This window comes from Sinohyriopsis cumingii, chromosome 3, assembly GCF_028554795.1.
Source record: "Sinohyriopsis cumingii isolate HCF-2022 chromosome 3, ASM2855479v2, whole genome shotgun sequence".
In the NCBI taxonomy this organism is placed as follows: Eukaryota; Metazoa; Mollusca; class Bivalvia; order Unionida; family Unionidae; genus Sinohyriopsis; species Sinohyriopsis cumingii.
This window is the reverse complement of record NC_142963.1, coordinates 57,895,721-58,039,899: the sequence shown is the minus strand read 5'-3', so window position 1 is coordinate 58,039,899 and position 144,179 is coordinate 57,895,721. Positions and strand designations below refer to the sequence as shown.

At 38.6% G+C, this 144,179-nt stretch overlaps 1 protein-coding gene across 2 annotated transcripts; it reads right to left on the bottom strand.

The window, feature by feature from the left end:
* Positions 1 to 70,008: 70,008 nt before the first annotated feature.
* On the bottom strand, positions 70,009 to 115,307 carry LOC149802910 (programmed cell death protein 6-like). Of its 2 annotated transcripts, XM_089952402.1 has the most exons (8): positions 115,160 to 115,307; positions 106,972 to 107,319; positions 99,443 to 99,570; positions 98,718 to 98,792; positions 94,416 to 94,490; positions 87,215 to 87,383; positions 84,036 to 84,095; positions 70,009 to 76,476 (listed from the first exon to the last, which is right to left on the bottom strand). In XM_089952402.1, exons 1-7 carry the CDS (start codon positions 115,190 to 115,192, stop codon positions 84,057 to 84,059), a joined length of 867 nt encoding a protein of 288 aa, XP_089808528.1. In that variant the 5' UTR covers positions 115,193 to 115,307; the 3' UTR covers positions 70,009 to 76,476; positions 84,036 to 84,056. The 2 variants fall into 2 exon arrangements, with proteins under 2 accessions (XP_089808528.1, XP_089808527.1); XM_089952401.1 differs by lacking the exon at positions 84,036 to 84,095.
* Positions 115,308 to 144,179: the final 28,872 nt, after the last annotated feature.

Here is a 144,179-nt window from a genome sequence, read left to right as displayed (position 1 = left end):
TAGCTTTAATTCTTTTATTCGAATTTGAAATTCCCTCTCTTTCTCTCTTTCTTCCTTATCTAATTGCATTTATTTTCTTGTAACTGCATTTGCATCTATTTTTCTATCTCCTCACTCTCTTTTTACAACTCCGTTCGTCTTACTTACATCTGTTTCTGAAACTGCAATCGTCTTGCTTCCATCTCTTTCCAATTTTTTTAGCTGTACTTCCTTTTTCAAAATTTCAACCACTCCTGAGTAAAATTCAAAACAATTCTCTCCTTTTGATGATATTTTAGAAAGAGCTTGCCGATTTCTCATAAAATTTCAAAAACATGGATATTTCAAATTTAAAAAAAAACAAATTTTTCAGAAATATTCTATCCAAAATTCAAAATTATCCCGTATGGTTTGAATGTTTAGTAACAGAAGAATGAGTGAAAACAACAAGTTTTGAAAAATATAATAATTTATTTCCCTGGAAATATTCTGTAAAAATGAAACAAAATATGAACTTACGGTTTTAAGAATCAAATCAAAAAATAATCCAAGAATAATCTACTTGAAAAAGGTTTGAAGTTCTAATAACAAAATGTTCTAATGATTTCAAGTTCGAGTCCCGATGAAGAATCCAAACGGAAGACCGTGATGTATACTGTAACCTGTAGTGTTGAAGTCTACAGTTCCTGGTGGAAACAACAAATATCACTCCGATTTTGGAAATCTGAATAAATTTTTATACTTCCAATTTTTATGATTTTTTTTTTGCGTTTTCTACGCTTTGATTGGATGTAAACCGTCATGTGCTACTGATCTGGAATTTTTTGCACATCGATAAATTCTGCGGACTACTTTTGGTTCCCTGTTACCAGATCATTTGATGTGAAGTTTTATCTATAACAAAGCCTTACACCCATATAATAATAACAAGCTTCCACCCACTCACTCCTATAATTTCCGATCAAAAGTGACAAGACACAGCTTAACATCGATCATTAGAAGTTTAAACAATGTAATTGCACAGACCTTCCTGCACTCCAACACTCGCCCCTTTTGCAGAAGAAAGCATATGGAATTAACTCACAAATTCTTGTATTTTACCTCGACAACATGTTACAGCAGCGGTTATTAAATGTCAAAGTCATATGTCAACGAAGGGATGACACTAAAAATGGACACGATTTTGCTTTTGAACGATCGAAAGTAAAATCCAACACAATATATATGAGTGTGATCATGATTCATCCAAGACACAAAAATCCAACACAGTATGTATGACTGTAATCATGTTTCTTCCAACTCACACATACTGTGTTGGGTATTACTTTGCGTATGGGATGAAACACGATCACAGTCATACATACTGTGTTGGATATTACTTTGTGTCTTGGATGAAACACGATTACAGCCATACGCACAGTGTTGGATTTAACTTTGTGAATGGGATGAAACACGATCACAGTGCTACTGGCAAGCTTTCTCACATACCCACATTGGCTGAATCCGAGACTCGAACCAACGCAGACAGAGGTGAGGTGGCAGTGATCTGTAACGGAGAGCGCTTTAAACCACTCGGCCACTCGCCCCCCCCCCCCCATTGTGTTGGATTTTACTTTCTGTCTTGGATGAAACACGACCAAAGTTATACATACTGTGTTGGAATTAACTTTGTGTATGGGATGAAACACGGTCACAGTCATACATAATGTTGGATTTTACTTTGTGTCTTGGATGAAACACGATCACAGTCATACATACTGTTTTGGATATTACTTTGTGTATTTGATGAAACACGGTCACAGTCATACATACTGTGTTAGATTTCACTTTGTTGTCTTGGATGAAACACGATCACAGTCAGACATACTGGTTTGGATTTTACTTTGTGTCTTGGATGAAACACGATCACAGTCAGACATACTGGTTTGGATTTTACTTTGTGTCTTGGATGAAACGGGATCAGTCATACATACTGTGTTGGTTGTTGTTGTTGTAGGGTTTAACAATATTTTTCAGCACACGAAAAACGCCAGAATAAACCACCGACCTACGAGAAGCTACTGGCAAGCTTTCTCAGATACCCACACTGGCTGAATCCGAGACTCGAACCTACGCAGACAGAGGTGAGATGGCAGTGATCCGTAACGGAGAGCGCTTTAGACCACTCGGCCACTCGGGGCCCCCCATATTGTGTTGGATTTTACTTTGTGTCTTGGATGACACACGACCACAGTTACACACACTGTGTTGGAATTAACTTTGTGTATAGGATGAAACACGATCACAGTTATACATACTGTGTTGGAATTAACTTTGTGTATGGGATGAAACACGATCACAGTTATACATATTGTGTTGGATTTTACTTTGGGTCTTCGATGAGACATGATCAGTCATACATACTGTGTTGGATATTACTTTGTGTCTTGGATGAAAGACGATCACAGTCATAATACTGTTTTGGATATTACTTTGTGTATGGGATGAAACACGGTCACAGTCATACATACTGTGTTGGATTTTACTTTGTGTCTTGGATGAAACACGAACAGTCTTACATATTGTACTGTTTTAGATATTACTTTGTGTATGAGATGAAACACGATCACATACACATTGTGTTGGATTTTACTTTGTGTCTTGGATGAAACACGGTCACAGTCATACATACTGTGTTGGATTTAACTTTGTGTCTTGGATGAAACACGATCACTTTCATACATACTGTTTTGGATATTACTTTGTGTATGGGATGAAACACGGTCACAGTCATACATACTGTGTTGGATTTAATTTTGTGTCTTGGATGAAACACGATCACTGTCACACATACTGTTTTGGATATTACTTTGTGTATGGGATGAAACACTGTCACGGTCATACATACTGTGTTGGATTTAACTTTGTGTCTTGGATGAAACACGGTCACAGTCATACATACTTTGTTGAATTTAACTTTGTGTCTTGGTTTAAACATGATCACAGTCATACATACTGTTTTGGATATTACTTTGTGTATGGGATGAAACATGATCACAGTCATACTACTCTGTTGAATTTAACTTTGTGAATGGGATGAAACACGATCACAGTCTTACATATTGTGTTGGATTTTAATTTGTGTCTTGGGTGAAACCCGAACACAGTCTTGCATATTGTACTGTTTTGGATATTACTTTGTGTATGGGATGAAACATGATCACAGTCATACATATTGTGTTGGATTTTAATTTGTGACTTGGATGAAACACGATCACTTTCATACATACTGTGTTGGATATTACTTTGTGTATGGGATGAACCACGATCACATCACTGTCATACATAATGTGTTGGATTTAACTTTGTGAATGGTATGAAACACGATCACAGTCTAACATATCGTGTTGGATTTTAATTTGTATCTTGGATGAAACACGAACACAGTCTTGCATATTGTACAGTTTTGGATATTCCTTTGTGTATGGGATGAAACACGATCACAGTCATAATACTATGTTGGCTATTACTTTGTGTATGGGATGAAAAACAATCAGTCATACATACTGTGTTGGATTTAACTTAGTGAATGAGATGAAACACGATCACAGTCATACATACTGTGTTGGATATTGCTTTGTGAATGGGATGAAACACGACCACAGTCACATATACTGTGTTGGATATAACTTTGTGAATGGGATGAAAACACGATCACAGTCATACATACTGTGTTGGATATTACTTTGTGAATGGGATGAAACACGACCACAGTCACACATACTGTGTTTTATTTAAGTTAGTGAATGGGATGAAACACAATCACAGTCATACATACTGTGTTGGCTATTACTTTGTGTATGGGATGAAACACGATCACAGTCACACATATTGTTTTGGAATTAACTTTGTGAATGGGATGAAACACGATTACAGTCATACATACTGTTTTGGATTTAACTTTGTGAATGGGATGAAACACGATCATAGTTATATATATTGGGTTGGATTTAACTTTGTGAATGGGATGAAACAGGATCACAGTCATATATATTGTTTTATTTTACTTTGTGTATGGGATGAAATACGATCACAGTCATATATAATGTTTTGGCTATTACTTTGTGTCTTGGATGAAACACGATCACAGTCCTACATACTGTGTTGGCTATTAGTTTTTGTATGGCATGAAACACGATCACAGTCACAAATAATGTTTTGGATATAACTTTGTGAATGGGATGAAACACGATCACAGTCATACATATTGTGTTGTATTTTACTTTGTGTCTTGGATGAAACACGATCACACTCATACATATTGTTGTTGTATTTTACTTTGTGTATGGGATGAAACACGATCACAGTCATACATAATGTGTTGGATTTAACTTTGTTTCTTGGATGAAACATGATCAGTCATACATACTGTGTTGGATTTAACTTTGTGTCTTGGATGAAAGACGATCACAGTCATACATACTGTTTTGGATATTACTTTGTGTATGGGATAAAACACGGTCACAGTCATACATACTGTGTTGGATTTTACTTTGTGTCTTGGATGAAACACGAACATTCGAAATGCGATATTATGACTCTTAATCAAAACTTTAGACGTATTTCTTAAAATATGGAATAAAATGATTGTTTAATCTATGTTAATTGCTACAAAAAATAATAATAAACGAAGCAGAGGGGACAAAACAAGAAGAAAGGACAAAGAAAAAACACCAACAATCACATTAAAAGAAAAGAAAAAGGGAATATCTTATCAGCTTAATAAAAAAGTAAAGCAGCAAATTAAAACTGTTTTATTATCATGTAATACAGTAGTTGGTTGAGGATCGTGGGAGTCAGTGCCCTATTTATTAAATGTTTAAAAATTTATTATTGAATGATAATAAAGCAGACTTCAATAATTTGCTATAAAATTTAACAGTCTAAAATTAAAAATGAGATTTTATATGACTTTTTGATATTATTTAAATGTAGACAAAATTAAACCATATTTGGATCCCTCCAGTGGTATTTAGTTATTTACATGCGTCTACATTCCATATGTCACCGAGGTTCTAATATAAAATTAAATTCGCCCTCTAGCACAATATAAAACAACATGTTCTATTTTAATGAAATTGTTTGTGGCTTAACCCATCAACACGTTTCAACGTGGAGTCAATGAGATAATGGTGGTCGCATTTAATTAGTGAGACTGTAAAATTCCTAATGGTAATAAAACAAAAATATTCTTTATATGAAAATCACAGCTGCAAGGTAATATTCAATATAATCTACTATAACTTTTTTGTACTAGACGATTAAGGTCTATAATTTCAATTCTGAAAAAGAAACGTTTCAAGTGTTAATTTAGTTCTTCTAGGAGCATGTCAACATTGCCTGTACCTAACCGGAGCTAACCGTATATACTCGCTTATAAGACAAATCAAGCTGTAAAATGTATAGACCCAGATCCACCGTTGCATAATGCGCCGACAGACCCGGTTCTATGCAGCTTGCTAGGAGCAATCAGTAGAGCAAACAGCATAGACAATAATCTGTCGGCACATTATGATATGGCAGATCAGGACCTTTGTTTCTAGCAGTCGACTCGTGTTATAAGCGAATAATTACGGTTTAAACATTTCTTTAATTCTAACTTCCCATGAAATTTTGTTTGCGTTTAATGCATATTCTGCGTGTAAAACATCATAAACAGTTTGTACATACTTCCTGCTGCTAAATTTCACAACTTTGTTTTCGAGTGTTCGAGTGGTCTAAAGCGCTCACCGTTACGGACCACTGCTATCTCACCTCTGTCTGCGTGGGTTCGAGTCTCTGGTTCGGCCAGTTAGGGTGTGTGAGAAAGCTTGCCAGTAGCTTATCGTGGATCGGTTGTTCTTTCTGAAATTTTCTTGAGTTCTTCCTCTACCATTGATACTGGCCGCCAAAAATAGCCTATCTTGTGCTGAAAAATGGCATTACACCTTACAATAACAACACCAACTAACTGTAAAGAGTCTAAGTATTCCACGAGAATCTCTCCCCAAATTCACCATTGACAATGACTATTTAACACCAGGATTATTTTTGAAACATTTAAACGAACTCCTTCAACATATTACCTTGTATAAATCTGCATATTTCTGATCCACGAGAAGCTACTGGCAAGCTTTCTCACATACCCACATTGGCCGAACCTGAGACTCGAACCCAAGCAGACAGAGGTGAGATGGCAATCATCGGTAACGGTGAGCACCACCTTAAAGAACTGGAGCAATCTGAATATGAAATAAATTGTATAACAGTTGGCGGTGTACCAGGAAATAAAAAAAATTGCAATGCTTCTCCTGCAAAGATTTTAAATACTTCAAACGAGCCAAATAGCTCTGAAACACAGCTTAAATAGAGAAATTTACTAAGAACATCAATTTCAGTTCGATCCTGATAAGATCTTTCATCATGGTATATCTCCGATCCAACTACATAACGACAGGGAGGACAAAAGGGTAAGGGAAAGTTTCTAATCTCTGTCACTCTTATTAGTCATTGGCCTGATGTATAAACTGAGTCTGAACACATTTGTAAAAACTAAAATAAAATACTCTCGATAGCATATTTGTTTCCACGTTAGCATCATTTTGATTTGCAAACATGTACACGATATCAATCTAAGTATGAAATAGAATAAAATAAAATACCAAAGTATGAAATCAAATAAAATCTGCATATAATTGACATATAAAACAGACTCTTCAATATGACCTTTAACACTGAACACGTGTGCTGTCAAATCGTAACTAAATCTGAAACCAAGATATCTTACTGGCTGGAGAGTGCGTTGGTTAGAGTGCGGTGTTCGCGACCAAGAGGTGCGAGATCGAATGTTTCCAAGAGCATTCCATATTTTGTCCCTGGGTAAGACACTTTACTCTGATCGTCTCTGCACAAAATAACATTTTACACGCTATGTACCATCAAAAAGCAATAAATCAAAGAAACATGGCAACATAATAAAGCAAAACCTGTCTTAAACGTCACTTCAGCAATCTGCTGCCAAACCCCACCCCACCCACAGCTACATTCTCAATATTGAACAATAGTTTTAGATGCAACTTTTTATCTTTCTCGAGCATTTTCTAATTGCGAGAAGCAAGTGATTAACGATGGTGGTTAGAACTCTCATCTCTTCCGCGTGATTTCTAACCTCGTTATCGTTCTGTGGCTGTAGAGGACGGTTAAACGCGTCCCCAAGATCACCTATATATCACATTCAGCTATAAACTGTCACACTGCAGACATCGTAGCAGTATGACTCAAACTGTTAAAAGTACATTAAAAATCCAAAAACACAAACACACTTCTTATTATGCATTAATTTGTGTTATTTTTGATTTTTTATTAAACGATACAAAAAGCATGCATTATTGTGGCAAATGTAAAATTACAATTGATGAATTACTGTAGAATTTTAATGGACAGGTAATTGATTTCGAAGTCAACGGTCAAGATAATACCATACATGTGTCCGTGCTGGCTCTGAAAAGTTAATACAATCAAACCTGCGTTGAACAGTGACTTCTCTGGTGTGTGAAAAGTGTCCTGAAAGAAATATGGTTACGTATTGGAGGTGTATTCCTACAGTAAAATGCGTTGATAGAGCTTGAAAATATATTTATTTACGATATGTGAACGAAAACGTCAGAGACCAAAATTTGCTCTTGCATAATGCAGCGGTATATACGGGATTCTTCAGTTTTCAAGGAATATTCTGCACTATACGAAAGAACTGGAAAAATAAGAATATGAGATAAATTGCAAAACGCTTGGCGGTACATCAGAAAAACGAAAATTGAATTCCTTCTCCTTCAGCAACCATAAAAGAACCACATGTCTCGGAAACCATTCTTAAATAAACACATTTTCTAAGAACTTCAATTTCAATTTCATCCTAATAAGATATGTCACTATTGCATATCTAATATCCAAAGACAGAAAGGACAAAAGGGTAAGTGAAAGTTTTTAACGTGTCACTGGCATAGACTATTGTTAGTTCGTCCTTGACCCTATGCATAAATGGAGTCTGAATATATCTGTAAAAAATCAAATGCACTGGTTAGAATATTTTTTCCATGATAGCATCGTTTGGTTTTTCAAACATGTACACACTATCAATCTAACTAAAAGAGAGAGAGAGAAACTGTGACCTGTCAGAAGCAATTATTTGGAAAGGACCAGAAGTAACCAAGTTATGCTGACATGCCGGCAATTTGAGTTCGATCATTCACTCGTTTCTGTGATAAATTTATTTCGTCGGTATAACAGAACGGCTAATTGCATTTCGCACAAATTTTATAATTTATTTCTAAGAGAAAGTGTATTGTTCAAATGTCATGTTAGTTTATACAATTGATTAAATTGTTATTTTTTGCATACGAGGGCCAATTAGTATCTTTAATCAGATCTCCGCTACTCCACCCAGTAATTTCATGTTTTATTTTATTGCTTATTCAGTCCGGGCAATAACACCGTGGTCGATCATCTCCTAGATAATGATAACCAAAACACCACATAGGTGGGGGATCATAACACATATCACTCACGCCCTAACATCCAAAACCCCGCCCACCTCCCCCCCGATCTGACCCTACCTCTGTACAAATTCATATTTCACATGCTATGTACCATAAAAAAACTATAAATCAAATAAACTAAAGCGTACAATATCGTCAAATTTTTGTCATAGATGTCACTAGCAAATGATCTGTCCTATACAACCACATTCGCAATCATCATCATCATTGAGCTTAGTCTCGAGAGACCATACGAATTGCGCCCTTGGAGTGTCGTCTGTCTCTGGGGTGTTGACATCGTCTGCTGTGGCTGTGCAGGCCTATGCGCGAGTGACAGTTCCTATTACAGTTGGTGTAGATACTGGGAAGTCTTGAATTATTGGGCTGCTACCGCGTTCTTCTTTCTCTCACGTTTCTATGCTGCCAACTGGCCTCTCCTCTCAGCAGCGATTGCTATGACCTTGCTTAACGTCAGTCTCCAGGTACCTTGGTCCTCGGCCAGAGCACTTCCCAGCCGTCGGGTGAAATGTCGCATGCCTTCATGTCCCTCTTGCACACATCACTGAAACAGAGTGACGGGCGGCCGACTTTCCTGGTGCCAGTGGACAGCTGTCCATAGAGGATGTCCTTTGGCAACCTCCCATCTTCCATGCGTCGGATGTGTCACGGCCATCGAAGGCGGCGTTTGCTCAGCAGGGAGTACATGCTGGGGGTACTTCCACGCTGAAGGATCTCGCTGTGTGGAACGCGGTCATGCCAGCTGATTTTCAGGATGTGTTTTAGGCACCGTATATGGAAGGAGTTGAGCCAGCGCTCTTGACTCATATAGGTGCTCCAGGTCTCCCTTCCATATGGAAGGGTGCTGAGAACGCAGGCCTGGTAGACTTGAATCTTGGTCTGCTCTGTTAGCGCGTTGTTTTCCATGACCCTCTTTGTTAGTCGTGCCATGATGGTGTTTGTCTTTCCAAGCCTTCTGTCCAGCTCCACATCAAGCGAGTGTGTTGTTGATGGTTTACCACAGGTAAGTAAAGTTGTTTACTGCTTCCAGGGTGACACCGTCAATTTTGATGGAAGGGGCAATGGTGGTATCTTCACGCTGATGTTTGTCTTTTCCAGGCTGATGGCGAGCCCGAACTGCTTGCAGGCATCTGCGAAACGGTCTCCCAGTGTCTGGAGGGCGTCCTCGGTGTGGTTCACAAGAGCCGAGTCATCTGCAAAAAGCATCTCCCTGATGAGCACCGACCTCACTTTGGTCTACGAGAGCAGTTGTGCCAGGTTGAACAGCCTCCCGTCTGATCTGGTTCGCCATCAGAAGACGAGTCGAAGGCGTAGGACAGGAGCAGGGAGAAGAAGATCCCGAAAAAGGTTGGCTCCAGCACGCAGCCCTGCGTCACGCTGCTGTTGATTGTGAAGGAGGCTGAGGAGGATCGATCATACAGGACCGTTCCCTTCATCTCGGCATGGAAAGAGATTATCATGCTGATGAGGGTTTTTTCGGGAGGGGGGGGGGGGACCGATCTTACTGAGAAGTTCAAAAAGGCCCTTCCTGCTGACCAGGTCAAAGGCCTTGGTGAAGTCGATGAATATCATGGAGAGTGGTTGATCTTGCTCTCTCTTGGAGTTATTGTAGGGACAAGATCATGTCTGTCGTTCACCTGCCTGCTCTGAAGCCACATTGAGATTCCGGGTACACACGGTCTGCTAGCAGCTTCAGCCTGTTGAGTATGATAAGGTCATACACTTTACCAACGATGCTCAGGAGCGATATTCCTCTGAAATTATTACAGTCACTGCGGTCGCCCTTGTTTTTGTAAAGGGTCACAATCATGGAGTTGAGCATGTCTTGCGGGACTGCTCCTTTCTCCAAGCAGAGACAAAGTAGCTCACGCAGCGGCTCAAGCAATATTGGTTTTCCACGTTTGATAGCTTCGGGCGGGATGCAGTCACTACCTGGTGCTTTGTCGTTTGGGAGGGAGTCGATTGCTTACCTCAGCTCCTCTAAGGTGCTAAGGTGAGCACTTTGTCGAGCTCCTCCATGGTGGGTAGTTTCTTTATGCTGCTGAGGGCCTCATCGGTGACTGACGTTTCTCGGGAGTATAGCTCTGAGCAGTGCTCCACCCATCTGGCCATCTGTTGCTCACGGTTAGTGATCTTCTCTCCCATCAAAGATTTCATGGGGGCGACCCCTTTCATTGTAGGGCCTAGAGCGTTCTTGATGCCACAGTACATACCATTGATGTTTCCGGACTCAGCACTACGCTGGATTCCTTCACACATTTGTTGACAGTACTCGTCCGCGCACTGTCTAGCGATGCGTTGGGTGTTTCTTCGGGCACTTATGAGATCAGCAAGCGTCCGTTCACTGGGGCATTTTTTGTAAGCCATGAAGGCTTTTCGTTTGTCCTCGATTATTGGTTCCATCCTTGATAGGTTCCATCCTTGAGAAGAGTGCGTTGAACCAGTACTGGCTGGGCCGTTCCTTCTTGACAAACGTGGACATGGCTGCGCTTTAGATGGCACCCTTCATAGCGTTCCACTTTGTTGTGGCATCGTGCTCTGGCAGGTCCTGGAGAGCTGGTCCAAGGCGGACACATACTCCTCTACCTTGGAGGGGACCGAAATCTGCGCAGTGTTTATGCGTGGGTGTCCTTATGGTTTTGAGCGGTGTAGTGTGTGTGGCTGTATGTGCACACTGCTGCTCAGGCGGGCGTGGTTGGAGTCGCAGTTTGCACTGTGGTAGATTCTGGTGGAGAGGACGCTGTTAAGGGCAGAACACCTGGTGATGACCAAGTCGAGTTGGGGTCAGCGATTAGACCTGGGGTGTTTCCATGACACTTTGTGTTGTGGCTTACACTTGAAGAACGTGTTTGTGACGCACAGGTCATGGTAGCTGCACAGCTTCAGCAGTCTCTAACCGTTTTCGTTGGTATTTCCAGTGCCATGATGTCCGAGGAAGGTAGTCCATGACTCGTGGTCTGCACCTACTGTGGCATTAAGGTCGCAGAGAAGAAGGAATTGTGGTTCGTCGTTGGGGCATCATTTGATCTGTTCGTCCAGTTGCCCATAGAACTCATCCTTTGTGTCTTCTGAAGACATGAGGGTGGGGGCGTAGACACTGAGCATGTTGACAGGACCTGCATCAGTGGTGAGGCGGATCAACAACAGACGCTCAGTGTGGTAGGCTTAACCGAGGACAGGAGGTTGTTTCTGAAGGCAAACCCATTCCGTGCTGGCGGGGATCCTCAGGTTCACACACACACACGCACGCACGCACGCAAGAACACACACGCACACACACACACACACACACACACACACATGTAACTATGTCAAGATAATATATTTTGTTTTGATCCATCTCAGGAAAACGAAATCAACGATGCTTAAATATTAACACTTTATATTACGCATTAATTAGTGTTAGATTTTAAATTTAATCGCACGATCGCTTGATAATTCATATAAAAAGCATGCGTCATTGTTGTAAACGTAATAATCAAACTTACGAATTGCTGTATAAGAGACCCAGATCCACTCTTGCATAACGCGCTGGTATATAAAAGAAATAATTGAGAACTCAATCTGCCGGTGCATTATGTCACGGAAGATCAGACAGTATGTTGTTTGCAGTTGGAATCAACTTGTAAGCGAATATATTGAGTATGTGAAACTTAAAAAAATGTTCTTTACAAAATGACGTACACAACGGCATATTTCCACGAATGTGCATTTTATTTTACGTGAGATTTTCACAGATTTAGGATTTTAGGAAAAGATGTATTTAAAACAGGCCGAAAGAAATATAAATTTTTTCGATGACGCTTGTATTCATGTTGCCATCGCTACAAATTGCATTTTGCTTTTCACCAGTTCGGATATTTTGAAAACAGAAGTAGTCTGCATAATATTCATCCAAGGGAAACTAATTGTAAAAAGATGTTAATATACAAAACAAAGCGGAGATATTAAAATACTACGACCGTATATACTTGCATACACGTCAAAATCCAATTGCAAAGTGTACTGACATAGACCTGCAGTCGCGTAGGACACTAACAGAACAAAAAAAAAATATAAAAATAAAAAATAAAAAATTAACAAAACTAATAATCAAGACAAAATAAAAAATAAAAAAGTAAACATAGATCCGGATATACCGGCGCATTATGCACCGACAAATCTGGATCAGTACATTTTGCAGTTGGATTTGACTTATAAGCGAGTAAGTACATTAGTTATCCACTGATATGACAATTATAAGATGTTAAAATTATGTTCAAAGGCATTAAAGAAAACCAAAGACAGACAAAAAGCAATGACAAGAGTAAATATTAAGTTTAAAGACGGTTCCGGGTATCAGTGAGTGTGCTCTTACATTTTAAAAACGTGCGCGTTTTTAGAAACATTGATTCAATCAGAAAATATCTTTAGGTGCCACATATAATAGGCACAGAGGTGGTGAGCTGTGGATGTTTTTTAATTAAACGGAGTGAAATTCGTATGGTATGAACCGCATGAGTCACAATCACTAAGCGCTGTGGGCAGAATTAAGGTATGTGATGATTTAATAGTTTATTTATTGATGATGATGATATAATGACTTATGTATGAAGGTATTCAAATACCACATCATGTCAAGGAAACAAAAAGAAAGATAAATAAGGAAATAAATGAGAGAGAGAGAGAGAGAGAGAGAGAGAGAGAGAGAGAGAGAGAGAGAGATGCTTTCGATACATGAATATAGTAAAGGAGCTTTTGCGGTATTTTGTTTTAAATTGTATACTTAATAATAATAATAATAATAATAATAATTTGAACGCTTTTCTCTGCTTTAGCGTTTATAAAGCACGCTGGTGAATCAGGATAAGTAATTAATACATTCATATCGCCCGCATATAAACACATAGCTACCTCCGGTGGCCTAGTGGTTAGAGCGTCCGCCTCGGATGCGGGAGGTCGTGGGTTCGAACCCCGGCCGAGTTATACCAAAGACTTCTTACAAAAATGGTAGTAACATCTGCCTCGTTAGACGCTCAGCATTAAGAGGTTAGTGTTATAGGACTGGTCGGCCTGGTATCAGAATAATGTGACTGGATGGGACAACATACTTCATGTCTGCAGCATGATGCCCCAGTGCTAGACATCACTATAAACTGCCACACTGCAGACATCGTAGCAATATGACTAAAAACTTGATTGTTAAAGCTACGTTAAAAATCCTAATCACACACATAATCACACTTTCTTATAATTTAACTCTGCGAAATTTAAACGTGGCTAGGTCTTCCTTGCCTTGACTTCTATCTTTAGTTGAGCATTTTATTCCAAAATGCTTATTGTAAAATTTAATCTTTCGTATCAAAATGGCCGAAATATTAAAATGCAAAACACAAGTGTGGAGTGCGTCTGTCTAGTTTGTGATTTACCTGCGTCCGAATTGGCATAGTCAGTGTACAATTGTTTCGGACAAATATAGAACAAAAAAAATAAGCATCTGTTGGACACAGCCATAGGGGTTTTCACCAGTATAACTGCTTTTTATTTCCGTCCTTTGTTATGCAATTCTTTTCTAATTTGATGTTGAAATATAATTAAGAAAAACGCAGGGTTATTAAGTTATTTCATCCGTTTAATTATGTGTGAATCTAACACACCTTTCTACGTCGAGCGGCTACAAGCGCCGTATTTCATACCAGCTTTTGCATATTTTTCTTTAATATATGTCACAAAAGTCGCAGAGAAAGGAATATTCATAAGCTTATATATATATATATATATATATATATATATATATATATATATATATATATATATATATATTATATACACACACACACACACACACACACATGAGAATTAATTACTAGATCGTCATGCGAGTGTGTCTGCTACACACGAGTGCATATAACACCGGTTGAGTAACATTATTTTTTGGTGATGTGTGCTTAGTGGTGAGGGAATATTGGCTCGTGTGTGCAGGCAAGGCGTTGGGTGCCGGGTTCGAATCTCGGCAGAGTACGAATTAAAAATTCTCTAACCTGTATGATAGTATTATTTGTATTACAATATTTATTCTGTCTAATAGTATCAAGCATTCTTCTATAGGAATCCAGGGATAGCACTTTCCGTTCTGTCTGGTGAATATTTATAATTCTCTATAATTAATTATATACCTTGATTTTTTTCATAGGAATCCGGAATGACCGTGTCGATAGATAAGAATTAATTACTAGGTCATCACGCGAGTGTGTCTGCTACACACGAGTTCATATAACACCGATTGATTTTTGGGTGATGCAGTGTATCCCTTGGGGTGCAAGACTGAGAGTCAAAAATCACCTTGGTGTCAAAACTGGGGGGTCGGACTGAGTTAAAAACAAACTTTGGTATCAAAACCTGGGGTTAAATTAAAAATTTGGGGGTCTCTGAAGCGCAAATGAGGGTAAAGGGAAACACTGTCAGATGTGTGCTAAATCGTGAGGGAATATGGGCTCGTGTGTGCAGGCAAGGCGATGGACGCCGTTTATCCACGGACATGGGTTCGAATCTACGTATAGTACGAATTAAAATTCTCTAAGCTGTATGATAGTATTATTTCTATTAAAATATTAATTATGCCTACTTTTATCAAGCATTCTTTTCTAGTAATCCAAGGATAGTACTTTCCGTTCTCTGTCTGGTGTATATTAATATTCTCTCTCTCTCTCTCTCTCTCTCTCTCTCTCTCTCTCTATATATATATATATATATATATATATATATATATATATATGTCAAATCTACATTTCAACTAATTTATCACAATAAAGACAAGCTTGAGTAATTTCACTATCAGACTTCAAAGGTACCGCCTACTTTATCTGTCAACACCAACAATAGCGTTCACCCTTTCAAGACAGCTTATATTATTCTGTTATTAAAGAGGAAATCACGCATAGGTAAATACACATAACACATGTGGTCATGCACACAGATACAAAATGGAGGGTAAAAGGAATATTAGTGTGTCTTATTTCTGTCAGAATATAAGTATATCCACAATGTAAATTTTGTGTTCAGTAAGCGATATTATTATATGCTCATTTGTTACCCCGTTAACTTTACATTGTCAGAATCGTTCAAGATTACCCGATACTGAACTCGCGCGACAATACACATATATAGCATTCACGTGCATAAAGGAACTACTTTCTATTGTAAACAAACAATGGACGCAGACGCCAGCACTTTTGATTTGTACACAAATTCTGCAAACTCGCGTAAGAGGCTCTTTACGTTGTGGTTGTCTAAATTTGTTTCTGAATGAACTAAAACATGTTTCGTGGACTGCAAAAAACCCCAGCTGTTTTGGCACATTCCGCGTTGATACAATGTTACGGATTTAGGCTAGCTACATTATATAACAGACGGAAGATAAGGTCCTTACAAATAACATACAAGTGACAAGACATATACTCTCTTCTTTAGCCGGTGACAAGAATGGCAAAATAAAATATACTTACAGTTTTACACCCTGAATTTCCTCAAAATATATTTTCTTAATTCTGCAAATCCGAATTACATGAGCCTTGTCATAGGTTTTCAATATGGATTACACATTTCGAAATTCTGCCGTACTTTCGATGATAAGTGCAATTGCATCCTCCTTACTGCACTCAAAATGAAAAAAAAAAAGCATTAAATTCCATAGCGTCTTTTTGATAATTGTAATTGAAAGACTTCATATTTTCCCCACGTTATGATTTCATACATTCAAAGACAGAAACAGAAACACATTTGCAGATGTAAACACGCTTCTCCCGCGCCACTTCAATCCGATGTATTTCATGTATAATTTGTACAGATGAATCCAGTCCAAAATCACAAACTTTCGTCGAATCGAAACAAAAATACCAAAATATATTCATTCCAGATCAAATGGAAAAGTTGTTGCAATGCGCATTAATTCACAATATGACTGCAAATTTCAATTTTAACTAGACACGCCATTTTCTTTCGAAAGTTATGTCGAGCGCGCGACTAAGTTCAAATTTATATGGGCGGAGTTATGTGCGCATTAATAATGATGTCATTGTGTAATGACAAATCTGCGCTTGTGTATTTAGTTTGGAATACGGCATTTATTCATTTACGTTGTTTCTTCTAGTGTATTTTGTTTATATAATTAAACCTTCGGTAGAATAAAAATGAGCATATAATAAAAAGGTTACTCCATTTGTATGGGAAAATATGAACTCGTTTTGTCGGAAGGATATACTGCACTCCCAAGGTCGTGCAGTATTCCATCCCAAAACTTGTTCATATTTATCCATACAAATGCAGTAACCTATAAATTCTGTTTGATTATGTGCGTGTTTATCTGTGTGACTATGTATTGAATTTATGCAATAAATTAATAGAGCATAATAATTTGGTTTCAAGAGTATTACTTTAAGAACACACACACACACACATACCCCCCATATATATATATATATATATATATATATATATATATATATATATATATATATATATATATATACAGCACACGTGGTCGATATCTATGACGGAAATAGAAATTGTATTAGGATTTGACTGGTCTCGGAGAGGAGGTCACGAGTAATGTTTCCAAGGAAAAGTGTGACACTGGTATTCAAGTGGAAGGGGGTGGGGTGTGTGTTGGTCATTGTCACAATGAAAACTACGTTGTCAATCCCATTTTATTTTTAATTAATGTGTGTTTATTGAATTTTGTTCAATCACAGTCATAATTACTTTAAGATAAGGCAATATTGTTATAAAACGTAGTTTTTCTGTAGCCCATCATAAAGAAGGAATGAAGTACAAGAGAAGTGGAGCAGTTTTTTAACACACACACACACACACACACACACACGCACATACACACACACCATAACTGACTTCAATTGGAGCAAATATTCACCCACATATAAGGTTAATCTGTTTCGCCAAGATTGAACCAAGAAATGAAACCACGCAACAGCCTACTATATATTTTCTGGACGTATGTGGACTATATAAAACGAGCAATCAAACATAAATTTAGAAATATAATGTTAACTAAAAGCAACTTTTTAAATTCAAAATAGTTTATTTTTAAAATGAAACAATACTTCAGTTTCCTTGCACACAGTATCATAAAATTCGTCATGTGATATGTACGTTTTCATGATTGAAATTCTAAATGGCTGCTTCTCCGACACACACGAGGTGGGTTTACTTTACTGATTAGACTGAGAATCGATATATGTTTTTAGTCTGCCAGGTTGCCGGTTCACATTCATCAGCATCGAGCTCATCCGCAATGACATTGTTTCTTATCCTGTCAAAGTTACGTCAATGGTGGCAATGTTATTGACCAATTTATACATCAAATTTAGACAAACACATAGGAATTGTCTGGAAGTCTTATCACTTGGCTGCGATAGCTGCGCAAAATGTGTTATTTGTGCAGATGCTGCTTAATTGTCTCCACGACTTGGTAAACTATTAAAAATCTGTGTTTATTCATATAATCCAAAGGAAATATAAAATCTGTAGTAAACACCTGCTCACTGAGCGCACAAATGAATTGTGTGCTGTGTGTGTATTGGATTTTTAACGTAGCTTTAACAATATTTCAATCATATCGTTACGATGTCTGCAGTGTGGCAGTTATTGTGATGTCTAGCATTGGGGCATCATGCCGCAGGCATGCTGCATGATGTCTCACCTAGTTACATTATCCTGACGCCAAGCCGACCAGTCCTAACACCAGCCTCTTATTGCCGAGCGTCTATCAAGCCCTTTGTACAAGTGTTTGGTATGACTCGGCGACTTCCGCATCCGAGGCGGAAGCTCTAACCACTAGGAAGCCGGAGCGGTTGTTGTCAGACAGAATCAAAGCAAAATGACAATCATGTGTTAGCAACTTATTTGAAACGTAATAATCATAATCAGTTCAATTTTACTTATCTAAGTAAGATTTAAAATTCAATGTACAAAGTGTACTAAATTCCCCCGAAGTAAATATAATTTAACAAGGGGGTTAACGTTTCATATATTTCAGTTGTTTCGAGATCGTGATGAAATCGTTTTAGACGGTGTGTGGAATGAATCAGATTTCTACTTAGTCTGAGCTGCAATAAAAGTAGGGCCAGATTGAACATCGCTGATAGTCTTTTTGGACTATAATCCTTGAGGCTCATGGCTGACCTCAGGTAAGTTCTGGCGAATCTGTCTTCATCTACTATGGTTTCATTACCTGCCTCACGGCTTTTACTCCAACTTGTAGTTGTTGTAACCGGTAAGTCCATGCATACAACAGCTCTGGTTGGGAATAGCAGCGCTTGCTGGTAATATCGGGCCTCAGACGGTCTTGATTGCATGAATAACGCGGAATAGCCGGTAAATCCAAACGCAGTTGTTGTTAATTTTGCCGTCACCCTCCCATATTTCACACGTCGATGACCTTTTTTTCTTCCATTTTCCGGTTGGCGACTGACTGACTGAACGAATGACGTGGCATCATGGTGGACTGATATTGAATTTAAGTCTCTTTCAGACATTCGGCCGTGTGCGACTGGTTAAACGTGCGGTGTTGGTGCAGTCTACTTATTATAGGTGAAGAGGGACGAGTTTAAAAGTTTATTGTTCAGCGGCACCAAGCGGCACTGGAAATAAAGCACAAGAGTTGTACCCCCTTGTATTCTTAGCCGAATTCAGACCAGATAAGGATATTAATTGTCATTTAGAGTTCTTGATGAAATGTTAAGAGTTGTAGTCAAAAAGTGGCTTTGGACGGTCAGGTTGAAAACTGGTGTAACTGGTCCCTGGTGCCTACTTTTCCTGGGGGTGTGTTCATGTGGTATTTTCATAGCTTCCGTCCTCTGTGTTTCATCGCTAGACTTGCTGCTCTTACTCCAACTCGTAGACAAAGCTAAGTGGTCTGTGGTGGAAGACGGTGATGGCGACGAGTTTGCAAATTTAATATAAAAGGCTGAATAATTTAAATAATATAGATACATATAATGTCTATAGCTTCTACAACAGAAAGTGACAATATTGGGCTTAAGTTAGGCAGAAAAATACCTAAACCAAACAAAACATACTTTATCAGTTTTTAAACTTGTAAACTTTACTGTGAGAAATTATTAAATTGCTCTTCTACTTATATTTGCATCAAAATTGAGGGCTAATATAATACTTCACAAACCTTCCCTTTATTTTCATAACCAGTCACTGAAAATGGGCGTTTTTATTTCTTGAAATGTTATGTCTGATGTAAGGGGGATAACTGAATGATATACATAAGGTGTGGCATTTTGATTTCCTCCAATATATTATCCATGTAATATAGATGAATTCATGAATGACATGTATTAACTTCAGTGCAATTATATTATCCAAAAATACATTATTGATAAAGTGAGAACCTAACATTCAGACTTCTATATGTAGTGGAGACCTCAAGAGTGAGGTAATTGTGTTTTCTGAGGATGAGGCGGTTGTTTTATATGCTATAGTTCATGTTCTTTACAATGCCGTCGTGTTGAGTGCAGCCTTCCATACACCTGCAGATATGATCCCGTGCCAATTTGGATTCTTGCGATGGGATGCATAGTTTGAAGAACAGTGTGGACTTGAATGGAATGAATGGCAATGTGTGACTAAAATGGTTATCACTCAGTAATGTTGGACCTAATATGGAAATTCCACAAGAACAGCTAGACAGAAATAAATAAAATTAATTGAAAGTCAATAGTAGATTATAATTGGACTTATACAAGTGTCAATGGGAAATGCTGACTGAAAGAAACTGCTCTTTTCTGTTGGTATTCCCTGCTGCTTCAACAAAAGGGAATGCAAAAGAACTAGACTAAATAAACTGCATGAACAATTTCAAGGCAGGAAAGTGTAGAAAAATGGACAATTAGAGCAGGACAGTTAAAATCGAAGTGGAAGGAATATCATATCTTTAATAAATTACCTAAGATTACTCATACCAGAATATTATATATGATGCAAGTGATCTTTCTGATAGCGAACCTAGATTTTTCTTTATCGTGGTTTATGACATGCCTTACAAGTACAAGACAGTTATTTTTCATACATGATTGTTTCCATCTTTTGCAGGTAAAATAGTCAATATTTGGCCAAAATCAACTATATTATCTTTACATAACTTCTTTTGTTGCATGTATGCTAATATTGGATCTGACTACACAGACATAAAGCCACCAGTCTATGTCTGTCATAGCTATAGTTATATATATATAAAAAAAGAAAAACATCCAAATGCCAAATTGTGCTATTTTCTGAAGATTTCATACACGTTATTCTTAAAAGATTGTCAATATTTGACCAAAAATGTTCAGTATCCATTTGTTTTCCTACATCAAACTAGTACGGTTCATTAATGCCGCCCACATGTATACGTTTCTATGGATACACCGTGAGGCTGTTCTTCCCTATAGGTATCACGGTGCCAATTGTTTTTTCCATGGACCTCAATGCTAATATTTTGTGAAATACATATACTTTCTCTCCTACCTCAGCATGCGTGTCACACACCGTCATAGAGAACAATGTTAGACTGTCAATTTGACAAGAACAAAACCAGGTACTCCAGTGCATTTAAGAAAAATACCTCTGCTGGAACTAGACAGGGTAAGAGTTATCTAGTCACAACAGACACATTTTCAGCCATGTGTATCACATTTTAAAACAACATAAAAAAATACAAAATATGATCTACATATGAATAAACATAATCTCACATGTTGCCAAGAGACTTAACTTTGTTAAGCCTAACAGAAAGTACAACTCTTACTTAATGCACCAATCACAGCTAGTGTTGTTTATTTCTGAATACAATGTTCCCTACACCTTAAGCTCAGCCCACCTGGTGTTGTACAATTGGTACCGTTATACTTCGAAAGGGAACAGGAGCCTGATTTAAAATCCAATACCGTCTGACATTTTCGGAGCCGCGGGTGTGTGGTGATTACGTGTCTTGAAGTTGGTTACAGGTGGAACTCTCCTATCTTCATTACCCCGGTGTCTTTTCATATTCTAACCATCCAACTGTTGTGCCTTCTTTGAAGCTATGTGATCTCCGTTGACTACACGTGGCTAAAGGACAGGAGTCATCTATAGGATTCACTGTCTTAATTCAGCTCCCTTAGTAAATCAATGCAAACACCATGATATTAAAACTTAAAGAACATTAACTTTCTTAGTGCTCATGATCAAACCTATATTTACTAGTATAGATGCATCCTGGATGACAGCTTCTTTGTAGAGAAAAGGATATGAGCCGCGGCATTTGTTTTTGGACTTGGATGTGTTTGAAACATGTGCTCTCAAAATTGCACGAAAAGGTAAGGTGTTTTTTAAGCAATGAGTGTTCCTAATTCAAGACTGTTAAACGACTGAAATTCCATCAATAACAAATGTCTTTATATGTTTTTCAGTTACTAGGTTAAGCTCTCAAAATATTCTTTTACTAAAATCTCTATTTCATTATCAATCAATCCTGGCCAGCCAAACCCATATATACTCTTTTTTTTTCCTTCGCACATTTCCAGACTGGTTCCAATTTTTCCATACAATTGTTACCGTGTTTCCTTTAGTCACTTGCCTTGCTGAATCCATTACCAGGCTGCGACGGGGGTGCCGGATTAATACGTGGACGGCAAGTGGATCCCTCTCCTCCTCACCTGACTCAGTTAGGAGGCTCCGATGGTGAAGTAGTTAAACTATCAACTGTACTAGACTAGTCCCTTGCGACAACAGGCAATCCCCTCCTCTGGACAACGGATCGGTTTCCACAATGTTCACTCGCCGATGGCTCCGTTGTAGATTGTGAATATATGAATGAAGTGAACGGGGTGAAATACGTTAATGATGAGATTTAATTATAGACTTTTTCTGTTTTTCGGCAATGTACAATTAGTTAATAAATGAATGAACAGCATACTATTTAACTAATCAAGCCTGTTAGAGGCCACGTTAGGGAAGACAAATGTCCAGTAATTCCAATTGACATTGGATTTAAGTCGTGTTGGTCCGCCCGGCCGTGGACGACTACTTAAATGTACGCACAGCAAATATTTAATTTTTTAAGCTTCATGAAAGAGGGAAGCATGTTCGGCAAGGGTAACTGTTCATGCTGCTGTGGATAAGCTGGTTGTTCAGGGACACGTCAATTGCACTGAACAGAGAATACATGAAATAGTTGACGGGACAATTTTATCCTGATTCGTATTGTTGCGTTTGATGACTTTTACTTGAGTTGCAATTTAATGGTGTTTAGATCATCATGCTCTTCGGGTTGCTTTTGAATGTAAAACTCAAGAGGAACAAGATGGTATTCTACCCACTTAGATTCTTGTATCTTCATCATCGTAGGTGATATGGCACAGTGATTGAGTTCCGTTATGAAACATTGGCTAACTTATATGTGTACCATCTCTTTTTGTTAATAAAAAATGTCCGAGTTTATAACGATTTTTTGTCTCTTGTTCGTGCCGTGTACGTGCTATCTCAATGTTTTCAACGTCTTTTCCTGCCTTGTCCTTGCTGCTGTGTGTGTCTTGTCGGAGCAACGGCTTTGACGGGTGTGCATTATGGTTTAATGGATGTTACAAAGATCTCTGTTGTTTTCATGATCAGCACACTTCTTTCCTAACAGAATACGATTTACTTACTAGTAGAAAAGCGTGGATAAAACAAAGTTAAATGAGCAAATGACAAATTTCTTCGCAAGAAGCTCGCAGAAACCACTTTAAATAGAATGACTCTCATGAACGAGGAGGATGTTTCGCACTATGCTGTATTCTACCACATCAAAGTAAACATACATCAAATTGAGTCCTTCGTTCAATTGGATGGTCTATCAATACTAACTGTTGTTATTGACGATGATGATATAATTTGAATAAGGAGCTAAATTCATGTTTCTTTCTGGAATAGCAAATAAAATCGGCGAAAATTTGAGAGACTATTTTGCCTTGGTGAAAATCCATTCCTGGCGACGTGAAGCTGCATGGTAGTCATATAAGGATAAGTTTGTTGTGTTTGGTTTAGAGCATTGCAAAGCCGACCGTTGAACAGAGCTGACACCGTATCGAAGAGATGTCGAAACAGTAAAACGATACCCGTCAGCAATTTTGTATGTGGTACACCATTAATGGAGAATTGGGCTCCAAATACACAATACACCACAGCGATATGACAGAAAAATACAATTTTATTGTTTGGGTTACCTTCCCCTTAATATACATATTGCTACTAATGTTATTACTGCTATTGTTTCTGTGGCTTCTACAAAGACAATACTGATGGTAGTGACACCGGGCCTAATTGCATTTTCATGGATTCTTCTACCTACACGCAATGACTTGTGAGACTGCAGTCCAAGAACCAAACTAGGCGGATAACCTTTCCAACGTACATTCACATCTCTGTTACGAATTTTTCATACCTTGAGCGTTCATGGTCAATGATGCTTTCGACACTGTAGACGTCGTCATCTTTCTTGATCACTTGTTCTATTTCAGGCAAGTAGGACGTTACTTTTGAAGACTTTCAGTCCACATTTTCCAATTTATGAACGTATTAATAACGCCCACTGACGCATCTCGGCACACATACTAATCTGGTCTAGTTGAGTAGATGTCCTTTGTCTAAAGTACGTTTTGTGTTCCCGATGCGAACCCAATCTCGTTTTAACGACAAGGTAGGATGACTACGATAATGTCTGAGACTGTGATATATTTTCTGCAATCGACCAAATGCTTTCCACTTCGTGTTGGGCGATCACTGGTTCTGGTGCACATCCGATATTGTTGTGGCACGATTGATTCTAAACTTCACAAAACGTGGTAATATGTCAATGCGTTTGAGCATGTGTTTATGTGAACAGTATTTTCCACATACCATCTTTCAATGTTTTGTTTTGTCGTTGACAAATTTGACGATAATGTCTTTGACATCAGGATTTTCCGTCATGAAATAACGAATGTGTTGTTTCTTCGATTCGTTTAGAAACCGTCGATTGAGACATTCATCGCATCTGTCTGTTTGCCATCTAAAAGGGTGTCAATCATTCCGTCTCAACACTTTCGGAGCTTGCACTAACTCAGAACATGGATGTCAGCCGTACAACCCACGCACAATTTTATAGTGCAGCAATCACGCAAAACAATTACGATAACTATTACCTCGATTATGCGAAACCAGGTCGGAAACATCAGCCAGAACTGATTGTGTTTGATGACCGATATTTGTTATTTCACGTCTGACTCCATGGAAATTTGCCTCCAGTGGGTTTGTATAACGTGTAAGTAGATTGTTCTTACAGCCAACGTCATATATCATGAAGACGTACACTTTTGTGTTTTACTTGTTGTGCTAGAAAATGTCAACCAATATTATGTTATTTTGTTCTTGTTGTAGTCTCTGTTATGATGCGTTGCCTCTATGTGCAATGAGGGTCAATAATCACGGCAATAAAGGTGTGATCATATTTTATTTCTAAGATGTTTTCACTCCCTTCTTTTAGGCTTTTGAATGGAATGGCGTTTTCTTTTTGACTCACGCTTTCGTTTTAATTCGGTGTAGGTGTCAAAATGTCGGTTGGACAACATGTTGTATTTGAGACAGGAAATAATTATTGCAGTTGGTGGGGTTTGGAACTCTTACTTATCTTTTGCTTCTTTGTCTTTCAATATTTCCTTTTTATTGTGTACCTCAGGCACTCTTAATGTAGGCATCTATTGCAAAATTCGATGACGTTAAATTTATCGCCAACTTTGCAGATTGCTTACTGCATCTTGAAGTACATTGGTTTCGCTCAATCCTAAGGAGAAGTGTTGGCATCACAGAGGTTGTTCGAATTGGTTACATAATCTAAGAGCATTGTAGATCATATCATTCACACTGGATCCGGGAATAGGGGTTTCAATGACAACTGAAAATATTGTTTGTTGTAGGACATCTGTTGCTCGTCGTTTAGAACTCATATAAGTAGACGTGTTTCCTTAGCATTCATTTGAGAACGCTTTCTTTCACTTGTTTTTGCAATGATTACGTTACGAGTTCATAACAGTGGCAGGGGATGTCGATGTGGCTGTCGTAGTCACTGCAATATCTGTTGCATTGTTTTTTACACCACATTCTTTATGGCACTTAGAGTGGTCTTTGTTCTCGAGCTAAAGATTTGAAGACGTTGCAATAATTGTCAGTACCCAGTACCGTTGTGATTGTCCGTTTCTGACAGGTTTGTGACTCTTGTTGCAAGAGATTGTTCCGTCTAGAGCTGTTAGGATTCGGTAGCGAGCGCTGTATCAGCTGCTCGTTGCCATGCGGAGGCCCATCCACCATTTGTAAGGGACGAACGTTAATTTTCGTCCTTCCATTTTTTTCTATAATTTATTTTATTCAAAGACTAAACGTCTTTTTCTAAACTGATTTCTTAACACTACCTAACTGAAAACCATGTATCGCTCCTAACATGCGAGTGACTACTTCGGTCAACAACTGGTCCATCCATATCAGATGTTCTCATTGAACGAGCACTGTCTTTTCTGTGACTACATTTGTCTTTTTCACTATGTTTCACAATGATTCGATGTATGTGACGATATTTTCCTAACAGTTGTTTTTATGCCTCAGTGAATGAAACAGCTCCTTTCAGCATGTTCAAACAATATTCATATTATAGATCTTCTCTGGATTCCTTGGAAGCATTTGAATGATCTGTTTTCGCACTGGTGCTTAGCTTGGCTATCAGCATCCATCCAAATGTTTTGCTAAAAGAGGGTTTGTTACATATTTCCCCTTTTTAGGAGCCTATTGTTGATAAGAATGATGATGATGGGCATTGCGCCCATGCCATGACATTTTTTTAGGATGAAATATCGCGAATATGACTGAGGCAAAATTGTCAAAATATCTTTTTACACATAACATTGTCTTATGTGCTGATGTGATTGGTGTAGTTCGATATCTTTATACATTTGCCTGAGAATACAGCATACCGCTGATGAAAAATAATTCATCTTTTAGGAGATATACAAGTTACATTCTTCATGGAAGGTGATCTTGTAGCCTTCAACAACATCAATGGTGTGATGGCAGCCCTCAACATCGTTCATGATCCAGATGAGTGGAGACTGTTCATTGATTAATCGAAGACGAGTCTTAAATCTGTTTTTCAGTATAATGGCAATGTTTTTCCATCAATTCCAGTTGGTCATGCAGTCCATGTGAAGGAAACCCATGAAAACATAAAACAACTTTTGAGGTGCATAAACTATGAACAACATCAGTGGCAGCTCTGTGGCGATTTGAAGGTTCTTGCTCTCTTGCTTGGTCTGCATACTGAAAACACAAATTACTGCTGTTTTCTCTGCGAATGGGGTAGTCGCGCGAGAGAGTCCCACTACATCAAGAGAGATTGGCCACTCCGACAGTCACTGGAGCCTGGGAGGAAAAGTGTTCAGCATCCACGACTAGTTGATTGAAGGAGGATTTTGTTACCACCCTTGAACATCTAGCGGTGTCTGATGAAGAACTTCGTCAAGGCTATGGACAACACACAAGCAGCTTTCAAGTACCTCCGTGGAAAATTTCCAAGGTTAAGTAATGCTAAGATAAAGGAAGGTGTCTTTGTTGGTCCTAAGATTCGTGAAGTTCTTCAAGATGATGCATATGACCGTGCAATGCGTGGCAAGAAAAAGGGTTTCTCGGAAACAACAAGGCATTACTACAGAGAGTTGGTGGAAAACCTCCTCAAGGCATACAAAAGCCTTGGTTGCGCCATGTCACTAAAGATCCGTTTGCATTCTCGTCTAGAATTTCTTCCTCCGAACTGCGGAGCAGTAAGCGACGAGCACGGTGAGCGATATAACCAGGACATTGCAACAAAAGAGAAACGCTATCAGGGCAAATGGAACCCACCAATGATCGCAAACTATTGCTGAACAGTGACGAAGGATGCTCCATTTAATGAATACAAGAGACAAGCCAAGAAGTGCCGAGTAGACACTGAATAAGGGCTAAACTATGTACGTATATATACATAATAGTTTTTTGACCTGTGTTTCATAATAAATTTTATTTATATAACCCTTTTGTTGCTTGTTAAAGTGTTACATGAACAGGACTGTTGAAATATTATCATATAAAGCAACCACAAACGCGTGAAAAGACCTAGGTTTTCAATTTATGACTAAAACTCTACTATCTACGTTCTACACAATATACACAGACATAAAATCTAAAATCTTAAATATCTTGGAAACGGTAGCCATTCAGTTGTTTTAATTGTTATATTTGAATTCAGCACATCAAAATCAATAATAAATAGTACATTTTATCTCTGAAGCAGACGACTTCTAACAAATTGTAGACCAGTGTCACCAGATATTTAAGAACAAAAGAAACATAATTCTTTTTTCATTTTCCGGACTTAGAATGGTCTTGAGCCATGGTTACAAGGGCACCTGATTATACGCGATACCTGTTTAGAGTTAAAACCCACCCATCTCACACCTACGAATTCAAACAGTTCTGTCTATCCAACACATTTAAAATAGTAAAATATATACTGACATTTTGTCAGCTTATACAATCGGTAATGATGTTTTCTATGATCATCATATTCAAATACTTGACAGAAAAGCCTCCTTTAATGCGATTACAAATAGTGCAGAGTTCACATGTATGGTTAGTAAACTGTAAACAGAATCATCACTGAAATATGTTCTTTCAAGAGAAATGTAAATTAATACACATTTTACGCTGAAAACAATCAGATTTATATGAATGTTTCAGTGAAATTGAACATTACTTGAATAAAGTTATAATTTGTAAGATCAGTAAATTTGGTTATGTACGAGTTCAGAATGTTGGAACTCTCAGGCTTACATGAGATCAACACAAATGGAGAAAAGGATGAATACAGAGAATTTGGTCAAGGACAAGACCTATGAACGTACTAGACAGAAGTGTCAAGAATGAAGTTATGGAACGTTCATATATTTTACATACCAAATTTTGGACATAAAATATGCGAAAGCACGAGGTGCATGTTTTGCTGGATTAAATATTTAACAATGCACGCAGATAGGTACCAATGAAAAGAATGAAACTCATACATAGATTTACTGACAAGCAGGGACGTCATGGGGGGTAGAGGTGACATTTGCCCCCCCCCCCGAATTTGCATGTGGTGTAAAATTTAAAATTGCTGTTGCCTATATACGAAAGTTAACAAGCCCGTCAAGTTTTGCCCCCCCCCCCATCAAGTTTTGATCCCCCCTGAAAAAAAGTTGAAATGACGTTCCTGCTGACAAGCATGAAATTAAAAGGCTCGCGTCTATGTAATAAATAAGGATGATGGATGCCCTTTATGCAGCTGAAGTAGTACTAAAACAGAGTGACAAGCAAAAGAAAAGAATAAAGATATGTTGATTCTAATTGTACAAGATCGGTCCAAACTGGCATCATCTCGAAACAGCTTTCTTTATTATGGCAGCATGACTCACAGATTAAAAACCTCACAACAAGAGCAAACAAAGGCAAAATAGATGACAAAAACAAGTATTGGTTTCTTGGTACATATAGTGAAGTAGCTCAAACCGTTTACCCACCGTGTCCTCATGATCTATGACGATAACATTTTTATCTATCTTTGCATATCAGCTTTCTATCAAAGGCTTTGTGCACAGAACAGTTGGACAATGGTAACAATTTGATTGAGGAAAACATGTACTATTAGTCTCTAACAAAGCCAGTACAAAACTAAAGTCATTCAATAAATGATCATGTTATGGGGCTCATTCAAATATTCCAATCAACTGTTTCAAAAGCTAACATGACCATCTGAAAAGACCTAAATCTAGTACATTGTGTGAACAATAGTATTTTCTTTTATCGTTTGGCAAGTGAATACTTTCTAGCACTTGTGGCTAATTTCAGACCAATACCATGTAGTCTATTGTCATGAGTACGTCTCAAATCAAACCAGATGCAGTGTTTGTCAGGGTAAATAATTATTGACACTTGTTAGTTGTGAACAGATTTAAGTGCTGCATGATACATGTGTTGATTGCTCATTTTGCTATTTTTCTAATGAGAAGGTTAGACATCAGATGAACAGTTTTCATTCATGAGTGGCATTGGGTTGTAAAAGGTGATCGTTTTGTCTTGTTGTATCTTTTTTGACTGGACATTGTAAATTTTAACTTCTTTTGCCAATGTGACGTAAAGACTCTGTCAATAAACAACTGCAGTGTTTGGCCAGATGTACAAGATTCACTCAGTGACTAAGTCGCCCTCTATATATCGCATTGTTAGAGCTCAGTAGTGAAGTGGGTCACCCTAGCGACAATGGGAATTAGCATTACAGAGACCCCTGGGTCACTCTAGCGACAATGGAAATTTAACATGGGGAAAAATCGTGGGTCAGACTAGGGAAAAGGGAATTTAACATGGGGAAAAATCGTGGGTCACTCTAGCGACAAGGGAAATTTAACATGGAGAAAAAAATCGTGGGACTGTCTAGCGTCAAGGGGAATTGAATATGGGATTTTTTTTTTTAAAAAAATAAAAATTTTTTTTTAAAAAAGGGGTAGGCAATTGAAAGTCATTCTCTTTTCGAGAAATATGGGTGGCCCTGAAAAGGGCCTTTGGCTTTCTTCTATTTCCTCCATTTCCTCATCCAGCCCCTAATCTTTCCCCAAATTCCTTTGTTCTTCTTCTTCTTTTCATTTTCCGGTATCCAGTCCGGGTGCCCCATGGCTCGGAACTTCTGTTGGATTTTTATCCAGTTATTGTTCAGTGTCTCATATTCTTCTTTTTTCTTTCTATTCTCTTCTTCTTTTCTATTTTTTGCCCACCTGTCCTTAATTTTCTGCACTTCTTCCTCTATTATCTTTTTTCATCTTTTCTTCCGCTTTCTTTAGTTGTTCAATGCCCCTTTTCACAAACTTCCACTCTGACCATTTCTCTAGCTCTTCTAAATAGCATCTCACTGCTTTTACCTTGGCGATAGACTCTTTTATAGTCCCCACTCTTACATACTCTGGTTGAATCAATCCTCTCAATCTCTTAACTTCTTCCTCTATCATCTCCTCTATCATCTTCCTCGCTAATTTTAGTTCATTGACATAGTCAAGACTTTTTCTCAACCTCCATTCTCTTTCTATCCTTTCAATAGTATATTCTCCATCCATCATCCAAAAATAAACATTTCTTAAATCATTAAACAACTCCGACACTTCCATCTTGTATCTGTTATTCCGTAGAATGGTACGAACGACGAACTTTGTGATTTCTTATACGAAAAGCGCGGACGTGAAGGAAAACATCCCCCTAAAACATAAAATTGATCTTACCTAGATCATGACCAAAAAACAACGCGCGGACCTAAAAGAAACACTCACTCACTTTTTTATGCTACCCATCACTATTCTAAAAAATTTTATTAAACAAATAATATACTATTCACATACGCAAAGCAATCCAATCTAACCTTAAATCTACTCTCCCCACACCTCAAACACCAAAAAAGACATGATCTTAATCTACTATCCACACCAACGTACGTGAGCACTTACTAACACACAATCCTATACACAAACACATACCCTCACACTATAAAAAAGAGTTAGTGTTTATATTCACACTACTCTACCTACACACATTGGCAAATTGATTGTTATTTCTTTTCTAGAGTATTGGGGTAGCCCTGAAAAGGACTGTTTTTTTCTTTGCTATGGCAATCTTTTAGTTTCTAAGAATGCGATGTCCTCTGAGGATATACTTTCTGGCGATAGGTCTGCTTCTTCGGAAAGAGAAGAAGAACTCTTTGGTGTCGATACGACAATCGACAAAGCCTCTGTCGGTTTCAGGTTGCTGCTGCTGCTGTTGCTGCTGCTGCTGCTGTTGTTGTTGTTGCTGTTGCTGCTGTCTCTGAAGTCTGTACGTCTCTGTCCATTCTTTTTTCTCCCTGTTCACTTCTTCTCTGAAGAGCTCTTCTATCAGGTCTTCAGTGACTTTTAACATTCTCACATTCTCTATCTCTTCTGGCTTTGGTATCAGACTGTGTCTGACCCTATGCAAATTCACGTAGGCTTCGTTTAGCTTAGCTAGTTTGGAGCACATCTTCGTAGGAGGATGAGTCGACAATGGATGGTTAGACTGGAAACTGCCCCGGTTCTTAAAGTTAAAGCGCGGACGTGAAGGAAAACATCCCTCCACGGTTTTCGAGCCGCAACATTCAATGAGTGTCATGAGAGGGATAGTAAGAAGTCAAAGAGCATGAATCAAACATTCTTATAGCCAAACAAAAGACAAATGCATTTTTTTCAAAACACAACATTTTTATTCAAAAATCACTTAACACTAAACAACAACTCTAACATTTTTAACAATAATCCAACACTATAACATCAAACATTTTTTTAAAAAAAATGATAAACATTTTTTTTCTCAATTCACACTCTACTTTAAACAGGGTTGGCAACGTTGTGAATGAAATTGTGATTTCCATTGTTGGAAATCATTAGGCCATTGATGGACACTACGTTTCCTAGCTTGAGACAAAAGATAAGCATAATGGTCACAAACCATCGATCTACTTTCACATCGTTTCTAGAAGAAGAACGAGGATCAAAATGAGTCACTAAATGTTCTAAGGAATAACCCAGGCTGCGATGATGCAGAAAATACACACAGTACTGTCCACACACCAAGGAATCTGTGCCTTGTAATTTCACATTATTGAATCGGGTGGTCTGAGCATTTCTTCTCATAAAGTCGATGATATCGTCTTCCAAAGGGGGCAATCCATACGAATCGAAATATTCCACACATCCTTCTTGAGGAAAGTAAACGGCTACCCAGTGGGTTCCTGGGAGATGACTGTCGTCCGTGTTGATTACGTAAGCTAGATGGTCTTGAGGTTTGCGATGAGGGAGTTCATCTTTAGCACAGACGACAGGATTCCAAGAAGCCGTATACGAACTGTGGTTCAAAAGGTAATAAAGTTCCCAGGTATCCATTGATTTGTGTGTTTTTTTTCTTCTTCACAGGTAATAATAAGTTATCAATTCGATCCTGACTTTTTGCTTGAAAATGTCTGACAAATAACCGTTTCTTCGTTTCGTCTCCTCACTTTGATTCAGGAGAGCTTCGATACGATGGATCTCTTGAGTGGTAATGGTGGACAAGAATGTTCACGCAAGTCTTTATACCACTGGTGCAACACGTCTTCGTCCGAGATGAGACTCCAAGCCTCGTCCAGATACTCGTCCAATTTTTCTTCTTGACTCAGCATCAGGCATTTATCGTGTTGAATTTGACTGGGATGATCGTTTTGACATCCATAGCAATTTTTCTTGATCAATTCCGTCATTTTTTCCACCAAGTGTTTGGCAAAACAGGAGACTAAATGGGCTTCTTGTTCTGGCCATCTTGACTTCATCATGATCACTTCTTCTTTTTCCATGGTCTCCTCACATTCCATCTCCAAAGTTTCTCCACTAGGTAAAGAGGGATAACAGTTTTCCATAGCTTCTAATAGTCTAGAATGACTTCTCTCAAGCTGTTGATTTCTAAGGTATTATCGAATTCTGCATACAGGATGACGTTCACCGTTACATCAGGGTCTCGGGTTGCAAACTGAATTTCCACACGAATTTGGCCTGATTTTATAGGGTGAAAATGTCCCTCGTCGCTGCCTTGGTCTGGAGTGAAATCGAAAGCCCACAAAACATAGCCTCCGTCATAATCGTCGTACGTAATGCCGTGACTGGTGTTGCTTCCTAACTGTCCGGTAGCTTCGTACAGGGACAAGTACGATCTCAAGTAATTCTTCTTCTCAAAGTTAGGTTCGAAAGGTCGGGTACACAAGGTCTTGCCATCGCGACTGACTTCGATCTTTGACACACCAAAGTGTTGAAAGTAGAAAGGATTTTTTTCGACAGCTCCGTTGAAGGCTGAATTCTCGACCATACCAACGATCAAACGTTTGGGTAACTGTCCTTGGAACAGATGATCTTCGATCATGGATCGCTGTCCCTTGGGAATGGTGAAGGTTTTCACTTCCACGCGTCGTATGGGATACTTGGCGGTCGTTCTGCTCAACGTCTGACTGATGTCGTTACCCACTTTAGGTAACACTTCCACGCGTCGTACGTAGAGTCTGGCTTCCTCGATGACAGTTTTGTAAGCAGTAGTACCTATCAAATGGAAAGCGGCACTGCTACGATTCAGTCTCAGGCGAACATTCACCCCGTTTAGCAAATATTTATCTTGCAACCACATGTCCAAATGCAAACGATCCATCAGTTCTAAACTTTTGTTGGCTCCCATGATTCTGTTTCTTCGTTCTACAAATCCATCATTGTTGTCTTTGGTTGCATTAGTTTCGAATGTTTCAAACTTTTCAGCTTCGTCAGCTTCCCATAGCACACAGGCATTGAGATGAGTGTTCTTGGCATCTATTCCGTACGTCAAGAGATTTTCCAGGTAGGCACGATAAGGGTAAGTATCCATGCTGCTACTGACTAGTTTGTTATTCAAGTACAAGTCCACTCCACTGAACAAGGAATGCATGAAATTGTTGACGGGAGCTATTACCTCATCGCCATCTAGGGGCGAACTGTCCTCATTGACAACTTTGACTTTCAAGTACAAGTAACTGCTATTCAGATCGATGTAATCTTCGGGCTGTCCTTTGATTTCAAACTCGATGGGAGCTGAGGCTGTCAATGAGGAGACGGGGTGAAATTCCACCCATTGGGATTCTTGCATCGTCATCATCGTGGGGGGCATGGCAAACAGATCCAGTTCCGACTTGGAACAAGCGCAAGACTCTCGGTGCATCTTTTTTTTCTCTTTCTCAATAATCGAAAACGTCTAAGTCTCGAACGGTTCTTCTTTTCTTGGCCTTTCTATCTTGAAGTCTGGTGAAAGGGTGTTTTCTTCGTCGTCTCTTTCTGCCTTGTCCTTGCTGAATGCCTGACTCGGTAGCGTGCAGGGCATTTATAGGTGTGTCTCGTCGGCCTAAAATGTCTTTGCCCGTTTGCAGCAAGACATTTTTGCCAGCCCTCATGAAGGCTTCTTTAGGGTTTTGTTTGTCGATGATGACATTTTGGAGAAATTCTTTGCCTTGCGTCAGTGCCGCATCTTTCAAGGCGTGCAATCCGCGTGTCACCATCGGTTTCAACACCGGAGCCACCGAACGAAAGGCCGATTTTAACATATCTCCTAAACCGTGTCCTCGCTGTCGAGCAACCCCTCGGTACACTGGATACATGACTTACGAATCGTGAGAGAACCGTTTTCGAAAATGGAGTTTCACCGTGACTTTTCCTTTGGTGAATGAAATATTTTGTCCCAAATCTCCTTTTATAGTAATGTTGACCGTGTCCAAATACGACTTGCTGACAGGCAAATAGTGAGGATGTACAAATTCGCGGTGTACGTGATAAGTGTTTCCACCTTCCTCGTCAGCGTTCGTGGCAGAATCCACTTTGAAAGGAATGACACGCAGTAACGGCACGGAGGTGTGTCCCACCACGTTGTACTCCACCACATCGGAATACACCAAGATCAAATTCAGTCCTTGATTCAGTTCTACTGGGGTACGAAATAACTTGCTAAAAGACTCGTTGTCATAAACGATGGGTAATTCGTTTTTCTTCATCATGGTCATTCTCATGTTCATGTCTCCGCCCAACATGTCAAACAATTCTGGACAAAATAAGAAAGACTTGATTTTACCCCCATCAGGAAATTTTATCAGGAAGCGACGAGCTGTTTTGTGGTATTCCAGGGTGACACTTTTTTTGGCAATCTCCAAAGCTTTCAGAAACACGCCATTAAACCTGGTGGCTATGGTGTTGACCAAATGTTGACCGCTAAAATAATAGCCTGGGGGAATGAACAAGTTATAGGTGGTGTACTTTTGATTTTGTGAACGGGTTTTCTTGTCATATTTGACATTGCCATCCAACCACTGTTGCATTTGCTCGTCATAAACTTCCACATCAAATTTATTTTGATTGGGAAGGACATTGAGGACTTGGGTCGGGTGAATGATTTCCACTAAAGCCACTTCCCAATGGGCTTCGTGATCTAAGGGGATGGCCTGAGGTAATTTGGCTGTGTGTTGTGGGGAAACACCTCCATGGAACTGTCACAGGGTAAGGTTAAGTAAAATTGGTTTTGGTGACTCATAATTCCAGAGTTCTGTGGCTGTCCGAGGGGTTACTGGACGTCAGAGGCGTGTCTCCGCCAAAAATGGGGTTCTGGTTGTGGTTGAAGTGGTGACTGGCACTGGCACTGGACACAAGGTTCCCGTGGTTCCCGTTCGAGGTGAATTTCAGGGAGGGATTGGGAAGCAGGTAACCGATGCAACTGCTCAATAAAATGGTCCACAATTGTTTGTCTCCTTGTTGCAAACTCAAATTGGCGATGGCTGCCCCGATGACACAATACACCACGAAGATTTGGCAGAAAAAGACGATTTGCGTTTTAGGCACACGTTCTCCGCACCACACCCACAAGGGTTGTTTTTGTAAATCTTGCACAGAAGAACTGGGTGAAGGTGTGGTCGACGTAGCTGCGTCTGTGTGAAAAGGCATGATGGTCACTTCTTTTCATAGTCGATGACTTGCGAAGCGTCGATCCAAGAATCAAAACTGGGTGGATATCCTTTCCAACGTACTTTGACTTCTTTGACACGTCGTTTTCCCACTTTACGGGTTCTGCGTTCGAGAATGCTTTCGATGTCGTACACGTCGTCTTCTTTTTTGGTGACACGTTGTAACTCGGGCAAATAAAACGTTCCTTTGAGCACTTCTCCGTTCATGTCTTCCAATTTATAGACGGTAGGATGACGGCCATGCACTCGTCCAGTGACGCGAAACAATTCGGTCGTCCAGTTAGGTAAGTAACCTTTGTCGAAAGTGCGTTTGGTTTTGCCAATGCGCACCCAATCTCCTACGGCCAACACTCCACTTTTATTGGGGACAGCCCTCGTCGGGGACGTACCAAACAGGCGCTCAAACACCAGCACTTCGTTGTCGGGAGTTACTTCTTGCGGGGCACGTCCGATGCTTCGATGGTAAGATTGGTTGTACGCTTGCACCAGGTGCGGTAAGATGTCGATGTACTTCAGAGTGTGGTGATGCGTAAAATATTTCCACATGCGTTCTTTCAAAGTGCGTTGAAAACGTTCCACGATGCTGGCTTTGGTTTCGAGATTCTCGGTGGTAAAAAAATGAATGTCACGCTTCTTTAATTCTTTTTGGAAAGCTTGGTTCAGAAATTCGGTGACTTTGTCCGTTTGCCATCGAAGAGGGTGACGACCGCTTTGTTTCAACACCCGTTGCAGGGCTCGCACTAACTCGCTGCTCGATTTGGAAGTCAAGGGTACGACCCAGGCAAATTTGGAAAAGACGTCGATGACACAAAACAAATATTTGTAGCCACGATTGTAGCTGGCCAAATGAGAGACATCGGCTAAATCGGCTTGCCATTGATGATCGATGCCTTCCACTCGGGTGCGACTTCTGGCAAACTTGCGTCGAATGGGTTTGTGTAAAGTGTAGGTAGCTTGTTCTTGTAATCATCGTTGCACTTGAGGTAAACGGAGACTTTTCAGTCGCGTTTTGGCAGCACGATACAATTTTTGAACTCCTGCGTAACCTGCAGGATGGGAGGGATCGTAGTAAATGCTGGCTAAGACTTTTTCCATTTTTTATTTTTTTTGTGTTTGTTGTGTTTGTTGTGTTTGTTGGTGTATTTTCTTGGATTGCAATGCTTTGCGTGTGCGACCGGCAATAGGTGTTGAAGTGGAGGATGTCTGAGCGGGGGATATCGGTTCTTGTTTCACTTCTGTCTTCACTTCTGTCTTCACTTTCTTTTTCTCTTGTGATGAAGAAGGGGTGGCCATCATCTTTTTAATCCATCCAATTCTGGAGGTAGGTGGTGTTGTTAACTTGCGTCCTTTTTCTGGTGAAGTTTGAAACCCTTCTTCTTCTTCTTCTCCTTTTTCTGTCTTGGTCACTGGTAGTGATGGTACTGGTACTGGTACTGGTACTGGTGATGGTGCTGGACTTTTCATCAAGGTCTTAAAATCTTTCAAAGTGGGTAGAGCTGTTTCGTCTAAAGCTTTCTGGTGAAAGAGTTGCAGTCGTTGCAAGAGTTGACCGTACTTTTGCGATTTTTCTGTTTCGGACAAATCTTGGCGATCCATTAAGGACTGCAATTCGTGTTGTAACTGGGACATTTCGCTCAAATGGGGATTGGGAGGTAAATGCGGGGTGCGTTGTTCTTGCCACCGATGGTATTCCATCCATCGTTTGTAAGGCACTAAAGCTAGTTTTCGTCCTTCCATGGGGTTGTCAGGGGTCGATTCTGAGATCTTGGGACTTCCGAGGCCTTTTTATCTTGCTCCCACCAGTCCTCCCAACATGGTTCCCGAGACTCCTTTCAGTATGGGACCTAACAAGAGGGGTAAAATGCCTCCACGTTGGACCAACATCTTCTTTTTTGGACGAATGGGAATTTTCTTTTGAACCATTTGGCGAAGAACGTGACGATGTTTGCCTAAGCATTGTTTCTGGTGTTTGGACAAAGGGATCGTGCCTTTCAAGACGTTGAAACAACATTCGCACACGGTATCGATGACCTCTTTGGAGGCCGATTGAATGAATTTTTTTCGTAGAGGTGGAGAAGCTTTGGACAGGACAGATAACATGTCCCCATGTTTGACTAAACGTGGTGGTAGTCCTTTCCTTTTCTTTCCTTGGGGTTTTCTGGAGGGTGACATCTTTGAGTCTTCAGGAGCACCAAAAACACTGATACCCCGACTTGGTCACAGGCCTTTTTTATACTGGAACGCGTCGCCACTGATTGTCTTTACGTCGTATTAGTTTGAGGACAGGCATGACACGTCGTGCAGGGGTACGTAACGGACTAAATCGAGCCAGTTCTTGCTTGGACAAATCCAGTAAACTTTGTAACATGCCCGGTCTTTCTTGGACTTTGATTTTGGGAGAAGGTACTTTGTGAGCAGCAGCCACTGCCACTAAATAGGAGGGTCCTAGCACTGGGGAAGTTCTTTTTGGGGTCATCAACGGAGATGTTCTTGGTGTGATCAACGTCTCCAAGTACTCTTCAGTTCTTGGTGTCATCAACGGAGAAGTGGATGAACGTGAGGATGCCGGAGACGCAGTCACTGCCGTGGCAGATCGTGGTTTGCGAGTGTAAGGTTGCGTCCTGGCCGAAGTGCCTCTCTTGCGACTAGTTTTCTTCTGTGGGCTTTTCTTTTTCTGGGGACTTTTTCTCTGTTTCTTTTTCTGGGGGTTCTTTTCTTTTTCCGGGGTGGTGTCTGGTAAGAGGAGGGTCCCGCCACTGGAGAAGTTCTCCTTGGGGACCTGGTCTTTTTCTTCTTGGGGCTTCGTTGGACTTTTTTCTTGGGGAGAAGTTTGGGGGCATTAGGATCCCATCTTAAGAGAGAGCGAATGATGACCCCTCCTAGAGTACCGCTCCCTCCAGGTTTCAAAATGATTTGTTTTTTGGTTTGAGTGTCGATGCGGGGATCGGCCAGTTGGACCAAAGCGACTTTGTTTCGATCGAAAAAGCGTTTGGTTTGATGAGGAATCTGAATGATTCCTTGGAGTATTTGACGTGCCGTCACCGTGAACCATCGTAAGACTTCTTTGAGACTAGCTTCTAAGACACGAGCTCGTATTTGTGGATTTTTTTCTCGACTGATGCCATACAAGGCACGAATCAATTTGACAGGAAGATGCGACTGAAGGACGTCATGTTCAAAATGTGTGTGAGACAGACGAAAAGTGTCTGAGGTTTTTATAGATTTTTTTTTATGTGGAGTGAAATTAAGTCGAGGACGGAGACGTGTACAGGACAGGCCCTCCGTCTTGGCACCAGTGGTGAAACAAATGGGTACGAAATCGCAAATCCTCCGGGGTCGTAGGTTTCAAATCGACGAGTAAATAGGCGTGTGGAGTTTGAGTGGCATCGTCGTACGCCTGAGTCAGCCAAGGCGTTCCTAACTGTTTGGCTAAGACTTGCACTTGCGATTTATCTCGAGGGCTTTTAAACAAGACCACTTAATGCGCATTGAGATTGATGGTGCGATGGGCTTTACTTTGTTGAAACAAATTTTGGGTGATGTAAACGACACTGGCATTACGGTGATGCCCTTTGCGCGTGAACCACAGTTTAATTTCTTCTTCGTCTTCTCCTAACATGTCGTCAAAAATGACCAAATGGGTTTGACGGGAGTCAGAGACGATGCCGTCGTCTTCTTTAGGAATGCCTTCCACAAACATGATGGAATCGCCTTGACTTTCTCGCAAGAGGCTGTACGCCGACTGCCACTCTTTGTAACACCACACGATCCGTTGAGGTGGCCGATCGATCAAATGATGTTTATGTTCGATCAAACGTTTGACGAATTCGGTTTTGCCTGAACCGCTAGGTCCAGCAATGAGCATGTTAAAGGGATGGCGAAGATACAAAGCCTCCCAACTGGCACGATCTAAGTGTTCGTCGATGACTTTGACAGTAGAGGAAGAGGGAGCAGAGACAGCAGAGGTAGCCATAGTGTTAGGAATGTCACTTGTGACACGAAAACAAACAAGACGAGAGTTTATATACTTTTTTTCAGAACACGTTTATTGAATGTTTCAAACATGAATACGAAAGACAAAAATACATGAAAGCCAAAGGCTTAAGTACAAGGATAAAAGGCACATGATAACCATTAACGTGGAATAAACACAAGTGTCTGTACAACATGTTTTGGGTAAAGTTCTGACCAGTTCTATAGGGGGTAAGGTCACACAAGTGTCCTCCCGAAAGGGTCTTTCAGGACTGTCCACGACAGTCCTGTCCTGAGTGACGGGTTCTTCTGGCACCGTCACTAACACGGGTTGAAAAGTAACTTTTTTCCTTGAACAACTCTCGTGCATACTGGGCCACTTCTTGGATCCAAGCCTCAAAATCCCATCCTTTCCAGGCACGGACATCTGTCCAATGGGGATGTAAGTCACAAGCTACACACACACATCGTCATACACGTCTTGGGTAGCTAAAAGTTGACGAATCTTTTTTTCCTGTTGAGGTCGAGAAGTATCCAGATGAAAACGCAAGGCTTTGAGCAAAAGGAGTCTCTCGTGACCATTTAAGGCCATTGAGGTGGTAAGTACTGATCGTAAAGAGTCCACAAGGAATCGGCTGGTAAACGAAATCCCAGAAAACAAGTCACTAAGACACACACCACTTGTCGACCCAAATTGAATGGATACGGTTCTTGTAATAATCGATGGTAATGATCCACGGTTTGAATATGGTCATCGAGTTCCTTCCACGGAATCTGTTGGATTACATACGACATAAGTCGCGGCATGGCAGCCTGTTTTTATAGTCTCTTTGTTTCGGAAGCAATACACGTACTTTCTAGCCAAAGATCTTCGTTCTCCAATGGGGAATCTATATGTTGCATACTGTAACCGAAACGTAAGACTTTGTTTAGAAGTTTCCTCTTCCGCTAAGTAGATTCCACGCAAAATATGTCGGTAATCCTTTACCTTGTCTTTCTCAATGTGTTGCACTAGGTGAATCTCGAAGTAACCAAAATTATCAACACGTGGATCATCGGGGGCCTGGAAGTATTGAACAAGGTCTGACCACTGAAACAATTTCTGACGAATCAGTTCTCTTATACCATTCAGGTACCAGTGGTTAAAAATCTGGTGACGTAACGGATGCAATTGTTCTTTACGTTTGACTTGTATTTTGACCAGCTCTCGGTAAATGCGTTCTCTCAATTCCACAGGCAAAGCACGAATGTTCTCTTGTAAAGTATCCATGAATAGGTCAGTCCGTACAATTCACAATCTTCTCCTAGAGCAAAAGTAATCCACATAGTGAGTAATTTCTGACCACTGCCATTTAGGGTAACGTCCAAGAATCTCACTGAACTCTTTTGATGTAAACGGTCTAGAGTAATACAATAGGACGAATGCACACTTGACCCAAAGAAATCTAACACACTGGTTGACTTTTTTCACTTTCCTCTTGTGAATTTCACGGCACAAAAGTTCTACAGTGACCCATTGAGATTTCACTCTGGCAAGTCCCTGCCAAACTTCCTTGTAAATCTTCTTTCGCAGTTCTTTAGGTAATGATTCAATATCGTTTTTGAAATGAAGTTTAAATACTGGTCTCGGTGATGTCCAACATTTGACTCCTAGCCAAACTGGTTTCTTCTTCGTCAACGACATGGTAAGTTACTTTAATGTCTCGGTCCCGCTAAGGGTAAGTAATGACAATTCGGTGACCATCGAGCATGTTCTACGTAGGCCGAATCTTGCGGTTCCCAGTGGTGAAGTGACACACCGCAACTGAAGCACTTGACTTTATCTCCTTCGCCCAAGTAGAAAAATCCGGCTCTGGCTAATTCTTCGGGGGTCGGTCCTCCCAGATACTTAGGCCATTTTCCTTTGAACGATTGAAGACGATTTTCAAAGTCGCAGTATTCCGACAAACGCACAGGGAACGAATATTCGTCTTTCACAGGTTCGTTTCGATGAGGGTTGGGTGACATGAACAGGAGTTTGCTCAGGGCTGGATGACTTCCGTAGGGGGTAGACGTGAAGGTGAACATCCCCCTTTAAAACGAAACCCAGTAAAATGTCCAAGAGGACGAGCGGCATCACTTTCGCATCCCTCAGGTTTGACACGCACAGCATCACTTTTCATGATAGGGGTAGTGAGAACAAAGTTCCCATGATGCTTTACGGCATCGCTAAGGTTACAGCGTACAGCATCGTTCCCATCGCAAGGCTCACAATCGCACTCGTCTGCAAACTCCGTTACGCAATTACAATGGTAACCACATGGACAATCGCAGTTTCCCTCCAGACATTTTCCGTCGCAATGCATGGGTCTTATCCATACAATATTAGTCACACTAGAGGAAGATGCAACTTTTTTACATTCCCCAAACTGGAACGATGTCTCTTTCAAAGTATTCATCTTGTTCGCTTGGTCTTGATAGTCACAATGAACTATCGATCTTGCCTAGGGTTCCTTTTTATATACAGACCAATACCGACGTGTCCATACGGTAAGGTGAAATGATTGGGAAGTCGAACTCGCTTCTGGTACACGATTTGATAGACTTTTTCCAAGGGCCGACTGACGATGTGGTGAGTGGGTAAACGTACAATCTTGTTCGGTTGATAGGTGGTCACTTTAAAGTGTTCATCCTCTCCCGATTGCAAGGCTTCTTTCAATACCCCAAAGTTCACCACACGACTGGTACGATAATTCAGAGTCAGTCCTTTCACTTTGCACGTCGTGTGCACTTCTCCTTGTTTGACCCGGTATTCGTAGCCGTAATTTTTGGGACCGCCACTGACGAAACTTAGAATCTTGTCGTCGGGATGCTCGTCTGTCCAGGCTCCTAAACGGTCTCCTTCGATGTTAGGGTGCTGTTGAATCGGGTGATGGATGTAAATGCAACTGTCCGTGTCAAAGTACAGGACGCGTTCCCCTAACAGTCCTAAAGCTTCGTACAATTTTAAGCGAGCATGAGCTGTCACGTAAGCCGCAATGATGACATTTCCAAAAGGGTCGTCTTGTACAAAGTCCAGATCTTCTTCGTAATTGACCAAGATCAAATCCTCGCGAACGACGTCCACGTGTTTCATGTATTTGGTTTTGTCGTGAATCATCTGGAAGTAGCGGGAAGGTTCTGTCAAATACTCCGTCTTGGGTAAACACGGTCGTTGTGCCATTTTACCCCACAAGCAATTTAACATCACTTTGGCAAACGATCGCCTGCCTTCGTTTTTCTCGATGTGGTCTAAAGTGATGCCTTCTTGTTCATAGTATTTCTCTTTGAATTTTATTTGGTCTTCGGGAGTGTGACACCAGGAAGGATAGCCGCTGGCTTCTTGTTTCAGTTTCAAAAAGGCATCCACGTAGTCGGCGAAAATGCCTTTCTGACTGGGATCACCCTTGTGGTATTGTTGTGTCTTGGGAAATTGGCAAATTTCGTACACTTCTAACAGTTGGTATCCCATGTCCAGAGCTTTGAACAATTCTACGCTGACCCAGGTTCCCGTCAAGGCACGTTCTTCCTGGGTGTGCTGACAAGGCTGATCTTGGTTGCACGTTTCGGCACAAGTACGGCACAAGGGAAACATCAGTTTGCCTTGACAATGGTGAGGTAAGACGGGATGGTACAAGTCCGTGGGAGGCAAAACTTTACACTTGATCAAGCCTTCGTATTGTCGAATGTTTTTCAGGTCGATGTGTTCCGTTAACAATTGCGGGTGCCCTACAGGAAAGCGACAATATTTGCACACGTAGGGATACAACGAACACACGTCCAAGTATTTGATTTCTTCTCCTTTCTCTTCGTCGGCTTGGTACAGCAAACAGGTGGCATTGGTCCTTCCTCCGTACAAACTATCCCTCGGGTTCAGCGGGTCCATGAACTGGTAACTTTCCACGAGGCGTTTAAACTCGGGATCGGTTTTCATACGGTGAAAACTCGTGTTCGTACTCGTGTTCCCACATTTCCACCACTTGGTATCCTTCCTGTTCTAACTTTAGGCGTCGCTGCCAAGTGTCCTGGTACAAGTCTTCCATGGTTCGTTGCAAAAACTGATTTTTAGTGCCACGGTCAGGGTAACAGACGGGACATCCGTGAAATAAGCAACCGTTAAACTCGTACACGATCTTGGGGTTTTCTAAGTCCCAGCCATCGACCGAATACGTTCCGATGGTCTTTTCACCCCCTCCGTTGCGAGCATGCTGAATCCATTTGTCTTCCTTGTCGCACAAGTAATGTAACCAACGTAGGGCTTTGACCGAGTACTGACGTTTGACATAGTGGGTCGTTTGAGGGCTGATGACAGCTACGGTGTTTTCAGGCATGAATCATTGTCGATACACTAAGGAACACGCTTTGGCAATGGTGCAAGCTTCTTTCAAAGGATCGACCCCTCCGTGTTCCATGAACAGTTCTCGAAATTTTCCACAGCAACGCCGTAAAATGTCCACGTCGGAACGACAATACTTTAGCATTTCTTCTTGAAAGTCGAAAGGGTCCGAGGCGTGAGCCTGGTACCAAGCGTAGAAAGCTTCTCGTTGTTCGGTACGCATGTTGTCGGGGTCGTAATAGTGAGCCTCAGGTAAATGGGGTAGAACGGCGTGTTGATTGGCTTCCGTATTGAAAAAATGTGGAAAGTACCCTTTAGCCATTTCTGTCATTCCAAACGTTTTAGGCATTCGACTCAAAGGCATGGCCAAGTAACTCATCGAATCTTTAAACTGTACTTGTCCCCCTTGCATGAAAATGATTTTGGTTCCGTTCAAAGTCACTTTAGGACGCTCGGTGCCTTGTTCCGTATAGTATCTCAAAAGAAACTGTCCATCGTATCCGGAAAAATTGTGAGCCATCACCGTGGCATGACGATGACAATCTCCGTAACGTTCGATGTCCTCTTGGCTCCACGTCTTGTCGATGGGGTCTAAGACCCATTGGGCAAATCGGCTAACGTGTTCGGTCCCCGAAAGATTTTTTCACGCCCTCCAGGAATCTTGCTGCAGTGAGGGCAATGACTGAAGATAGGTTCTTGAATGCACTTCTCGCACGCTCGATGAGCCACGCAGAAATTAGGAATGTGAATGCCGGTCTCTTGCATGCATTCGAAATCGAAAAAGATGAAATTGCCTTTCTTCTTGTGACCGTCCTCTTTCTCTGGTGGGGGATGGTATTTTTGCACGTAGCATTCGTGTTCCAAGTCCACGATGTGGTGACAAATGTGACATTTTTTCTTTCCTCGACATACGTGTGCCTTGGCATTATTGGTAAGTATGCCTTGTCCACACGTAGGGCACAATCTCAGCAGTTGACAAGCACATTTCTTCTGTGAACCTTGCGTCTTCAAATGTTGTTGGTAACAGGTAGGGCTGACAAACGTGCGCAGACAAGTTGAACAAGGTACTGGTTCTTCGCTTAGACAGGGTGGAGAGGCCAAACATCCTGGGCATTTCCATCCACAATGCTTGTGTTGCTCTCGATTGTTATAACCATAATCACATTTCTCACAATAATAAATATATCCCAAGAATCCGGTGATAGTGGTAATGGTATCGAAATGGTCGTCGTGATAATAGACATGAATGTATTTTCCGTCCTTAAAGTCTTGGCCTCGAAACAACAGAGGTCCGCGCACTTCTTGAGGGTGCACTTTCAAGGTGTATCGTGGAGCTAGGGCATCTTGCAATTTTTGCATCTCAGGAATGCCACAGGGTGTGTCTTTGGACAGGCCAGCTTGTTGCAACAGGAGTTCTGCTTCGTTTCGTTGTTTGGCTCGGTCCGATCGTTGAATAGTTTTCCAGGCTCTTTTCCATTCTACCGTGTCGTTCTTGTTGGCATAGGTTCGTCCCACCACGATGGCACGGGCTAAACACATCTGGTCTTGAGGGTTGTTAATTCGGACGAGACTTGTTTTGGTGTTGCGAAGGTCGTCCACCAATAACATCTTTTTGCGTCCAGTCCCTTGAGGAGGAGAGACGTGGGCCATTTTCAGTGTGGCTTTACCATCGGTGATGTCAAACTGATCATTAGATTGTTGTACGTGTTGAATCTTGACCATGACTTTGGAAGCGGTCAATTCTGCGGGTCTGCTAAACTCGATCCAAACAGGGGATTTCAAACCGTCGTGATCTATGGATAGTGTCAAGCGATCGTCTTCTTTGGGTTGACATTGTCGCTTGAGTGCGGTGAGCAAAGAATCCCACACCCCAGTGATAAACCCTTCTGCTTTCTCCAATGGTACGTCGGACTTGAAATCTTTAAACTTCACTGTGTAGGTGTAAGCGGTGGTTCTAAATTTTCTAGAGGAGCGCTTTTCCGTCTCTCGAATGCAATAGTATTTTTCAGGGTTAACTAAGGGTGGTGAACTTGGTTTAGAGGGTTCGGATTCTGGTTCACTCATGTCCTCTTCAAAATCACTGGCATGAATTTGTGCCAAGATTTCAGCCCTGGTACGAGGCGATAGATCACGTTTCTGCCTCTTACTTTCTTCTTCTTTCTTCTCGAATGAATAGGATCGTTTCATCTTGAGTGCAAAACGTCAAATGACTCAAGTTTAAACACCATAGACTAATTTATAGTCATGGCAGACCAGCGTATATAAAAGGGTGTGTGTCTTGTCCTTTCACTATTCATTTCACTCTCAAGCCGAGCACAACGATGGAAGAGACTAGCCAAATCGAACGTTTCGTCAGAGCTTTGCGAGGGGTCATTAGAAAATTCTCTTCAGACCAACCCACGGACTACTCTCCTTCCTTTCGAGATAAAAGTCAAGATACTTGCTATATCTGTCAGAAGAAAGGGCATTGGTCTTCAGAGTGTCCAGACCGTCAAAAAAGAAAAAAAAACAAACAGGGGCTAAAAAAGACAAAAGTAAAGATACCTGTTATTATTTTCAAGAAAAAGGACATTGGTCTCCAGATTGCCCAAAAAAGAAACAAGAGGAATCAGAAGAAAAGAGGAATTCTTCAGAAGAAGAGAGGGATTCTTCAGAGGAAGAAGAGGAAGAAAGAAGAAAATTCTATTTACAAGAGGCAAAGAAACAGGAGAAGAAAAGAAGAAGGGAAGAAAATGAGGAGAAAGAAGAGGAAAAGACGGTGAAGAAATTCAAAAAACAGAGAGACTAAAAAAGGAGAAAGAAGTCAATGAACTTTATATTAAAGTGTTCTGTTGTGAATTTTGAATTGGATTGTAACAATGGAGAAAAGAATAAATTAATTATATAAGGTAAGTGTCTTTGAGTTTTGATTTTAAAATAAGAAGGGACACTCACGCACTCATACACGTACTATAGGGGGTAAAATGGTTTTTTTTTTTTTTTTTTTTTTTTTTTTTTTTTGAGTTATTGGCAAATTGAAAGGCTATCTCTTTTCGAGAAATGTGGGTGGCCCTGAAAAGGGCCTTTTTTGGTGTAGGGGTGAGTTCAAGCAATCAACTTTAGCTGCCTTAAGCCTTTGCCACGGCCAAGGCCTACTTCTGGACTGCGTACTGTTGATGATGATTGGGTTGAAATCACTAAGGGTGGTACGGTAGGCTTAGTCACAGGGTTAACGTGTTTAGCTCGGGAAGGTCGTATTCTCTTCGGTCGTAATAAAGAAGTCTGATACATTTGTTTCAGACTTCTTAACTGCGCTAAAATGTCCAACAGTACCGTGACCGTTTGATTTTCACCCTCTTGTTTCTTTGCTGCTACTTCTTGTTGTTGTTGTTGCTGTTGTTTTTTTCTTACCTCTTCTTCTTGCTGCTGCTGTAGGAGAAAAGCTTGTTCCGCTTCCTTTTGTCGTTGTATAAATTTCTCCAATTCTTCTTTCTGTCTCTGTCTAAAATTCTCCACTTGTGGTAATGAAGAAGGTAACGAAGGTTCCGGAACAAATTCTTGCGAGGAGAGAAAATCCACAAAATCCCAATTCACCTCTTCTGAAAGTAAGTCCGGGTTCCCTTGGGCAGTCTCCCCTGCTGGTGCACCCCAATGGATCGTTTTCTGAGTTTCCGTCATGTTGAATCACTGTCGCATAGATTGACTGTACACAAGCGCTAGCGAATCTATATAGACCACGTGACGTCACAGACTGCCCTCTTCGGATTGGATGCGGGCTGACTGAATTTTTGTAACGCATGTTCGGATTGGTGAATGAACTCAATCCGTTTCAATCCTTCCTCTACCTATAAATAAGCGCAGTTCACTGCATTGATTCACCTGTTCTCGTCGCTTCAAGATGTGGACCACAGTTGAATCATCCACCCTTGTGTCTTCCATGATGTTTAGGACGGACATGCTCATGTATGTCCGGTCCAAGTGGACCGTTGTCGACAAGTCAGACACCAGTCTGTGGATACGAAGAGTGTACGTAGAAAGACAAGGTTGCCTCAAGAGGACACTGATTTATGGCCCTCGAGTAAGACGTAGCTTGAGGACAAGAAGATGTCGCAGATGCCCTTTATGTTAAGGGCATATTAACATAAACCCAAAGGCCCTTTTCAGGGCCACCCATATTTCTCGAAGAGAGAATGACTTTCAATTGCCTACCCCTTTTTTAAAAAAAATTTTTATTTTTTTTTAAAAAAAAATCCCATATTCAATTCCCCTTGACGCTAGACAGTCCCACGATTTTTTTCTCCATGTTAAATTCCCCTTGTCGCTAGAGTGACCCACGATTTTTCCCCATGTTAAATTCCCCTTGTCGCTAGAGTGACCCACGATTTTTCCCCATGTTAAATTTAAATTGTCGCTAGAGTGACCCAGAGGTCTCTGTAATGCTAATTCCCATTGTCGCTAGGGTGACCCACTTCACTACTGAGCTCATTTCGCTTCATCTCTTACTTGTGATTTTACCACTGTTCCAGCATCACCACCTTTCTGAGAAACATCTGTACTCTGTGAAGTTACTTTCTCTAGTTCTTGATTACCTTGTTTTTATCTTGCATTTTTACTTTCATTTATTTAGCAATAAAACTGGAAGAAGGATGTACATACATCTGAACGTACACAAAGGTAAGTACAATACATAATGACAGGTGATTTGAAATGAACTCGTGGATTTAAAGGAAAGCATATGAGCATATGAACAGATATCACTATAACGAGTATTCTAGACAAAGGTACCATAGTGTGAGAACCTTATGACAGCGCAAATCTGTAGCATGCTGCATACTCCAAAACCAAACGATCAAATAGGACACGACATTGTGAAAATACTAAGGGTTCTATCTATTGTCTAATATATAAGGTGGCTAGGTATTTCAAAGCCTGATGCTGCAAGTGATAACTACCACGTTATTTCAACAAATCAACCTGGATACATTTTAATTGTCAGTCAACATTCTACCACCTTGCCTTCTGTTGACTTGTTGAAATCTGTATGTTTAACCACATCAAGCTAGGACTCATCGCGGATGCGGCCAACCCTAGCTTAAATGAATACAAGTACTGTGAAATATTCAATTTCATTGACTGTCATGTAGACATTTTTCAATTAATTTTATAAAGTATCCAAATTTACTTGTGGAAGATATCACGGTATAAATGTAAACATCTGAAAATAATATGAAGAGTGTTGCAGCTCGGGAATTTAAACATATTTGACACTTCTTTTTTTAACATTCGTTTCTTCCATGTGTTTGTACTATTTTCCAGTCGAGTTCTACCGGTTATCTCTTTGGAAGTATGCTTAGTTCTTGTCTGTAGCATTCACTTTCAGCCATTGTCCCAGGATAAATGGATCTATTTATCTTCGATAAATTGGGAAATCCTAACTGACTTTTCCAATTTCTTTACTATTTAAATAACTGAAAATTGATTACAGGTGGTAAAGATTTTGAACTCAAAGAAACTGGTGATCCAGGATATGAATAAAATGAAGTGTCGACGAAAGATTCTCGGCTTTGAACAAGAACATATGAAAATACACTTTGGAACGTATGAAAAATGGACTGCAGAGATAAAACATCTGTAAGAAAAAGACCAGCACGAAAAGGTTGTATTACAAAATGTGCTTAGAGTAAACACACCCAAATATTGAACATCTAACACAGTCTGAGTACAGTGTCAGAGGACAACAAAATCAGTTTAAAGTGAGCTAAAAATTGACATTAGTTAAAGTCGTCAAAAACACGATTTCAAGAAAAGGTATAACATTAGCAGTAACTATTATATAGATTGAAATGACAACATCAGCATTAGCTCTGTCAATAGAAAATGTAGAAAGACGTGCTATATTTCTTATTGCAGCTACCCCTACTATCTCAAGGCCATTTACTAAATGTGAACAATATTCCAAAATGACCAAGAACGGCTTGAATCATTTAGCCGATTATTTGTTTGGTTTATGCCAAATGAGTACCAGCAGCATTACCAGGAACTAACAATAGTGCGTATGAACTGATTAGTAAAGTAGTGATGTGTTTTTTTATTTTATTTCTTTATGAACACGTGATTTTGCTCGCATTTTTGATCGGATGTGTACACAAATTAAGTGGAAAGTTTTCAGGCAATTAAACTAAAAGAAATTGAACAATGCCAGCTTCGACAACCGTGAGTATCACACTAAATGATTTATTGCTTCTTCATGGTTGATGATTTTTGGAGTTTCTACAGTGGACTATACATATACTTCTCGTTCTTGATGCCCAACTTAGTGATCAGACTTTGAGCTCTGCCATTACCATGTGTCTTCTGAACGTCATACAGTCTACATAACTGTTACTCACTTTGTATTGATCTTGTTCTCTTTTTTGTCTATCTGGCCGGTTGTTTTCTCGATCTTTGGAATACCTCTAATGCATACCTTAGTATTAATTATAGTGTTTAACCCCAGTTTAAACCAGTCATTGGATTTCTGTAAATTGCTGTTATTCAGCTATATTAACCAAGTTGTATAACAATCTTGACAAAACGATACCGCCACCTCAAACAGCATAGTCCAATTTCACGGTTGAATCTGTAATTTACTAATGGAATTTAACCACGCTATTCTCATCTCTATCGTAACCTTACAGTTTTAAAATTAGTAGCTCAATCAAATATTTTAACGGACTGAGTAATATATGCTTTTGTTTTGAGCTGAACACCCATACTATAAATTATGCTTGACCTTAAAATACTTTCATCTGTGGAGAAAAAAGTATACCCAGCCATCAGGTTTGCCTCTCTTTGCCAAAGAATTAATTTCATCAGTTGAGATTTCCTTCAATATTTAGCACATGCTCCATATTTATACGTATGCGTGTAAATAACAGAATAGTACACACACCGTAGTCGACCTTTGAAATTTGTTGTTTAACTGCGATACTTTGGACGTAGTTCCCTTTCTGCATGTGGCTTTGTGATCATTACAAATGCGCGTGACGTGCATGTTTTAACTCCTTAATTTCAAATACTCAGATTTTACAACATCTGTTTCATTCAATAATTTTTTTAAATTGACATTATGTTAAGTAAATGTTTTCTGCTGGTCCCCAGCTGTTTAACGGTTCACCATATTCTTTTCATTTCACAAGTAGATATTTGTTTACTGTTCATTCTTTTGGTCTCCAAAAATCTTTCGTCTTGGTAAACGTCATCATGTTGGTTATACAGAGATAGCACGTAAAACACGTACTCTATATGCGCTCCTTTCGAGACTTCCAGTTTGTAAACAACCGCTATTACAAATATTTTCTCAGATCGTTTTTGAAAGTAGGCCATTGCAAAATTGTTACCGTATCACCATTGGTTCTTGTTTGTGTTCAATGTGTATCCGTTGTCCAATAACCGAATAGATTGCTCTATAATTTCGATCTGTTTTCTTCTTCGATCGCTTCAGTTGGATCCACGTCCATTGATGTAACGAGTGTTATAGTATCCATCAGTTAGCTTTAGTCAGTCCTCAACCCATTTTTTGGTTCTGAGAGAAATACTTCAGCTTTATAAGGGGCCCCGAGCGGCCGAGTGGTCTAAAGCGCTCTCCGTTACGGATCACTGCCATCTCACCTCTGTCTGCGTGGGTTCGAGTCTAGGACTCGACCAATGTGGGTATGTGAGAAAGCTTGCCAGTAGCTTCTCGTGGGTCGGTGGTTCTTCCCGGGGTTTTCCCGGGTTCTTCCTCCACCATTAATACTGGCCGCCATACATAGCCTATCATGTGCTAAAAAATGGCTTTAAAACCTACAACAACAATCAGCATTATAATTCTGATTGTTTAATTAAACCTTTCCACTACAATTTTGTTCAACATGTAGGAAAGCATTTGTTGGTTTGATTCTGTAATTGTTTGTTTCGTTTTCCAACAGATATCTGCCTCGTTTGTTGTAAAACTCTTTCTCCTCATCAAACTCTACCTACTAAGACACTCTTTGTCGAAGATGTCTGTGAAAGAGTCGTGTATGCCATCAACTATTTTAGTTTTTACTCTCCGATTCCATGAATATTTGATAAAGGCATCTGTCACTGACAAGATGTATTTTTATAGAACATTACATATTCGATAGTCTTGCATATAAGTAATGTCAGCGTGTCACTGGCCATCCGCGTGACTAGCACAAACACTTCAGTATATATATCTTTTATTCTGGCCTGAAAGGACACTGAGCTGATTGTTGAATTAACTATTTTTCTGTGCAGCATATTTTGTTTTATTTTCCACGTTTAATTTGATTACACAGTTGATTTATCTCTGCGTAAAGAACACTACTTATAAAAATTGTATTTAAACGGTACAAAGATATCCAGAGAAAACTTTATGCTTGACTAAAGGTCTTTTGGTGTGGACAGGAGGTCAACCGAATATCTATCTACAGCTGGTACTTTTAATTTCAATATTTTAAAATATTTTGTCAATCCTTTTACACATTGAATGGTTTCAGATAGATTTTGCCATTAATTAATTCATATACTTAGTCACTGTGCCCTGTTTAGAATCTGACTTTGTTTTCCATTAATTTGTTTTAATGATAGGTAGCGTATTGCCATGCTGAAGTTAAAGAGTGCCCCAAATTATGTCATCTTGCCATGTTGAAGTTGATGATTGCCTCAAGTATGCCATCTCAAGTTATGCCATCTTGCCACGTTGAAGTTATTGGGTGCCTCAAGTTATGCCATTTTGCTATGTTGAAGTTATTGGGTGCCTTAAGTTATGCCATCTTGCCATGTTGAAGTTAACGAGTGCCTTAAGTTATGCCATCTTGCCATGTTGAAGTTAACGAGTGCCTCAAATTATGCCATCTTGCCATGTTGAAGTTGACGATTGCCTCACGTTATGCCATCTTGCCATGATGAAGTTGATGATTGCCTCACTTTATGCCATCTTGCCATGTTGAAGTTAATGAGTGCCTCAAGTATGCCATCTCAAGTTATGCCATCTTGCCACGTTGAAGTTATTGGGTGCCTCAAGTTATGCCATTTTGCCATGTTGAAGTTATTGGGTGCCTTAAGTTATGCCATCTTGCCATGTTGAAGTTAACGAGTGCATCAAATTATGCCATCTTGCCACGTTGAAGTTGATGATTGCCTCACGTTATGCCATCTTGCCATGTTGAAGTTGATGAGTGCCAAAGGTCATGCCATCTTGCCATGTTGAAGTTAATGAGTGCCTCAAGTTATGCCATCTTGCCATGTTGAAGTTAATGGGTGCTTACAGTTATACCATTTTGCCATGTTGAAGTTATTGGGTGCCTAAAGGTATGCCATCTTGCCATGTTGAAGTTAACGAGTGCCTCAAGTTATGCCATATTGCCATGTTGAAGTCAATGAGTGCCTCAAGCTATGCCATCTTGCCATGTTGAAGTTGATGAGTGCCTCAAGTTATGCCATCTTGCCATGTTCAAGTTGATGCGTGCTCAGGTTTTGCCATACTGTCATGCTGGAGCTGATGGGTGCGTCAAGTTGTACCATCTTGTCCTATTCAAGTTGATAGGAGTTGATAAGCGCTTCAAGTTGTACCATCTTTGTCTATTGGAGCTGATGAGCGCTTCAAGTTGTGCCTTCTTGTCCTATTAGAGCTTATGAACGCATCCAATTGTACCATCTTATGCAATTTGGAGTTGATTGGAGTTGATGAGCGCTTCAAATCGTACCATCTTGTTATATTGGAGTTGATGAGCGCTTCAAGTTGTACCATTTTGTTCTATTAGAGTCGACGAGCGCTTCAAAACCTATTAGAGTTGATGACTGTTTCAAGTTGTATCATATTGCTCTATTGGAATTGATGGACGCTTCAGGTTGTGCCATCTTGTTATATTGGAGTTGACGAGTGCTTCAAATCCTTTTGTAGTTGATCAGCGCTTTAAGTTGTATCATATGGCCCTGTTGGAGTTAATGAGCGCTTCAGGTTGTGCCATCTTGTCACATTGGAGTTGATAATCGTTTCAAGTTATGCAATCTTGTCCTGTTTGAGATGATAAGCACTTCCATCCTGATCTCTGTGTTGATGCTGCTTACCTGGATGTTTTCGTCATTGAATGAAGTCTGTAAATCGGAATAATTTCTTAAGCACTGCAGCACATTTTGTGTTAAGTTTGAAACAGGCAAATAATCATTTGTGTTTTTTCAATGGTATTCTGTGTCATAATTAATTGTGACCGTACTCACTGTTACATTCCAAACTTGTCGGCTAAAAAACATTTCTGTTAATGCTGACATTCTTGGTTTTATGCTTAACTCATTGAAAAGTTACATCACCTCACTGACAACTGATGAGTTGATCACCATACAGCTTTGCAAACATTTGGTGTTGTGTGTTTGAAAGATCACAGGATTACCTTTTTATCATCTCTGTTTAAGGTGGCAGTCATGTTTCAATATCACGATATTATGGTAATGCTTCAGCAGAACATTATCAGAGTGTTCTCGAAGAGTTCCTGGGTGGTCACTCCTTTGAAAATTACGGTTGTGAAATGATATTGTTGGTATGTTTTTGTTTGCGTTTTTTTACAGTAGTATTTAAAGTGGTCAAGAAAAGGGTTGATGGCTATAAAGGGAAAGTAATTTAATTTAATCAGTCATGTTTGCTTCCTATGATGTGCGTAGGTGAGGTTGCTGCAAATCAATAATGTTTTTCCCGTAGGGACAACAACAGTCCACGCCGTTAGTGATAAACAGAAAATTACCATAGTACAAAATCGTAAAGGGGTCCACAAATAGAGAGAGAGAGAGAGAGAGAGAGAGGGAGAGAGTACTTCGTTAGAAACACACACACACACACTATATATATATATATATATATATATATATATATATATATATATATATATATATATATATATATATATAATGTTATGCTTTCATAGTACTCTGTTCATTGTTTGCAATCTTGTCTATATTGTTCTATCAGCATGTTTTCTGAAATAAACGAATTTGACTTAATTTACTTATGGTTGAGAGTAAAGTAATTTGGTGACTTTGTCAATAGTCAAACAAAAACCATTAGAGGCCGTGGTTTTACAAGAAACGCAAACTTGTACAGTAACTTGTAACCATCTGTCGATAGAATGGCAGTTTATTAACGCTGGCAGGGTTTGAAGGCCAATTCATACGATGACAGTGCTTGTAAAATAATTATTTGACTAAATATTTTTCAGGAAAACGTGGTAGGTGGCCAGAGCAACACTATTCGAAATGTGTACCGGATAAACTGTGTAAACATGACAGTTATATCAAATGATATTAGCGTAGGTTTCAAATGCACTCAGATCGTCGCTTACTATTGAAATATATATCGTTTGATGTACCATTAATTTATCTTGTCATACATGAATGCCTTGATTATAAATTTGCGTTGCAACATCTATCACTTAATTCGTGTTTGCAATGTATGGGGATATGAATGGCCGTATCGCCTTTCTATTGGTTGTCTGTATGGCTGTATGGTTGGAACCATTTCCTGCCTTAACATGCTGAATATACTGGTAACTGCCTCCCAGCAGACGATTACATGTATTAGAAACAAAGTTCCAGGATTTATTCTTAAAACAAAATTAAATAATCCAGCATCATATAAGTGAAAATAGTATTAATTTAAAAGTTAAATAGATATATAATAAATAAACGGGGAGGGGGGGGGGGCGGACATGGGCTCGAGCCAAGTCACAAGTCATCAAGCATTGCGTGCATTGGTTTGATATCAAACTGTTATTTTGAAGATTTTTTAAAAAAAAAGAATTTTCTACAACTTTTATAAATATATGACCCATTTCTTTTCGTCATCTTACATAAGATTCTCGAACATTTTATGTTACGAACTGTTATAGTCAGCAAAGCATAGTCCAAATAACCAGTTTCGGTTATATGAAAGCTGCATTTTTGATTGATAAATAAAAAGGATCAGATGAAGATGAGGTGGTATACGGTAAACGGTAAAAAAAAGATGAGGTGGTATACGGTAGCCATCAGATCTAATTATTATATCTCAATTTTAAGCACATTTATCTTCTATTTTGCACTCGTTGGCTCCGTCATCAGACGGCGCTGAATCTCGCGAGTCAGTAGGTCAGTGCACTAGAGTGCAAGATCATGTCGCCATTTTCAAATCTAATCGTAATCGAATTTATTTACCATTAAAGAAATGGACACAGTATTGTACTTTACTGAAGTCAGTTTTTTTTCAATCTCCCAACGCAACAGAATATGTCATAATTAACAAAAGTGCCATCAAGGACTTTGGTTCCATAGCTTGTATTGTCTAAGTTGCTTGTAAACATTGACAGCGTGGTTTATCTTCGACGTTCCGCTGTACCTGAAAAGGACACACGCGCGTTCACACACCAGCAGTGGCCGGAAAACATTTAATTACAAAATGGATTTATCTAAGTCTTTTTCTAAGAGATATATGTAGTGAAAATTTTGTGAAATCTATATTTAGAGCTAGAAAATATAAATTTGATGCAAGGAAGAAGAGAGAAAGAAGACAGAAAATAGTAACAACACTTTGTAAAAGACAACCCAGAACAAGACGCCCAACTGTTTCTAATATTGCTCACCTGTTGACATCTAACTTAAAGCCAGGACATTTAGCCTGGAATTCTGGGTAAGTAAATTGCTTTATGAGATTTTTAGATTTTTGTATCTTTAGTATAGAAGGCCATACTGGCTTACAGATAAGAATCACTGGTGCAAACTTAAATGGTTTTATGCCAAGATGCTTTCTGTGAAATTTGTTCATCTGCTTTTGGTCCGTTTTTGAAAAGTTGTTTCAAGTGGGTTTTTTTTAAGCTTCAGTGAAACTGACAAAGTTAATAGCTGATCAGCGATATTTATACAAAACTTAAACGATACATGTAATCAAGGTATTAAGAATGACGATAATACGGAGGGTTCACACACATTACACAGAATCGAAAAGATATACATCACCAAAACTATAATAAACTATTAATAATTTAACTGAAGTTACCTGGTATTATTTCGTTGCTGAATTTGCTATCACAGTGGGAGACTGAAGGTGTAAGATATAATGTCAAAGTGAACTTACACTCTTGTGCGATACTGATCGAAAGTAAAATGTCTTGAAAGTGCAACGAGATATCCATGACATTGTTCAAAGGGAAATGACTTAAAAAGGTCCAATGTACAACATTTGTCATGGCCTCATGGGAATCTGCATGGAAGAGAGACCTTTCTCTGTGAGAGACTTATAAACTCTTTTAATTGTCCCAAAATATCCACTTCGATTAGGTAGATGCCGAAACGTCTTGAGTACCGTTTAGAGGCAGAAAATATATTGAAGCGTAAATCAAAATGGATAAAGGAATCTACCTTGTTCATATATACGACTGAGATTGGGGATTTCAATAGGAACAGTCGCTTATAAAGGTAGCTCTTTCTTAGATAGAAACAGGGTTGGCACTGACAAGAGACCGAATCATAGTTACCACTGAAAAGAAAATAACCCACCGACAACAAACAAGTTTCTTTCTTCTCGCCGAGGCTAGGAAGAAAACGAAGACTTTTCATTGGGCATGGTTCTCGAAAGAAGATGCACTCAAAGTTTCATAAAGAGCTTCAGATAACGACTAAAACCGCCCACTAGAGGTTCCACCTCGCTATCTGTGTAATGACATAAAGCTGGTCTCTGGAGGTCCAAGTACCAGATCAGTTTTGCAAGATGTAGGTCCTAGCCTATAGTGGAACCCATAGAGAATTTAAGGTTATAAGAGAATGTTGCTCTATAGACACCAACGATGGATACTGTATAACGTCGTTGAAGAGAAAAGAAGAATAGCTCCAAACGAACTTAAAGAGGAGCAGATAGGATGAACGCATTCCATACTGCACCGATTAAACATGATTTTCTACTTGGAAACGTAAATTTTGGAAGTTGATTGTCTTCTAGCCTGGGCGATGCATCTGGCAACCTTGCTCAAAAACTGGTTCTGGGGAATAGATCGTTTGATAGAAGCCATAAATGAAGGTGGAGAATTGGAGGAGTACTGTGCACGAGGGACCCCACGAGTTGCGACAGCAGATCCTTAATAAACGGCCATCTCATGGGATCTTCGACCAACAGGTTGAGGTGATTGTTGCACCATGATTGCAGTTTGTCCAACGGAAGAGGTTCCATACTTCCAAACAGAGCATTATGCAGTTCACGAGTCTATAAAGAGCTAGAAAAACTGCTTATGTGAAAAGAAGATTATTCAAGAGACCACGTAACCCGCTATCCTGCAGGACTACTTCATCAAGATTGAGTTTAGAAATACAACCTGCATCGAGGCGTCGGTATGAGAGAGGTTGCGAGGTTTCAGAGCGTGAATTAGAACTATAATAAGAAACCTGTCCTTATTTTTCGCCTACTCAGATGGCGATGAAACTTGGATCTTATGGGGGCCCAAGCGGAAATGGGGTCTTTGTGAGGTCTCCAGTTTGCTAAAAGCAATAACTGGAGGGGGCACATATGAAGCCTTACGATGGAAACTAAGTCTTTCGCTACGTTCTTAGTCTCCAGGCGTGAGAAGATGTGGCGAGGAGACAGCGAAGTGTTGTAGTCTAGTCTTGATAAGAGGGAATGTGTTTACGAGATCCTCTCGAAAGTAACACGAACTATTTATTGACGGGTGCAAACCTTATCCCTACGTAAATGAATTTCAGAGAAGGGAACAAATTCGACTTCTCCTGAATATGGATTAGGCCTAGATGTGTGACCATCACCAACCTTAGACACACATGACTCAGAATGGCACATATGAGGATAGTGTGCATCAACCAGTCGACGAAACACTGAAGGACTGGAACTACAAAGTCCTCATATGAGCAGTTATTGCACACATCACCATCGCGAAGTTCTGAGAACAGAAATTAGGCAGAAAAGAAGAAAGTTGGAAGATTTACCCATACAAGAGACGATTTTCCTGTGGGCTGGAAAGTTGGAGATGATAAAATAAGTGTCCTGGAGATCCATAGATTTGCCCATTCGTTCCGATCCATGGCATTCCCGACTGAAGCGGTTGTTTTCATCTTGAAACGTTCTTTTAAAAGGAATTTATTCAAAGGGAAAATATTACTGAGTCGAACCCGCCTCCTTTCTTTAAGACAAAGAATACACTCTTTCTACACTTATCCTAGAAGTATGATCTAGTGGAACCAAATGAGTGTCATTGATTAAAGCGGAGTTCCGGAAAGTGAAGCCGGTAGCTTCCCCCTTTCCCGACCCACGCATCATCCGAGTGGTACAATCAAGCCTCTGGGAAAAGGTTTAATATAGCACCTATTGCAACGTTGGAAAGATGGGGACTTGACAGGAGTATGGCTACCCGGTTGCGAGAAAGACGGACCCAAAGGAATTTTAAACCGGGTGAGACAGTTCTATTTTTTTTTTACCAGTTTCAGACGTTTAGGAAGGGGAGCCTGAGTCTATGGTAACTAGTCTTACTGTTCCAAAGCCTCGAAAGCCTTGACGGGGAAACGGACACGTGTCCTGTCGAAATCTACAGAGAAAGTACATGGGTGCAAGGATTAACGACACAAGTGGTCGAATGACCCTGTCGCCGAAGGATGAAGCGTAGAAGAGGGTACATACTTCCCCTTCTGCTGTCTGGTCCCCTCATGGCTTCGAGACAACTTCTGAGTCATCTCTGCCCCTATCGCCTAGCGAGGGTGCAACGACAGTTTGAACTTAGGCTCTCCGAACTGGAGTTTTCTAGCATATGACGATCCAAACGGTTTGTGATACATATCTTTGGGAAGAAGGCGGTACACTTCAAAGGGTTCGTTCGGTGTGTTTCCACTTACGGCGGAGGTGGGGGTTGGGTAGGATTTGAGTGGAGACGGGACTGAGGTTGAACTCGTTGCCTATTCCTTCACCGTGCAGGAAGCGGCGAGTGGCGGTCCCCTTCTCTCTATAACAAGTCTGGAGGAATCGTGCAAGATCTACGTCATGACCGGTCCGTCAATCAATGAAGCCAAGGCAAAATCATCCATGCTGTCGTAGTAGCAAAAGGAGAAATGACCGACTCATCATCTGGTAATAAGAGTCCCGAAGCTACGAAAGTGTAGATGGGGAACGTCTAAAAAGTACGGTATAGACCCAATGCCTTCCCCATTACCGTTTCTCAAAATTCGAAGCCTGTTCACAAAATGAATCAAAAGAAAATATTTAAGGGTGGGTGGGGTGGGGCTGCCATTTTCCAACCAAAAGCGTCAGTGAATCCCCACATCAGTCCCCGCTTGGAAGCTGGCAACTTCCTTACCCAAGAAATCGTTCACACGGAAGCTGGCGACTTCCCGAAATCGTAAATCCTTCTTGTGAATAAAAGGGGTACTATGGAAATGAAGAAAGAGCAAGAATCTTTTTCCTGACCCTGTCAACATGGCAACACTCCACCAAGTCTCAAAACTAGTGTCACAAACAAATGGAGCAGCCATCTGTGCTTACACGCGAAACTGGCGAATGTCTAGCGACATTATTATACCCACACCTGCTGGCACTGCTGTACGCTGAAAGAGGAGAAACCTTCAGATTGGTAGGAATTGCTTACACTTGCACTGATTTAAAGTAGTGGGATGAAACGCAAGCACTACTTTGCTATGCGGGCTACTCAGAACCTTACAATCTGTATTAAGTATTTTCTTCCTTTTAAAACTCAACAGAAAATTAAATTCCAGAAAATATTTAGAGAAATAATTTAAGCAACTACCTTTTATGAGAATTTTCTATTGAAGCGAATAATGTTGGATTCACCGAATATATCACACTCTATAATGGGAGATAATCAATGGGTCTAAGTGTTTCATTTAAGGATTATAATGAGTTTTGTCCCTTAATATAGTGACTTTTACAAGGCCGAAAGTGTTCAATATAGAAATGTTCCTATTAATGGAAAACGGACTATCCTAGTAGACAGGTTAAGATAACAAGACATAAGCTCCCTTCAATGCCAAAACACTCTCTGCACAATTTTTGTCAAATTCTGCTCAGTGGTTTTTTTCAAGTAGCATTGAAGACTTCTTATAATGGTTATCACATCTGAAAATGGATTTAGAGCATTTATACAGATTTGAAAGGCATTTCAGCATGGATGCCTTCTGTTCATTTTGATGAAATTACATTCAGCAGTTGTCTGAGAGGTTTGTTTACATGTCTTTTATTTGTGGTAATGGTAGCCATGATGGTGTTTTGGCATCATGTTCACATGCTTCAAAGGACTTATGTTTGAATGCATCCATACAAATCTGGCTGCAAACTGGTCATGTGGTTTTCAATGGAAGCATACTGCACAACAGAGCCATATCATATCTTACAGGTAGGTGAGCTAACATTGAAAAATAAATGTACAAGTAAAAAGAACAAAATCAGTTATTTGATGAGAAAACAGGTGCAAGTCCTAGCGTAGTCATCCTGGCACAACTATGGCAAGCATTAAAAAACTTCACCCCTTGGGCTAAATGAAACTATGAGTATTGCCAGTTTACATGAAGAAGTGAAGTGACAGGTATGTACCATCCTTTAATGACTCATTAAAATGCCTCATATATTCACAACTTCCTACATGTATTTTCACTAATTGCAAAATTAACTTTTCGAATGAGATTTAATTAAATCTGTGCAGTCATTTAAGTAGTAGTAGGGAATAAGCATGTAAAGAACAAAAATCTCCAAGTTCACCATTGTTAATGAGCATGTAAACAAGACAAAATATTCCATCTCCAAGTTCACCATTGTTAATGAGCATGTAAACAATACAAAATATTCCATCTCAAAGTTCACTATTGTTAATGAGCATGTAAACAATACAAAATATTCCATCTCCAAGTTCACCATTGTTAATGAGCATGTAAACAATACAAAATATTCCATCTCTAAGTTCACCATTGTTAATGAGCATGCAAACAATACAAAATATTTCATCTCTAAGTTCACCATTGTTAATGAGCATGTAAACAATACAAAATATTCCATCTCCAAGTTCACCATTGTTAATGAGCATGTAAACAATACAAAATATTCCATCTCCAAGTTCACCATTGTTAATGAGCATGCAAACAATACAAAATATTCCATCTCCAAGTTCACCATTGTTAATGAGCATGTAAACAATACAAAATATTCCATCTCCAAGTTCACCATTGTTAATGAGCATGCAAACAATACAAAATATTCCATCTCCAAGTTCACCATTGTTAATGAGCATGTAAACAATACAAAATATTCCATCTCCAAGTTCACCATTGTTAATGAGCATGCAAACAATACAAAATATTCCATCTCCAAGTTCACCATTGTGGTCTAAGGTTGACATTGCCCGGGGTGGGAGTGGGAGACAAGCGTCCCAATCCTCCAAAATGCCCCATACGGCCTGCGTCTCTTACTGCCTCTGTCAACTAAAATCCAGCTCCTGGCCTTCGCTAGTGGCTTAGATTTGAAGCCCGGCAGACCATGTTTTCTACTAACAGGAGAAGGGGTGAAGGCGGCCCACTGGCGCCTTAAAACCAGTTGCTTCGGGTAGATGGGACTCGTAAACCTTGGATGGTAGCTCATCTAGGAGAAGGAAAACTCCGATTCCAAACCTCTGCTGCCTTGTGGCTATACCCACTCATGGGAAAGGCTAAGGGAGTAAACCCCGACAGAAAATCCGGAGATGGAGTCCCTAAGGCGGTATGACATTGACTTCAACGTCATTCCGGCAACTCCTGCGACGCCGTTGGTGCCAAGCTGTATCGGCATTCGTCGTTCCCTTGGGCACACCAGCTGCGTGGAGAGGGGGGATCTGCTGCATGGGCAACAGCTGATTCTCCATACCACCCTGCCCAGGCTTCATAGCTCCACTGGAGAGGACACTCCAGCGTCGTCGTACGGCGTCGGCACAACACGAGAAGTAGCAGTTTACCGGTTCTAAGTCAAAGCTCGATTGCCGTAGAGCTTGGCGCCAGGGGTTACTTCTGACGGTGGGAGAGATCATCAGGTCTCACTGGACAGCTACCGCCCGCCTCAAGCTGGGCAGCCCCCAGTCAGTAAGGTGCTGCCCGCCATGGCCTGCCTGCTTCACTGGGTGCGTGGAGCTTAGAGAACCATCTCGACAAGTGGGCCACAAAACTCTGCACCAGGAAAGACTAAAAGAAGAAATAAAAAGACTCCAACTCTTCGTTTTGCAACCTGGAACATCAGGACCATGTGTCCTGGATTGACCACTGACCTACAAATCGACGATGCACGGAAGACTGCCGTCATTGACAGAGAACTCTCCCGACTGAACATCGACATTGCCTGCCTCCAGGAGACCCGACTGGCTGACAGCGGCACCATCAGGGAAGCCAATTACACATTCTTTTGGCAGGCGAAGCCCTTGGATGAACCTAGGCAGCATGGTGTAGGCTTTGCCGTCAAGAACACGCTAATCGCCTTCATTGAACCTCCATCATCAGGTACTGCGAGAATCCTTGCCCTCCGGCTGTCAACATCCTTAGGCCCGGTCAACATCCTCAGTGTGTACGCCCCAACCTTCTACTCCACCTACGAGGAGAAAGACAAGTTTTATGAGGCTCTGGATCAGGCAATATCCAGTATCCCCAACAATTAAAGCCTTTACTTACTAGAAGACTTCAATACTAGAGTGGGAGCTGACCATGAGGCCTGGTCCACCTGTCTCGGCTTTTACGGAAGGGGCAAGATCAACGAGAATGGTCAGCGACTGCTGGAGATGTGCTGCTCCCACAGCCTATGTGTGACCAACACTTTCTTCAAATGCAAGGAGATCCACCAGGTGTCGTGGAGACACCCACGTTCAAGCCACTGGCACCAGCTAGACCTCGTCATCACCAGGCGTGCAGAACTGGCCAGTGTCCTCCTTACCCGCAGCTACCACAGTGCCGATTGTGACACGGACCATTCCCTCGTGGCCGGCAAGGTGCGAATATTACCCAAGAAGCTGCACCACGCCAAGAAGAAGGGTCACCCACGTATCAACACCTGCTGTGCAAGCAACCCAGAGAAAACACAGCAGTTCATCAGCAAACTGGAGGAAGCCCTCACCAAAGTGACACCTGATGACACCATTGATTCCATGTGGTCCCATATCCGTGACTCTGTGTACAATTCAGCCATCACAGCTTACGGGAAGAGGGAGCGAAAGAATGTCGACTGGTATGAGGCAAACTGGGAGGAGATGGAGCCCGTGACTGAGGCAAAGAGGAAAGCCCTCCTGGCATACAAGGCTGCACCTAGCCCCAGAATACTACAAGCCCTCAGGATTGCAAGGAATAACTCCCAGAAGACCGCCCGCCGATGTGCCATCACCTACTGGCTGAACCTTTGCAACAGTATACAGACAGCTGCTGACACCGGGGATACAAAAGGAATGTATGAGGGTATCAAAAAGGCGACAGGCCCCCCCCCCCGCTACAAGACCGCCCCCCTCAAGTCCAAGACGGGCGAAGTCATCGCAGACCAGGGGAAACAACTGCAGCAATGGGTTGAGCACTATCTCGAGCTATATGCAACCCAAAACAATGTCACTGGAACTGCCCTGGACGCCATTCCAGACCTGCCTGTCAAGGAGGAGCTAGACACACAGCCCACCCTGGAAGAGCTCGGAAAAGCCATCGATTGCCTTGCCTGTGGGAAGGCTCCTGGAAGCGACGGCATTCCGCCTGAAGTCCTCAAGAGCGGAAAACCAGCACTGCTCCAGCCCCTACACACACTCCTCTGCCTTTGCTGGGAACAGGGATACATCCCACAGGACATGCGTGACGCCAACATCGTCACTTTGTACAAAAACAAAGGAGACCGTAGTGACTGCAACAACTATCGGGGCATCTCCCTCCTCAGCATCGTCGGAAAGGCCTTCGCCCATGTTGCCTTGGCGCGCTTGCAGATCCTAGCCTCTCGCGTCTACCCAGAATCCCAGTGTGGATTTCGAGCTGGCAGGTCAACTGTAGACATGATCTTCTCACTACGTCAGCTGCAGGAGAAGTGTCGCGAGCAACGGATGCCCCTCTACATTGCCTTCATAGACCTGACAAAGGCGTTTGACATGGTTAGTCGGAGTGGACTCTTCAGACTCCTGCAGAAGATCGGCTGCCTCCCACGTCTGCTTGCTGTCATTATGTCGTTCCACGAGAACATGCACAGCACAGTGTGCTTCAATGGCGCAACATCTGACGCATTCCCAGTCATTAGCGGAGTCAAACAAGGCTGTGTCCTTGCACCGACGCTCTTTGCCATCTTCTTCTCCATGCTTCTCCAGTACGCATTCAAGGACTGCAGCGAGGGAGTGTACATCCATACCAGGGCTGACGGCAAGCTGTTCAACATCGCCCGTCTCCGTGCTAAGACTAAAGTTACAGAGGTACTCATCCGTGAATTGCTCTTTGCCGACGATGCAGCCTTGACATCACACACGGAAGATGGACTTCAGCAGCTGGTATGCTGCCTCTCCTATGCATGTAAGGAATTTGGACTAACCATCAGTTTGAAGAAAACGAATGTCATGGCACAGGACACAGACTCCCCTCCCTCTGTCTCCATCGATGGGTACAATTTGGAAGTTGTCGAGAACTTCAGATACCTCGGGTCTAACATCTCCAGCTCACTCTCCATTGATTCTGAGGTGGGCGGCAGGATTGCCAAGTCAGCAGCAGTGATGGCCAGACTTAACCAGAGGGTCTGGAACAACCCCAACCTCACAGAGAAGACCAAACTGCGTGTCTACCAAGCGTGCGTGCTCAGCTCACTTCTCTACAGCAGCGAAACATGGACCACCTATACAAGACACGAGAGGAAACTCAACAGCTTCCACCTGAGATGTCTGCGGCGCATTCTGCACATCCAGTGGCAGGACAAAGTACCCAACACAGAGGTTCTAGAACGCGCCAACATGAACAGCATGTTCTCCATACTCAGCTAGAGGCGCCTTCGCTGGCTCGGCCATGTCAAGAGAATGGACCAGGTCGCATTCCCAAGGACCTGTTATATGGGGAGTTAGCAGAAGGTGCACGACCAACTGGACGACCACATCTGCGCTACAAAGATGTTTGCAAGAAGGATATGAAGACAGCAAACATCAATGTCAACGACTGGGAGAGCTGTGCAAACAACCGTTCCAGCTGGCGTCTAGCTGTCAGGCAGGGAGTTCAAAACGCAGAGGAAAAGAGAAGAATAAAGCAAGCTGAAAAGAGAGCTAAAAAGAAGGATAAGCAAAAGCGTACTTTGGAGCTATGCCATCGTCTCTCGTAGACGGACGGATGCCAAGAAAAAACAATACAAAATATTCCATCTCCAAGTTCACCATTGTTAATGAGCATGTAAACAATACAAAATATTCCATCTCCAAGTTCACCATTGTTAATGAGCATGTAAACAATACAAAATATTTCATCTCAAAGTTCACTATTGTTAATGTAAAGAACAAAAAATTTCCATCCCCAAGTTCAGTTTTTAATGATGAGGTGCACATTGGTGGAGACTTGAGAACACTTTGTCCCACACTGCAAATATCCAATATCTTGTCACTGCCTTCTAAAATGCCTTATTTTTCTCTCACTCACTTCAGTGCCTTGTTTGTTTCACTTCTACACTTTCACACAACTGCAATCAACTGGTTCTTGTTCTCATTTACTGTTGTATACAGTTATTGGTAGGTCAACTATCTGTATTGTGTTGATTACAGTGCCACCTATGCAAAGGTACACAACTCATACCAATATCTATCAGTGTCATCTATTGATTTGCCAACTCAACTTTATTGCATTGTCCTCTACTTAAAAGCCAACTGTACAACTTTGTTTTCTAAATTACACTTTAGAAATATTGTTTTGACAGAACTGATAAAAAATTAAAGGAGGTTTTTAAGAAAATCACCCTTTTGTTTTCAGAAATAAACACTTTTAAAAAATAAAACCAATATTTTGAAATTCAATGACTTTACAGGGCATCTCAATGATTTCAAAGACTTTTCAAAGGCTGTGTGAACCCTGTTAAAGTGTATACCACAGTACACTAATTAGCACTGCATAATTACTTAATTATTGATATCTGCGATAATAGTTGCTGGAGTATGATGAAAAGTTTGAGCCACGAGTGTTCAAAGCCTTTTGTAATTGCACATATGAAAGACTATTTAGTGCTGAGGAAATGGGAGTAGAATTTGTCAAACGAAACATCCTGGCAGCCAACCTGGGCTGGATTCAAACCTACAACCTAACGATTTTGAGCTTGGCACACTAACCACACAGCCAAGGTGACTTCATGTCAAAATTAAAGTCCCTCAAATGAACTAATGTTTTACTGAAAAGAATTTCCAGGAATTCAAGACAATTTTATTATACTGTGGAGTGTTGAAACCATTTCTGATATTCTTGAGGGATAAGACTGTTAAATTAGCCACTTTGGCAACCATACTGAATATAAGAGATCAGCACCCTTTTCATTTAAGGACAAACTAGACATCATTAAAAGGGTCTTGGTTAAAACCCCATGTCATTATGACCATCCACTCAGAAACAATAGCAATAGGATTTTGAAATTAACTAAAGTGGCAGCCATATTTGACAAGTCCAAAACTCGTCAGTATGACCAATTCAGGATTAGTAGCACAAACAAGATTTTCAAGATATCTGTATAGTGGCCATATTTGAGCTCAAATTTTCATTTAGAGCGAACTAGATACATGAGTAACCTTCTGATGAAAACCCCAATTTGAAATGACTTTACGGTTAGGACAAGTAGCAATGCCAAGATTTTCAAACTATATGCTGTGGTCACCATATTGGATGTCATATCAGTACAGTTTTCATTTAGGACCTACTAGATCTTCTGGTGAAAACCCCCATGTCAATGACTTTCTGTTCAGGAGAATTAGTGATAAAAACATTTACAGATGCCTGATGTGGTGGTCACATTGGATGTCCGATTGGAAGTTTGTTATTTGGAACCAACTAAAGATGACAAGTATTTTAGTTAAAAACCCCATGTTGATTTAACTTCCATCAAGATGGCAACAACAATATCTAAATAGCCCCATTTTCTTTTAAAGCCAACTAGGCAGACATCATAATAAGTCTCCTGTTGAAAACCATACATCAATGTCTTTCCATTCAGGAAGAGTAGCAATAAAAAGATTTTTAAGATGGCTAAGACAGCCACTAGACTGGATGTCAGATCAATACTGTTTTCATTTAGGCCCATCATTGGGTCTTTTAGTGAAAACCCCATTCTGATATGACCATCCGTTCCAGAGTACCAATAAGATTTTCACAATGGCTTCCCTCTATCCATATTAGATATTCAAACAGCACCCTGTTCATTTAGGAGCAACAAAATATCAAAAGAAGTCTTCTCATGAAAATCCCATGTAATCATGTTGTTCTGTTCTGGTTGGAGTGGAGATACCAAGATTTTTAAGATGATTTCCCTGGTAGCCACATTGGCACCATCTTCAGTCATGATCATCAATACTTCCTAAGAAGTCTTTTGGTGAAAACCTCAAGTCAAAACTACACCCCATTCCGGAGTATTAGCAATAATGAGATTTTCAAGATGAATGTGTGACACCAGTTTCACTGGGGACCAACTAGATCTCATGAATGTGTTTGCAAATGATCATGACAATCTTTAAAGTAATTGCACTGAAGTAATGACAAAAAAAGTCCTAATGGATGGATGGATGACAAACAATGGTCAACATGCCTTCTCATAAACTCTTAAGATCTACAACTAGTGAAGCTAAAACAATTTCAACTATCTGGAAGTATAAGTAATAATTAAATTTTAATTTTTTGTTTTAGTTTTAATTTTTTTATCTGTGCAAGAAAACATACATAAATACAGTGCAAGTTCAGTACAGAAGCTGGCATTATATGTGGATTCTACTTATTTTCACTGGATACAGAATGAGAGAGAGGTTCTAAATAGTTGCATTATAATGTAGGGAAAAAAAGAGAACAATTTTTTTTTCAGGAACAGTGATCTTTTTTATAAGGACCAGGAGTAGCTCTGAGGCTTCCATGTCATTACTATCTTTTGATGAAAACCAACAGAAGGATTTTTTTCTTCTTTTAGCAAGTTTGCATGTATATACTATTGTACTAAACATTCCGATAAAATTAACCAGTTCCTTGTCATTTGTTTGCATTCCCCTAAAAATCTTAAATACATCGACTTTTAAATCTGTATTTTCTTCTAAGAAAAAAATCCTCAAGCTTTTCAAAGAAATCTTGTACACACATGCATTTCCAAAGTAAGTTCAGTTCTCTTCATTCATTGTAGCCAGAGTGCATTTAACTAGTTTTAATTACATTTTTACGCTGGATTAAAATGGAACTGATTTTAAAAATAGATAACTTGCAAAAATTAATGCTGCTACAATATAAACCTTTCAACAATAACATGGATCTTATAGCATTGAAATAGTGCAACACAAGAGAAAAATATTTGAAATATTTATTGCTTGCTTATGTGACATAAAATATGGCTGTATGGATCAATTATTGTTCCTGTAGTGTTTTAATGAAATATTGGGTAACATTATAAAAAAGGCACAAAAATAATTATGGTGCAATTAAATTGAAAAACACTCCGATCCACTACTATTAATGGATGGACAAATGAAGATATATATTTACACATTAAAATTTACATGTAGCAAATAATATACTATTCTCCCATCTGAATGAAAATCACACACCTGCCCAGGGTCTATTCTGGATGTGAATGAAAATCACACACCTGCCCAGGGTCTATTCTGGATGTGAATGAAAATCACACCTGCCCAGAGTCTATTCTGGATGTCAATGAAAATCATCACACACCTGCCCAGAGTCTATTCTGGATGTCAATGAAAATCACACACCTGCCCAAGGTCTATTCTGGATGTGAATTAAAATCACACACCTGCCCAGTGTATATTCTGGAACTGAATGTAAATTACACACCAGCCCAGGGTCTATTCTGGATATGAATGAAAATTACACACCTGCCCAGTGTATATTCTGGATGTGAATGAAAATCACACACCTGCCCAAGAGTCTATTCTGGAACTGAATATAAATTACAAACCAGCCCAGGGTCTAATCTGGATGTTAATGTAAATCATACACCTGCACAGAGTATATTCTGGAACTGAATATAAATTATACAGCTGCCCAGGGTCTATTCTGGACCTGAAGGTAAATTATACACCAGCTCAGGGTCTATTCTGGATGTGAATGAAAATCACACACATGCCCAGAGTCTATTCTGGATGTGAATGTAAATTATACACCTACCCAGAGTCTATTCTGGAACAGAATGTAAATTATACACCTACCCATGGTCTATTCTGGATGTGAATGAAAATCACACACCTGCTCAGAGTCTATTCTGGAAATGAATGTAAATTACACACCTACCCAGGGTCTAATTTGAATGTGAATGAAATTCACACACCTGACCAGAGTCTATTCTGGAACTGAATGTAAATTACACATCTGCTCTGGGTCTATTCTGGAAAGTAAATTACACGCCTGCCCACGGTCTATTCCTGATGTGAATGAAAATTACAAACCTTCCCCGAGTCTATTCTGGAACCTGGGGTATAAGGGGAGATTTTCCTCACTCCTCTCTTTAAAACAATGAATATTTCTTCTAAATATGGAGAGGATTAACTGAAAAGGTAGGTCTTGCAAATATTGTATGTGATATTTGTGCATTTTATTGAATTTTTGGTATGTTTTGGAAATAAGAATTCCACATTAATTCATCCTAGAACAGACCCTGTTGTCATCAAATTATGTACCAGACTGGGGTCTCAACTGTTCTGCTTGTAATTTCATGCAGAGAGTATAAATCCAGGCTGAACAAAATGGCACATCTTGATCTACTGCATCAGCAGCCGAGTGCATCCTATATTTAGATCGATACATTATATGTGGTACTGACATATTTTCGAATGGATACAACATATACAATGGTGGGAAATCATTTCATCAAACTGCTTTCCACAGCATGTCATAAATAACACCAGTGCCTGTACAGACCATTACATCCCAGATCAACCTTATTTGTTGTTATTGTAGGACATTCTGCACCAAAATATTCTGTGGAAAAAATAAACCACAACAATGATAAATGATTAAAATTTCTAAAGCATCAGTTACTGTTTATGAATAACTTATAAAATGTGGTCGAAACAGGAACAGTGTTCCTTCAAAGAGTTAAAGATTTTAACATACCATATTTACCGTATATGTTGGGACACCATAACTTAACTTTAATTTTTTGTGCACTGTATGTTCTGGGACACGTTTTTTTTGAGCTGTAAGTTGTGGGACACCTTTAAAATCATTCGAAAATTACATGTTGACAAATGTAATCCAACTGAAATTTTATTTTAAAAAATATAAAACTGTGTACTTGAAATAAGACTCTTTAATCCATTGTGGCAACAACTCATCAACAATCCATTCTTTCAGTACATGAATATTTTTTTTATGGCTTTCTCATACTGTGAAAAATTGTTCAGACATGATTGTGGTCTTCCATAAAAAAAGCTGAAAAAATGTTAAGGTGGTTTTGGTGTCCTCCCCTAACACTAATAAACTTTCCAAAAATGTTTAACTTTACTTCAATAATTTCACAATATTTATAGTCACATGAATTTTTTCTCCAATATTATTGATGCTGAAGTTATTTCATGTGCATAACAGTGTTCACATCATAATTAAGTCACAATAATTTGTAAATTTTTGCAGTAAATATATTATACTTCTCTCTTTTCACAACAAATCTGTAAAATAAACACCCAAGTACATCAACTATATACAAATAATAAGATACATTCACTCGTCATTTTCTCCAATGGACACAACCTGTTGATATGCCAGTTGAGCTTTTTTCTGTGGCTTTGGCAAAGATTTCTTTAGCTTTCCTTTTTGTCACCACTGACTTATTTGACTGGACAGACCGTTTTTTAAAAACCGGATTGAAGATGATATAAAAAATGGACTATATCAAGAAAAATCTGACTCAAGTCAGGAGAAAAAATTCCACTTTAAAACAGAGAAAAATCATGTCTGATTGTTACAGGCAACACATCACCTGAAACGGAAACTGCAAGGACTAAAGTCAGACTTGTTTCAAATCTCACACTTCTGACCCCCATATTATCTTCAGTCCATCCAGGAATGCAATCATAGTACACTAGAATTTCATCCATGTTTGTGATCATGTTGTTGGCGAAATCATTTGCTTCTCTTCTGGCCTTCACAAATTCATCACATGATTTTATTTTCTCCAAATCTTCTGGGCAATGCTGGGTTGTCAATGTCTGTGCACAAAGCACTATATTGTGTTACTTTAAAAACTGTTCCATTGTTTCAATTTATTTTCAAAATTCCAGTGAACACCAGTGAAAAGGAACCAAAGTTAGCTTCCATATCTCGGCCGTCTTTGGATATTCAAAAATAAATAAACTAGCATGCTTAAAAGAATCCATAGTCGGCTTCTGAGGTCAGCTAGCTTTGCAATCAATTAACCTTTTGTACTGATATCCTTTAAAAATAAAATTGGCTTCAAAGTGTCCAAAGTCGGCTTTCGAGGTCGGCTTGCTTTGTGATACAAATAACCTTTGTCTTTGATGTCCCGTCAGTAAGTTCAAAGAAGGAGTTTACTGCTTGCTGCCAGTTGTGTTTATTCACCACCCAGGCTTCTGTGTTCTTGGCATCTGTAGTAATATTTAATACAAAGAAGCATTGATGTCTGTGGGTAAATAGTAATGATACTTTTGTAACAAGTGCTGGTGAAGAGATTGTCACTTGCACTCAAGTGAATGCGTTTTCAAATAATGATTTTTATTTGTGAGATAATGTCATATAGTAGACCAGGATATAATTCAATCTTGGTTATTTTGCACCTAACACCGTGTCATGCAAGAATGGCAGTTGTCTTTAATATAATTGGTTGATTATTTCCCTCACGTTTGCACAATCGTCTGCTTCTCTTCTGGCCTGCATGAATTCATCACAATATTTTATTTTCTCCAAATATTCTGGGCTACGTTGGGTCATCAACATCTGTGCACGAAGCACTATAATGTGTCACTTTAAAATTTGTTCCATTGTTTCAATTTATTTTCCAGATTCCCTTGATTACTGGTGAAAAGAAGCCAAAGTTTGCTTCCATATCTCATCCATCTTTGTATATTCAAAAAAAAATAATCGATTCACTTAAAAGAATCCATAATTGGTTTTCGATGTCAGCTTGCATTGCAATAAAATAACTTAGTATTGATATCCTTTACAAAAGAAAAAGAGTAACCAAAGTTGGGAGATTGGCTTGCTTTGCAATAAAAATAACCTTTGTCTTGATGTCCAGTTGGTAAGCTGGTAAGGAGTTTACTGCTCGCTGCTAGTTGTGTATATTCACCACCCAGGCTTTTACGTGCTTGGCATCTGTAGTTACAATTAATACAAAGGAGTATTGATGTCTGCGGGTAAATAGTAATGATTGTCACTTGCACTCAAGTGAATGTGTTTTCAAATAATGATTTTTATTTGCAAGATACTGTCATACAGTAGATCTGGATACAATTCAATCTTGATTATTTTGCACCTAACACTGTGTCATTCGTGGATGGCAGTTGTCTTCAAGATATGGATTAATTATTTCCCTCTTGTTTATGTTTTTGTTGGATCCAGTTTTTAGTCGGATAACATGTTCAAACCTTTGAGCACAACCACACACAATTTGTTTCTCAATGTTCACATCAATGAACAATGTGGCATGTGTTATTGGACATAAGTGAATCACACTACGAAGCCTATGCTACATATACGGATTTTGTGATATATTTAATTTTTTAAAGCTCATGTTGAAAAAAATGAATAAATGTTAATACAAGGTTTGTTTCTTTCTTTTTTTAAAATCAAATAAGAGTTTTATTTATCTGTTTTGTTGCAATGTGCAGTCTGGGGGGAGTGGAGCAAAAATGCAATACAAATTTATTTTGTTTCTTAAGTCTTGGGACATATGACCTAGGTGAGAAGAAAAAAATTCACCACAGGTTCTGGGACAGGAAATAAAATTATTATTTTATTGTGTCCCAACATATATGGTAAATATGGTATGGCTTGGGCATTTTGAGTATGAAATGGGAAGCAGTTTAATCAATTTATATACAAACTGAAATTCACTTTTCAAAATGAACAAGCATATTATTATCATAGATAAATACAAGGTGGTATTATTAAGTTTAGCAGAATGTCAATGACAATATTTAAATCTTATTTGTTATCTAAATTATATTTTGTCACAATGATTTCCAGTGATTCAAATCAGAAATTTAATTTCTATACATGATATCTTTAAAAGCTGTGTACACAGACAGCATACTTACAAATAATGCATGGTGTCTCCATGAATGAATGGAATGAAAGCTGGAGCTGTAAATGATGGTTGTATCACTACAATTTGGGCCTTAAAGAGAAGAACTTGTTTTGGGAAACCTACTTCTTTAGGATATGCATTTAGAGACCATCACTCTTTTAAATGCTGATGTGGAATGCTTGAAATCCAAATCCTTCAAGGATTCATTAATACATGGGCTATAACTCTGTCAAAATTATATAAGACAAGACCAACTCCAAAAAGACAAGTTTAGGTCAACGAAACAATGTTCATGTCAAATTGCATCACAATATATGAAATGGTTCTTGAGTTTGCTGTTTACAATCAATATCCCATGAAATGATATGAAGTTGATTAACAAAGACCATAAATTTGTCCAATATGGTGTAAATGAGGTAAATCCATAAAAGAAACATCCAGGTCTAAAAGACAATGTTCTTACCAAATTCCATCAAACTATGTTGAATGATTCTCAAGTTTTTTGATCATTGGAAGCAAGATTCAAAGTCTGGATGTGAAGACAAAAAATTTACTTCATAAGGCGCATAACTCTGAAACTGAGTAAATGAGATTACATCCATAAAAGGCACATTTAAATCTACAAAGCAATTTTCACAGCAAATTGCATCTAAATAAGCTGAATGGATAATGGGCTATGTGGATTACAAGGATCCGCTTGTAGATAAGGTTTAATGCTGGTGGAAAACAGAGCAAATAACTCTGTGGAAACTGGATCTGGAATGGGCAGTTCGGCCTACCAAATGTGTTCCTGATTAGTGTATAGTTTAAAAAGACTGACAGACCTGAGGACAAATGGACTGATGGACAGGACAGTGGAAATAGACAAGTACTGTCAAGGTTTACATTGAGATGCAGGGCCCTATTCATGTATGATGATGACATTTAAAAACTCCATTTTAATTTCAACCAAAGAATAATCTAAAATTTTTAAAATTTATTATACTGGATAAATCAACTGGAAGATATTAAAGTTGCTAATTCAGACCAAGTAAAAGTCATCTACCTTGAATTGTTTTGGACTAAACAGACCCATTTCAAGTGATATCCAGAGCAGACATTTTGGAGGCTACTTGATAATATATATTTTTTTTACTGATTATCTAGGTTTATGAAAATGTATATACATTTTGTTACAAATGATTTTTTAAAATATAATACGAACATATATACTACAGGATCTCTGTCTGTGTCTGAATTAGTCATTTTTCTGCTAATGTTTGTCTCAGCAAGGATTGTTGAAAATGGCAATTCTTTGACATTTATGTACTGATATCAGACCAGCTGTCAGATTGTCTTCCACATGGATAAATTTATGACTACCAAGGCGTAACAACATCTGCAAGGGATCATTCTGAAATGGGTCTAATGAAACTATATCACCAATGAAAAATAAATATGAGTCATTTAAAGAAATGAATGGAAAAACAAAAGCAAGATCTTCATTTTGTCATCCTGTGCTGACAAGGGTTGTGTCCAGTACCATCTCGAGGAACTGAAAAATAAAAATGCAACACATGTATCTGGTAAACATTGCAAAAATTCAAACACTACAAAAATCTTTTTAACTGTTTTAAATGGTAGAAATTTTTTGTTCAAATTAATCCAGTGTTCAAATTTTAAGGTTTTTATGTGGGTTATCTCCCTTTTTACACTTCATTCCTTGGTGTGTGGATTAAAAATACTGCATCAGAAACTTTGCACATACAATTATAAAACATCCAGCACTATTTTTCTTAATGAAAAACAATGTTGTTTCTGTGAGTGGATTTTCTTTACTCATTAAAGAAACAGTCTATCACAATTATAACATAAGCTTATTTACCAAGGTTGAGCAAAATTCAACTGGAATTTAGTATCTTTGTGATCTTTGTGATTTGGATTTTTTTAACGCAGCTTCTTTTTAACAATTTTTCAATCATATTACTAATATGTCTGCAGTGTGGCAGTTTATAGTGATGTCTAGCACTGGGGCATCATGCCACAGACATGTAGCATGATGTCCCACCCAGTCACATTATCCTGATACCAGGCCGACCAGTCCTAACACTAACCTCTTAATGCTGAGCACCAAGTGAGGCAGCTGTTAGTACCATTTTTATAAGTCTTTGGTATGACTTGGCCGGGGATCGAACATACGTCCTCCCACATCCAAGGCAGATGCTCTAACCACTAGGGCACTGGAGCGGTTGAATTTAGTCTCTAAAGTGGTAACAAGCTTAGCCATTTTGCAACAAAATTACAAGCAGGGAACGTACATCGTCACAATCTCACATTGATGATAAGACGTTAATTTAACACTTTTATTGGAAGAAAATATTTTTGATTCACAATGGATTTTAGCTGGAGAAAAACAAAGAGAAAGCCTGTATGCCTTTCAACCACCAATTTTTAATAATTTCAAACCTGGTCTAATGGCGATCTTTGCTGAGCAGTCACCTGTTCACAATGGCCATTCTAATCCTCCATTCAATTTTATATATGAACAACCTGTATGTACTGGTCTCCTGCTTTCTGCAGTATGCTGCCAGGTGTTTCCTAACAAAACAATGGCTTCTCCCTGCCTTAAGCAGTCTATGGCATGTATCTACAGTAACCGCTCAGTCTATGTACATTTGATTCATGAGGAAAACATTTTTTTGATAAAAGAATATCATGTTAACTGATGTGCAACCACTTCATATCTTGCTTGTACTGTACTCCAGACATGTTGACAGTGTAACTCAAAGTTGTCAGTATGTCAGTTGCAAAGTGAGGCAGATTTTATGATTAGGACAGGCAATGGTGGGGGGATTACCATCATAATCCTATGCCTATATTTTAATGCTATGCATGTATCTTCTATTATTACAGATGCTATCCTGCATTATTCTATTTGCAATTTCCAATGGTTCTCTGCTGTATTTTTTTAATCTGTATTATTCTATTTTACATTTTCTATGTGTTTAGGAAGCACATTCAACATGACATCCCTATGTCTGCTAATATTTATTACTGAGTTAGGTATAATGTTACAATGCTGCAATTTCGTGTTTTCTGATCCCATTTCAGTGATTTTATGTCATCATTAACATTCTTAATTTTTCATTCCAACTCTTTATTTTCTCTTTGTATTTTAGAACACAATGTTTATTATTACACAGGTAAAATATTCACATACTGAAAGTTACAGTGTAGCACAATCAATCTTGCTAGATGAAATTGACTGAAGTCCCATTATGACAACATTGGCATAGTGATAGACAAATGAAAATAGGGATGCCAATCAGGTATAAGGCACATTCTAATCATAAACGACTAAACCAATGATTCAACCTGCCATGTCTTGACAGGAATGGAGTATTTGTTGAATAATAGGACAATATAAATGCTTCCTTCTTTCAGAGTATTTTTTAATCTTTAAATGAATACTCCTTTACTTTCACCATTCATCAGCAGTTCCAGCATATATATCTGTCTGTCTGTCTGTCTCTCTGCCAAGAGGCCTATGGTGCTCATCTTTACTGTTCACTGGCATCTCACCTGTCTGTATGGGTTCGAGACTTGGGTTTGGCCAATGTGGGTATGTGAAAAGGCTTGCTAGTCACTTCCTGTGGGTTGGTGGTTCTTCCTCTACCAGATATACTGGCAGCAATGTATATCATGTGCTGCAATGTGTTGTGATTAACTGAACAGTTCCATGTATTGTCATAATGGGATATTACAGTAATAAGCAATTATGACACCAGACGTTGTTGATCAGTATTCCAACCTGCAGTATGATAAAATCTTAGTTGTAACTTTCACTGTGGTAAACTGTATTATGCTAACGTCTTTAGTTCCAACTCTCACTGTGGTACACTGTATTATGCTAAATTCTTAGTTGCAACTTTCACTGTGGTACACTGTATTATGCTAAAATCTTTAGTTCCAACTCTCACTGTGGTACACTGTATTATGCAAAAATCTTAGATGTAACTTTTGCTGTGGTACACTGTATTATGCTAAAATCTTAGTTGTATCTTTCACTGTGGCACACTGTATTATGCTAACGTCTTAGTTATAATTTTCATTGTGACACACTGTATTATGCTAAAATCTTAGTTCTAACTTTCACTGTGTTACATTGTAACTTCCACAATGTTATGTAGTTTTACCATTATGGTGATTAATATGTAACCAAGACAACTGTCAGAATGCAATGGTGAGAAATGGAATAATGCAATTTAGAATGTTGATGTGTATAATATTGAAAATATGCATATGGAATTTGAAGATAAAAAATGGCAGCATTCCAACATGACATGTATCAAATTTAGAAAGAAATAATGCCAGATGTAAAGATACAATTTTGAATGTAGATCTTACACCCACTGAAAATGGAAATATAGAATAATTCAGTAAAGAATATACATCAGATACTAACAGAATATACATGCACAGAATTATAGCAGTAATCCCCCTCCATAGACAGAGGTTCGAAGCAATTCATTTGTTGGATGATGGGGAAAAGCAGCTGTACTATCAAAGCCGAAAGGGAAGTCAGCTTTTGTGCCAATGTGAGAGGTACTGAAGGTGTGATGCGTATTGTTCGACATCATCTTTTTTTTGCCGTTGAATTAAAGCTATCTCTGATGAAAAAAGTTTGTCTTTCAAAAGAGGAGTTACATCCCTTTTCATCAGGGTCAGGGTTCATTCAATATTTAAAACTCATATGTAAAGGCAGGCAAAGTTTCAGTTTAAGGGTCACAAGAATGGTCATATATGACTTTTTTAGATTTCCTATTCAACACAAAACTCTCAACAAGCTGACTATCTCTTGATCTGGATAATCCAAATACTGTTTTTAAGGCATGAACAGATGTTTCTGAGCCTAGATAATACAAGATGGCCAACCAGAAAGTCCACCTGCTGATATATAATCATATGTAAGCTGTCAATCAGTAGTGGAATCATTGCTTTGTTATGGTGCACAAAACAAAGATCAGTGCTTAATTTAGGTCATCGATGATTTAATTTACAGAATGAATAAAGTGAACAGGATGCAGTAATCTTTGGTGGAAAGTACATTTGGTAGAGGCCATTACAATGTGCATATTTTATGATTTCGCTGAATAGTGCACATAAAATAATCTTGATAATAGAATAATAGTAAGATTGCTAATAACGATACCAATAATAATAATAATGATAATAATGATAATATATCTGGTGCAGTTGGTAAAAACCAATTTAAAAGGTGAACATGTATACAGAGGTCACCTGTGTAAAAAGCTACTTCTGCTTTTTCCTACTGGTGACCACTATTGACAAGTTTAACAGAATATAGTACATAGTTTGCAGTCACTTTAAAGGATACTTTGAAAATGGGTGTGTTGAAGGATAAAGACATTAAAACCTAAAACTATTGATACCAGTAAATCACCTTTTCTTCATCATGTTATTTCAAGCAATTTATCTATTGCAAGTTAATGCTTGTTCATTTTCAAATTCACATAATGTGTTATTTCTTACCACAAAAATCAAGTGTTATCAGCATTGGAATAACAATTTTATCATTAACTCTGACATTCAAGGATGACACTTTTATCTATCTGGATGTTTTTTTTTTCTTCTTATGGTCACAATTTGGTAACTTTTAAGTAGATTCTATATTCTTCTAAGACTTTTCACTTCAGTGATGTTCATGAAAAGTCTTTAAGTGTTAAACTTAAAAAATACATGACTAAATGCAGGTAACCTTGTTAAAGAAGGTTATTAAGTTACATTAAAACTGAGCTGCACATAAAATACTAATGAAATTCATCAGTGCTAATTTGAGGAATTATTGCGAGGAAACAAACGTGTATATGTTTATCATTCAAGGGTCAAACAAACTGCTAAATATTTAATGTAGATCAAACAGAGCTATGCCAAAGTTACAAACTGAGCGAGTTAATGTGCAGAAAGAACAGCCGGTGAAACCATTAACAGGCTAACGATGAGGCTGCATGCTAACAGGTGTCCAAGCAACACTAAAAATCAAACTCAGCTGCAGTATCAATAATTTTATGCTGTCTACTTTGTTCAAAATTCAATAAGGGAGCATTCATGTGCTGAAACTGGTTGGTCTGAAAATAAGGGGCTGTAGCTAAATGACATTTAATGCTGACTACTGAACTCTGCCTTGGTCTCATAAATAACAAGCTGCATACCAAATCTGGCCAAATTCCAATTGCAATAAATCAAGTTACTGTGCAGAAATGATGGTGACCAGATTCAACTAGGCACTACAACTCGGTTAAATAATGATGTATGCTGATAATCAACTTCAGCCAATGTCCTGTCAATATCAAACTGTCTACCAAATTTTATTTGAAATCCAATAATAAATAAAAGAACTGGAAGTGACTGGGTCTGATAATGATAATCAGGGGATATAACTCTGCTAAATGATTATAATACCGACAAATTCAGCTTGGCTAATTAATGCAAAATGTGGACAAATAAACAAAACTTAGCTGATGTCTCATGGAAATTAAGCTGCATATGAAATAGCTAAAATCAAATAAGAACATAAGCTATCAGCCTTTGGTACACTACCAAGGGGCCACTCATTTCAATTTACTCAGCAGGGTATTAAAACCAGAGAAGCTTGTGTTGGGAAACCGAAGTTACATGAAAATGGCCAATCAGGGTATATTACTCCATTAAACGATGATGTGGATTGCTAGGTATCTAACCAATTGAATGTCTCATCATTATAAAGGTGTATGACAAATCTGGTTGAAGTCCAGCATTTCTTAGTGAAGTTATGTTGCATATGACAAAGTCTGGGTGGGAAATCGGAAGCAATAATTCTTTTAAATGATAATGCAGGATGCTGTTATTCAAACGCAATCAAAGCCTCATCTAACAATCCTTGGTAAAGTAATGCTGCAGAAACCAGTCAGGGGGCATAACTACTGCAAATGATGTTGTGGAATGCCATTAATCAAACCTATTTAATGTCTCATGAATACAGACCTCAAAACCAGTTTGGTTAAAAACAAACAAACTTTGGTAAAGTTCTGCTGCAAAAACCAAAAGTCAGCAGGACAGACAATGAGCTGGCATACCATCTGTAAATTTTGTCATCAAACACTTGAAATAAAACTCATTAAGTTTTAATCAATATAAAGTTCCAAGCCAACTTTGGCTCAAATCAAACCAGTGCTGTGCAGCAAAAACATACGCAAGAGGACTGATGACCTGGAGGCCTTACTCCTGTAAATGACACAGCAGAATGCTGGAAAATAAACTCTTTAAAGGACTTGTCAATATAATGCTGCAATTTAAATTTGGTTGACATGCAACAATCCTTGGTAAAATTACACTAAAGAAACTAAATTTAGGTATACAGGCAATCAGGGGCTATAACTCCTGCAAATGATGTCATGGAATAATGGAAATCAAACTGATTCAAGGTATCATCAATTTAAAACTGCATTCCAAATTTCATTTAAGTTCAATAAGTTTTGAGGCAGTTAATCTGTGGAAACTAATGTTAGAGGATATTCAATCAGGGGGCATAACTTCTGTAAATGAGGGCAAAGAGGGATGGAAATCAAACTCAAAATTACACACCAACTATAGGGCTCTGCCAATTTTGTTGAGCAGGGCCCTAATTAATAGAGCTATTGTGTGGAAACAAAAGTGAGTGGGTCTGACAACCTGGGACCAAAATTTCACCAAACAAAGAAACAGAACATGCTAACAAATTAATGCAGCCAAAGTATCATATATAGCAATCTGTGTATAAAATTTGGCTGAAATCCAGTAATAATCAAGGGATTTATTGTGGGGAAAAGAATGCGAGTGAATCTTTAAATCAGGAGTTATAACTCTGTAAATGAAGATACAGAAGGCTGATAATATCTTTGCCACATACCAAAATTTGGTAGAAATCAAATAATAATTACATGAGTTATTGTGCTTCAGAGAAAGTGTGCTTGTGAATCTAAAAAAGAGAGACCAGAGAATGCTGATAATCTTAGCCAGTTCACAAATATTAATTAATGTAGATGAAATCCAAAAAGAATGAAGGGAGTTAATCTGTAGAATGAAAGTGAGACACATAGATGGATGGGCAGGCAAATTTAATATTCTATTCTCTGCATGAGCCATTTCCACTTTTTTTTTGTCTGACAAAAGATTCTCATGAAACGAGCCATATTTTATGTTCTGAATAACTAGAACTACTGGACAACCCCAGGATATAAGGAGGCCAGTGCAAGCATACAATGGGTGACCAAGACAGCAAGGTCAAAATGTGCAGCAATCATGTCACAGAATGAATCATCTTAGATACGGAATGAGTCATCCAAAGAATAAACAAAACCCATTAAGTGGTTTTAGAAATACAAGGAAAAGAAAAAACTTCAACCAAATCAATGCAAATTTTGTGTGCCTATGACTTTTGCACAAAGATCAAAGGAGTGATAGACCATATTACAAAATGCATTGTCTTAGGTTCATAATGATCAAAACGTACAAAGTACCTCCTTCAAAAGGTTTAGTAAATATATATGCAAATGAAAAAACTTCAACCAAAACCCAAACAAAAACTTTCTCTGTGAACCCGACCACATGATAAATGGGGCAAGCATGCGCATTGTCAAATGAGTTATCTTAGCTTCACATGTGATTCAACCCAAGTATTAAGAAAATCCTTCAAGGGGTTCAGAAAATATAAACAGATGAAACTTTGAGCAAAACCTCAAAGACAAATTTTCTATGGCTGTGAGCATTAACCGTGTAAGATTCAGAGTATCATTCTCAGGATGATGAGAATCTATGATGGAAATACATGTATAAAAAGAACTGTTGACACTACTGCCTCTGATGTTGGGAAAGTGACTGCTTTGTCTCACATCCCACGATAATAAGCTTGACAAAAACTGATAATTTTTCAGTGATGCTATTTATGTTAAAAATCGTCTATTCTTACTACAAATTCATAAAATATTACAGGGGTGAAAGTGACTCATGATATAGAATAGTCTCTATGAATATGAAAGCTACAACAGAACAATCTTTCATGCTTATCTTTTTTACCAGAATAAAAACTTGTTCCCTCTATCTCCTCAGTGTTGTGTCTAGTATCATATCGAGGAACTGTCAGAAAAAAATGGTCGGAATTCAGTTGGTTACAAAAAAAATGCCTACTAATAAAAAGCGATTTTTATCAAGAAACATAAACCCCCGAACTTTAAAAACAAACTGATGGGAATAAATCTCTGGTATAAATGGACCATAAGAATGAGGAAGAGTTCTTGCAAAGAAGGTACATATGAAAGCATATGACATCATATAAATACTATCTATTGTGATCACCTTGTGCTCTACTCCATTAGCATTTTCTAAATGAAAATAAACATTTGTAACACATTTTGTTTAAGCCCATTGTTCTGACAAACATCAAAAAGAAAGTATTGTACTGCAACAGTGTTTCCCTTTACGCACATTTGTGCGTCAGGGACGCAAGCTACAGAAAATTGACACACATGTTCTGTTGCTGTGCATGTTTTGATGCAAAGGATTCACATAAATCAATTATTTAATATCCAATGCTTTGGATGAGGGATGGCATCGTGTATACTTTGAGCATAGGCATAGTCTGGTTCCCTGCTTCATATGCTCCATGTGTTACACTCTGCAATTTGTATAGTTTAGAGCAACACAGGGAGCATACGAAACAGGGAACCAGACTAGCACAGGCAATGTTATGACAGAGTATCTTCCCCATATCTTGCGAGCTCTCATGCGATTTCCATCGAGCTCATCAAGATGTCATCCAGACGTTTAACGTCAATGCTTGTTGCACTAGAAAGTGATCACCAGATTATAACGGCTTGGACTAAGAATCATTAGCGAAGAATGTGAAAGAAGCAGAACAGAAAAGAGTAACTATAGATCTAACTTCAATGAAAAATGGAGAAAATAATTCCCTTGTTTGGAATATGGCACATCCATTAGGATTAACAGTGTGACTTCTGATCGCATAATTGTGAAGACTGCAAAAGTGAATAATCCTTTCATGACAGGGTTTAAGAATTTTAAAAAATCTGCCCTTGTTTGCCACAAGATATCTGGAGAACACACTATCACCCAAGACATTCTTTCACAACAAACAAATCAGTAAACTTGCTGAGACAAATGTGTTATTTGGATTACAAAGTCAAGGGGTCATTGCAGATTCTTTTGGTTTTTAACTTGCTGCAATAAAAGAAAGATCTTAAAGTTCAGGTGTAGCTTATCAAAAAGAAGATTAATCATTAGCCTTTCTGATTTTTGGATAAATGTGTTCTAGGATGAAGTACAATGAAACTGATGATAGTACACATTTTATGACAGGCAGTAATTTAAATGTCATTTGGTTATAAAGATTTAATTGGCTTTTTGTATTGGCTTATATGTAATGTGTTGGTCTATAATATTGCTACAAAGATATTACATGGAGACTGTTAAAAGTACAACTTTAAACTAAAAGAAAAATGAACTAATAAAATTATTCTTTCAATGGATAATGCATTTGTTTGTTAATTGTGCATGTTGGTTTATATGTATTTTTAGAGAGAGAATATGTCGTGCAAGTTGCAATATCCTATTTCAAGCTGAAAAAGTACAAGTGAGATAACATTTGTTAGTACATTTTTGCCATCCCCCCACCCCATTTTTTATTTGACCCCCCAGTTCTGACACTAAGGATTTTTTTTGCCCTCAGTTTTACACCCCTGGGGGATACACTGACTGTAAATCAAAAATGTCTGAACAAGCACAAATAATAAATAGCTTTAACTAGCACCAACAGAAGCTCATGTTCTGGTGATTCGTGGAATACATGGTACACTTATGTTTAGCAACGTATCAGTTAAAGCATTGCCTATTGTTTTAAGAAGAATTATCATTAGAAACATTATGCTCCAAATCACATCAGTCACTGTCATAAATCTGAAAGCTTTTGTTTGATTGGTGAAGAAAAAAGTCAACAGAACATGACCTTGTATCACTATCCATCAGTTTTCTATGTCAGACATATTGATTTTAATCTCACTTCCTAAACTTGTGTGATTTATAAATATCAGGGAAAACTGGGACTGACAGTCCTAGGAATTTATGATTGGGATCATATACAAATATCCAGTTTTAGAAGAAAGAAGTAACACCAAGAAGTGAGCAGACAGACTTGTGAATGTCCTTTTAAATGTATTTTTAATTGATGTTCTGCCTGCATTTTTTATCAACATACCTCGATGTCAGTTGGGATTCACACAATACATGATCTGATAATCCCTAACTTTTGAAAGGAAAATGACTACACTTTATATTTCCTCTCTCCCACATGTACATAGTAGCATACACTGCCTATTTATAAACAGGTTTAAGCACCAAATATTCTTATATTTTTGCTGCCTGTTATTTCATGAAACTTTTATGCTAAGATGATGAAAATAAAAAAAAAAACATTAGCTAAAATTTGATGATGCTACAGTATTGATTTACTGCAATAGTTATAATATATAGTTTTATATTTCCAGACTTGTTCCTTTCACCCCACCCAAATCTTGCTCTAATATATTCTTCCCTATCAAAAGGCTGTATTTGTCAACCTAGTTTAAGATTTCCAAGTTTGGAGAAACATTTATTACTCAAAATGTTAAGTTTGATGGCAAAAGGGCTGAGTTGCTAACAAGAATTTGTAGGACATCAGCAGATGTGAGTTTTGTATATCCCATCATTTCAGTTACAGCATTTCTCTTATGGCAAACCTACAGGCACATCTTTGAAATATTACGGCAAGCATGTGGTGGCCTTATTTTTGGACAAAGCCTTCTCAGATAAAATCTGCCAAAATTTTGAAAAAGTTGGGTATAGGCTTATCATAAAGAATGGCTTATTATTGGTTAAATATGGTATTCTGTACATTTGTCATCATCAATGATGCAGCTTTTATAAAAGTCAGGGAAAAACAATGCCTTAGACCAACTAGCTGATAAAAATAATAATTATTGTTCAGGCAAGTAAAATTTCATGTAAGTAGCTGAGTGTTTACATAAAAAAAGAATAAAAATTCAAATTTTTCATAATTTTCCAAGAATCATCCTTCCTAGGCTAGAAGATCAATATAGGAATTGCCACCACTCACACAACAATATTTGCTGGGAGTTGGGAGATGTATCATTTTTGTTTTAACAGATATTAAGCATGTGTCTCATAAAGGTGTTAGTATTTACCTCCTCATAAGTAATTCTGATCATTCCATTCTGCTGTACATCTTTGACTCGGAACTTGTCCGTAAGAGTTTTTAGCATCACACAGGCCTGAATAAAGTCATCAAACTTAATATTCCTCCCTCCCCTTCTGTCAAATACTCGCACAATCAAATCACAGAACTGCAGGGATCTGAAAGAAGAATATTTTAGTATTAAATCTGCAAAAGTTTATATGTGTAAACAGCTAATATTAAGTTACTCACTGGCTGTAAAACATATAAGTAAAGGTCACTGTCCAGTCAAACCTGTCTGAAGGGAAATGCAAAACTGATCTCTTGTAAATCTTAATATTAATAATAATACAACATTATAATTCTTATTCTTCTTGATGTTGCAATTTTTGTTATTACCAAATCTTTGACTGCTCAGTTGGCCTAGTGGTTAGAGCATCCACCTCGAATGTTCGAGGTCAGGTTTGAACCCTGGCAGAATCATTCCAAAGACTTATAAAAATGGTACATGCAGCTGCCTTGCTTAGTGCTCAGCATTAAGAGGTTTGTGTTAGGACTGGTCAGCCTGGTGTCAGGATAATGTGACTGGGTGAAACATCATGCTACAAGTCTGCAGCATGATGCCCCAGTGCTAGATATCACTATAAACTGCCATACTACAGACACTGTAGCGACTGAAAATTTTAAAGCTACATTAAAAATTAAAATCAAATACACACACTCTTCTTGATGTTGTTTTTACTATTTCTATTCTTCTTCTTCTTATTATTATTAACACTATAAACTGCCACACTGCAGACATCGTAGCGATATGACTGAAAAATTGTTAAAGCTACGTTAAAAATCCAAATCACACACACACACACACTTATTATTATTATTTGATCAATTGTTTTTAAAAATCTTCCACCTATATTCCCAAACAATTCAGAGCTTTCTTAAATTCTGTTTGAAATATTTTCTGGCAATTGGCACAATTAATTATTTCAAGATTTCAATGTATAAATTTGTAATTGAGAAATTCTGGTGGAAATTTGTTTCTGTCGTAGAAAAAATTACCTTCTGCCTATTCTCACATGGTGTAGTTTTGTTCATATAGATAATACAAATACAGCTAGCTCAGCCATATGTATATTGCAGCTAGTCAAATACAGAAAATGTCAACCTAATGACCAAATAGTTACCTGTTATATCTCTTTAACTGAAACACTGGTCTCATAACTCCCATCCTGAAATTACTATCAAATATGCAAAAATTTTGGTCCTCAGATATCTGATCATGCAAAATTTGGCATAGCATTCCTTGAAATTTCTGAACCAACAGAACATCTTGGATTAAATTGTGACTGTATTATTGGTTTATGATCTTTTCTTGGATTAAATAGTAACCAGCTAATTAATTAAATAACGCCTGTTAACATCGTTTTATATATCAAACATTTTATGAATATTTAATGAAATTCTGGTGTATACATTATAACTATTAGTTCATTTATTATGGGCCTTAATACATTTATACACTGGGATTTATGTAGACTTTTCCATACACTTATAATGCTTTTCCTGAAACAATTATTATATAATAGACACTACAGTAAAACCTGTTATGAGAGACCGCCCCTTCTGCCAACCAAAAGCGGTCTCTCAAGACAGGTGGTCTCTCATAAGAGGTGTGTGAAAATGGACTGGTTTTCAGGGTCAATAGTTAGCATTGTTGAAAAATAAATAATACCCATACTCACTGTACATGTATCATATCCTTTATTCATGAATCTTGTTAAATATTGCATGCATTCCTCTCAAAATATCTTTATATAATAAAGATATACATCTATCAAACAACGAGAATAAAATTTATATTTCAACATCACATTAATATGTACAAAAAATGAACAGTTAGATATGATGTATATATCTTATTTTATACACTTATTCACTTGTTTTCTTAAAACAAATCCATTATACTTCTTTGTTGACATGTTTTACTCAGCTATTTGGTCTGAACATGTATCTCAATTACTGCCTTTTCCGGAATCAACTTTCCACTTACTGGTATGTTTTCACTCCTTGCAACACAAAACTACTCCCATACACGCTCGTTCAGATCTCCGTAAACTGTCCGTCGTGCCGTGGCATATTTCCTGTGCTTGTGCACCTTTCTTCCATTCGTTTCTAATGGACTTCTTGTCTTTGATTACATTTTGAACTTGCGTTTTACCGACGCTTAAGCTGACTGCTATTTTGCGAGTGGTCTCGCCTTTTTCATTTCTTTCAATGACATTAATCCTTTCTTCCAGTGTTAAAATTTTTCTTTTTTTCAGCGGAGATTCTGCCGTTGTTATTAGTGTTGACGTTATAAAGACTATCGGTTTTGATCAGGTTTTGGGGAATTGTGGAATAAATATATATTATGTACCAATGAATGAAACCAAAAGACATAATTAACTCATCAAGAAACAATACATGTATTCTGAGACGAAGTTTAATCAACAGCGTTATAGCTCGATAAACAAATGTTCCGACCATCTGCACAAACGTAAACAGATTGTGGCTTAGTGAAACACTAAGAAAAGAAATAAAAAATAATTTTAAAAACATCCGGAAATGATTCTCACTTACTAGTATTAAAGACAATGAGCTCATTCACCCTCCAGGCATTATGGATTAACTGGAAAGCAAACGACGTACTCAAACCAACACTGAAGCCCTTTCAAACGATTTCTCACTTGGTCATAAGGACTACCAGCGTTTTGTGAGTTTTCATAAAGATAAAGAAAAAATACAAACCTCTAAATTGACTGTGTATATCCATCATTACTCCCTTTGATGTTACTCTTACTGGCTATTCACATGACTTCGGCACTACAATGGCGGTTAGTGACATGTACTTTAGCCTGGTTTACTGCAGTTTACAAATGACACCGTACGCTGGAGTTGTAAATTTCACAAAACTGGTACTGTAGCAAGACAATTTATTTTTAAATACTTTATTAGAGCAATCTTTGCTATTTATGCAGTCTTTGTTACAAAGGATTAAATGATGGGTAGAGGTGTTTATCCTGATATATGGTTGTTCAACTATAGTGTTATTTAATGTGCACTTTGTTTGCAAACTACATTTATCCCGAGCTCTAGTATTTACAAAGGATTAAGTTAAGGTCAGTGGTGTCAATCTGTTTTGATTTTTTGGCGATGCGGTCGTTCATAGCAGTGTCAAAATGCATATTTTGCCAAGAAATCGCGGTCGCTGGTCGCGTTCAGCAGGTGGTCGTTCATAACAGAGCGTTTATATAGTAAAATCGATCCGTGCATTATGATTGTGGTCGGAAATGACAGGTGGTCGCTCATAGCAGAGGTCGCTCATGACAGGTTTTACTGTACTAAGAATTACTGACAATTTTCCAACTAAAGCAAATTTATGGTAAAATTAGCTCTCTGTTAAATTTTACTGATGAATTAATTTGTATGGACATCAGCACATCCTTGTCCTCCCCACCACCCATAGAGCTAGTAGTAAGGGTGGATAGGTTTTAAGAACGATGCTTTCTGCCAAAGTATTAGGCCAATCATGAAATTTCTTAGTGATATTATTTGTAGCCTAATTCAAATTCTTATAATAACAATGGAGAGATGTGCTAGCTGAATGTTCTATTAACAGACTTGAGTATGATGAATAAAAGCAAGATGTGACAGAGTTGCACATCAATTCACACAATATTTCTATACCTAAACTATGCATTTCTTGGTAAAATACACAGCTCACATGCATACATAGAGGATTCAGAGACAATATCTTTGAGTGACTGTTTAATGCAGTAAGAAAGTAACTTTTTTTTAGTACTAAGTTATGTTTCCCTGAATTTTTTTAAAATGATCACTTTAAATAAGGATCACTTTCTTTACTACTTCAAAATCCAGCCTCTCAGAAAGACAAAAGAATCTCTCTCTCTTAAACGTTTACTCCACTACTGTCATACCTGGAACAACCAGTTTTTATTTGAGTGAAACCTTAAAGGATGCTCACATTGAGGGGAAGGGTGGGAGGGCTTACTTCAGGAAAGCATAATTTTGTAACAAATTGTTTTCTCTATCAAATACTTTATCTGTTCACAAAGAATAGGTATGAGCTGGAGGAAATGCAAAGCAAACCTACCTCTACCAGTGTCACCTAAAGGGAGCATGATTGCTTCACTAATGGATGGTTGTTGTTGTTCCTGTAGGGTTTAACGCCATTTTTCAGCACACGATAGGCTATACATGGCGGCCAGTATTAATGGTGGAGGAAGAACCTGGGAAAACACCGGAAAGAACCACCGACCCACGAGAATCTACTGGCAAGCTTTCTCACATACCCACATTGGCCGAATCCTAGACTCGAACATACGCAGGCAGAGGTGAGATGGCAGTGATCCGTAACGAAGAGCGCTTTAGACCACTCAGCCACTCGGGGCCCCTCACTAATGGATGGAATTCTCCTAATGTTAGTTTAGAACAGGAGACCCATGTGAGATTCTGCACTTGATTATGGTTTTAAAGTTTTTTCCCCAGGCGAATCCAGTAAAAGTAGCCCAAACTACCTGGTTCTGAGTTTATGCTATCATGAATGAAGATTGGTTACTGTGGAACTGGGCCAATGAGGTTCAGTTCTCTCCTCTGTAAGGACATGTCCCACAGACAGAAGGTAGTCTGGATAAATCAACGTTGGACAGCAAGTTAGAAAGATACTGGTTTTGTCCAATGATACATGATGTTGGAACATGTCTGAGATCATCAATACGACTATAATCTAATACCAATATTGTTATGTGATCTGAATTCTATGGTTAAAAGGTTTGTTCTTCTATTCATCTTTTAACCATGAATAATAAAAATCATTAAATATTTTGACAGAAATTACCCTTCATGAGCATTCTGTACTGAAATGATTCTACAGGTGTCAAATAATTTCAAGGGAGGTAACTACTTTGACCATAACCATTTCTTCTTCAGATTTTCTATGCCAACACAAAATAGAGCTAACTATAGAGAATTGCCTATTTTGAGAAATACAAACTGTTCCTAGTAACTGAGAGCATGCCATAGCTGGTTCTATTCCAAAGCATGCGAGGGAGCCACAGTTGAAAATCTGAGATAACCTCTAGACTTGTAATTCAATGGTTAAGGGTTTTTTTAGCCATCAGGGTCAGACTGATTCGACTTCCTCAATATGTCCATGTGAAACAAAAGATGTTTCTTCTATATTCATGAGAACATTTAGAAATAAATGTGTCTTTTCAACTGAATCCTATTATAATAAAAGGACAGTAATTTTTTGCAATTGAAACTATGTCAAATTAAGCAAAGTATATCATGTATATTGCCATGGACTATATTCAGTTGTTACCTGAGAGCCTGAGAGTTGGAATTAGGTTGTCTTTTGATTAATGGACATAATTTCAATTATTCTATACCAATTACAGGTATTGAGCAACTGGTTTAGATATTTTTGTTAATGCTGCAGCCTCTGTGAGTACATACATGCCATTTGATCGAGATAAAAAATGCAGGAGAATAAAGTTCAACATTTCATAATACACGTGTAGTCATTTTCAACAATAACCTTGCATATACAGCCAGCTTATGGCTTTGGTGTCTTTTTGCTACAGCAACACTATAATGACTACACAGCACTATGGAAAGTAAAAGTGTGTCATGCCAAGGACACACAGAGACAGCCAAATCTTGGCTGTTCCAATGGTCGGAACTGAACCTGTACCATTCTAGTCATGAGTCCAATGACAGAACCATGCAGCCACCTTTGCTTCCAGCCAGTTCATGGATTCTCTTTTTCTTTTAAATTTTACATCTTTTTTTTGAGCCACATCTTGCATGACCAGTATTTATTTTAATATTAATGAAGGTATGGATTTTGCCTTGGTTATAGAAAATTATCTGTTCATGATTTTTATTCATCAACAGAAAGGAGGAATTAACTAAATTTAGCAGGAATTTGCGCAATCATATGTCTGGAGATGAAACTTATTCTACTGTGATTTCTGGATCTGGATATGTCCCAGCATAACTGTTTGGGTTAAAAGCAAATTGTCTATGACTTTTATGCAACTCAATTCAAAAAATTTAGCAGGAATTTGCATAATCAAGTGTCCTGGATATGAAACTTTTGTTCTACTGTGATTTCTAGAGCTGGATATCTCTAACCATAATTGTCTTTGATATAATATATAACACAATAGTACTGCCACATAAATAAACTGTACAAATACAAGTGCGTCCATTAGAAATAGGGTTGAGACCCTAGGTGACTTAAAGTGTTTGCCATTACCAATCACTGCCATCTCATCTCTGTATGTTTTCAAGTGTACGGCTTAGTCAATGTGGGTATGTGAGAAAGCTTGCCACTAGCTTTCTGAAGGTAAATGGTTCTTACCAGAGTTTTCCCCGGATCTTCCTCCACCAGTTATACTGGCTGCCAGTGTATTGACAACAAACAAAAACAAATGGGGTTAAGACCTTTCTGCATACAATGTATGCAAAACTGTAAACATGTATAACTTGTCTCATGTGCAGAAATTTTGTAGGATTGGCTAAATTACAGGTATGAATCAAAGCAAAGCTTCTCCTTTCTTTGTCTTTCTTTCGCATGTTTGAATGCACTAACATGATTTTGCAAAAAAAAATTATGCACTTTAGAAGAGTCTGATTAATTAAAAAAACTATGGGATAAGCTTTAAAAATGCAAACATTACTTGGATAAAGAAACTATTTACCAGAATTAATCAAAACATACCTAGTTTTAAAAGTTTTGAAAAATACCTTTAAAGAATCTCAAGAATAACTACTATCACATGACACTAACATTTTTTAAAAAGCTAAATTTAAAAAGTGATATGTAGCAGTTTGTGAATTTAGTAGGCATAAGGCTTTTAAGCAGGGTTTAAATGGTCATGTACTTTACTTCATTCCAATGGAAAGTAAGACAACAAATGTTAATTCTTGGACAGTTTATATTGTTTAAATCAGGTTCTGTATACACAGAAACAGAATTAATGATCTTAATCTGCTGGCACATTATGTGATGGCAGATTTGGATCCACACTGTTCACAGATGGGGGCATTACAGATGGGTAAATATGGTAGTATTTAATAAAAAGCACAATGAAAATTAGACCGTCTCATTGTATGCTATGAAAATTACTCAACATGGAACTCACAAATTGTATCCAAAACTTCTAAATGCTGTATTTAGCTCTCCTGCATCAATATTCCCTGATCTGTCAGTGTCGAACCTGGAAACAAAAACCCATACATACATGATTATTTGTTCTTTGTCAAGCTAGCATAATGAAACGTTTTCTAATGACATGGACCTTCAAAAATATTTGCTGTCAAATATTCATCACCCGCTCCACTATTCATGGTTGGTGCTAGCATTTCCAAAGCTGTCTTCAAATTGTGCCCTGAAAAATGCTGCAGTCTGTTTCCAATCCACTTTGACATTTTTAATATCTGCGCAAAAGTCCATGTTACAACCCTGCACCTGATCCTGTAAATTTGGTTCCTCTGTCTCTTAAAATTAAAACTGATTAATCACTGCATTTTGTAATGACTACATTCTTCCAACTTACATAAGTCTGTGTGGATAGAGCATGTGGTTCAAAACTTTTATGGTAAGAAGGATCAAAAACTTTCCAGCATAATTTTGCCTGGTAATTACTTTATGAGACTGAAGGTGGGGTACAATTCTGATTTGGTTCAATGCTGACTTTAACTGGGTCTGTTATGCAGTGTACTAGGAATGGGCTCTCCTGATTTGGCATCGACCTAGCTTCACTCATTACTCACTAACATTTTCTTTCATTTTCCCCATCTTTTTCTTAAATTTTTCTATTCAAAGTAAAAGTTTGATTTACTGCTTATCATGCATTTATCCACATTCCTTTGATAAGAAATTTAGTCCGTTACATCATTTGTACAACATCAGAAATGCATGACAATAGCAGATATTGGCAACTTTAAGATAAGAATCTGTAGACAAGACATTAAATTTTTAATCGGCAAATATGCATTTACCATATAATTACCATTTAAAAATTCTGATAGTCATTTACCAATTTTGCTGATTGATGGCATCAACATAGCCGCTAATCTGCCACCAGCTACACCTAGTCCACAGGCTTTGTGCTAGAAGCCAGGGGTAACAGAATTCAAGACTGAAGTTACTGTATGATGAATTTATGCAGCAAAGAAGGTTACTGAATGATATCTTTTCTTATTCTACATTTGTTTAAAGTATAAATATATCTGACAAATGAGGATATTTATCAGTGACTCATAACATGGAAGCCAGAAAGTCCTAAACTAAGAGTGGCATAAGAAAGTTCATTATCTGGGCTATTTTAATTACAGCAGGGCAACCATATCAACCGGGGCCCAGAGTGGCAGAGTGGTCTAAAGCACTCACTGTTCCGGATCACTGCCATCTCACCGCTGTCTACAGGGGTTTGAGTCTCAGGCTCGGCTAACATTGGTATGTGAGAAAGCTTGCCAGTAGCTTCTCGTGGGTCGGTGGTTCTTCCTGGGGTTTTCCAGGGTTCTTCCTCCACCAGTTATACTGGCCGCCATGTATAGCCTATCTTGTGCTGAAAAATGGCGTTAAACCCTACTACAACAACAACAACCATATCAACCAAAGTTGAAAACAGAAATGAAGTCCAAGACCATAAACAGCTCATTATTATTCATATAGAACAGGAGTACTAATAATAGGTAACCAATGAAATACAGAGAACAGAACAGTACTGTTCCCCATTCATTGGTCAAGTGCGTCACTTTGTACTTACAATTAATAGCTTTTGTTACAAGCAAACAATCTTCAAAAGGTGGTGGGACAAATCAAGCCTGGCAGGTGGCTGAATATAAAAATTTACCAGAATTGTTCATGAACTTCAAAATGAAACTTCCACATTTTTCTGGCATGCTTAAGATTACTTTCTGACAAATTAGATAACACTTGTTTTTAACAAGCTCAGTGGGCAACTCAACATGCAGGAGGGGCACAATAAAGATTTTTTAAAGCTTGGGCTTGGTCTGACACCTATGCAGTATTCACTTGCAGAAGATTTAGATGCTGTGCTTATATATTCTGCATTAATTGTACAATACATGTTATAAGTTCTAAATGCTGTATACATCAAAATGGTAACTCACTCAGATTTTCTTGGGTTTTCCTTACAATTTCACAATAAATCAAACATTTTAGTTAATGGTGTAGGTAAACTGTTGAATGAAAATCTTTAATTTAATAGAGAATTACAAACTAATGAACAGATGTGATTTTCTTGCCCACTGGACTGAGTTATTCTGCATTTTAATCTGGGAGGGATAGATAAATCTATCTTACCCTAAGGTTAGATAGATGAGTTGCTATTGCTACAACTGTCTATTATGCTCCTCTCAGACACTTGGTCATTTGGTTTAACAGGATCCCAAGGTCAGGGGATACCTTGTCCCCTCCTGTCCTCCAAATCTGGTGAACACAAAATCTCTCAATTGAAAATAATTTTTAAAAAAAAAGATAGTATTTTGTTTACAGATACGTTATTTTATAATCACATGCATTATAAAGTACTCAAGCAAACTGCAAATATTAAAAAATAATGTGTACTCCTCTTTGTTACAGCACAGAATATTTACCAACAGACTGATTTCCTCTCTTTAATTCTATGCTGGCAAAGATGTTTTTGGAACAAAAAGTCCTAGAGTTAGTGTCTATGATCAATTACCTGATCTCATTACATATAAAATTACACAGGCAAATGCAACAATTAAATTTTCAATAACTGTCAATGTATGGATAAAACAATAAATAAGCTATTCCATTATCATTTACATTCATCCAAGCTGATGTAAAACCCAAAATCAAGTGATGAAGGTACAACACTGGAATAGAAAACAGGCATATGTGTTGTGGATTAAAAGTAAAAAAAAATAACGAAGAGGGTTTAGGCTGGCATGCTTTACAAATCCTATTTGCATTAATAAAGAATAGTGCAAAATTGAAAGGCTTGATCCTGTACTACACTAATTTATGCATAAACAGATGGAAGAACATAAATTCTTGATCCCTTTTTAAACATACTGCTTTAAAATAATCATTGTCTTTTTTTAAAACTTTTCTTTTCTTTAAATGTCACTATAGAATTTATATTAACATTTGAAACATTATCTGAAGAATTAAGGTAGTTATTTTCCTATAAAGCATATGTGTCAAACTCAAGGCCCGCGGGCCACATCAGGCCTGGCGTACAATTATATCAGGCCCGAGAGGTCTTGACCGGCGTACAATTATATCCGGCCCGAGAGAGAATTTTAGGCAAAAATATTTTTTAATGGCCCTGCGATATAAAGTGCAAATCAAATTCCCTAATTAGCAGCCGTGCCGAACGATAGGCTACCTGAGAACGTTCTCGCTTCGATCAGAATAAGCAAAAATAGAAGTTGTGTAGTGAGTGGATGTTCGTTGTTACAGTAACCAAGCAACGTTCAGTTGCTCGTTTTGGATTGGTGCATAAGAAATGAAAGTAGTGTAGTGCCCAGATATTACATCACCTTTTCCCGCTACGGCTAACGTGATATCAATCAAGCGTCTGTCGGTAGATGCACAATCTTTTTTTTAAAATCAAAGCTAGCCTTAAAATGGCCAAGAGAAAAGTTGATTCTGAAAACAGCCTTTCAAAGCCGCTGGGAGGCTGAATATATGTTTACTGATATTGGCAGTAAACCTGTGTGTCTAATTTGTGGAGATAATGTGGCTGTGATCAAGGAATATAATCTGAAACGGCACTACGAGACTAAACATCAAGACAAGTTAAAAAGCCTGAATGCAGAGCAGAAGCTACAGAAGGTAGAAGAATTGAAGAGGAATCTAACATCACAGCAGACGTTTTTCACCAAAGCAAAATCACAAACTGAAGCTGCTGTGAAAGCAAATTTTATTGTGGTAAAGGAGATCGCAAAATCAGGCCAACCATTTACAGAAGGAGAGTTTCTGAAGCGCTGCATGATGAAAGTGTGTGACTCCCAACATAAACGAACTTGTAGCCAAGAAAAGATGCCAAACATCCAGCTCTGACAAATTGGCAAAAGAGCGAAAATGGGTATGCCAATGATTTTTTATTATTAAAACTTTTTTCCGTTTTAATTTATATTAATGTTTAAAAAAGGTTTAATTTTCCGCTTATTGAATGTTTATCCTGCTCGGCCCGCAACCTTATGTGTGATTTGAGTTTTGGCCCGCTGAGCGATTGAGTTTGACACCCCTGCTATAAAGCATTTTCTACTACTATTTCAAGCATTAATTAACATCTGTGGAATTTCCAAGGGAGATGACTAGATATAATCATTCACCCAAATTTGAGTTGCCTCGTAACAGATCTATTGAGCCAGTCAATCTATACTTTACTGCTAATGTTTGTTATAATTAGTAGTAATACAAACTATATTAAACTTTTTACCTGTCAAAACATGCTTTCCAGTCTTGTACATACTTCCATAATGCTGCAAATTCAAGTACATCAATTGTTCCACTCCTGAAAAAGAATAGCTGTAAATGACACATCAGGAAAAGCTGATCGTACTCTTTAAGATATCTGCAACTTTTCAACCAGGTGCTTTGTTGTTTGATAGCTTCGTGTTTACTGCATGCAATTTACTTTGTACTGTACATTTTAAACCCTAACACTAACGAAATGTGAAGTTTTCAAATGGACAGACATAATAGTTATCATTCACATCATAATGAAATTTTGACAGCTGGTATAACAGGGACTGGTACAAGGGGGATACAATGAATCTGTGTAAGCTGATACACAATATCATAATCTATGCTGGATTATCTCAAACGAAATAACTAAAAATATTTTACAAAGGAGGAAATTAATAGTTTTATATTTGCAGGTTAAATCAAAATGGTTCAAACAATCAATGCCTAATGCTATAAATGTATCAAAACAATGACAGGCAATAAGCATCCATTCATCTGACAATTGCAATGTTGGGTTGACAATGAATTTGAACACCGGTGATTACATGTCAGTTGATTGTCTGCTCTTCAATATTATAACTCTGTCAGGCATTCACTGATTGCATTATTCTGACATTTGCTATTTCAAGATGGGCTACTAGGTTTACAACAGCCTACTGGCTTACCATCTAAAATTTGTCAATATCTATATTTTACCTGTCTCTATCAAACATCCCAATCATCAGCCTGCATGTTTCAGGGTTGAACGGTGACCAGTTTCCATTCATAAGCGCTTGCTGTAGTTCCTCTGCTGTAATTTTGCCTGATCTATCCTGGTCTACGGCCTACAATTACAAAAGAAAGTTTGAAATTTATGAGACTTATTTACCTTAAGATATGATTCTCCTGTACAATTCTACTGAAAAAAAAAACCATACCTTTAATCAATGGAAAGAGAGAAATTCACTAGATACGAAACAGTCAAGATGAAAATATTCCTTTTTCTTTCACTAAACACCTTCTCAGATTTGCTCTTAATATGCAATGTTATGTTTTGTGAAAATGAATATTTTCCCCATACTCAGAGAAAAGGTAAGGCAGCTATTAAATTGGGTCAGAGTTCTGACAGGGCAGGGAATTCCAATATCACTAATTATTATTGAGGTTCTAAAAATCTATTGAAGTAAAAAAAAAATACAAGTGTTTTTCAAAACTCTCTTCTTTTCTTTATAATTAATGCACACATGCCAAACCCCTGAAAGTTATAATCATAATTATTGCTATTATAAGTGGCAAAAGCATAATTTGGGCATAAAAGTGTAATCTAGATAATACATGTCATCATTACAGCACACTTTATGAAGAAGATACATTTATTTTTGCTAGTAACCTGGTTATGCAGCTTTGTTAAAATTCTTGTCACAAAGGGCAAAATCCAAGTGGATTAGAATCAGAGTACAAACACAAAATATACTGAAAATTATTTATATTTAACATTCACTTTCCCTAGTCTACATGTGTAACGTTTGCTGAATGATAATGAACTTATGTCCTGAAATCGGCAGTGAGCATGGCGATCTCAGTCTGAGTATACTGTATTACATTACAAACATATTCTTTTTTTTAAAGTTTGTAAAGTTGTGTTGATTTGTCTTTTTCTTCTTCATGATCTGACATGTTCTGAAGTTTCAAACGATCCATCTACTCTAAAATTTTCTGTCATATGATAGCCACAATTCACACCATAAAGCATTTCACTTAAAATATGGAGCCATTCTGGTTAAAAGTAAAGACTGGTCTGCTACTTGATGAGCTTATCAATATAATGAATCCATGAGGAAAATTAATATCTGAAGAAATCAGTCTGTTTTCTTGGAAATGATACAGATACAATTGCTATAAATACCAAAAAAGGAAGTACTATTATGCAATTCTTATGCAGCAGTCATCTTTTTAAGAATATTCTCATATTTATTTGTGTGGAGTTAAAAAAGATGACCATAAAAATGACAAAAAAACGTTTTATTGCGTTAGATTTATTTGTTAATGTACAAAAAAAGTGAAACAAATACAGGCGAGTGTAGGACATCATTTGATATCATAAGCATAATGATTATGCCAAAAGCGTAATAGTTGGCATTTAAGCTAATGTTGTCCATTTTCAGTGACTTTGTCTTTAGCTGATGATTCCCATATTAAGATATGTACCATGCAGATAACACAGGCAGGTCTTGGTTGGCAATAGCAAAAAAGAGATTTTAAACCCCCCCCCAAAAAAACTTTCCAGTAATTCAACAAAGTCTTGGTATAATAGTCTGTTGCCTCATAGGTATTGCCAACTGAGTGTAATGTACTTTCGTGTTTGTATCAGAGGGACCACAAACTATTTCTTCAGAACAAAATGTATCAAAAATGCACAATTAAGCATAACTTTAAACATATATTACTGGTAGTTTATAAAAAAAAAGATTTCTGAGGAAGAGGACAATTATTAAAGATAATAATATTACTGGTTGAATCAGTAAAATCCAGAATAAAAAATTCCAACAGTCTTGAATATTAACACCTTCCCCTTCCAGGCCATTTGCTGCAGCAAGACTCTCAAGTTGTCTGATCACAACCTGGTCTTGCCCATCACTGTCACTATCATGGCTGATTTTGCTATTGCTTTTGTATTGCTTAAAGTACAAGTTTTTTCAACAGATTGGTTCCTGATAATTGGTGAAAAAAATGCTGTAATCAAAGCAATATATTCACACATATCTTTTCAATACTTTTCCACATCTCTGTTTAAGAGGATGGTTTTGTAGTTTTTTGGGGGAAATTTTTGCTGATGTTCATGGTTCATGTATACACATATTTTCTTACAGTATGTAAATACTTATTATGCTAGATTTTGACTATATACCTGATTCCGCACAGAGAAAATGCCTGTCTGTTGCGTAACCATTACCCCATGACTCGTATGTGGTTAAATTCAAAGGGAATTTTACATCTGAGTAGAAGCGCCATTGTTTGTTTTGTACTCAGTCAGTGATGTCATGACTGGAAATTCGAAAGCGACAGGTGAGTGATAAATTACACCAGGGCAGTTTTCAAAGAGACTGGGCTGTATATCAAATCTGAACTGAGATTCAAATCTAGGATGGAGTCTCAATAAGCAATTTGTTCGGACCACCTCAATTTTTCCATTAATGCATGTTTGGACCTTGTTAAGAGCAGATCATAGAGAAGTTGGGAGACACTAGACTGCACTCTGAGTGCTGAAGTTGTGTGTTTGTTAAAAGGCAGGAAAGGAATTCCAGGGAAAATCTTAAGTTTGGATTGTGAACAAAGGCTTCTTGAGGAAGCTTTCTAGGTGGGAGTGAGAGGTGGCATTCGATGATCAGAGAGAAGAAAGACACATTGAGAGCACACAGTAGGTCTATTGTGACATAAACAGTTTGGGTGGAGGTGTAGTGCCAGAAGGAAGCATGGAAGAGAGTTCCAGAAGTGCAAGGAGAACACAGACTCGAGGGTACCAGAAGTACCAAATGGAGAGAAACAAGACGTGGACAGATGAGTAACAGAATCAACACCGAACGGAATGATAGTAAACCTTAATTATGTTACGGACCAAAACTTAAATGTTCTGGGGTAAGGGTATGACACTTTTATGTTTAGTTTCTATTTGTTAATGGCTGGAAAAAATATCTTACTCTAGTGTATAGCAAAATAGCACCATATTATATCCATGATATTACTTCAAAAAATACTAAATATCTTGAGACAAAAAAAGGAAAATATCTCATTTCAAAAGAAAATCACAGCCCCTCACCCAAAGATTATGCGGTCAGTGCCTTATAAAAGATGAATTTGCTATGTGTACGCTAATTGTTATACAAGTTATAATCTAAAACATTAACTAAAGTGAGATGATTACGTTTATACTATAGCTGACACCCAAGGAAAGACCTTATTGATAAAAATAGGAACTGTTGATACTGAGGCTTACAGTTTACTAGCTACACTATGGAGACCTTCAATGTGATGCCTACACCCAAACAAGCTATTTAAATTTTTAAATGATTTGAGAAACTATGTCAAGTTCAAACAGAAAACAAGTGAGCTCCTGAAATCGTAGGGTAATTTGCAATCTTACAAAGGAATGCATGTACTGAACACATTTATACACACTAGCTACATGCTAAAACATGACGTTTTTGTTTTGTTTGTTTGGTTCTTTAATCCAATGTTTTCCAAAGTTGGATTTGGCCCAAACATCTTTCACAGCATCCAATTTGGCCACTGAATTGGCATATGTGACACTTGGTAAACATCTAATTAAAGGATCACAAACGTAATTATTTTTGTAACACTCACCATTAATTTGTGACTGAAACAACCATTTAAAAAAAAATAAAAAATTTTTAATTATTTTGTCATGAATAATTAATACATCTTGTTATTTCCATTAAATTCACCACAAGACTATACTCTGTTAGTTTGGTAAACCAGTACACCTGTAATACCATACATCTCTAGTACATGTATTTTTTAAGTCATGTAGCCTTTGATTATTATTGCTATTAATTCTATTTCTTTGTAAATAATTTGTTCAAGAGACTTTAAACTTATTTTTGGTCTCAAAGATTCAACTTGTTTGGGTGATTAGACATAATTTCAGTCATTTGTTAGTTTAACTGCTAAACATCATCTGCATACATGTTTAGTACACTTTCATCAGTGACATAATGTTTCATCTATATCATGCCAGGTTCTTAAAAAGGATAATCAGCTCAAAATTGAATAAGTCCATAACTTAATGAATAATAAAACAATATTCAATTTACATTAAGAAGTTTTGTTGCAGTACATATCATTTAGACTGAGAACATACTGGATCAAAAGAGGTTGTAACTGCATACAAGTTTAATTGTTACTGAAAATACTGAAAAGATTTTGCTTTTATATTACTATCACCCCGAGTGGCTGAGTGGTCTAAAGCACTTTCCGTTATGGATCACTGCCATCTAACCTCTGTCTGTGGCTTTTCGTGTCTAGGATTCAGCCAATGTGGGTATGTGAGAAAGTTTCTCGTGGGTCGGTGGTTCTTTCCGGGGTTTTCCCGGGTTCTTCCTCCACCATTAATACTGGCCGCCATGTATAGCCTATCTTGTGCTGCAAAATGGCGTTAAGCCCCACAACAACAACATCACTATCACCGTTAAATCTGATAATATTAAATTCAACGGATGACCGTTATATAAGTATACTGTTTGAATAGCTACTGAAGACTACAAAAGCATGTACTAATTAGTCTGCATAAAACTATAGATTCATTGTTAATGTAAACACATTTGTCTTGCTGTTGGGAAATTGTATGTTTTGTACACATGGTTCCCATGCTTTTCTAAATCTAAATTTCCAGGTTTTTTCCAGGATGAAATTTTTTCAAGGTTCACAAATGACCATTTCTGAGTGGAATTAAAGAACACTTTGGATTATAAAACATGCATTTTCCAAATCTGAAGATGTTTCTCTTTCAAGATTCTCCAAAACATATATGTCAGAAAAGATGATCATGTACAAAACCACAAAATGAGTCACATGAAACAAATCTATATTCCTATAAATTGGCATTTCAATGTACATAATACAAATTCTAACTTTACTTTGCTGACCTGCATTATGTTGCTACGTGGAAATAACATAATGAGCATAAATTATTTGTTTCCTTTCAAACCTTTAATTCTAATGAATTCTAGAGCAATATATGCATGTTATACAAAGTAAACATTTCCTATCACAGTATGAAAAAACCCCATTAAATGCAAAGTATTAGAATCTTATCTTGAAATGAAAAAAGTTTTAACCCTGAATTTATGTGTGTCAAAATCTCAAACAAGATTTTTCAACCAACCTAAACTCCAATAAATGGTTAAAAATTCCATCATTTAAAGACCTTTTCAAAAGGATTGATTTAAATTTTGACAAAAGACCTTCAAAATTAAATATTGTTGTATAAACAAGGACTGAATTTTCTGTAAAATCAACTTATCTTCTTGTAGTTCAATAAACTAGTTCCCAAACCTCTATTGATACATCAGCTCTTATCGTTTCTTATTATATAATATAAGGGACAACAATTTCCAATTTCTCCATCATTTTATTTAAGATATGAAACCATTGCTTCACGCTACATGTTACTGTGTAAAAGTTTCGCACCAAAGTTCAGCTCAGAGATTTGAAACTTTTCTATTCTGGGTTTCCTACGAATATTCCAACCCCATTTTTCACATTTGGACATTTAGGATGGAGTGTGGGTTCAGAGCAATTAAATGTCAAAATTTGGAATCTGCCGCCACTGTAAGATAGCTTACCAGCAGGCCTAGCAAATTTAAGCTATGTTATATTGACTTATACCTGCATGAAATCAATATAAAAATGATGTATTTTCTCAAAAATGGCAAGTATTTTAATCATTATGTTAATCGTTATGTCTTTAATCTGCTGACAGACTAGGCGAAACTTGGCACAGGTGAAACCTGACCCGGTACTCGCCATTTGCGTTAATAGTCACATGACTTTACTAATCTCAAACAACAACATCGAAGTCCAATAGTCACTTGATATCAACAACTAACTCTTTTTTAATGTTGCTGTACAAAATTTTAATTATATTAAATGAAAGTCTGATACCTTTTGTAAAAACCAGAAAGAACATATTTCTCAACATATTTATTTCGAGAACAACTACAAGAAACTTGGTCAGATTGATTCATCTTGAGTAGTTTGGTTCTATATGGTAGTCACGTGATACCACAAAACTCTGGAAGTTGGTCTTGGAATAAATAGAGAATTTTGTGCTCTTTAGTTTTTGTATTTTTAATACAACCAGTATATGACTTTAATATTTTTTTCTACATTTGAAAATGACGGTTGTGAGATACTGTGTGCTTATGTGACTAGCAATCAAAATCGCTAGTACCAGCTCAAATTTCATCAACTCATCAGTTTTATCATCTTTCAGAAGATTAAAGACATAAGGATTTTAATACTTGCAATTTCTGTGGAAAGAAATAATTTTCATATCGATTTCATGCAGGTATAACTCGATTTGATTTAACAACATTGAAGTTTGCTAGCCCATCCCCTATTACCATGTTTGCCGCTTGTGATACTAGACTGGTTGTCATACCTTTCATATAACAAAGATAAGGATATCGAGCTGTCTATGAAACAAGAAGTCTATTAGACTAATCTAATCTACTGAGCGTTTGAATTGTCTCAACAAATATATTTATGGCAAGCACCCAAATGATCCATTCTGCAACCTCCTAATATTCCAGTTAGAACTCGATAAATTTAACTCACGATCAGTTCAGTTACGACTCAATTACATAATTGTTTCGGGTGTCAAGTTGTGGGGGAAAATTCTTGGGTTTTTCCTGACTTTCGTCAATATTTGCAAAATTCAAGGACTTTTCACGGTCAGGAATTTTTTCTTCATTTTTCCTGATTTCCCGGTAGCATGGGACCACATGTACAGAAGCATTATAAATTGGTTGGACTGAAAAATGTACCTTAGATGTCAGTATATATATTTCATTTTGTGGAACATATTAAAAACAAGACTGTAAATTACTCCTTTTTCTTGTATTTATTTATTTTATTAATTTAACAGTCCATTCAATCATGTTACAGATTGGTATAGTGTCGTCATCCATCTTTTATTAACCCACAAATACTGATGTTTTCCTTCTTCCTGCTGTTCAAAACTAAAATCTCTCTGTCTCTTTCTCAATCATGGTTAATTAAAATCATCGTACCATTAAACTTTTTTTACTATTTACATGGATTCTTTGCTTTGAAATTTATCTTTCATCTCTCGCTATAGATGTTTATTCATTTAGTGGCAGTATTTGAAAATTTAAATGCATTCTGCAGAGCTTAAAAGAGCATTTTATATGGTCTACTCTAGCTCAGCTGATCAGCAAGTCCCATGTGATTTTAGTGGACATCCACCATTACATAATTACATTGCTGCAACTTTCTGATTGAAGCAGTAAAGCTTAATTCGTCCAATATGAGCCACAATGTGGACATCTATGATGACCAGTATATCTGGCCTGTCACAGACAACAGCATGGAAAGATTCATTACCAATGCTGAAATGCAGATCTCTTTAAATTCAAGTCGTGTTTACTGTAATGTTGTAAAATAGCCAAAATTATTAAAACTATGGTGAATGTCATTGTTATTACCTGAAACCACTGCCATAACTCTGCTGACACTCCTGGAGGAGGGGATGGGCCTCCAAATCCCCCATATCCCCCACCAGACTGACCATATCCTGACTGACTACCAGCATATGATGGTGGCTGTTGGTAACCACCATACTGTTGCTGTGACTGGCTACCAGGCGGAGGTTGCTGACCATACTGTTGTCCCATGGCAGGCCCCTGGTGACCATAAGAAGATGGATGTTGACCATATGCTTGTCCCCCGGGTGGTAGATTTTGGCCATAACCCCCATAAGTTTGTGGTCGTTGCTGGTAACTATGCATATCTGGCCCTCCTGTTTGGTATCCCTGTGGAGCACCATAGCCTCCCTTAAAAATAAAAATGGATACATGAACTACAAGTTATTATGAACTGGAAGGTCATAAAAATTCCTCATCCACAGATAAGTTAAAACTTTTGTTGGCATATAAGAAACACACATTTAGTACCAGGTTTATCAAAAAGATGTAAGAACATGACCTTTGAACTCTTGGTACAACTCTTTCCCTAACATGAAGATCCAGTTGATATACTGTATAGCTAATCAAAAATACTCATGGATACAAGACTCAAAATTATTCATGGATACAATACTCAAAATGACTCATGGATACTAGACTCAAGAGTAGTCATGGATACAATATTCAAAAATACTCATGGATACAAGACTCAAAATTATTCAGGGATACAATAATCAAAATGATTAATGGATACTAGACTCAAGAGTAGTCATGGATACAATATTCAAAAATACTCATGGATACAAGACTCAAAATTATTCAGGGATACAATACTCAAAATGACTCATGGATACTAGACTCAAGAGTAGTCATGGATACAATATTCAAAACTACTCATGAACACAATAGTCAACATTACTTAAGATACAACATCAGTCTTGAAACTTGGTACCACCAAGAACAGGGCAGGTTTTACATCAAAATATTTGGTGGTGATCATTCTTCTTCTGAGGTGACAGTAATGACAACAACTGTTTATTCTTCATGAAATCATCAAGTTTAGGGCTTTATTTTGAAATATTGACTATACTGTGTTTAAATAATGTATTTACTGTACAGATTTTATTCCATAAACATCTCAACAAACTTATTTAAATACTGACTTGAAATTTATTAAAAAATTTGTGGCGTAGCTCAGGAAAAGACAAGAATACATCACACCAATGCCTCACATGAGCTGGCCCATGTAAAGAAGGCAACAAACAATGTCCAATTAATTTATAAGTTAATTTAAAAGTGAACAAAGAATTATAACATGGACTATCAAATATTGATGTCAGCATGTAACATTTATTAAGTTAACTTTTTTTTACATTTACCTATTTAATAAAATTGAAATGCTTGGCTTATTAAATAAATAACAAGTGAAATCTTAAGCAAGGACAAAAATAGCCATTTACAAAGTTGCATAGTGAGCTATTTCAAATAACTGTCTCTCTCTCTCTATACATATAAATTTATAACACGACAAAATCCATGCAAGTTTTCATTTGTAAAAATGTTGACGGGGGAAGAAGAAAAAAAGACATGAGCAACATCCTTACACAACTCAACTGTACAGAATTTAACAGACTCTGATGATGTCAAATTCATGTGGAAAACTTTTGACAGCACAAACAACATTCTAAACAGGATGGTACATATACCATCTTGAATGACATTCGTAAGATTTAATCTACCTTTAAATGGACCAAAATCTGAGAAGTAAAAAAGAAACGTCTACATAATAAGTCAATACCTTCCCCCAAACTTTAAGATACACCTCTCATACCAGGTCATCAGCATGAAGAGAGGAGATCTATAAATCTCTAGATGGCAAAGCCAAATTGTTCTCAGGTATTCAACTAGACACAAGCAAATTTTTGGAAGTCATTATCCACAGGCAATGACTTGAGAAATGCCAACATCGCTCCAATTTTCAGGGGAAAAAAGACAACCTACAAACATCTATTGACCAGTTTCTCTTGCATGTATGCTGTAAACATCTGAAGCTTATAATTTGCAAGCATGAACTGAAACAAATGTAAAAGAATAAGACAATTTGGACATGGGTTTTAGGTCTGGAGATTCTTTAGAGTCTCAACTACTGGTCACGTTCAATGACTGAAAAATTATGATGATGATAAGGTGCAATTAGCTGTGGCAATAGTAGATTACAGCAAGACTTTTGGTACAGTTTCACACAAACAACTACTACCCAAGGTGGACCACTACGGCATCAGTTGTAACATACACCTCCTTTTCTCCAAAACAGTAACTGTGGTAGCCTAGTGGTTACAGTGTATGATGGAGGTTGCAAGTTCAAACCCCGGCAGTCATACCAAAAACTTATAAAAATGGTACTCACAGCTGCCTCGCAGGGCACTCAGCATTAAGAAGTTAGTGTTAAGACTGGTCAGCCTGGTATCAAGATAATGTGACTGGGTGGGACATCATGCTACATGTCTACATGACCCAGTGAAAAATCCAAAACACAAATCCACCCACCCAAAATGGATACCAAAATGCCATCATAAATGGAAAAGCCTCCACGTCTATAAAGGTAGAATCATGTGTTTCACAAGCAATTGTGCTGAGTCTGTTATCATTCCTCCGTCACATAAATTACTGACAGGCATGTGTGTGCTCACAAATCATTATTTACAGACAGCTATCTTCTCTTTGGACCAAATAATTCTTTTCAAGACCACATTCAACTCCAATGAGGGGTGAAACAGTTCATCGATATATCAATAGTTTTGCAACAAGCACACTGATACAAGAGGTAGATAATTGATACAAAATTATACTTACCCAATATGTTAACTTTAATATTCAGCAGTCAAGAATAATTATTAGTCATTTACCTTTTCATTCTTTAAACTGAGAGTTCATCTGAGACGGATGTAACAGGCAGAGGGATTCCTTTTTGCCATTTAAAAAGAAACCTATTGACAATACCTGGTCGCCTTCTAAAATTTAACACAAGGTGACATGGTTCGTTGTTGTTGTTGTTGTGGGGTTTAACGCCATTTTTCAGCACGCGATAGGCTATACATGGCGGCCAGTATTAATGATGGAGGAAGAACCCGGGAAAACGCCGGAAAGAACCACCGACCCACGAGAAGCTACTGGCAAGCTTTCTCACATACCCACATTGGCTGAATCCTAGACTCGATCCGCCGCAGACAGAGGTGAGATGGCAGTGATCCGTAACGAAGAGCGCTTTAGACCACTCGGCCACTCGGGGCCCCCGACATGGTTCGTAATGTCTCTCCCACTCCACTGATTTCATGCTAATTATCTTATTGCAACTGTATGTTCAGTACAACTGAGGCATTTGGAATGTATTTCCCATGTATAATGAAGTACTTTATTCATCATTTAATAATCACTTTTTACTCTGTTGATTTGTATATTGTCTACTTGAGCCTAAATTGACGGCTACATTACTGGTGTGTCACGCAGTGAAATATGTTACACTGAAATCTGATGGGTGAATTTACTTGTTTCACACCATGATAAACAATAACCTATAATATGAATTTAATGCAGCTTACTCTGTGCGACACCCAGGAAGTATTGGCAGAATGACGAGAAACTTCACATAGAAGGGCTTATTAAATTATCTGCAATGTATATAAATTGCACATGGAAAGCAAATTTGGAGAGTCTCTTTTTATGTTAAGATATTTCACCAGTAACCAAACATGCTGATGGGAAAAATTAAATTAGCACAAAATCTGTGAGGGGGTCAGATTTCAAACTGCACCAGTGTGTCATCTTGTATAAATTTTAAAATTATATTCAGAAGAGGTTTGAGTGTTATCAATAGTTTTCCTTCTTCACTAATAAAAACAAGCGCCTGAGGCTGTGGCAGTTGTTCTGCATTAGCCTGAAGTTCAAAGTTAAAGATTTTGTTGGTATTCATCACCACTCCCACTTCCAGACTTGTTCTAGATGCAATTGTCCTTGCATGAGGAAAATGCACTATTTCTTCGGCTTTGAACATAATACCATAAAGTCTTCCATGTTTAAGTGAAGACATGAAATTGGAGATGTCTTTAAAGCATTTAAGCTGGGCAAAACAAAGGGTGTGGAGACCACGACAAGTCATGCATCCGATCAAACTGTGTAGCCTGAGATAAAATGTTGAATTAAAATCAATGACAACATGTTTATTTCTTCAAATAGCATTGGTTTTTTCAGCTTTGTTACTTGTTTTGATAACGTAGTATCAGTACTTCTATCAGCAGGAATGTAATTTTTTTTTTAGACATTCTCTAACTTCTTCTCTCAAGATTCAATCAACTGATGGAACAAAGTATCTTGCCCCGAGTCTGTTCTTATAATCAACTCCAAGTTTAAGATCAGTCTTCTCAAGGAATGCACACAGCATTTCCTTTTCTAAAAATGGTTACCACTATTGGGAAAAGGTGTTGGCTATGTTAAGCAGAGCTCTCATTAATTTTTCCTCTTATTCCCATTTAGTTCTAAAATAGCCTTTCCAACAGGGATGGGTGTTATCAACTCGAACAGCTGTAATTTTCTGCACATCCTGGCTAGTGTAATGCATGCATATACTCTGCTACACAGGCTTTTTAAGATCCAAAACTCTCGTGAGACTTTCTTGATTAAATCCTGCATTTTTCAGTTCTGGTGACAAATACACTGGCTGAATTTTCAACCCGTGTCAGTTTGAGATGTTGTTTGTGAGAACAGCAAAACATCTTTCATTCGAAGGAAATGATTTGAAGTCATGGACAAATATCTAACCACTGTCAATAAATATTTCTTTGTGTCTAAGTTTTGCCATATTTCACTACCACAGAGTCTGGCTTATGTCTCTGAGGAGGATTAGTTACTTCAGACTAAGTGATAGTCATACTTTTTATCCTTGCACTTTCAAATGAAGTTTTTCTTCTCTGAATCTTTCTCATGACCTTCCCTGCAAAACTAATATAGAAAACCTAATTTTTAAAAAATTAAAAATATCACCTCATTTGCCAAAAACTTCTACTACAGTGATCAAAACATACATTTTGTCATTTAATTGCAAACACAGACCTCTTATTTCATGTAACTGTTTCACTTCTAATTCAAAACTGTAAAGTGACATCAAAATCTTCGATATTATCAGTTATAATAATTCAAGATTTATTCTGCCATTAGGAAAATGACCCTAATGTTGATAAACTGCCTTTCACAAATTTTATTGCAATGACTCAGTGGACTGAAATCAAAGTCCCACTCATGAGTATCTGTGTTTATTTGTTGTTGTAGGGTTTAACGCCATTTTTCAGCACATGATAGGCTATACAAGGCAGCCAGTATTAATGGTGGAGGAAGAACCTGGGAAAACCCCGGAAAGAACCACTGACCCACGAGCAGCTATACCCACATTGGCTGAATCTGAGACTCGAACCCATGCAGACAGAGGTGAGATGGCAGTGATCCGTAACGGAGAGCGCGTTAGACCACTCTGCCACTGGGGCTCCATCTGTGTTTATTAAACACTATTGCAAAGATTTTTAAAGCACTGCTAATTAATCATGCTTGATATATTTTGTTTGAAGTGTTTTGATTGGCTCATAATTTGATAGCTTCACACAATATGCAATCAAGCAGTAAAATAACTTGTGCACATTTTACAGTAGAGTTATCAATGACCACTTACTGAAGTATCCCAGTATGTGAATGAATAAATGAATGCCTAGATAAAAGTGATTAAAGTAGGAAAATTAACACTTGCCTGACCTGTTTGAAAATAGAAAAAACAAACACTTGTTTCAGATTGGAAAATTTTACTTAAGAAATGTATAGTTCTATGATCAGCCTTTATTTTATCTCACATATTTGGCGGACCATTATGACACTGTTGAGCAGGTTTAAGTGCTTCAGGTAAACAATATTTGCTGTCATGTCTTCTGCGTTATGGAAGTATGTCCAAATAAAATCAAGATTCTGGGCGCCATTTAATTTGTTTGATAGGGTAATGGTAGTCAACGAAAAGCAAAGTTAGTTAACTTAGGTATATTTTCTTTAACAAAACAAAGCTTGTCCAAGAACATTTGGGAACATGTGATTAGTCATATCAAACATGGGCTGTTGGCCTCCAGGTGGTAGGGTCCAGTTTCGTAAATTGTCCCCTGGCAAATTTCTTAACTTAAGGCTATGGTTTGATTTTTTCAGCTGTTGTTTACTACTTAAAGATATGGATATATTTGTGAATTACATGTTTCAGGCTTGTGTTGTTCTTGAAACTGATGTCAGGCATGTATACCTTCCATAGCTACTCTGCAGTATGTTGATAGTGAAATACCAATATTCAGCTAGGAAGAAGAACTAGCCTCCCATAGCGGTAAACACATGGGTTTGGGGCAAGTAGAATATCTCAAAAAATGGCTTGGATGACAACTATTTTCAGTTGCATCAGCCTGTTTAGTACACACAGTTTTGCATAAATGTCATCTAGGAAAAGGGCCTGTGTTTGCAATGTGTGCATCACATGGTGTCAAAAATGACATACGGACATGAAAATTGCAGGTAGAAATTTGTGGGTGGGGTGCATAAACTTCTTCTGCGATGAACTGCCATTGACTTCTTTGCTTAAATGGATAATATTCTTATGCTTTGTTTTAATATAGGTATCCAAAAATAAGGACCTTTTTGAGCTCCCTTGTGTATTAGATTTTTTATGATTTTTCATACTAGGTCACTGATTGCGGTATTAAATTTTGTACATAAAAATTGGCCCCTGCTACCCCCCTGGTTCCAGGGTTGACTGACCCAGAACATGCTACACAACTGCATATTCATGCAGTAGAACGCCAAACCATTCCTGTCTTAAAATATCCACAGGTGCTCGACGCGAGCTTGATGTTAAGAAAAAAAACATTAAAGGGAAAAAATCATATGGAGTGACAAAAATACCTTAGATTACCCCCATGACCCGTTCTGACGTGCGATTTTCACGAAGTTTTTCATCGTGGACACTTCCGTGCTCCTATGATAAGAAGTATAACCTTTTGAGCCAGTCATATTTCGGCATTGACATGTGTGCCGCATAGTTTACCTATTTTGAAAATAGAGTCTGATGTATACAATGTATGTGCAGTCAAGAAGACAATGTCTAATTCTTGCATGGAACAGGATTCCTAAAGTTGAATCGAGTTAATGATAAGTAAAAAAAAAACTTACTTTTGCATCTACCGCTGTTCTGTAATTCAAGAAGGGATGCACAATAGAGTTGAAAACATTGTCCATATTGCTCTTGTCACTGGTTTTCAGATGAGCACGGAAGTATCCACAATGAAAAACTTCGCGAAAATCGTATGTTTCGGAGCCCATAACTTCAGTTTGGTACAACGCAGAAAAATTAATAATGGCTTGATGGATACAAAAATATCTCAGAAGTAAAACAAGCCATATAGTATGGTCGTGTGCCTTTAAAGCCGGAAATAGCAGAAGGAAATCGAGGGTCATGGGTGGAGCGAAGTATTTGGAAGTTCCGTACCTTCTCTCTTATATATTATGGCAGAGAGGGTCCTATGTCAGAACGGGTCATGGGGGTAATCTGAGGTATTTTTGTCACTCTGTATGATTTTTTTCCTTTAGACTTTTTTTTTCTTAACATCAAGCTCGCGTCGAGCACCTGTGAAAAATATCTGGGTCGACGTTTAAAGCACGACAATACTCAGAAACTCAATACTCTTCACTACAACACTAATCTTCATAGAAAAATTATTTTTCTAAAGAACCATTAATAAGTGGAACAGTTTGACAAAAAGCTGTGTCCAAGCCATGACATTAGAAGAATTGAAAAACCCGACTGCGCCAGTAATAAATGCACGATCACTTAATTTCGAGGCCTGTCAAATATAATACAATTCAGCAAGGAATCGGCGTCGGGTCAGGTTTCGAACTGAGCGAGTTCACCACACATTTATTGGCAGAAGGGGAGATAGTGTTATTTTTCTACTGACAGAAATTGCCCTAATCTCTCTGGTGTATAAATGTTAAGGCTGCATTAGTGCATAGTGCAGCGATAGCAACAAACTTTCTATGCCCCCACCCCTAAACCAGATTTAAGCTGACGCATTGTAAAGCGAATAGGATCTTACTATCAAAGGCTATACGAGAATATTCAGGAATAATTCCTGAAGCTTACATATTGTTGGTTTGGCTGACCTCCCCACGACATCGTCTCTTCGTTTTGTTTTGCAAGAAAATGAGCCACGAAAAAAATCACGTGACGTAAAGTCCCAAATCTGTGTCATAGAGACGCACCCATGACATCTATTCTTGTTCTGATGAGATTAGAGTTGATTATAATAGTCAAAACCAAACTAGATTCTTTGCACATGATGTCATATACTTTTATATTTATTTTCTTTTAAATCACTGTAAGCTATCTTTTGGGTCATCTTCCTTAGGAAATGCACTGGAAAATTATCCCCGTTCAAAACATAATGATTTCAAGACGCAAGAAAGAATAATTTTGTATACTATTATATACAGCATAAACCATTTATCTATAGTCCTATATCATAATAACAGTATATAATGGCAGCCATCGGCCATCGTACATTCCTTTTAATGATGTCAAAGATTCAGGTTGACCCTAAGATGATAGACACCTTTCACAAGGGAGGTAAACCTGGCTGGACATGAAACGGGGTATAAAAGGGGCCAGGATAATACTTCAAATGAAAAAAAAATAAAAAATAAAAATCTCATCCCTAGTGGACGCCCATTGTTATATACTCTTGTGGTGTCTGTTAATCTGCTGTTACTGTTTGCACTTCAAATGTGATTTGTTGCATTGTAAATCAGTCGTGCCTGTGTACCTGTCTGATGAATTATGAAATACTTGGTTATGTCTTGTCGGTAAAATAGCTTGTGCATATGTATCGTGTATCGGGTGAAACTACGTGCACGTATTTTATACCTCATTGTCAGGTTATGACCAGGGGTGGACAACCTATTTTATATAGCGTGCCACTTTTTCCGGATTAATAACAAATGAACGAGCGCGTGCCACCTGTAAGAGAGTAACACTGTTAACATCGATATCTTTGGCTGCTCATTTGGTGCCACGCACAAACTCTTGACGTGACACCTTATGGCACATTTTGACCCCTGTATTAGACGTATTACCGGTAAACATGTCTTTTTCCCGGTCGTACGTATCTTTGAACATTTTCACTGTACCGATACTTCGATAGTTTCCGTTAATAAGGTATGTGGGGAAATTTCTGAGTAAAATCTAGATCTGGTTTCCTGCTTTGTATGCTTCCTGCGTTGCACTATGCTTTAAGAATAGGGGAGTGCAGTTCAGCGAGTCTTTTAAGTTGGAAAACCAGACTTGAGTAATCATGTTACCAATTTAATATTAACGGCATGTTTTCATATATCATCAGAAAATAATTTTACAATTTTGTTCTTTCAACAAAACATTTTAATTCGTCACAAATTAAATTTGAATATTACACATATAATATATGTCTGATCCTATAATGATCCTTTAATACCATGTATTACGTGTAATATTGCGAATCATCCTTAAAAAAAGTTAGGAGGTCATGCAATCAAATACTGTTTGAATGTTTCTTAATTTTGGAAGTCTGCTACACGTTTTAATGTTTTCTCGTATGTTGAGTAAGTGTGTTTTATTCTCTCTCTCCACCCCCACCCCCCCTCATAAATGTATTGCCCTTGTGTTGGCACCCCACTCAAAGTTTCTATATTAAATCAACAGTTTGAATTCAGATAATTTTATAAGAGGTAAAGGTTTGTGGAAACTTAATAGTTTATTGGTTGATATAAAATAGACTGATGAAATAAAAATTGCATATCATAATAGACTAAAATAACAATATGCTTCAAATGAGTATGGGGGAAATATTGCCAATGTATCGGATTCAGATATAAGATTTACATTATCTGATTCATTATTTCTAGATACATTGTTGATGGAATTCGTAGAAAACCATTTCATATGCTTCGTAGTAAAAGATTGTAAATTAAAACAAGAAAATAAACTTGTATAACAAAGTCTGTAGAAAATGATCCTATGGGTACTTACGATTTGGAAATATTGGAGTCTAAGAAAAAAAAAGCTTGAAAGTATGGGAAACGTCAAGCTTCGGGTACGTTTTATTAGATCCTGGGTAAAGTGGGTAGAAGAGAGCGACAAACCAACAAAATTATTTCGCCATCTAGAAAACAGAAACTATGTGAATCAAACGATACAAAATTTAATTAAAGATGAAAATGATATTATTACTAGTCATGGGGAAGTTAAAATGTATTACAATAGATTATATAATCAGGAAAAAGATGTTAAGATACAGACTTAGAAGTCTTTCTAAAAAAAAATACACAATTACCCGCGAGTAATATTTAAGGTTAGACGGCAAAGTTACCCAAACAGAAGTCCTTGATTGTTTGGCAAATATGAAAATAAGCAAAAGCACAGGATCAGTTTGTTTCACAACTGAATTTTTTAAAGTTTTGGACTGACATTGGGTAATTTTAGTTAGAATAATTAATGACGCATATAAATCTGGATCATTCTCAACTGTTTTGAGACAAGGCATTACAACTGGAATACCCAAGGAGGATAAACCGAAACAGTACCCGAGGAACTGGCGCCCATCTTCTCTTCTTAATGTTGTATACAAATTGGCATCAGGATGTATTGCCAAAAGAATTAAGACAGCATGGAATAAAATAATATCTGATGATCAAATTGGTCTTATAAAAGGAAGACAAATTGACGAAAATATAAGGACCGTATATGATAGTATGCACATTACAGAAAAGTTACAAATTACCGTTATACTATTATGAACCGATTTTGAAAAAGCCATTTTATGGACCACTACATGTTTATCTCCCCACCCACAACAATTAATTTAATTCTGCGGGAGTCCCTGGTAGCGAAGGGAGTGCATGTTGAAAGTTTTCGGTTATGACGTCTTTACTTTCCACGAGACTTAGTTCCACAGACGGATAAATAATAACATTTTCCGTTTTTTTTTTCTCCAATTAAATTTTCACAGACGAGCATGGATTGAAGAATTGGTAGACACAAATGACACAGAAAAAATTATATTTTTAATCACGCGCAAAGAAAATGCGTTTTCTGAATGGTCTAACTTCAAAATTCGTGGTGGTGAATTTCACGATGTACTGCCAAATCTTTTTCCAATTGTTACGAATCTGTGGTCTTAAACTAAGTAGCACAAAAAGAGGAAAACAAACAAGTTTCAACAAATTCAACAACAATGTATTTCCCTAGAGCAACGGCGCCTGTGGCATCGTGCTTAGAGCGTCCGCCGCGGATGTGGGAGATCGCGGGTTCGATCCCCGGCCGAGTGATACCACAGACTTCTAAAAATGGTAATTAGCAGCTGGGGGCAGCGAGTGGCCGAGTGGTCTGCTCATCGTTCTGGATCACTGCCATCTCATATCTGTCGGCATGGGTCTCAGGATCGGTTGACGTGCGTAAGTGAGAAAGCTTACCAGTAGCTTCTTATGGGTCGGTGGTTCTTCCAGGGCTTTCACACGGTATTACTGGCCTCAATGTATAGCCTATCATATGCCAAAAAATGGCGTTAAATCCAACAACAACAAAACAACTAGCAGCTTCCTCGCTTGGCGCTCAGCATTAAGAGACTAGTGTCATGAAAAGAAGGCCTGGTGTCAGTATAATGTGAATGGGTGTGACATGATGATCTGTGCCTGCGATATAATGCCGCAGTGCTAGACATCTATAAATTGTTAAAGCTAAGTAAAAAATAAAAATCACACACACACACACACACACACACACACACACAGAAATATTTCTCTAGAGTATAAAGTGAAAACGAAGAAGGAACTCACAGAATTGTGAATTAAACCCTAAATTTTTCAAAAGCATTCTCGACCATACTACCACATTCTAGCTGAAACGACTACTTTGTGCCAGTTTCAGTTTCTTGCAATCGCAGACGACAGTGCTATCCAAGGCAAATACAAACACACCGAGCTATTTCTATAGAGTATACAATTAAAGTGTAGAAGGAACTCACAGTATTGTGAATTAAACCCAAATTTGCTCTAAATGTCGTCTCACAGGTCCAGAAGCATAGTGTACCGAATCAATTCCAAAATAGAATATACTGATGAGTCAGAACTTTTGAATACGGTGACGTCCTAACACTCTTGATGTATCACAATGTTATAATCTAGAAAACCTTGAATGATTTCACAATAACCCCAAAAGATTGATTTAGTGCGAAATGGACCAATGAGCACTTTGTAATTCCAATTAATTTAAAAAAAAAATCCAATAAAGTTTTAACTGAAATGAACTAATTTTACTACAGATGCTGCGATGGAAATGAATACGTCTGATGTAAACTTATTTTAAAATACTAAGACACAGTAAGTTAACCAGGATGTGGGTCAAAAGTTAATTTCCCTAGCATTCTAAAATGTAAACAAGGTCAGGTATTTTAGTAATATTTGAGAAAAGAATATGGCAAACATTAGCTAGACCAGGTATTTCCAAGGGCAAACATGTGTCCTGAACTCAGATTAAAGTAACCATGTTTTAAATATTATCTTAATGTTTATTTATCAGTCGTGGCCAGAGGTTAGCTATGAAATGTGTTGTTTAAAGAAATGACTCTTACAATCTTCAAGGATGAAAAAGGAAACACAATATAGTTGCATAGAACATAAATCATTGTTATGTCGTGAATGTAATTATATGAACCAAAAATTCGCATTTTATGCTATTTATAGAGAAACGTTTCCAAAATTAGTTTTAATGGACAAAGTAGTCTTGAGTCTGAGTAGTTAAGAACGCTAATGGTGGTTTTATTGCGCAAAAATACGTTTTACAGGCGTAGCAGTTGTGTCTCCAGCAAATCTCAATTTACAGTGCTTGATTTTATGTTTTAACGTGGTCTTAACACTCTTTTTTTAGACATATTCTTGCGATGTCTTTAGTGTGCCAATTTGTAGTGATGTCTACCACTGGGGTATTTATGTTCCTCCCAGTCACATTATCCTGAAAACAGGCCGACCAGTTCTAATACTGAGCGACAAGCGAGACAGCTGCTAGTACGATTTTTAGAGGTATATCTTATCTCTCGGCTGGAGTTCGAACCGGGATGCTCTAATCACTTCGGCTACCGACCCGTACTCAGTTTACGACTGCGAAACCAGCGATATCGTCCACAAATACAAGATTGATATAAAGCACTGTTGGCTACATTTTTATACTTTGTACTCATGATAACTTCAACAGACTGCATAGAACACAAACTGGTCATTCAGGTTGACCGTATTTTGTTATTAGGCAGACAGGATAGTGAAATTATTTGCCTATTTCCAAAACGTATGAAATTAACAATTACAAACCTGACAGGTCTTGAAACTGACAATATACACGTGAAGGATTGTTTTTCAGTTCATAATAATATGTAAACAGAAATTTAGGAAAAATGAATATTTCTGGCACTTTTTCATCAGTTAAAACCTTAAACTTCAGTACGTGTCCCCACGATTTTTACAACAAAAGAGAATGCTATAATTTTGTTTCATTTCACAGGTACAGAGAGATGGATGGATCATTTATTGCACATAACAATGTTTATTAGAACTATGGTATGATATTGGCATGATCACCGTCCCCATGATGTACCACTGATATTACACGTACATGGGTACATGGTCGGTTAATCGAATTTCATCGATTACTTTCCCACACAAAAAATAAACATTCCTCTTGTAAAACAAGACACAACGAAAAACCGCTGGCGCGTGTTTTCGTGTGTCCCGATGTTCACAACTAGTTTGGACCAAATGAGTTTTTTTTTTCATGGTGCAATAATTCAACCATTTCTGAGATAAATTCCGTAGGAACCAAGTAAATTTGTTACTTCTGACCTCTGTCACTCATTAAATTAAAATGAAAATGTATAAACTAGACATGACATCTTTGTGGGACCTCTCTTTGAAAAACATTGCTTCCAGAGAAACATGGCAGAGAAACTGTCCGTTTCTCTATTAAAGGAAAAACACTGAAGAAAAATGTGAATATGTTTAATCGTATGACTGTTTATGGCATAATTCCTACCGATACATTCGTTAGCAATCTATTTTATTATTATTATTATTATTATTATTCGCACATGGTGATGTTAGATATTTATACATATCGTTGCACGGCATGTATGGAAAACAAAAACTCGTGGTGTCATTCCACGTCCACCCCACCAGAATTCACTAAACGTTCAATCCAGAGAGTACGCTCAGTCATTGACGCTGTCAATGATTCAGCGAAATATTTTGTACCAAGTCAATCTGAGTAGTAACACACAATTTCTTTAAAATGACAGTCACAAGCACCTTGAAAAGTAATTTATTTGATGCAAACAGTGAGTAATATTCTCGACCATTCTACCACATTCTAGCTGATACGACAACAACACGTTTCTATTTATAAACAGCGGCAGTTTCAACCTACACTAATTATAGGCATGACGCATGCGTACAAAGTTCAGGCGTTGTTTATTTCCCTTCTCGCCACGTGCTTTCTCCAAGTGTCTTGAAAAGTCGAGAATTTCTTCTTATTGGTATATAAACCTACAATAGTAAACAGGATTGCATGAACGAGTGTAGAGAGGATAACAAGCTTGAAATACAACACGTCTGAACTCCAAGAAAATATATAAAGGGCGATACACAGCCCATTTATTAATCGAGGATATTTGTCATAAATAATTTGAAGCAATGACAAACTACTTTGTGCCAGTTTCCGTTCCTTACAGTGTCAGACGACAGTGGTATCCGAGGCACGTATTTGCACCGTCTGAACTATATTACAGACCGTCAGTGTTAAGCGATATGACCTTGGACCTACTGCCGTTTCTGCTGTCCGATTTCCCGGCCTTCAGCAATAGTCTTCGCCGATGTGAGAAAGAGAAGAAACCAGTGGTCAAGCCATGGACTAAAGTGCTTAAGGTCAAAGGGTATGACCCCGAAGATATCAAAGTGATGGTTGAAAATGGCAAAGCCACTATTCACTGCAGACACGAGGAAAAGGATGGTGAGAATTTTGATTTGATCGAGAGTCGTCGGAGTGTACCGTTACCAGAAAATGTCGACCCCGCCTCTGTGAAAACATTCATGATTGACGAGGACTCATTGCTTATTCAAGCCCAGTTCAAGAAATCAGCGCAGGAAACGACAAAGAAAGTGCAAGCCGCAAAAGAAACGAAGACTGTACCAGAAGATGGGACTGAGAGGAAATTGCCAATTGTAATAGAGCAAACGAAAGGTGAGAACAAGGAACAAGAGAATCAGAAAGAAGAATCCTGCATCCTTACAGCCGAGAAGCCTGTGGCCTGTAGGTATAATGGAGAGAAGGAGGTAGTTGAAACTGGTGCGGAGGAAACTCGAGAGATTGTAAGGGAGGAGGGTGGAAATGTACCCACACCCACGGTGGAGGATAACCGTGAAGAGGAAAGCACATGTAAGTGCGATTCACTTGCTTGTGAACAAAGATCAGAGTCACCTTGCAAGTGCAATGGAAACGTTTGTTGTGAGCAAAATTGGGGTGTTATACCTTTGTTGTATGCTGATAAAGACAGAGACTACACCTTAATGAAAGACTATGAGTGGGATTCATCTTTCACCGAAAAGAGTGAGATAGTAGAGAAAGATGGTACCAACGTTTTCCTAATTTCAGTCAGCCTGAAAGATTATAACCCCGATACGGTATCTATTAGCTACATGGGCGACCAGCTGGAGGTATGTGCTAAACAAGAGTCCTGTGACAAGGGGTTCACCTGTTATCAGGAGGTGTTCAGGCGCTACACCGTCCCTGAGGGGTCTGCGATAGCATGTACGAAGGCAACTATGAACGATAATGGGATTCTGAAAATCAGCGTGCCTATCAATCCGAAATAGAAAGAACGAGAAATGATGTTTTTGATTCAAATGAGCTGTTTTCTTGCAAGTGGAAATGTGAATGACTGTATAACTTCAAGAAGTATGTGACAGTGTATATATACATTTTGTTTCCAAACATAACATTTTCATTATTTATTATTTTCTTTACATAAAACGACAACGCAGATTCTTCTCGGAACCCTGCGTATAAGAATTAATTTTGCAGATTAATAAGGACGACATTTATAAACTCATTTTTTATAAAATTTTAAACGTTAGTACCATGTTGATTTCAATTGGAAGATATTTAACATTCTACTGTATGCTTAGATCACAGCAGATAAAAAGTGGTAATTAAAAGAGTAATTCTTCATGCGAATTCGGCCATTTTTATTTTTAATTAAATTATCCAACTGAATTATCATTATGTAAGGCTTCTTTTACAAATAAAAACGCTGTTAAAAACAAATACATACAATGTTTTGTTTCTTGAGTATTTAATTTCTGTCTCTGTTACTATCTATCCAATACAAGCACATCGCATAAAAAACTCAGAAGATGTATTCCACGAGTCTGGACATTTATTATGGAAATTTATTTATCGTTTAAATTCTCTCTCACTCTCTCTCTCTCACACACCTCTTATTCTCTCTCTTTCACTCTCCCCCCCCCCTCCACAAACATTAGTTGCTCTCTTTTACAGAAACATGCGCTCCTCTCTCTGTGTCTGTCTCTCTGTGTGTCCCTCTCTCTATGAAGGTCAATGCCAATACCCACATTAGGATATATTTTGACCCAGTTTTAAGACTAGTACGATTAGAAGTATTCAAAGAAATCGATAAGAGGAGATCCGTAGACACCTGCGAACATCAACGCGCTTTGTGATGGACCAGATGACAGATTTGCAGTAGCAAAATTTGTAATATGGTTTCCTAATTTTTAGATCGTTGTGACTTCTTCACTTTCCACGAAACTTAGTTCCAAAGACCGATGAATAATCTCATTTTCCGCTATTTTCGATTAAATTTCCACATGCGATCATGGATCGAACAATTTGTTGAGACAGATAACATAGAAAAAATATTCTTACACACACGCAAAGAAAATGCCTTTTCTGCCTGGTCTATTTTCAAAATTGGTGGTAATGAATTTCACTATGTACTGTTAAAAATATTCCAATTGTTACGACTCTCTGGTCTTAAACTAAGTAAGAAAAAGAGCGTAAAACCAAGAGGTTTCAACACATTCAACATTTAATTTCCATAGAGTAAAATAACTCCTGGATTCGTGCTTAGAACGTCTGCCTTGGATGTGAGATGTCGCGGGTTCGAACCCCGGCCGAGTGATACCAAAGAATTATAAAAAATGGTGCGAGCAGATGCCTCGCATGGCGTTCAGCATCAAGAGGTCAGCATTAGGACAAGTCGACCTGGTGTCAGGCAGGATAATGTGACTGGGTGGGATATGATGGTCTATGTCTGCGATACAATGCCGCAGTGCTAGACATCAATCAATTGTTAAAGTGAAGTTAAAAATCGAAATCACACACACACACACACACACACACACACACACACACACACAGAGGGGATATTTATATAGAGTAAACAGTGCAAATGTAGAAGGAACTCACAGTATTGTGAATTAAACCCAAAATTGTTGAAAACGTTTACTCACAGGTCCAAAAGCATAGATTGTACCGAAACAATTCCAAGAAAGAATATACTGATGAGCCATCAGTTTTGAAAACTGTGACGTCCTAACACTCTTCATGTATCACAGTGCTATAATCTGGAAAGTCTTGAATAAATTCACAATAATCCCAAAATAATGTTTTAGTGCGAAAAGGATCAATGAGCACTTTGTAATTCCAATGAATTTAAATAAATAAATCATCTAAAGTTTTAACTGAAAAGAACTGATTCAGCTACAGATGTTACGATGGAAATGAATACGTCTGATGTAAACAACCTTAATTTAAAAATCTAAAACACGATAAGATGAGCAGGATGTGGGTCAAAAGTTAATTTCCCTAACATTCTAAAATGTAAACAAGGTCAGGTCTTTTGCTAAAATTTTAGCAAATAAAATGGCAAACATTAGGTAGACCAGGAATTTCCAAAGGTAAACCTGTGTCCTGAACTCAGATTAAGGTAACCATGTTTTAAATATTATCTTACTGTTTATTCATCAGTCGTGTCCAGAGGTTAGCTATGAAATGTGTTGTTTAAAGAAACGACTCTTACAATCAACAACGATGAAAAAGGAAACACAATATAGTTACATATAACATAAATCATTGTTATGTCGTGAATGTAATTCTATGGACAAAAAAAAATCGCATTTTAACTATTTATATAGAAACGTTTCCAAAATGAGTTTTACTGGACATAGTAGTCTTGCGTCTGATTAGTAAAGAACGTTAATGGCGGTTTTACTGCGCAAATATCCGTTTTATGGGCTTCGCAGTTGTGTCTCCAGTTAATCTCCATTTACTGTGCACTTTTTTCAGACATATCATTGCGATGTGTGCAGTGTGGCAGTTTGTAGTGATGTCTAGCACTGGGGTATCATGTTCCTCCCAGTCACGTTATCCTGACAACAGGCCGACCAGTCCTAATGCTGAGCGACAAGCGAGGCAACTGTTAGTACAATTTTTAGAGGTCAGTTTTATGTATCATCTGGGATTCGAACCCGGGATGCTCTAATCACTTAGGGCTACCAAGCGGTCCTCAGTATGCTACTGCGAAACCAGCGTTATCGTCCTCAAATACAAGACAGATATATATATTGAAGCACAGTCTTCTATATTTTCATACTTTGTACTCATGATAACTTCAACAGACTGCATAGAACACAAACTGGTCATTCAGGCTGACCGTATTTTGTTATTAGGCAGACAGGATAGTGAAATTATTTGCCTATTTCCAAAACATATGAAATTAACAATTACAAATCTGACAGGTCTTGAAACTGACAATGTACACGTGAGGGATTGTTTTTCAGTTCATAATATTATGTAAACAGAAATTTAGGAAAGGTGAATATTTCTGGCACCTTTTCCATCAGTTAAAACCTTAAACTTCAGTACGTGTCGCCACGATTTTTACAACAAAAGAGAATACTATAATTTTGTTTCATTTTACTGGTACAGAGAGATGGATGGATCATTTATTGCACATAACAATGTTTATTAGAACTATGGTATGATATTGGCATGATCACCGTCCCCATGATGGACCACTGATATTACACGTACATGGGTACATGGTCGGTTAATCGATTTTGATCGATTACTTTCCCACACAAAAAAAAATAAACATTCCTCTTGCAAAACAAGACACAACGAAAAACCGCTGGCGCGTGTTTTCGTGTGTCCCGATGTTCACACCTAGTTTGGAGCAAATGAGTTTATTTTCATGGTGCAATAATTCAACCGTTTCTGAGATAAATTACGTAGGAACCAAGTATAATTTTACTTCTGATCTCTGTCACTCATTAAATTGAAAAGAAAATGCAGAAACTAATCATGGCATCTTTGTGGGACCTTCCTTTCAAAAACATTGCTTCCAGAGAAACATGGCAGAGAAACTGTCCGTTTCTCTATTAAAGGAAAAACACTGAAGAAAAATGTGAATATGTTTAATCGTATGACTGTTTATGGCATAATTCCTACCGATACATTCGTTAGCAATCTACTTTATTATTATTATTATTATTATTATTCGCACATGGTGATGTTAGATATTTATACATATCGTTGCACGGCATGTATGGAAAACAAAAATTCGTGGTGTCATTCCACCTCCACCCCCTTCCCACCAGAATTCCCTAAACGTTCAGTCTAGAGAGTACGATCAGTCATTGACACTGTCAATGATTCAGCGAAATATTTTATACCAAGTCAGTCTGAGTAGTAACCCACAATTTGTTTCAAATAATAGTCACAAACACCTGGAAAAGAAATTTTTTTGATGAAAACAGCGAGTAATATTCTCGACCATTCTACCACATTCTAGCTGATACGACAACAACACGTTTCTATTTATAAACAGCGGCAGTTTCAACCTGCACTAATTATAGGCATCACGCATGCGTACAAAGTTCAGGCGTTGTTTATTTCCCTTCTCGCCACGTGCTTTCTCCAAGTGTCTCGAAAGGTCGAGAATTTCTTTTTATTGGTATATATACCTATACCAACAAACGGGATTGCATGAACGAGAGTAGAAGGATAAGAAGCCTGAAATACAACACGTGTAAACTCCAAGAAAATATATAAAGGGAGATACACAGCCCATTTATTAATCGAGAATATTAGTCATAAATAATTTGAAGCAATGACAAACTACTTTGTGCCAGTTTCAGTTCCTTGCAGAGCAGCAGAGGGGGCGAATCGGACATTTTGTCCAATCGTTATTTTGCTTAATTATTACTTTCTGCACTCAACGATCTAGTGTCGTCAGCGCCTGGTAAAAAAAAAACGACGACGTCGTTGGGGGATCGTCGCGTCGTCATTTGGTTTAATTAACACCTTCTGCGCGCCGATTCCCAGCGTCGTCAGCGTCCGGTAAGCACGTCGACGACCGCGTCGATGTCATTGCCCCCTCTGCTGCTAAGAGGTTATTTACAATGAAAATTATTTACAACTAACCGAATATTTGGTCAAGTCCGATACGATATCGTGTCCGAGGATCATGTAAATTTATCGTTATGAATCCATGTGGGGTCGACTGAGCATGACTAAAAAAGTTTCGAAAAACATTAAAGTCCATGTCACCGCCGCACCATGTCTGCCAAATATTTCGTAGCGTGTGTGTATCAACGCCGTTGAATACAGCAAGAATATTGCAGTTATCTCTGATTACTTTTGGAATCTGAGTGTATCGTTGAGTGACATATATCACGTCAGTGTTTTTATGCCTGCCTCTGGAAAATATCCTAGCTGGGTTCTTTTGATTGTCTAACATAACATCATCGTACACGACTAGATTGTTAACGTCGCCATCAATATCATCAATACCCGGTGCATCATTGATATCCGTAATAAACTCAATAACATTCTTTTTAGCGATCGCTGATGCATTCTCGTTGAAATCTTTCAACACCTCGTAGCATCGTTGATCATCTACGCTAGGAGCAACCAAATACAACTTATCCCACTTCATCCATCTCATTATTAAATTGAGTAACAATTGCGTCTTGCCGGATCCAGATGGTCCGATGATAATCATCCGGATCGAGTTTGGTAACGCTGCAACATGCTTAACTGGTTCTCTTGTTTTAGTCGCCGAAAAATCAATTATATTCATATCTCTATACATAAATTATGGATCTATATTGTGTGAAGTGTAGAGTGCGTACTGGCACAAATGATATGACAACCGTTACGACAAGAAATAACAGATCGGCGCTTACTGGTAAGTGTGTACAATGCGGTACAAAAAAATTTAGATTTATTTCTATTAGACCCGGAGATGTTTTAAAAAAAAGCGAGGAGGTGACATCGCAGCCAAATTGGCAAAACTCCCCGGAACACCGTGGGCAAAGTATCCAGGAGAAAAACACCTCCCAGGATATAACTACTGTGGCCCCGGAACACGATTAGATATTAGACTCGATGATCAAAATCAGCCCAAACCCGGTGAGTATCCAATAAACGCTATCGATAAGGCGTGTCATGCTCATGATGTTGCTTACAAAAGTAGCGATCTGCAACAGCGTCATATCGCGGATGTAAAATTAATTCACGCGCTAAATGCTATTCCTGATAAATCCGTCAAAGAAAAATTGGCCTCATGGTTGGTAAAATCGGCTATGAAAGGTAAATTAATGATTGGCGCTGGTAATTAATAACAATCATCCAAGAAAAACGATGGATTCCATCTATTATTCTCCGAGAGGATACTGGAAGGGGAAGGCCGCAATTGGTAAGCTTGCAAGCGCTGCAAAGGTAACAAAGACCACTGCGGCTAATTGGTTATCCAAACAGGCTATATGGCAAATCTATCTACCACCGCCTAAACAAATCAACTTCTCGCGCTTTGATGTCAGCGTACCTAATGAAGTTCATCAGGCTGATATACTATTTCTGCCGCATGACAACGGTTACAAATACGCGCTAACCGTAGTTGATGTTGCGAGTCGATACAAACAAGCGGAACCGTTGAAAACAAAGTCAGCAACTGAAGTAGCCGATGCGTTTGAGCGGATTTATCGAAGAGGTCCTCTGCGCTGGCCAAATCTATTACAAGTTGATCCTGGTAGTGAATTTCGCGGCGCTGTTTTATCAACGCTGAAACATCATAGCGTCGCGATACGACGAGGTCATACTGCGCTACATCGTGATCAGGCAATTGTTGAACGATTCAATCGGACTCTCGCTGAACGGTTATTTGGATATCAATACGCGAAGGAATTCATCCAAGAAAAACGATCTCGTGAATGGGTTAAAAGGTTGCCAGGTGTAATTGCAGCGTTAAATAACGAGATTACCCGAGTAATCAACATGAAGCCCAGCGACGCGATTAAATACGAGTATATACCCGGAAAATTAAAAATAAATAGCGTTTCTAAGCCGATTCTTGGCGATGTCACTGTTAGATATCTATATGAACCAGGAGAGCTTGAAGGCGGTAAAAAAAGGGCTACCGATCCTATTTGGAGTGTTACCACACATAACATATCAACGATAACACGATCAACTGGTAGACCACCGATCTATAGACTGGATTCAACTGCTCCTCAGCGCGGATTTACACGCGAGCAACTACAAGTGATACCTAACGATACTCAATTACCCCCGCGTGGTCTTAACTAGCGCCGTTGCGTCTATTACACTCAAGACAGGTCAACCTCACATTGTTTTTGACATGACCGAGACTGTTATCGATCCTATCCACGGTAAATTGGCGAGTGTCTTTATCCGAATAACGCCAACTCATTATACAATTGCAACTCGCGCAGTGATTATTCTGTTGTTGTCGTAGCGAGATTATTAATTCGGCATCAATATCAAAACGCCGCTGTTTTTTTTTATCCTGTTGGCGGTAACCCGAGAGTTTTCTATCAATGACGCTTGCATCGATGGTGACTTTGTCGCCGGCTTCGTCGGTGGCTTCGTCAATAACAATTCTTCGAAGCTGATTTATCCTTCGTACTCTGGACACTGCAAGATAGACTAGATTCGACCATTCGATGCGATTATCAACTATCCAAACAATTGTGTCCGTGATGGTTAGTCCCTGCGAGGAATGTATTGTTGTTGCGTATCCTAGCGTCCACGGGGATTTATCAGCACGTAGCGCGTCCTCGACGACGCTGATATCAACGAGCACGATATCATTCAGCACGAGAATTTGTTTTTCTGTCCGACCTGGAATTTCAACTTCAATGTTCTGCCGCCGTGTGTCCGCGGGTCTATAACATAACGGCACTGGACGCGTTGGAAACTTTTCCTTATGCAACGTAAACAACTTCCGCTGAAGTGTGTCTCTGACTATCTTTCTACTCGCTACAATCAAATCGTTTGGTCTCCATGTTTCCCAGAATTCATTTAACGGCGTTTCCGGAATCACCTCGCGAATTATTTCACATTGAATTCTATCCGGCTGTAATCTGATTAATTTCTTAACCTCGCGCAGTTGTTCATCAAGTGCTCGGTAATCAGTATCGGTTTCTTCATAATAGTCCACAAAACCCCTTAACCAATCATGTGGACCCTCGCCGACAAATGGTGGTGGTTGGCCATGGTCCCCACACATGATTACCGCTGTATTCGCGCGCAGCAACCACTCAAGAAACATTTGTAAAGTATCTAACGAAACAGTACATATCTCATCCCAGATGATAATGTCGGGAATAAATTTTTCACCCATTCGATCAGGAGTCCACTCACCGCCGCTGTATCGAAAAAAGCTGTGATAAGTAACGGCGTCAACATTTCGTTGTTTTATCTCTCGCGCTAGTCTATGGGTCGGTGTAAGCACGATTATACTTGCCCGCGTTCGAAATAATTCAATTGCCCGAGTCGTCTTTCCTGACCCGCCACAGCCGCTTAAATAAACCGTCTTGTGTCTACAAATTGGATCAGAACACGATGGTGCATTAGACCATTCTGACAATTTATCACCGCGTAAGTAGTTGTTCTCAACGGTGACATCTGCTGACGGGGAATAATCGCGTCGTATTTCATTTTTAATTCTCCATGTACCCCAACTCTCGTCCGGACTAGTAAACTCGGCTACGTTTCCTTTATACGCTACGTCAACATAAAACGAATCAACGGCTACTCTAACCGCGGTATCGGGGAATCTATTTATCATCGAGAATAAATTGATAGCGGCATATCCCAGCATAGACGCCCTCAAATGTGGATACGCCGGGCTGTCTCCATCGCTGTAGGTAACAACTGTACCCAACCTCGTTCCATTGGACAAGAAAGCTGTTTTGCAGTTCACGTATCTATTTTTTGCCACTGTGTCCTTGATTACGAAATCATATTCTGCGTCATCTATAATCAGCCGTGAGCAATATCGTTTGTAGTCGTGGTTTTTTCCACCTTGTGTGAACTTACCAATTATTCTTCTACCGAGATCTTTTGCCTCGCGGTTTCGTTGGTTAAATATCCTCCTGGACCATTCGATGATATATTCCTCGTCGGCATCAATGTTTTTTCTGGACTCGTCAATTATGCTATCTAGACGCTCCGGTTCTGGTAACCAGACTTCAGTCTGTGCCCGGTATGATATAATCGCGTCACTGACAATCAACGAAACTAGCATGCTACAATCAATCATATACCGTAGCAGCGCTATTGGCAGCCATCTCTTTTCAGCCATGTGTCTACCGATCCAAATATAGCAACAGCGATGGAGTCCTGCCGCGAATTCAAATGATACTATGCGAGCGAATCCGGTTAAATCAAAATCAGGCAGTGGTCCATTAATAGCAACACGAATCATTTCATGACTGGGGTGTCCAAATCGTCTAAAGTACTCAGCGGCGGATCCATACCCGAGAAAACTCGCTGGATAACAGGCAACCATATCAACCGAGATCATAGCGTCGCGGTTGTATTCAGTGTTCCATAGTCCACCGTGATAGTATTCCAAACAACTGGATTGTACATCCGGTAGAAATTCCCTGCGCGTTGGTCTCCACGCATTTTTCCTTGCTGCAACATGAGCTACAACCGATGGAATCGTAAAACAATTTGTTAGCAGTTGTTCATCATGCTCCTCAAATTCTATGGCGGTTTTTTTCATCCTGTTGTGAAATGCTTCAGTGCGATATAATTCACCGTTTGGTCTTACAAACTGATCAAAGGTATCCGCATCGTTTTCAGCGCTGCGAAGTAACCACATTGATACAGGGTCGTTTTTACACAAGTAGGCAATAGCATCAAATAGTTTCCTCTCCGCGAGAAAACCGTCCTTGGAGAATTGTTCTCCCAGGAATTCTTCGGGGATATACTTTACTGTTCTATCCCGTGGAAATATTGTGATCACGGGCGTCCATGCGTGTTCGTTATGATCAATAATTTTGATTGGGGCTCCCTTCGATTTATACTTCGATTCGTATAATACTTCACCGGTTATCGTTGTAACGGTTATTGGAAATCTCAGCGATGTTTCTAATCTCGCTATGTCGCTGATGGTTGCTCCACGCTCTTTTACGGTTAGTTCCCACTGGTTGATTTTGCTACGTCGTAAATCAGTCAATTTGTTTCCTCGACATGCATTTGTAAAATGCTCTATTATTCGTTCTGCTACACAATTTATCCCAGTTGACTGTTTCATCGGTTTCAGTTTTCCGATATCAGGTTTCTTATTTAACGGGTATATTCCATAAACAACTGCTGTTTCAGGATACGCTCGTTCATAGTATGGTTTGTCAATTCCGGTTAACAACCCCGGCTTGGAGTCGCGGCTGACAGTAACTGTTTTCTTGTCGCTGAGAACTGGTTCAAATTTATCACGCATGATCCAATCGCCTGATTCCACCCGGACAATGAATTTTACTCTGAAGAAATACCTTTTACCGTCAAGTTGTGATATTATCATTGCTGCGCGGTTGTCGTTCATGGTAGCATCAACAATGCCATCAATTCGAAATGTTGACCAACTGTGAGATGCGCCATCACGCTTGAATTCATTGATACAATCGCGTATTTTACTCAACAGGGTTTTATCGTTTATTAACGCTTTTGGTGTGTCCTTGAGGACTCTATCGAGATTAAACCTAATATTTTTCCGGGGCTTAATTGCTGCCAATCTCTCGAACTCATCCATATAATTAAAACAAGTATTTAAATGAAAGAATATAGTATAATGAATCACTGCAAATGGTTGATGATTGGGTCGACAACCCCGTGCAATAAATCATGTAGAGGTGAATTCTGCGGGTATCATTTACAAAGCGTTCGTAATGGTTCTCTTGGCCCCCTCCCGTGCTTGGTTTGCCACGTCGGTGTAAGAGGAAAATCACAGTTGTGTATCAATTGTGGCGGAAAGCGATACAGGGAACTAAAACGCTATTATGACAAGCGAATTAAAAACGCCGTCATTAACCCCACCGCCGACTTCGTCATCAAAACCCCCCAAGACTACGTTGAAAGATTCATAATTAAACCAAATAATAAATTAGACAAGTAGTATTATTATACAAATGGACCAAGAATTTCAGCCGCATCCCCTGCTCGTCAATTACGAGGCATCTCGCGACGGTATTGTTAGAAATCGTAGACTGAAGAAGCCGGTTGGATGGAAAAACAATCACGGGTATTTAATGTTTACTGCTGGAGGGAAAAAATATCTCTGTCACAGAATCATCTATGAATGTTTCCACGGATTGATCAAAGATACTCTCGTTATTGATCACATTGATTCTAATTATCAAAATAATAGACTGTGTAATCTGCAAGCCATCTCTCAGAGTGAAAATAGTAAAAAAGGCCAAACTGGTAAATACTCAAAGAAAGCAAAACCCGTAAAGTCATTTGATACAACAACTCACGAGGAAAAAATATTTCAGTCGATGAATGAGGCAGGAAAATATTTTGACATTTGTATCGCCTCAATACAATTTGTTGCAGAACGAATATATCAAACAGCGATCTCAAAAAAGACGGGTCATAGAATTCGATTTTCATATATAACATCAAAGGGAGATAACTCGTTTTGTGATAGCGTCGCATGACAAGAGTTACGTCCCTTGAAGTCTAATTAATGTTGCGTCCCTTGAAGTCCAATTAATGTTGCGATTAATTAATCATTTTACGATGAAAACTAATGAAATACACGCTATTATCTAACAGCTGTATTCTTTTTTTTAATGTTTTATTTGAGTATTTGGTTTCATTTAAATGCCGTGAAACACCATTAATAAGTATTTAAGGATTCAAACGATTCAAGGGAATTCAAATTAACACACACCTTGTGACTGACGCCGCTGTATTAGTCACTTTATATACAAGATGACTCGTTATAAGCCTGGGGCTTTCGAAAGCCAATTCAACTAATCAAAACTAACCCACGCTCTTGACCCGGGCGTGTGGTTGTCTTTTGTTCACAATCATGCAACCGGGTTAATTTAATTGGGTTGCTTTTGATTGGTTGAATTGGCCGTAGAGTTCCGCCCCGCCGTTTTATGTTTGTGCTGTCTTGTACCGTCCCATCATCCATCAATCATTTCATTGTAAATATATTCATCCTTAATTAAGTACATGTAGTGATGTCCCCCAAGCATATCTTCTGGGCGGTCTACGATGACGTTTGTCACCCTAGGCCTCCCTCCCGGAGATGTATGCTTTGGGGTTCCAAGATGTGAATGTCCTTAATTAAGTATATGTATATGCCTGTAATCTGCCACAACACTCGAGTGGAGATCTACGGCATTGTACTGTCCATGTATGCCTGCAATCTGCCACAACACTCGAGTGGAGATCTACGGCACTGTACTGTCCATACAAAAAACGGGGTCAAAAATGGCCCCAATAATTTTATTAAAATTTTTGATATTAGAAATAAGATGTTTTATAAGAATAATGAATATCGAAGACATCAATAATATATTAACTGAGATTTCAAAATTAAAAAATCAAGGAATTGAATTATCTGATGGTCTCGACAGTGAAAAAATATTATCCGATTATGAGATTATTAACGAACAGTCGAAACGGGGGCGTTTTACCCTGGCCCGCGAGTATTTTTTTATAAAACGATTACAACATACGATTAATGAGAACCTGTACCACAATGACGCAAATGCATTCATTGGACTATTTACTGCCGTTGAAATAATACGAAAAAAACTCGGACGTGTTTATGAACGACGCCGGGAGATTTCTAGTAAGATCAAAAACATTAGAAGGATTATAGACGAAAACTCCGTGGAGCTCCCGATGGTACACTCGGCGGAAAATTAGAAAATTGCGGATCAATTTACAATAATGGTAGGTGAATCACTTACTACTCGGCTAGCCAGAGAGCGGCTAGCAGCGCTTAAAAAGTTTATACCGTTACGAGACAGAGTGAGAGAGAAACTTCAAACGCGACAACAAATGCAAACCGATTTTACTGTTGGAAGCGAACAGTTATTTGCCCCGGTAACTAAAGCGACTAAGGATGTTACGGCGGCAACTGTACCCGTTCTTGGTGCGCTTGAAAAGATAGCGGCAGAGACAAAACAAACAAAAAGGTCTTTAGAAACACTCCCTGCAAAAATAGCGGCTGCTACAACACGGAGGCCACCACCACTCGCTATAACCGAACCACAAGAACCTTATGTTACAATGGCCGACGAAGAAGAACCAGGCGCCACCGCAAGAGAACCAGAAGAAGAAATACCCGAAGAAACACCAGAAGAAGAAATACCGGAAGAAAAAGAGGGGAATATACCCCGTATTGTACTCAAGAAGAGCACAATAGATCAAATTAGAGGCTTCAGCAACAGGGAAGAATTAATTAATTTTACTGCCAACAATTTTGCTAAGAACATACGAGATAAGAAGCATATCAATAGCGGTTACGAGAAAAATATAAAGTCGTTAAAAGACTGGGCAAGAATAGTGTATTTAGCAAGTAAACATAAAGATGCATTACCACATCGTAGTAAATCCGATTACGACGCATTCCACAAGGAAGTTAAGAGTATAACACCAAAAAAAGGAAAAGGATACCCTGTTGGTAAAGAATCCTACGGCGTTACCTGCCCTAATAGTGTTCTCAGTGATATATCACGGCTGGAAGTACTAATCGGAGGAAAACGAGCCGGAAATAACTCTCCGGAAATAATCAATGAGGCCGCTGATATTTGCAAGCGTTTATTTGCAGGCGGTATTATGGACATTAATGCATATCGAACGCTCATAGACGAGCTCGTGGATGATTAATTGGAAAACTGGTGTTTTTAATAAGGATGATCATACACTACAACCATGATAAACCAGTACTCGTCTACGTGGTAAACTCGCGATTGCCTGTTTACCGCGCGTACTATGGAGATGGTCTCGGTAGCACCATTGCGGGGTTATTTACAAGAATGGCTCCAAAAGTAGCGCCGTTAGCCAAACAATTAGGAATGAAGGCTATTGATGTTATTCGTGATAAGGGTATTAGTGCTATTGGAGATGTTGCCGGAAAGGCGCTTTCTGCCGCGCGAGACAAACTAATGTCGTTGGTGAAATCCAGGAGAAAAAAACAGAAACCACCGGTGATGCCATCAACGACAGTGATGCCTGCAAATGTCAGTAAAGTAATAAATAACGCCGTGGAAGAAAAATTAGAGTCGTTGGCGACGACTCAGTCGTTGGCGACGACTCCGTCGTTGGCGACTTCGCCATCCGCCGATGCGGCAACCAACGCGCTCATGAACGCGATAGCGGGGAGTGGTTTAAATTCAAAGAATTTACGACGAAAAAATCGCAATTGAAAACATCAACATGATAAATAATAGAATGTTTGCGCGTACCGCTGATCCCGCGTTTGATATGGATGCCCCAGTGCGCAGGGATGATTCTGTCCGTGATTATCAATATTATTCTTATTATGCAGCGCAACCCGACCTACGATCGCGAATTGAACTTCAGGTCCAAGATACCAGTAAATACTTTCTGCCGTGTGAAGCGTTTATCGAAATTGAGGGAGAACTCGTGACAAATGCCGCCGATAATACACCATACGCAGATGACCATCGTGTTCGAGTTGGCTTCGTCAACAACGGTATCATGGCGTTATTTGAGAGCGCCAGATATCTTATTGACGGGCGAGAAATTGAATCAATAGAACGCGAGGTTGATGTTGCAACGACGATAATTGGGTTGGCGAGATACTCGGATGATTATACAAGATCGGCGGGCCCATCTATGATGTTTGCGAAGGACACCACCAATAACGCTGACCATATTCAGTACATCAACGTGCTGGCGGAAAGAGATACCGCAACTGACCCACAGGCTGAAGCAGCCAATCCAGACCGCAGAGCAAGACCAGGTGCTAATTTTAATATTATAAAAAGCACCAACAATGATTACAATCTAGGATTCGCAGCACGAGTAGGAATGTTGCAAGGACCACGCCGACAGTTTTCATGCGCGATTCCACTCCATCACATATTTGGATTCTGCAGAAATGTCAGAAAAGTTGTCTATGGGGCTAAGCATACAATCGCGCTGACGCGAAGGGGCGATGATAACAATGCAATATGGCGTGCTGCTGGCGTCGCTGCCGGTAAAGTCATTTTAACTAAAATGGCATTGTGGATGCCGGTGCTGACTCCATCAGTTACCACGGAAGCACGATTGTTAGCATTTATGGAACAGGGAGGGAAATCGTTGTTGAGTTGGCTAGCGGTAACAACTGATGCTAAAGAGGATAACGTCGCCGATACGTTTACATGGCACCTGGCATCAAAACAGGGTGTTTCAGCCCCGCGTCATATATTCATAGCGCTACAGAATAGGGAACGATTGGGCAGTCAAGAACGCAGCCATATGATATTTGATCAATTAGGAGTCAGGGATGTTTCGCTGAGAATAAACGGACAACAGGAACCATCCGAGGATATACAGCTTAATTACGGCGACAACCATATCGCACGTGTGTACCATCGATTGCTGTCGTATATGGGTCGTGATCAAAACGTCGACACTGGTTTGCAAATATCACAACTTGATTTTAAAAACCTGTATCCGATTTATTATTTTTCACTGGAACATCTTGATTTAACGAGACAATCCGTCGTTGATATACACTTCCGAGCTCGTATAGCCCCGGGTGGTGTTAATTATAGAGCGGTTGCTGTCATTCTCAGCGATAAATCAATGCTGCTAGAAGGTGTTGGTGGACGAATGAGAATCGTTGATGCGCCAGTGGAAAACATGTAATTGAAAGCACAAAACGCGTTTACAATAAATGTCGTATAGTGTCGTCAGTGTAGAGTTGACTGATGGTCAAGTCAAGAAATTACGATCAAAGTCGGCTAAACAATGCGGAACCACAATAACGCTGAAGCCGTCGCAGATGGCGGGTGGTAATCATAAGATATCGTTGACGGCGCGTCAAATAAAACATTTCAATGATGCGATGAAGAATAAAAAGGGTGTTCAAATAGATTTTTCGGCCGCAGCAATTAAAAACATGGAAAAGACCGGTGGGATATTTCCGCTGTTAGCTGCGATTCCGGCATTAATTGCCGCGGCCGCACCAGCAGTGGCTAAGGCGGCGGCGTTAGGAGCCGTTGGTACCGCGGCGGGGATGGCATTGAAGAAGGCAACCGGGAAAGGCTACAAAAAAAAACGACCCGTAGCCGGAAAGGGTCTAAGACTACCGGGAACCCCGTATTCATGGTATTCGGGAAAGGGTCTAAGACTACCGGGAACCGTTTATTAACGCAGGAGTCAATGACTCCTGAGTCAATGACTCCCATGTCTAATTTTGATTTAATAGACGCCGCAAACGCGTTAGCGATAAAAAACTTCAGAGGTGTTTTTATGAGGGATCAATTACCGGCGGCCCCAAGGAATACTGAAACCGGTATAATTAACCTCGATGGGTCCTCCGGAGCGGGAACTCATTGGGTTGCATACGCGATTGATCCGCGTGCGATCGTCTATTTTGATTCATACGGGTTAGCCCCGCCGAAAGAGTTTATGCGGTATATCCGGGCGTGTTCAGCCCCGGCGTGTTCAGCCCGGGTTTTTTATTCCACGCTGCCAACACAGCAGTTAAGTGACCCACCGATATGCGGCCGTGAGGTATTGAACGTACTCGCGGCGATTTCATCATCGCGAAAACCACCTCATGTGGTTGTAAACGAATACACTAGTGGGGTCGTAGAGGCCCGGCGGGTTAATTAGAAACATCGTTTTTTTCTACAATAACGATGATTGATATTTGGGGACGACCGGTTTCGGCGCTGAAAGAATCCACGGAAACGGCCGCCGCCGACATAAAAAAACTAATTGAGGATGAAATCGCTGATATGTTAAATTTAATCAGTGTTGACCCAGGCGAAATAGTTGTATTTCAAGACCGCCAGGGTAAATTGAAATCCGGTAATGTGTCACTGAATGATGTTTTAACACGACAGCGTGATGCCGCCGAGGACACTATCGCGTTATATACCGGCGACGGACGACTCAAACCGGGTGAACATATATCGGCGGTAACATTAGTCAAAGACGGTTTTATAAGGTTGGATAGATCGGTGACCGAACTTGACGCGCAGGTGAAAAAATCTGTCACCGAGGTGAAAAAATCTATCACCGATATACAACTCACTACCGCTAGTTTTTTCGGGACCCCGGCGGTAACCGAACCAAATCTTGCAGCAATAATGGGTGCTATTTTGGATTTTGCAACGCTGTCGGGCCAATTTGTCTCGTTACGGAAAAATGTTAACAGGATCGATGACAACTTTGATAAATTCTTTGGTAAAAAAAATACCAAACCGGATGAGATTACAACAACTATAAATGATATCACTGCGTATGGACAGGAAATAAAAACAATCAAACTTGATGTTGCAGAGAACAGAAATGGTGTAGTAGTACATGAGCGGGAAATAGAAATAATCGGCGCTAATGTTGCAAGGATCATAAATAATGTAGACTCGCATGGACGGAAAATAGAAACAATCAAAACTGATGTTACAACGATCATAAATAATATGGACACGCATACACAAGAAATAGGAATAATCAAAACTGATATTGAAGCGAACAAAAAGAGTGTAGACGCGCATACACAGGAAATAGGAACAATCAAAACTGATGTTGAAGCGAACAAAAAGGGTGTGGACGCGCATACACAGGAAATAGGAACAATCAAAACCGATATTGAAGCGAACAAAAAAAATGTAGACACGTATTGGCGGGGAATAGGATTAATCAAAACTGATGTTGCAGCGAACAAAAAAGGTATAGACGTGCATACATATGAAATAGGAACAATCAAACTTGATGTTGCAGCGAACAAAAAAAGTATGACCGAGAATACACGGGAAATAGAAACAATCAAAACTAATGTTGCAACGAACAAGAATAATATAGACGCGAATTTGCGGAGAATAGAAATAATCAAAACTGATGTTGAAGCGATTAAAGACGGACTACCGAGAATAACAGAGCAACTCGAAACTAATATTGAAGCGAACAAAAAAAATGTAGACGCGTATGGAGGGGAAATAAAAACAATCAAAACTGATGTTGAAGCGATTAAGGACAGACTACCTAGAATGACAGAGCAACTCGAAAAAATGAAAACACCTCATGGGATCATCGGCAGTGGCGTATACACGGTTCAATACGGATCATTCGATTGGACTCCTACGCGTAATGCAATAGATGTCACCGCAATTGTTAAGGGTATTTATCGATTGACATTGATTTCGGCGATGCAGTTCAGTATATCATCGCCGAGTTCATCCGGGTTTAACAATACAATATCAACAATCATCGACAAGGATACAATCGAACGGTTTATAATTAAAGCCGTTGATAGAAATCTAGCCGGGGCAAACATTACATGGTATGTGGAATTTGTAGCGAATCTAAGTAATTAAAAACACTAGTTCTTTTAAAATAAAAATGACCACCAAGGAAATTGAATCAGAGGTATCACCGACGTCACATCAATATCGATTCGATACCGCAAAAGAATTCTCCGCGAACTTGAAAACGCTTTCCGAACAATACCGTGCAAAAATAAAAAAATACCGCCGAAAAATAACCGCCATCGACGCGGTCGTGTACTCGGTGTCGGGTATAGTGGCCGGTACCGGTGTTATTTTATCCACGGTGACCACGATAGCCCCGATCGCTGTTCCAATCGCTGTCTCCGCGATGACAACAGTTGCTGGAGTCGCCAACGCAATCACTAGGAAGATATCATCGTGTTTTCAGAAAAAACTCAACGAGTATACAGTAAAACATCAAATAGTATCCGACGCATACTCGAAATTATCCGGGTTGATCTCGTTATCGATTGATAATTTGTTCGTATCCGATGTTGAATTCTCCACGATGGTCCAGTTATATAGCTCCGCGATGTCAAAAATCGAGGATTTTCAACTGGAAGCCGAAACCACCTGGTTGTTGAAATTAGACACTAAAGACAACAAATAATAATAATGTCGCTGAACCCCGAAGGGTTTCAATTACTTCAGCGGATCGCGGAGAACACCACTCCGGTACAAACAAATATGATATCAATAACGTCAACGAAACCCGAATTCAGTGTGAACTTCCCGTCGCCGGTTCCAGTGAAGGAAATAGCGCTGGCAAAATTGCGAGTATATCACAGTTGGCCTAATATTCGAGCGGACGCATTTAACGGACAACAACCTAATAACTCGCTGGTTTTTGCACGGAAAAATAAACCCGATGGGACCCCAGACTGGGAGGAGGTTACAATACCAACTGGGTCATACCAAATAGAGCAAATCAATAAAGAATTTCAACGCAGAATAAAATCGATCACAGGAAAGGAATCAAAAATCGCTATTACGGTTCATGAACCGACGTTATCATCGACGATTGAAATAAGCACACCGGGGTATATGGTTGATATTTATAACAGTTCAATAAGAACCATACTAGGATGGCCTAAGAATCCACCCGCGGATTTGCACACAAATGTGCAATCGTATCATGAGATTAATCCCAGTTATCTGAATGATTTGTCTATTATAAGAAACACGTTATTACCCAGCGAGTTTATATTTCAAGACAGGAATACCATGCAATGGTTTTTTCCGTATAAGAAAACTCCTGAATTGTCAGCCAAGGTCACAGTTCGTTTAGATGATATCACTGGTGCGTTTGCCGAGATTAATCGTAATTACCAATCACAACTAGAACAGCTACGGAAAACAAAAGCACGAAAACACGTTGAGGTGTTAAATCAACTTATATCAGACATGGAATATATTAATGAGCGAATCGTTAAGACAATATCCGATAGCAGCGATGATAATAAACAAAAATTCCTAACCGGGTATAATATCACAGAAGCCGATTTACCCGATTTCAAGTTTCCAGGATACAACGCGCCTGAACTAAGAAAGTCTCTTAATGATTTTCTCAGTCCATCAACTTATATCCTCAGACACGATAACGGGGATGATGGTATGCATATTGCTCCATACAACGTAAATATCGCATCGGTGATAGCAATCAATCTAGTGTGTGATGTTATCGAAGGGAGTTACCAGGTAGATACCAATCAATCAAATCAAGCTCAACAGGGATATATCCTTTATTCATTTTCACCAACAGCCCCTCCGGGATTTTTAATCGTTGAGAATCCGATTAATCCGGTCTATATGCGATGCCATGATCGGTTTTTAACGAGAATTAATTTTAAACTCACCGATCAGTCAAATAACCTAATTGATCTACAGGAGGAGGAGTTAGTGATCACTCTGTTTGTAAGATCATTGTAAATAACTTCTTAGCAGCAGAGGCGGCAATGACATCGACGCGGTCGTCGACGTGCTTACCGGACGCTGACGACGCTGGGAATCGGCGCGCAGAAGGTGTTAATTAAACCAAATGACGACGCGACGATCCCCCAACGACGTCGTCGTTTTTTTTTTACCAGGCGCTGACGACACTAGATCGTTGAGTGCAGAAAGTAATAATTAAGCCAAATAACGATTGGACAAAATGTCCGATTCGCCCCCTCTGCTGCTTGCAGTGGCAGACGACAGTGCTATCCAAGGCATGTATTTGCACCGTCTGAACTATATTACAGACCGTCAGTGTTAAGCGATATGACCTTGGACCTACTGCCGTTTCTGCTGTCTGATTTCCCGGCCTTCAGCAATGGTCTTCGCCGATGTGAGAAAGAGAAGAAACCAGTGGTCAAGCCATGGACTAAAGTACTTAAGGTCAAAGGGTATGACCCCGAAGATATCAAAGTGATGGTTGAAAATGGCAAAGCCACTATTCACTGCAGACACGAGGAAAAGGATGGTGAGAATTTTGATTTGATCGAGAGTCGTCGCAGTGTATCGTTACCAGAAAATGTCGACCCCGCCTCTGTGAAAACATTCATGATTGACGAGAACTCATTGCTTATTCAAGCCCAGTTCAAGAAATCAGCGCAGGAAACGACAAAGAAAGTGCAAGCCGCAAAAGAAACGAAGACTGTACCAGAAGATGGGACTGAGAGGAAATTGCCAATTGTAATAGAGCAAACGAAAGGTGAGAACAAGGAACAAGAGAATCAGAAAGAAGAATCCTGCATCCTTACAGCCGAGAAGCCTGTGGCCTGTAGGTATAATGGAGAGAAGGAGGTAGTTGAAACTGGTGCGGAGGAAACTCGAGAGATTGTAAGGGAGGAGGGTGGAAATGTACCCACACCCACGGTGGAGGATAACCGTGAAGAGGAATGCACATGTAAGTGCGATTCACCTGCTTGTGAACAAAGATCAGAGTCACCTTGCAAGTGCAATGGAAACGTTTGTTGTGAGCAAAATTGGGGTGTTATACCTTTGTTGTATGCTGATAAAGACAGAGACTACACCTTAATGAAAGACTATGAGTGGGATTCATCTTTCACCGAAAAGAGTGAGATAGTAGAGAAAGATGGTACCAACGTTTTCCTAATTTCAGTCAGCCTGAAAGATTATAACCCCGATACGGTATCTATCCGCTACATGGGTGACCAGCTGGAGGTATGTGCTAAACAAGAGTCCTGTGACAAGGGGTTCACCTGTTATCAGGAGGTGTTCAG

What these genes read in the sequence shown, in the direction of transcription:
- LOC149802910 (XM_089952401.1), bottom strand. Translation starts at nt 115,192, where the DNA reads ATGTCGTGGGGAGGTCAGCCAAACCAACAATAT. An exon ending in AGTTATGGCAGTGGTTTCAG is followed by an intron (nt 99,571 to 106,971) that starts GTAATAACAATG and finishes TTGTAATTGTAG; the next exon opens with GCCGTAGACCAGGATAGATC. An exon ending in AGAAGTTTTGGATACAATTT is followed by an intron (nt 87,384 to 94,415) that starts GTGAGTTCCATG and finishes TTCTTCTTTCAG; the next exon opens with ATCCCTGCAGTTCTGTGATT.